This window comes from Danio rerio, chromosome 18 (assembly GCF_049306965.1).
Source record: "Danio rerio strain Tuebingen ecotype United States chromosome 18, GRCz12tu, whole genome shotgun sequence".
NCBI lineage: Eukaryota > Metazoa > Chordata > Actinopteri > Cypriniformes > Danionidae > Danio > Danio rerio.
Window position 1 is genome coordinate 41,657,249 of NC_133193.1, and position 144,179 is coordinate 41,801,427.

Consider the following 144,179-nt stretch of genomic DNA (forward strand, 5'->3'; position numbering starts at 1 on the left):
TACAATATTGGATCTGCAGGTTTTAAAAACCAAAGATACATTTTAGTTTCGCATGGTACAAATCACCTCTTTAAAAGTACAAACTGCAATAGTACAAATTTATTTCTTTGTATTTAGGTACAATTCTGTTCCATAAAAAGGTACTGCCCCCTTTGACAAGGGTTTGTACGTTCTTTGATACAACATTGTACCTTTTTTTCAGTGTACTTTATAAATACTAATGAACAGTTAATATCTTATAATAATAGGCAGGTAAGCCAGTAGTTAATAGCATGAACTGTGTTTATATATATATATATATATATATATATATATATATATATATATATATATATATATATATATATATATATATATATATATATATATATATATATGTTGTTTATGTTATAATTAAATTTTCTCAAAACATTATTTAAAACATTATTAGAATGTGTAATTTCTATTATACTGTTGTTAAGTTGTTTATGTTGTTGAACGACAAATCGATTGTGTGAAACCCAGCATTTATTACAGAGACGTACACTGAATTATTCTTATTATTGTTGTTTTTTGTATTTTATTCTTATTTATTTATTTTTTAAATTTTTTTTCTTTCTTTTTTTTGCTGCTGCTGCTTGTTCAAACTATGTATTTAAATTGAGCTGAAACAACACAATTATTATATATATATATATATATATATATATTATTTTAATTGTTTTATGTTCAATCCACCTAAATTTGCTAAGTAAACTTAATCCATTTAATCTATTTATTTTGGGACAACATGAATGAATTGTGTGTATCCCTGCATTTTTTACAATAATGCCAAATAATGCCTTAAAGAATTTTCAAGGACATTGTTCTAAGAACTTTTCTCTCAAATTATAAGAATGTTCCAAAAATATTATTTCAATAACATTGTGCTAACATTCACACAGGAACTTTACTGAATGTTCTGGAAAGTTAGCTGTGTCATTTGTTCACAGTTGGAAAAGAGATGGAGGAAATGGCAACAACAACAGCAGTTATGACCTAAAAAATAAAAAAAACAGACGCCTGTATTGATATGTGCATACGTATGGGGATAAGGACAAATATGCCTTTTATCAATGACTTCATTTGGAGAAAAAACCAAAGACATTAGATAAGAATGAACTGTTTATTTGCCAATGTGTTGGACACCTGCACACAAGCAAGGCAAGGCAAGTTTATTCATATAGCACATTTCATTCACAATGGCAATTTAAAGTGCTTTACATAAACAGGAATAAAAGAGACAAGTATGAAAAAAATAAAAACAAATAATATAAATGATTAAAAACAGATTAAAATGTGTTAAAAACAGGTTATAAAATAATGAAAATTTAAGGAAAGACATAACAGGTTATTCGGTAGACACAGCTAAGCAGATGTATTTTCAGTCTTGATTTCAATGTGCCTATAATGTTGGAGCACATCTGATAATTTCTGGAAGCTGATTCCAGCAACGAGGGGGATAGTAGCTGAAGGCTGATTCACCCTGCTTTGACTGAACTCTTAGAATTTCTAGTTTAGATAATACTAGTGTTTAAGACTGTGTGCAGCCTACACCAATACATGTCTGTAAAAATGTCCAAACTGTGATGAAAATATGCATGTGCAAACCTTATTTCGGGACACTCAAACCAAAACTTTTAACTCCAGTTGTATCAGTTGATCTGTATTTTTATATGGTGGCCAAGTGATTATGACAAAAACAACAAAAAAAGAATCAATATATTACACAGCTCTGTTTGAAATATTTTAAATAATGACTGAAATCGTGGGAAATCCTAGTCAGATTCTTATTTAAATCCATTTTCAATTTATTTGGGATATAAACTCTGGAGTATTTCTCATACTTGGAGGCTCACAACATCTGAGAGTGGGAAACTTTTACTTGCACTCCTCAGCATGTTTACCTGCCACTAGTTGTTTTAGTAATGCTTTAACCACTGCTCAGATTAGCTGAACAATGGAGAACAATGAGCACTCTGATAGCAGCATTTACCAGGGTTTGCTCAGAGACACCTGTGGGCAGAGCAAAACACTCACATAAATTTGAAGATGTGTGCTGCCGATGACAGATCCATCAGCGTCTCGTTTTCTCGGCAGTAAAGTTTCTGCATGCAGGCGAGCGGCCGAGTGATAATTTATCTCCAGGGCTTTGTAGGTAATTGTTTGGAAAGCTGATTTTCTAAACACTCAGGAATGCACTGTGGTTTTCAAGTGCTCGGCTCTGCTGTGAGAGGGAACAACAACAAAAAATGTCCTTGTTCACTTTTTCAAAGAGAGTGAACTCTTCCACTTCATCCGTTTTTTTTTCTTCTTTGTTTTGTGAGCTTATATTGTGAGTTTGAAGTGCAGACTTCACAATCCTGACTTATCCAATCACAAGTTGAGACAATAACGATATAAGAGTTCGATGGTCTCTTTTTCTGGAAATAATTTTATATTAAAATGCCCATCTTGTTGTGATATTTTTTTTTCTGTCATTATATTACTGCAGTATTAGGCAAGGCAACTTTATTAAATAGCACAATTCATAGATAATGGTCATTCAAAGTGCTTTACATATATAGGAATAAAAAACAAGTATAAGAAAATAAAAAAAAACAAAGAATACAAATTATTAAAACAGATTAAAATGTGTTAATACATGTTTTAATTTTTTTTTTTTTTTTTTTTAAAGAAACACATTATAGTGCGTTCTGTTGGATATAGCACACTGCTCATTCGGTAAAGGCACAGCTAAGCAGATGTGTTTTCAGTCTTGATTTGAATGTGCCTAATGTTGGAGCACATCTGATCATTTCTGGAAGCTGATTTCAGCAGTGGGGGGAGTAGTAGCTGAAGGCGGATTCACCCTGCTTTGGCTAAACCCTTGAAAATTTTAATTTATTTGATCATAAAGATCTGAGTGATCTATAAGGTTTGTATTCTGTGAGCATATCTGTATTGTATTGAGGTCATGTAGAGATTTATAGATTAGTAATTATACTGTAAAATCTATTCTGAATGTAACTGGGAGCCAGTGTAAAGACCTGAGGACAAGTGTGATGTGCTCTGATTTTCTGGTTCTGGTAAGAATCCTGGCAGCAGCAATCTGTATGAGCTGCAACTGTCTTTTTTGGGATGGCTGGTGAGAAGTCCATTACAGTAATCCATCCTGCTGATGATAAAAGCATGAACAAGTTTCTCTAAGTACTCACTGGAAACAATGCATCTTGCAATGTTTTTGAGTTGATAGTATGCTGATTTACTAACTGCTTTGACATGACTTCTGAAAATTAGATCTGACTCCAGAATCACACCAAGATCCTTGACCTTATTTTTTGTTCTTTAACCCTTAGAGCCAAAGCATTCACCTTGAAAAGCTCATCTCTGTTAAATGAAATGACTTCAGTATTGTCTTTGTTTAACATTAAAGAAGACACATTTTAAAAAATTAAGTTAAAGTAAATAGGCAAGTTATTGTATAATGATGGTTTGTTCTGTAGACTATCGAAAAACAAAGAAGACTTTCTCCAGAAGAAAAAAATATATATTATTAGATATACTGTGAAAATTCTCTTGCTGATTTGGGAAATATTTTAAAAAGAAAAATATATATATAATTAAAATTAATTCTTGATTTCAACTGTAATTTTGCTGTTGGTTCAAACTAACTTTAAAAAAAAAAGATTTTTATTTTATTTTTTATTTTTTATTTATTTTTTATTTTTTTGGTGACAACCTCAATTGTTTTATGATTAATCCACTTAAATTTGTAAGAACAATTAGGTTAACTTAATGGACAGCATAAAGGAATTGTGTGAAACCCAGCATTTTTACAGTGAAGTTCAGACAAAAATGTCCAAAGTGGTTCTAATAACTTACAAATTTCTTTCTCCTGTTGAACACAAAACAATATATTCTGAAGAATGTTGGAAACCAGCAGTCATTGATATCTGTACTATGGAAGTCAGAGGACGATGCTTTCAAATATTCACTTATAAAATGATGTTTGTTGTTTGTTCAAACTACTTATTTAATATGAGCTGAAACAACACAATTCTTTAGATTTTTGGGTCAAGGTAATTGTTTTATGTTCAATTCATTTAAATTAGTAAAAATTTGTTAACTTATTTTCTTCATGTTGTCACAACAAACCCGATTGTGAAGAATTCTTTATAGTGTTTTTGGAACAGAACAGGTTTTGAAACATTTGGAATAAACCCTTTAACTATTGGGTAACACTTTAGTTTAGAGAACAATCCATGCTATTAGCTATTACTAATTAAATATAACATCTGCTTCCACAAACAAAATTTGATGCTTATTACTTAGTAAAATAGTTGTTGAATTTGAGTAGGGTTAAAGGTTCAAAAAATAGCAATGCAAGGCATTAATGTCAGCTTTTTACATAGTAAAGTGTTACCATTAATGCAGGAAATAACTCACAGGTTTGTCCATATAGGTGTGCATGAGCAAGTGTGTGTGTTTATAAATCTAACACATTACGTACAGCTCACAGCAGTGGCTGAGATAATGTCTTCGCTAATGAAGGTTATACTAAATAGAGATCTATACTCTGCGTATGTCAATATGTCTATAAATGGCAGTCAGATGGCTTTGAAACCTCTTTAATCTCTTTCCAACAGACACTGTAAGCTTTTGAGTGCCGTATTCTCTCTCCCGAGTCAATGCGTTTCGAAATAGCCCTCCCAATTTTACCAAAAATATTATTCACACAATGGTGACTCTGCAGCTGGCAGATCAATAAGTTTGCTCATGTCAGTCTATCTATCTATCTATCTATCTATCTATCTATCTATCTATCTATCTATCTATCTATCTATCTATAGTTAACATAGTTATTACTAAAATTCAGTTATTTTATGCAAATGTTCTTGAACATGGGCCAGAGCCTGTTAGGCTGGATGGAGCTGCTAAATTAAGTCTCTGTACAGCTCAGGCACCAAGCTGCCTCCTGTTAATTAAATATTAATGATGAAAGATTATCATGGCCAAAGCCTGATTTATCAACAAGCTCTGGTCTGCTCGGAAACCGCACTGTGGTTCAGAAACAGCACCGGTATCAGCTCCGAGACCAAATCTGAATAATTCAGACATTGCTCTATATGTGTGTGCGTGTGCTATAAATTTCCCCTAAAGCCAAATTTGGATGCTACCATTGCAATTTCTGAATCCCTGCTCACAGTATGATTGGGAAATGTGTGTAGGTGTTCGTTGTTGGGTTAAGACGCAGTGTAATCATGTAAAGTCTTTTTTTTTTAAATGATCAGCAGCACTGCATTTGGCAGAACTGAGGACTGACCACTGGTTGACCATTTGAACCCTGAGTTAGTGACCCTTGACCCATCGTCCTCAAACCCATCTCGATGGCAGATGGCCTGCAACTCCAAGATGAAGCTCAAATGCATGTTACTGTTCAATGTTAGGTTTATCATACACTGATTGTTATCATAAGTCATCAAGTGGCAGTCAAACCAAAAATATATGCATATTTTAAATATAGGTAAACACACAGGCAATGCTTTATTGCATTAGTAAATGTATGACACAGTTTACACATTTTATGAATCATGGACAGGCCAGACTCAGATCACTGCATGTTTTCAGTACGTTTAGCTTGAGAGATATTAGATTTTTTTTAGATTTTCAGATATTTTTAAATGTATGTATAATAAGACATTTATTGTAATACATTAAATTTATCAATAACAATCATAATTTTACTGTTAAGCACATTTAAAATTAATAACAATAATGATTTTTGTGCTTCTAAAAAGGCTTCTAAATTAATTGTTAAATTTAAAAAGCAAAATCTTTTATTTTATTTAAATGGGTTTATATGGATAATATTAGCCTAGATGTTGTTTATTTTTATTTGGTTAGTTTATTTATATGTGTACAAACGTACATATTTTATGAGAAAATACCGAGAACTGGATTATGATAGGTTAATAGTACTGTATAATTGCAAGTGAGGTTAAGCTGCACAATTTTGCTGCTCTTGCTTGTGTACGTGCACTGTTTAACAATAATCTATTTGCATATACGTTTTGTGTATTTGTTATAAAACACGTTATATAAAAATAGTAATGCTTTCAAATATAGTGTGTGTGTTCCCAAAGCAAATTCAATAGTCTACTTTTAACAATCGTTTTTTTATTTTCTTGAAATTATGAACATTAATATGACTGACATTTTGTTTATTTTATGCACATAATATTTTAAATCTTTATTAAGAAAAATCGCAATGTTATGTTTACTGAAATGTGCTTTAAGGGGGCTATGAATGTGAAAGAGAGAGAGAGCGAGAGAGAGGCGAGTGCGCAGATCACAGATCGAACATTTCGATTGTTACTGAAATAATTTGCATACTGATTCCCTTTCAGCCCGCGCCGGATCCATAACTGCTCGCGCGGCTATTCAAATGCACGCGAATCTTTAAATGCACGGATAACAGAATCTAGAGGCGAGAGACAAGCAAACAACGCCGACCGAAACGGAGTTTTTGCCCGTGGATGCTGTGATTCGATCATGGAAATGGTGGAAAAGCGATTATCCCGCTGGACAGGACGCGTTGGATGGATTCAGCAAGCGCCGTGCCCGCGGAGCGCGCAGAACATATTATGCACTAAAACAAACGATTGCCGTCCATGACAAACTGTGGATAACACACTAAACTTACAGGTACATGTATATATGCATGGTTTAGCAATGATAATATCTTGGCGATAGCGACAACAAAAATATAAAGAGCGCGTCGTGCGTATGGGAAGGTGTGTGTGTAAGCGTGTGTGTGGGTGTGTGTGGAGAGTGAGAGAGAGACAGAAACGAAAGTATCGCTACATGATGAGTGTATATGTTGTTTTACTGGATGCAGTGACATTTGACGTCCTGTGGAGTTTACTGAACTTGAAAACAAGGTTAAAGTCGGGGTCACTTTTATGCACTGTCAAATTACTCTAGTGCTGTAAATCATACGTCATGTCATTCCCATAAACTCGATTTAGAATAAGTACCATATAATCAGTTATTTAACCCTGCACTGTGTTACTTTGGAATGGTGTTTGTATGTGGCACATGCATATATCTGTGCTTTATTTAATATAAGGTACTTTAAGGGGTTTGGGTTTTACAACATCATCATAATTAGATCAAAACATCACGATGATTCACTCAAAATGTCTGATAAATGTCTGGAGGTCACCTGTTCTCGTCATTAATTATGATAATTAATTATAAAAGAAAGCCCTTTTTTATATATCTGATTGGATTAAGGACTGTCTTTGCCCGCCCATTTTGCACTGTAATCATGATACATGTGATCTTACTGTAAGTTTCAGACAGTGATTTAATCACTGTAAACCGCTGGTAAAACAAGCAAAAGGAAAAAGAAAAAGAAGAAAAAGGAAAAAACGAAGCGAGAACGCAAAAATAAGTATCTTGTAAATATTTAAATTAAAAAACATTATTATTTTTATTTTTTTTTACAGATTAATAGCTTTTTTCAGCGCTTTGCCGCATTAAAGTATATAAAGTATCTTATATAGATACAAGATTTGCATATTTAGAATTTAATTTTGTTTGTTTCACACACACACACACACACACACACACACACACACACACACACACACACACACACATATATATATATATATATATATATATATATATATATATATATATATATATATATATATATATAAATGTGTGTGTGTGTGTGTGTGTGTGTGTGTGTGTATGTATACGCCAAAATAACTGATACTTGTTGCCTCAACTGGGAAGTTGAATAAAATTTACTTATTATATAATCATGAACGATAACTGCTCTTTAATGTTATTAAGCAATTATTCATTAATTTTAAACACTTGCTGTTTGGTGTTTTTAATTCATATTTTACGACTTTGAACATGATTACATATATTAATCATCTTTACATTCATTTAATATACCCAAGCTAATGTTGTATATTGTTAATATAAGTGTAGTATAAGTATAATGTTGTATAAGTAATGTTGCACCGAGAATTGTAATGACGTTCAATTTTATCGGATTGTTTGGCTTGTTAAAAGCAAACAGATTTTGTTTTCTTTTTATATTTAGAGTAGGCTAAATAATAATAATAATAATAATAATAATAATAATAATAATAATAATAATAATAATAATAATAATAATAATGTTATTATTATTAATATTATTATTATTGTTGTCATTATTATTATTATTATTATTATTATTATTATTATTATTAGCCTACTATTAGGCTACATATCGCGTTCATTGTAAAATTGGTTATAGGCGACCACTTTCTTTTGTATAGCCTACTGGAGGACACCTTAGTAAATAGGATAAACATTTAAAATCGATTTATTGATTTGTCACGTGTAGGAATAATAATAAACCATTTTGAATTAAAATCGGTATGGTGAATTGGTTATTTGCGTTGGTGTACGGACTTTCGAATAATCTCCAACTGATCCTCTTTAAACAATCAATTAACACTTTCAGCTACTTATTCCATTATAAGTGTTGCTGTAATTGTATCTTTTCACTCTACTTTCAATTGAACGAAACTGATCCGCTAATGTAATCCAGAATCGATTGTTGCATATTTCAATCATCCCCTGCCCAAAACGCCTAGAGATCGGAGAGTCTAACAGATAACAATATCTATATTTCTTAGAAAAGCTTTTTTTCTGAAGTTCGCCTCTGAAATCCTGAACTACGCATTCGATTTCTTTTAATTGTAGTTTTTAATGTAGTGAGGTGTCTTTTACACTAAACACATCTATAATAGGACAAAACAATGTTATTGTATCTGTATAGTAACATACTGACTACTGTATGCTAAATTATAAACTTATTTTAAGGACGCTGCAATTTAAATAATAATAATAATAACAATATAATAATAATAATAATAATAATAATAATAATAATAATAATAATAATAAACACTGCGTAATAAAATTATTCAATGATTTTAAACAGTTGCATTTAATCAAGGGTTGCTTGCTGAATGTATGTATTCATTATTGAATATTACCTTAAATTACTCTTTGTTCATTTTAAAAAAACAATAGTTTTACATTTACATTCTTCGCCATTTATAATAATTATATATTTATAAAAAAAACAATACAACTCATCCCAGAATATTTGTTTTTAACGAACCGTATTTGGGTAAACATTATAATTGCTGGTTTATTAGTGAAATGTCATCGCAAAACACTGTAATTGTGTTTGTTTTTAAATTACCATCACCCTGTCGTGTTAATATTTGACTCTTTATTGATCTGTGCCTCTGTTTCATATGCATTAGTGCTCAGGTTTGCATTAAAGTAAAGGGGCTCTAAAACTGTTCTCTACATAAGGAAAAAAACGCAGGCGCCCAATTAACGATTCAAGGGGAAAGATCAGGAGCAAACGTCTTAAAAATGAATATTCTTTGTGAGTGAGTGCACAAACCCAATTAAGAAATGTTAAACGGAATATTTTGTGATCAATATTTGCTTCATCGCCGCTGCCTTTTCACTGTCTCTTTTTTATGATGTAGAGTAAATTGATGTGTAAATAAAACGTATGAAATCTTTGAAGATTTGTTGAAATTCACTTATTGATTTTTCTCACTAATATGCATTGGCTCAGTTTAGAATTTGTACATTTATTAAATATTATTAGTTTCACCAGTCGCAAAAATTTATTTAGGACGCCCAATGCGGGGTTTGTAATATTTTCAACAAATATTTCCAACACTTCTGTATACAGTTGGAATATTTACTAATTCGGTTTTCAGAGGCAAAAAGAGACGCTTTAGGTATAGGCCTTAACAGAAGATCCCTCCATCACCCCCACACATACACACACACCGCTGCGCACGTCACGGAGACACGAGTGCGAATGAAAAATATCGACCACTATGAGAATGTGCGCAGATGTGGCTGGCTGCTAAATTTCGTGCTTGAATACGATCTTTTTCATCAAATTAATGGTCGATGGTGATAATGCAAAGTCTGTGACCACTGTATGGCTTGCCATTTTTGTTTATGTGAAAATAAAGGATGTCGTGAGCCTGACAGATTATTTCTCTGAAATTCTTAATGTGTAATTATATATTTTAGATTCAGATTTATTTTTGCATTAGTTTATTTGTTTTTATATTTTCAACTTAGTTTCATTTCACTTCTGAAAACTTTATGTTTTGCGTAGTTGTCAACATTTATTACGATAGTAATCATAAAATCAACATTTTATTAGTACATTAGCCTATTATTATTGATATAATTATTTAGAATTATGCGATACGTATTATTCATCTCTTGTTACATTAACCACTTGATGTCACATCTCCAGTCCTCAAATCCACAAATGATCCGTGTTGACTTCTAATTTGTTGCAATTTAACTTGATCATTTTTTTCTGTTCTTCTTAACTCGTTAATCCGAATGGCATTGTTCTTGACCCTGACAGATGCATGTGTGTTTTGTCACTAAGCAGGTCCCTAAGAAACAAGGAAAAGTCTGAAAAAGTTAATCTCTCTCCCTCCCCCGCAGCTGTTAGCTTCAGGAGTCTTGAAGCGTCACCTTTGACATGTCCCCTATATGCGCACGAGCGGGGGGCCCAGGGCTGGGGGCCCCAGGACTGACCACTGCAAGCTGTCACCCCACCCGGGCTTGGACGCTTTCGCCGAGGCTCCTAACTGTCCGGTTATCCCGTTCTCTCGCCTGACTGGTCATGAAACTGACTTTTTGGAGTCGATTTTAACTATAAACAATGTGAAGTCGTGCAAAGTGATATCTCTGTAATATGGGCGTGGGGGTGTTCAGGGGGGCTAATAACTGCCTAGCTCATTTTTGTTCACTTTAAAAACTTTTGCGTATAAATAATGTCAATTTATTAATTATTACATTTTAATCTCCCACCTATTTTAGCCTATACAAGCTACAGTAATTGTATGTACATTTATCTATTGGTTACCCGCATTTTATAAAGTCGCACTGTGGCACTTTTGTTTCTCAATGGAGTTCAATTGTATTCATGGAAACCTGTATATCCAAGAAAAACGAATGCATGTTTATCGCACTGATTTGCAGGATAATCGGGTTTTGCCTATTAATTTATGTGCAAAATGAAGTTCACCCATGAAACGTAATGTGCTGTGTCATTATACTGCCAGGCCACGGAAGCGGGACACACTCCTGATGGCTTGGTTCGTTACTCTTAATAGCACAACAATAGAAACATCTGTCCAGCCTTTCTCCGCCTATTACCAATAAGTCTGTCCTTGAACTCAAAAACACTCCAACTCTGCATGAGACGAGATGAATTACATTGAATAATGTGTATTTGTATGATTTTCTGAAAATAAAGAAAATGTTTAAATACCCTGTGCAGTTCGTCCTTCCTTATTTAGATTGGATGTGATGATGATAATGATGTATATTTAATTTTGTAGCTAAGCCTAGTATATCTGTAAATACATGTAAACAATTCAAAGAAATTTGAAGATTAAGGGATTTGATATGCATATTCATGCAAGTGAAGGCCCCCAGGTGAACCCGGAAGTGTGTTTTCTTTTTCCATTGAATTAAGGAGGTTCTTCCAAACTAATTACCTTTATACATGCATTATTCAGACGCACGATGCTTCATCTGATGTTTAATCAAAACATATGCAGCTTAACACTTCATTCCAATCCATTTCACATCTTTTATTATTTTCTAAGCATAACAGCTTGTGTAAGGTTGTTCATGCTATACATCCAAAAGGAGGCATTTTTATTTAATAGCAATGGGGTGCAACTTCCTTAATAAGTGACGTAAAAGGAGTTGGGATCAGCGCGCATGCGCGGGAAAGCAGAGCAGCAGCCGCAGCACGGATCAGTGCGCGAAACAACAGCAGACATGGCAAGAGATGGCGAGGGACGCGAGCACACCGACACCATGCACTGCTGAAGGGACGGGGGCCTTAACATTTAGAAAAAATATTAAAACTTTATAAAACATAGAAAAAAGGGAAAAAATAGAAAAGAAAGCAAAGAAAAATTACTCCATATAAGAACAGAACTTTTCCAATGAGAGCACTTCTGTGGACACTGCTCCGCTATATCAGATAGATGATTTGTCCACAAGCTTGCACGTATAATGAACGCCCAGCTGTCGATGGAGAACATTGGCGATCTGCACGGAGTGAGCCATGAACCGGTCCACAGCGCGGCGGATCTCATGACCGGAGACAGCGCTCATCACAGGAGTCATCGGAGCAGTCTGTCAGCCCATGCGCGCTCCATGGGCATGGCTTCAATCCTGGACAGCGGCGACTATCATCACCACCGGCCCCCGGAGCATCCCGGGCTCGCCACGCACCTGCACCCGGCCATGAGCATGGCATGCGAGGCTCCCCCCGGGATGAGCATGAGCAGCACCTATACCACCCTCACTCCGCTGCAGCCTTTACCGCCCATCTCCACCGTCTCCGACAAATTTCCGCACCACCATCATCATCACCACCACCACCATCACCACCCGCACCAAAGGATCCCGGGGAACGTCAGCGGGAGCTTCACCTTGATGAGGGACGATAGGGGTCTGGCTCCGATGAACAACCTCTACTCTCCCTACCACAAGGATGTTGCCAGTATGGGACAGAGCCTTTCGCCCTTGTCTGGATCCGGACTGAGCGGCATTCACAACTCGCAGCAGGGGCTGCCGCCGTACGCGCACCCCGGGGCCACCATGCCCGCCGAGAAGATGCTTACACCCAACGGATTCGAGGCACATCACCCCGCGATGTTGGCTCGACACGGGGAGCAGCACATGAGCGCGTCTTCGGCGAGCATGGTGCCGATCAACGGCATCCACCATCACCCGCACGCCCATCTCAACGCCCAGGGCCACGGACAGGTGCTGGGCTCCACTCGGGAGCAGAACCACTCCTCCGTTCCCGGATCGCAGCTCAACAACGGTAGCAGTTCGGGTCAGATGGAAGAGGTCAATACCAAAGAAGTGGCCCAAAGGATCACCACTGAACTCAAAAGATACAGCATTCCACAGGCCATCTTCGCCCAGAGGGTGCTGTGTCGCTCGCAAGGGACGCTTTCGGACCTGCTCCGGAACCCTAAGCCCTGGAGCAAGCTCAAGTCTGGTCGGGAAACCTTCCGTAGGATGTGGAAATGGTTGCAGGAGCCTGAGTTTCAGAGAATGTCCGCGCTCAGGCTCGCAGGTGAGAGAACAATAGGTAATACACACTTCTTCTCTTATCTTCAGTGTATCACCCTCATTTCATCACAACACTTCATATTAGTTTCCATTCAGCGTTCATGTTTTGTTTGCAGCGCTTTTTGGAGGTTGGATATTAAGCTTTTGTCAGGTTATGCGGTTTTATTTCGTGCATCATGTGTCACTTTTGATTTATATTGATGCATTCAAAATTGAGCTTGTGCTTCTCGATGTTAAATATTGACCACCTAGGTAAAGTGATCCCGTGTAATGAGTTTGTTTTGCTTTGCTTGTTTGTTTAGGCCTGTTTGGCCGAGTAACATGGAAGAGCCAACAGAAAATAGTTTGATGAGAAATGTGCGTCTGCAAGGCTCGGTGACTACAGTCCCATTGTCTCCACGTGAAAATGGATGCAGCGTCCCAGTGTCCACCTGTTTTTGCAACACGTTTATGACCTCCATATAAATTTTTATTTATAACAGTAATGCTTGAGGTCAAACACAGTTGCAAGTCTCTTGAGTATATTTTTGTTTTAAAAACGGTGTGCGAAAATACGTTACGCGCACTGCTGAGCCCGTCTTTGAATACGTGTCGCAGTGTGTGTTTGGGTTTGCAAGAAAAGGACAAGTCTTTCTTCTGTCTTGTCCTAGCTGGATCTCTTCATCTATTGTCCAGCTATAGTGACGTGGTCTCTATGTAGGTTTTCTTAATTAACTGATTGGGGCTCCATTAATTTGCCTCACGAGAATTAGAATCAATTGGCGGGCGGCTTTAGGGGCCACTGATCCGTTCAAATCCAGCAGTGGAAAAAAAAAGAGCATCTTAAATATGAATGTCTCTTTTATGCACAGCTATATCAGTTGTAATAGCAAATATAATTCATTTAAGCACCTGAAATAAGGCTAAACTTGACAAATGAAAATACTTTCTTGGCCGAAAAAAATAATAAGAATAGTTTGAATGAATTATGAGGAGAGGTTTATGAAGGTTGTACATTTAGGCTCTCTCTTTGTGGTTGTCGTACTTAGCACTCTTATTTCTTTAGATATGGACGTTTTTTTTTACTAACAATGTCATAGTTTTATGCTATTATATGTGCATAAATGTTAAGCTCATGTTTGTTTGGGTTTGGATCCCTATTCGGCCTTAGCTTTTGCTCCAATGTTTTGCAGCTCTCGTTGTAATGGTCAAGATATGTCTTTACACCATTCTTTTTTATTTACAAACGTTTGTAAAAAGCAATCTTAGAGGAAAATAATTTTTTCTAAAGTGTCCTAACTATGCGCTTTTTCGTTTTACTTTTGTTGTTACTAAAGTGAAACATTCCGAAACAACTTAAATCTTTTCGAATTTTCATTATTATATTTATTATTCGTTATTAAAATTAACAATAATAATAATAATAATAATAATAATAATAATAATAATACATAAAATTAATAACAAATGTAATAACAAACTATTAAACTTTTCGTTGCTCCTCAGCGTAGTAGCCTTTATATTTCGGTTTAGTGAAATTATTTCTTATTCAGTTAAATGATATTTAAATTAGTTAAGGTTCCAGACACAGTGATGTATATTATTGATTGAGTACACATGGTTGAGGGTATGTGATCGGACTACTGAGAGGTAAATATAGAATTGGTATATTGATTATTCAAATTCAGTTCCCTTCTCCTTTTCCTTAGTAACGTAAGACAGTAGACCCACTCAGCAGTCTTTCAGATCACTGCTCTTTTACACCTTTTACACACTCGTGATTTTGTGCAGTAAATTTGTGGTTAATGCTTCTATATTCAACTGCGTTTTGATTCAGCTTTTTGTATGTTTTAGCTTATTATTGATTACCCTAAATTTTAATTTTGTTTTGCGTAAAAAGTATTAGGATCATTGGTCTAATTGTATCTAGAGAAAAAATAGCCTTCCAGTGTTCTTATTGTATATTTAGGCTATTTATATTTGCGTATAGTTTTGATATTTAAAAAAAAATGCGAATTTCTCAATGACATATTCAATGTTGTAGTAGCCCAAAAACTGGGGACAAACAGCGAATATTAAGGTAATGAATATTAAATATTTTTCTCTATAATATATTATAAATGGTTTAAATTTAAATATTAAAATTATTTTGCAAACTTAAAATATGCAAGTCCGAAACCAGATTTTTGCGGCTTCGCTAAAACTTTACAACTATCATTCAACCATGTGATCAATAATTATATTTAGTTTAGTTAAATTATCAATAATTACATGGTTTATGTAGGCTATATTTTAAAAAAATGTAACAAAGCACCATATAGGTTATTATTTTAGCTTCTCTGTTATTAGGTCTATTACTGCAATATTATAAGTAATACATAATTATATGCTATACTTGTTTGGTAGCCCAAATCATTTTTGAAAACGATGTGGCTACAGCATAAGATTATGCTGTTTTGTTGCTGGAGCCACAGTGAAATGAGTGACCATTGGCGCGCCCTCGCCCTCGTGTGCGCGCTTATCTGGCGCCTGTCTAATGATTTGCAGACAAACAGTACATATATGTGATGATCAAATGTGCTGAAGGATAAAGAGCTTCACAGTTACTTTCCTGGGAATCTGCTGGTCTCGTCACAGTGGCCTTGTTGTGTATGGACAGATTTGATTTATGACACATGATAGCAAACTCATTTGCTTTTTGTTAATATTTACCTGAAAGTTTCAAACTGTTTTCCATGTGCATAGTTTCGTTCTTCTTTTGTTGCGTTATAGCTATTTGATTTACAAATAAATTAACAAACAGGCTAAATAAAATAAAACACAATATACTATAGCCTAATTAATAAAAAAATAATATTTTGATATCGTGTGTTTTACGCATCTTGTGTAAGTATTAGTTCATTTTTAACACATTAGAAGAATTTTATCTTTTAAAAGATAGCTTTTCAAATAGGCTAATGTATTTCTTGACTGTGCTACTTTAAATAAGCAATGTGTTACAGAATGATAAAAACTAGGATTTTTTTATTCATTTATTTTTGCATATTCATAGCTTGAGTCGGATTATTTGTTTAAGTAGACTGCATTTGATGAATCCAATGTGCGTGCGTGCGTGTGAAGTAAATACCTGCTCAAGCAGTTTCCCACCATCTATTAGCGCCCTCTTGTGGTTTTCTTAAAAACAGCAACCTTGGGACTTTTTTAAAACATCAATGGCCTTCGTTTAAAATTCGCTTTAAATAAGTTTTTTTATAATTCATATTTCTTAATTGGTATGCAATAATTGATTGATTCACCCTCCAAAAAGCATTTGTGTTTTTTGTCTATTTCATGTCAGATTAAAAAAAAAAACATTTTAGAAATTTACAGTATGTCTAAACGAATAAATCATTCTATTTATACGATATCCACAAATGTCTGACTTTTGCATATCGACATTTTGTTTTTTCAGCGTGCAAACGAAAGGAGCAGGAGCACGGTAAAGGCGAGCGGGGAAACATCTCCAAGAAGCCCCGGTTGGTCTTCACCGATGTCCAGCGTCGGACTTTACATGCAATATTCAAAGAGAACAAGCGTCCGTCCAAAGAGTTACAAATCACCATCTCTCAGCAGCTGGGCCTGGAGCTCGCCACCGTCAGCAACTTTTTCATGAACGCGCGTCGACGGAGCCTCGATAAGTGGCTGGACGACGGCAGCTCCAACTCGGCCAACTCCTCCTCCTCCAGCACTTGTACCAAAGCATGATGGAGTAACGGCTGCATTGTGGGGAAAAAAAGAAAAAAAAACTTCGGTGGAAAAGCTTTAAACAAAGAAAACTTAACAAAAGACAATTTTAGACAGCGTTTGCCCTTAAAACTTGTACAGTACCGATATTTATAATATCCAAAGAAAAACACCAAAGACTGCTTTGACCTGCATTTAGGACTTTGTTTGTTTAGCCTATGTCTGACATTCTGCAAAAAAACAAAAAAAAAAGAAGAAGAAGAAAAGAACTTACACTCCAATCACTGGTCGTTCCCCACTCTTCCCCATAACCTGCGTCAAAAACATTTCTTTTTCGTTAATGTTCATGTGATTTTAAGAACTTTTTCTCATCAATGATTGGTGATTATTTTTCAAAAATGGAGTGATTGTTATTCACTCTGATGTCCGATTTTGCGACGTCACATACTCACCTCTGTGTTTTTAGGTATCCCAAATCTAGCCAGGGATGCCAAATACAATCAGATGGTGTAGAATCTTGACAGTTTTCCTGAATGTCACCCTCAGGATAGTGCTTTCTTCCTAATTGCTGGAAAAGTCACATAGGAACCCAAAAATACATGTGAACTTGCCATCTCCACGACTTCTCGATCAATCAATAACAGATGGTAGAACCAAAGAAACACTTGTATTTTATTTATTTATCTATTTATTTATTTATTTATTTGCTTTGCTTTATCAGACCAAACTATGTTGATTACTCTTTATCAAGACACCCAGTTACAGTTCAAATCAGGTGACAATGGACTGTGGGTTCTATAGCCATTCGACATATAATTAGATCTCGTCTTTGTCCCAAAACTAACTCAATCAGTCAGACACATGTCGGGACACAGCTTATCTCGTCCTTCAGTCTTGTGATTATTTCAGGGAGATTTTTGCTAGCTTTAACCTGCCTTTTTTACCTGTATTTTTAAATGCCAGTTGCTGAAAACCAAAGATAATGTTACACCAACCAGCACCTGTCATTGTTTCATATCCACATCCATCCATAAAGCACAGCTACACGGGAGATATTATTTAAAAAACTACTCAGCACAGTGTTTTGTCATTTAGTATAGTTAGCTTTGTCTGGATCCTGTTAATTAGTTTGAAAGTTAGGTTGTTTTGTGTTATACAGACTTTCATACATCACTTCTTAACCCTAGAATGTCAGTGTAATGAGTGTGGCTGTCAGCATGCTTTCAAAAACTCAACACCCATCTGCTGTCATGTATCATATCCCATTAAGCTCACTTAGATACTTTTTAATTTCTTGATAGAAGGCTATTTCATTGTCTAATGCATCATTTTCATGGCACCGACCATCAACACCTCCGCAGTGTCCCCCATTCAGGCCCAATACCCTTGTAGAGAGAGGGAGCGCATTCTATGCATTTCACAACTAGGAAGAAAGCATTATGGAGACCGAAGAAGGGTGATGCGTTCGCTTCATATAACAGACTCACTCAAAACTCACAAGATATCTGGCCTTGTTGTCTCTTGTGGTGTGTTTTAGCTTTAAAAAAATATATTTGGTATTTACGACTATTACAACATCGAAGCATATATAAAAGAGCGCTGCTTCCTCATGTAGAAAAGAAAAACAAATGACCAAAAAAAACATGTTAAGACCTGCTGATATTTATAGTGTGAACCAAAGATGCTACCTCAGTCCGTTTCCATTCGTGATTTCTATCAAAGTAATGATACCAAAGAATACCAAAGATTTGTTCTCTTTGCACGGCCTAAATGAATGATATGGTGGATGAATAGATGGTGTGTTTCCACTCCTTTCCTCTCCTCTCCTTCGCTCTAATGCTCTCCTATCACTCATCCGTGCTCATGTAACAGCGCCCTCGGCAGACATGTGTTAAACTCACAGGACGAGTGCCTTGCTTGAACCAAAGTGTTAAACCGCCGTTGACCTCTCGACACCCACCTTTTAACTCTCGGAATACCTCAGCCTGTGGAAGGGCCACTGATGAAGAAAAAAGTGGAATATTTCTTCTCTCTCACCGTGGTGCTTTTGCCAGCGCAACCATGCAATGAAAACATACCAAAGGAATTTCTCTTGCTTTCTCCAACTCTTTGCTGACATACCAAAGCTCCTTTTCACCGCCCTGCCAAATCTGCCGCTTGCCCCGCCTCCCCCTCGTCACATCACCAGTGGGTGTGTCCACCGATTAGGCCGTGCACATCTTTACCAATATCTGAATACCTCATAGTAATAAATTTTCACAGTTCTGTTGTATAGAGAGTTTATGTGATTAAGACAGAACTGAACTAGTTTGGTAAATCGTTGATGTTACTTCGGGAAAAAAGCTTTATGAGTATTTATTTTGATGGTTTTGGCTAAAGTGCTCAGTTTTGGTCACCAAAGGGCAAGTTTCTGTGATAGCAGACCGAAACTTGCAGGAAGGAAAAAAAGAAGCTTATTTTTTATTAAAGCCTTGTGTTATTCCGATACTTTAAGGATGTTTGACTATTCTTTTTTACAGGGTAAAACCAACTGCTGTGATTCTGTGTCTATTCGTTCACTTTCTTCTATACTGTGTTGTGATTTCCGTTTATTTAATTGCATTTTTTTCTTTTTGTATCGCTTAACCTCTGTTTTAATTTATGTATTTGTAGAAAATATAGATTTGTACATAGTAGGTTTTTTGAAAAAAAAAAACAACAAAAAAAACGTAACAAAAAAAATGGACATTCATTTTTATTTTACAGCCTTATGTCTGAAGTGTAGATATATCGATGAATTTCCACTCCTCTATGTTTGTATGTTAGATGGCACTTTGGCCCATGTACGAATACACTGCCAGAGATCCGAACGGTCACCCACAGAGACCCGCAGAGGACTGACCTCATAGCGGCAACAACAAGCAGTGTGATGTTTTGTTTTATGTTTTTTTTTTATTTAAATGTCCAGAATGATTTGTCTTTGTATTACTAATCATTGTTTTATGGGTATTGCTGCACATCCAAAGATTTTCTAACCAAACCAAAAAGTGGGAGGGAAGGGTGGGGAGGGGGATAACGAAAGAAGTAGCGTAATTTTTGCATAAGCACTGGCGTTTGTGAGGTCAATTGCTGTCTCCACGGGTATGAACCAGTAGTGGTCATAGAGGGACAATGTAGACAAGCTTTAGTTCAAATTACTGGGTGACATATACTGCTAAACAGTACAATCTGTGGCTTATGGGACTGAGGGCTACAAGTCCTGCTCACTTTGCTGTGTCAGACACTTGAGTGGGTGGAGCATGGGCGGGGCAGCAGGTCTGCCGTGGGCGGGGGCCACGTCGCTGGGTTGTTTTTTTATATGACGTGGCACAGCCGCCTAGATCCATCTGATGTTAACTTTGGTTGGAACATGTGTACTGACAATGAGCAAAGTCTAATAAATTTGAAAAGAAAACAGGAATTGGTGTGTGCATGTGTTGGGAAGGGTGAGAGTGTGAGTTTAATGTTGTATCTTGAAGCTGATTGTAACTTCTGATCCACTAGCAGTACCAATCGGAATTCTGGAATGAGTTTCAAACACTCTTTCCAAATTAACGATTAAATAATTCCAAATTACCAAATTAGAGATGCCTGCTTTAGGGATAAACCAGCCTAATCTCGCAAGAAAACGTAAGTATTTTACGTTTTGTCAGTTTAGCGACGAAATCGTACGAGTTTAGTTGTATGAAATTGTACAATTTTAAAAAGGAGGTGTGGCATCTAACCCCACCCCTAAACCCAACCGTCATTGGAGGATGAGCAAGTCGTTCTAAATTGTATGAATTAGATTGTACGAATTCTTAGGAATTAGCCACTAAATCAAAAAGTTATGAATTGCTGTGAGATTGTGTTGGATAAACTGTACTTGGCCTTTCTCCTAAACTCTTTGGACACGATCGATGTCAAAAGAAGTATCAGTGGTAGTCGTCAGACAATCTGATGGATTATATTTGATAAACAATTAATAATTTGCATAAATTTGGCACAATCCGATTTGTCCATTTGCATATGATTTTCTCATGCCCCAAAAGCCTTATGTTTACTTTTATATTTAGGGGTAAATCTTTTATGTTTACTTCTTACTAAAAATTGTACATTTTTATATAAATACAATTGTACAAATACGAACCTTCCATTACATTATACACTATATTTACCTTTTCCTTTGAGACTAAGTTGCATGAACCTCCAAAAATGAGTTGGCAAAAAGTGTTATGATGATAATTCTTACTAATTATTACAAGTTAACTACTAATTCCACAAAAAATGTAAACTAGTGTTTCACAAAACAACAAGTGAGATTGGGTTTGTACAATCCTTACAAACTGAAAAAATACAGAAAATACAGCAATTATGTTTAAAATTATGTTTTAATTAAATATCGTGATGATATTTTATTAAAAACATTACTATTTACGCTATATTGTTAGCACTTACAAGTTTTTACAATGTTTTGTCAATATTTGTCTCAACGTAATATTTGTCTCTTAACGTAAATGGTTAAGTTTTACTGTCTGTGAGACTCATTTTGAAACCTCTACAAGTCAGTTTTAGGCAAAACATTGCTATAATTTCACTTTTCAATTTATTTATTTTTTTTTTTAAACTTTTACTTTGTGAGTAAACCCCTAAAAACTCACAGATTTAGTACTGGTATCATTACTTCAACAAAAAAAAAAAAATTAAATTTCTGTTTGATGCTGCTAGTGGTTCAGGCTTCATATTTGAAAGTTCCCCTCATTGGGGACTTGTGTGTGTGTCTGCTTTGGAAAGAAGGTACCACTTTATGACATTATGAAAACCGATGTTCGTTAACTTAGCAGGATTGTAGAAAACGCAGGATAGTCTCTCTGTGCTGTACAATCAGAGTTGTTTCATTCCGTGCTTTAGGTTTGTTGGCTATATGTTGCGTAACCTATAATAGAGAGATGATCCAGATGCAGCATTTAGGATTTGTTTTAGTATAACGAGTCAAGAGCCTCTCTGCCCAGAATCCCTCCCACAACACAGTCAAAGAAGTGTTTGCCCACAGCATCACAGCAGCTCTGCATCAGAATACTCACCCCCTTCTCCTCCCGAAACCCCTATGCTCCGTCCCGACCCACCCCTCTAAAGTAGTGTCTAGCTTAGATAGCTCGATGTATGTGAATGTTGGGATTGCTCTAATCATTAATTCCTATCCCAGTTGGTTGTCGTGGAAAAGGAGTTCCTATTCGATAGAAGGCTTGGCTCTGTGTGCCGTATAATACTGAGAGCGCCTAAGACAATCAGCTGGAAAACAAAAATCATGTTTTTCATTTTTTTAAATAATCCTTTTTTTTGTAGGTCCAAGAGGGACTACTTCCAGCGATGATTATTATAACGAAGAAGGAAGGTTTTGATAAACTGAAAAATAAACTTGCTGACATTTTCTTTTTCGCAAAAAATGTAGTGCTCGTTTCCATTTCGAACAGTGCATCTTGTATCAAGCTGGTTCTGTTTTTTTACATTTTTCTTTACTCTCAGCCTGTTTTCTCTCTGTATGTTGTGTCTGTTTCAGTGGAGGAATGCAGTAGGTATTACTCTCAGGTTGTAATGCGTCATGCTTTTCATTTGAAACTCTTATCTATCAATTTTCTTTGTTTGTTTATTTGTTTGTTTGTTTTTTTTCTTTCTTCTTTCCTGTTAGCTACTGTTCTCTATGCCGTGCAATATCATCTTCTGTGTTTGCTACGCAAGAAAAAAAAAAACAGAAAAAGAAAAAAAAAAGATGCAAGTAATGATGTCACCATGCTTTTTTCAGTGTTCAAATGTTTCAGCATTTCTGTAGTCACAAAAATGTAGAAAATAAAAAGGTTGGGTTTTCCAGCACATTACAACCAGACATCTTGACTTTATTTCCTTTCATTTCCAGCTGTTATGTCTGTGATATTGTTAGGGCCAGACAGATTCTGACATTTTTTGTTATTTCTGCTAAAAGTTTTGTAAAAAATCTGCAAATTTATGCGGAATGATTTTAAGAGTATCTTAACTACAAATAATACAATTTTTAATTTTTATTTAATGCTTACAGCACAAGTCCAATTATATCCGCTTTTTTTGTAAACAAAGCAAGTCTCTCATATAATAAATCTACTAAAAGACAGAACATATTATTTTACGAACTGTGTTGTGAATAAATCATATGAACCTTTTAATATTTTTATTATTTTATCACAATAATATTATTAAAATGAATTTAAAAACTGAATGAATAGTATTTACACACATTTACACAAATACATAGACTCATTGATGGGCTAAAAATCTGTGGGCAGGTATAAACAAAAATGTGTGCTGCTGGCTACACAGGATGTACTACAAGTTTTCACAATCTCTAGTGTCAAACAAGGTTAAATTTAAAAGGGATAGTTCACCCAAAATGAAAATTCACAATTTACTTACTCTCAAGTGATTTCAAATATTTTGTTGAACACAAAATAGAGTATTTTGATGAAAGCTGAAATCCTGAAACCATTGACTTCCATAGAGAAAGAAAAAATATTATATAAGTCAGTGGTTACAGTTTTTCAAAAAGTGGTATTTTGTATTTAAAAGAGGAAAGAAACTCATAAAGGTTTGCAACAAGTAAAGGGTGAGGGTGGACATAATATTTATTTTTATGTGAATTATCCCTTTAAATACTGTCAGGTAATTTTATAATGGTTTACCATGAAACTGCAATCGTTTTATACGTAAAAGGGCAGATAGAGCGAATTATCATTCTACTTTCATAGTAAAAGGAATTGTAGTCAACTAAGTATAAAATAAGCAGTGTTGAGGGGGAATACATTACGCGTAATGAGTTATATTCATATTTCCAACAAGTAAACTACGGCGCCCAGCCACAGCTCAGGACGCAGTTCATTTTTCAGCCGTGCCACAGAGCGCCATCTGATTAGTTTCATGTTAAATATCATTCGAATGTGCGCGTCTGGTGTTTGATACTTTAAACTGTCATGTGCGCGCCGTGTAGCGGCGCTGAGCGGCGCTTCTGGTGTGCGACCTGCTTTACTCGACATAAAAGCACCGGAGCTTTTATTATGCCACAATCGGACGATTTTAACTGCCAAGACAGCACAACACACAGTCTCTATCATTAGCTGAAATTGCTTCTTTCTCTGGATTTGAACATTCTTCATAATATTTGAGATAATGTAGGTAAGTCAGCAAAGTGTATAACACTATTATAGTGGTTTATGGCTAATTCATTAAATAAAATCATACATAATGCCTTAAAACATTTTTTAAAGTAATGACTGTTCATTCCTAATGTTAGTCTTAATTCTGTTTACTCTCTATAGCTGCAAAATATTTACAATGTAAAGAAGTAAAGATATGTAATAATGAAAAAAAATATTAAAAAAACATTAGCTTGGTCTGTTGCCTTGTTGAATGTATTAACTAAGATAAGAGTGTCTAAACACTCCTGAAATTCAAGCCACTAAGACTGAAAAAAGTCTGTAAATAGTTAAATATTTGTTCAAGATATGTTTGACATCTGTCTGCTTTACCAGCAAGAGTTCAATGTTGCTTCTGAAGGATGGGTAAATATCCAAAACATCTAACGTTAGCATATTTTGAGAATATTCCCCAAATTTCCTTTCTGAAAGAGCTTTTTAACTTTCTGTAAATTTTTCATTGTCTCTGACTACATACAGGGACTAGAGCTAATTCACTGCCATTCATATTCTGTATATGAATTATTATACACTGTATAATAAGATAAACACATCTGAGGGAAGCAGTAATATGCCAGTCGACAGGTTGAATCAGCTTGCTCTCCAACAACAACTACATGGGTGTATCAATCCACTAACCGTACTTCCTGTTTCAGCCTAGCAGTTGTAAACTATTCCTCTCCATCGTTGTCCAAGTCCAGTGTTGAACATATAGATCTATATGCTGATAATAATTTCCGATATTTTGGCCGCGAGAATTCGCCCGTTTGTTCTGTTGTTTCTGAAACTTTTTAACATAGCTCAGTGACTCCGCCCTCTTCTGGAAAGCAGCAGCTCGTTTGCATTTAAAGGGACACACGTTTGACAATCGCTTATAAACGACCTGCTGTGAGCTTTGAGAGGCAACTTTACAGGCTCAGAACCAGAACACAAGAGATTCATTTGACATCTTATGAAAACGAGTATGAAAACTATGTTGATGAAAACTCATGAAAACTATGTTGACTAAAATAAAGTTCTATAAATAATTATAATAAATTAATTAACTAGTATAATAAATATAGTAATTATAATAAAGTAATTAACAGTCATTTCACAAGCAGATTTGTTTGACAGTAGTACTATATATGTAATATAGTTATTATAAAATTCTAATCGATCCATATAGCAAAAATGTTTAATTACTATTTTTGTCCCATTAAGCTTTTTTGTTATTTAAATAAATTTAAATACTTTTACCATTTTGTTTTAAAAAAAATTAAAAATCACAAAAAGCAAGTAACATGTGAACAATAAAACGGTGGCTTTCAGTTTTGTAACTTTCTTTCTTTGTTCTTTATTTTCTTCACCTATTTTCTCCCATTTTAAAAATGTAATCATTATGCCAACCCAGCTAGCAAAAACAATTTCTCGAAATCCTTATTTGTTAGTGTCACCAGTGTTCATTCTTTAAAAAAATAGAAATTAAAACCATTCTAATTAAAGAATTTCACTTTATGGATACAAATATCACATACACTTTTCATTTCTATTGTTAAATTCCTATGTAGGCTATTTTTTGGTTGTCCGCTTTTTAATTTTATTTTTATTGGTTGAGTTTGTTTCCTGTAGCATTAATTCAACTGATTACATCTGATTTATTTAATTAATTTAAATTTAACTGTGACATCTTTCTAAAAAAAATGTGCAGCATAAAGTGACATATAATTTCGCCAGCGCCTCACCTGTGATTCTAAATAAAGTCCACTAGATGGCATAACACAACCGCGATAACTAAACCAGTCCCTTGTGCTAAACAAAGACAATTTAAATACAAAAGGATTTGCAAATCTGACTATTTTTTTGCTAAGTAGGTCTTAATATGGTCATTTTTGTTTTCAAATAGACAAGGTTAATCATAAGTCTATTTACATCCTTAAATTTGTTGTACTTCAATCAGTATGTGAAAAGAAAGAAATGGTTGACAATTTGGGTATATGAGCATTCATTCATTCATTCATTCATTCATTCTTTCTTTCTTTCTTTCGTTCGTTCATTCATTCATTCATTCATTCATCCATCCATTCTTTCTTTCTTTCTTTCTTTCATTATTTCATTATTTCATTCATTCATCCATCCATTCATTCATTCATTCGTTCATTCATTCTCTGTTTTATGATGTCACACAAAGAATATCAAACAAAAAACTTTTATTCATTTATTCATTAAACATACTAATTAGTTTATCTTGAAACGTTTACAACTGATGTTCTGCAAGAAAAGGTTGAGAGAAATAGTTTGTTTGGCTTTAAAGAAATTTTTGGGTGAACAAATCAAGAATGAAGTAAAACAAATGTGTAAAAATTAAGGAAATTAATATATTAAAAATTAAATGGTAATAAATGTGAAATCAAAGATGTAAAAAGTAATTGTGTTTTGTTTTTGGTTATAATAATTAAATAGCCTAATTTTATTGTTACACTTTTGATTTGATCTATACCTAAAGACATTTAAAATCAGGTGTTGCTGTTGTGGCTGTTTTAAATTTATTTTTCTGACCACCTAGCAAACAAAATTTGTTTATTTTAGGCTATTCTTTCTATTAACTCTCAAAGTATAATTTGTTTTTTTAAACTTTGTCATTGTTAAAAATGTAATGTTAAATTTTAGCATTACATAGACATTTTAATAATAATAATAATAATAATTATTATTATTATTATTATTATTATTACTATTATTATTATTATTATTATTATTATTATTTTGTCATAAATAGTTTGGGTTATTGGGTTAATTTGCTACACAAATAATAAATCATATCTTATTCATAATACAAATTTTCACAGTCACCATAAGATTTTAATTTCTACAAAACAATCATGTTGATTTTTTTCCATAGTATAGAAAACGGTAAATTGGATAGTAAATTTAGTCCACCAACACAAGATGTCATTCTGAGCATAGTCCACTAGGTGGCACGACACAACTGCTATAACAAAACCCGTGTCTCATGTGTCAACCAAAGCCAAAGTAAACTAAACCTTAATGAATTTAAAATTAGAAATTCAAAAGGTGTTGCATAGATATACTTTTTTCAGTTATTTATGAATAGAAATACAAAGTCACGTGTTAAACGTCATAATCTGATTGGTGATCCCCAAATAAAGTCATATTTGTAGTATCTCATAAGACAGAGTGGAAGTTCTAAGCCTTTTTATATCCTTAAGTGTTTTGTCTATTTTTTTAATCTGTCTGTAGGGGTAAAGCTAAAAATGAACGTCGGTTTAATCCTTCTGGGTATTCGTTTGTTCTTCGATGCGTGAAAGCTCTATTCCATCAATCAGCTACAATGACCTCTGTGCTGTTATCTAATAGCATGAACGACAGTGGAGAGTTTTGTAATAAGGCCTGATCCCCTGGGACAAATTCAATTTAATAGAGATTGCACATGCTAACATTTAGACGACATTCATTAATACTGATAATTGCTTTACTACAGAAAGACAAAGCCAGTGAATGAATTGTTAAAAATTGTATGAGAATCTGATGAGTTCAAAAATTAAACCTGATGATCATATAATTAAACAAGAGCATATGCTTATAATAGCATATAGTTCACCTAAAAATAAAATGTTTTCTTTCCACTGTTCTTTCTTTGTTGAACATAAAGAAAGATATGCTGCAGAATGGTTGGGGAAAAGGCATTTTATTTTTTGTTCTTATACGCATGTCAATGACTGCTTTTTCCCAGCATTCTATAAGAAGAAATACATAAACTTTAAGTGTGAATTAATGTAGAGTATTCTTAATTTTATGTCAACAATCCATTTAAAGAAACAAGAAAAGGCTTACATGGCCTTTGACGTTTATTTGATATTATGAATTGTCTACAATGTTAATTAGTTCATATTATTTTATTATTAATTTTATAGATTTTAAAAATTATTGTTTTTTATTTTAGGTTTTGAACTGATTTATTCTGCTGTGGCGACCCCTGATTAATAAAGGAACTAAGCCAAAAATGAATGAGTGAATGAATGAATGAATGAATGAATGAATGAATGAATGAATGAATGAATGAATGAATGAATGAATGAATGAATGAATGAATGAATAAATGTTTTACTATTAAGACAAGTTGGATTTACAATTTAAAGTTGTGTGTGTTTTGTTTTATCCTCTGTTATTATCATTTGTTAGTTTATTTAAACAACAAACATGTTTTATGTCATTCATTCATTCATTTTCTTTTTGGCTTAGTCCCTTTATTAATCAGGGATCGCCACAGCAGAATAATCCACCAATTAATCCAGCATATGTTTTACGCATGTCACTGGGAAACACACTTTTTCACACTCATACACTACGGACAATTTAGCTAATTCAATTCACCTATAGTGCATGTCTTTGTGGGGGAAACCCATGCAAACATGAGGAGAACATGCAAACTCCACACAGAAATGCCAACTGACCCAGCCGAGGCTCGAACCAGTGACCTTCTTGCTGTGAGGTGACAGCGCTACCCACTGCGCCTCTGCACTGCTGTTTTATATCAGTGAGTTGAAAACAATATTTAGTACATAACTCTGATTTTTAATTGCAACAAATGCAACTTTTTATATTTATTACACATATCTATTACATAACTGTTATTTAAAAAAATATACAAATGTTATATTTTATTTAAAAATTGGAAGAAATGTTAAAGTTAATGTTAAAAGACTTAAACAAAAAACACTCTTAGGAAATCCAGTAACTGACCATTTTAAAGAGATCTTGTACCCATTTATTTCTGACAATCATTTAACATTTTTGGCTGAACCATAAACTACTAAAATATATTATATTTTACTGTATTGCACAGTATTTACAATTCTGTCAGTTAAGATAATTCTCCAGCAATACTGTAATATTTACTATCTACAAGTAATAGACAGTAATAAATAGCCTACATGTAGAAATATTAACCTATAGAGTGCTCAGCACATTTGAGTACATCTCACTTAAAAAAAATATTTTATCTACTTCTCAGTGAATATAGGCAATGTATTTTGGTGCATTTAAACTAAACAGATTTATCAAACAGATATATTTATTAAAATAATATTTTAGTCACCAAACATATTTAGAAACAGAAAGATAATACAATTAAATTCAAGCAATATATATATATATATATATATATATATATATATATATATATATATATATATATATATATATATATATATATTTTTTTTTTTTTTTTTTTTTTTTTTTTTGTCTTTAATATTTTTCTATAACATATAAATTTGGGTGTTCTAGTTTTTGGACCATTATCTTGAATTATTTTGTTAGACAAGCTCCAGAATTAGCTTCAGTACTGACTAATCTAACGTATATGCACAAATATAATATTGTATAGATCAGTTCTTGTAAAAAAGTTCTCAAACTTTTTTCATCAAGCACCACCTCAGTAAAAATATTATCTCTCCAAGTGCCACCATAATGAACAGTATTGAAATACAGTAGCATAGTACGCCTAATTAAGCAGCTACAGCTCTGCACAGTTCAAAAACCAGGCAGATTAATTCCTATTATTAAGAATATTTATTATTGTGAGCCACTTTAAACATTATAAATAGTTTGAACATTAACACTGTACTGTGTTTACAGGTAGAAAAAAACAAAAAAATAAATAAAATAAAAAAGTTTTAATTAAAATTTGCTTTTAAAGTTTAATTAAAATGGTAGACTACTGTTCTTAAAAAGTAAAAAAAAAAAACTTCTGGACTTAAATGTAAAGTAGTAGCCTATTCATCAAAACCTAGAAATGTTGCTTGGACCTTATGAATTTAGTCATCTTATTCATATATAAATCATTAGTAATAATTTTTTTAAACATATTTTGCATGTATTCCTCTGCGTACCACTGGAAGGATGCCCGCGTACACAAAATTTGAGAACCACTAGTATAGATTAAAAATATAAGATACGATTTGTGAGGGGTGTACAGTACTTAAATATGCTAAGGACCATATATGTAGAAAATGTAACTGTTGCAGTATTGGTTATTTATTTACTATAATTATTGTATCACCTCTACAACTAGAATAACCACAACAGATTATGAACGGAACAAAGCGCCCTAGAACAGCTGTGATAATGTGTGTGTGTGCGCGCGCTGTATGCTGTATTCGGGTTTTCTTTCTGCTGACATAAACACCTTCACACTCTTTAAAACTGTCCTTTTATTATACAAGGCCGTTCTCTACATTCACTAACATTACTGTAACCTTGTTTATTGTCAATAATATGTGTATATTCACATAAATGTGTTTGATTTAGTTTGTTTTGAATGGGGACACGTTGGTTCTGAACGTTCTGGGGTTTTGTTTTGTTGACCTTTTAGCTTGGGTAAATGTTTGTTTTGGTTTGTTTTTGCTGGGTATGGATATAAAAAAAATATGAATTTAAAAGATAGATTTGTGAGGGGTGTACTTATATATGCTGGGCACTGTATAACAGCCCATATGTCGAAAATATACAGTAGGCCTATTGGTTATTCGTTTATATTACTATAATTGTTGTATCACCTCTTCAACTAGAATTACCACAACAATTACAGCTACTTATAGTATTTTTTTCACGGTGGGAGAGTTCCAGCAGAAAAAAAAACATTTGCATTTAAGCATTCACACTCTTGTAAACTTGTGTTAACCCAAAGGGGGTTACATCCACGAGTTTCGCGGGAACAGGTTCAAGCGAGTGCCGTGGGGCGGAAGTGACGTCCAACCTGGGGGCGGGACCAGCTGTTGTTGGGACACATGACTTAAGAGGCTGTCCTCCTGCATTTGTTTTGACAAGCAGAGAGAGAGAGAGAGAGAGAGAGAAGGAGAGAGAGAGAGAGAGAGAACATGAGCTTTGTCCCTGCTGATCATTTAATCTCCGAGATATCGTTCAGACATCTCGAAAACTTCTGTTTAGAGTCCGTCATCGCGTTCTGCCAGTCGCGTCGTGCAGATAGTTTCAACGTTGTTAACCTAGTCGTTCCGTCACCAGTGTTTTCTTGCTTTTATGGGGAGGGTTTATGATCAAGTGGTCGAAAAAGAAGGGGGTTTAGAGAAATGAGCCACTTCTTGTCGGCTAAAGTGAGACTCGCCACAGCAACGTAACATTTCTCCAGTCTGGAGTAGATGATGGTGATGTTGATGATGATGATGTTGGTGGTTCCTTGTTAGTGTCTCATCTACCAGTCCAGGGTCCGATCTTGCTGGTTGGTGAAAATGATCTCGGGGATCCCGATGCGTCTCATGTGGCTTTAATTTGAGCAGATCAGTGGCAGAGGAGAGACTGGTGTGTTGGCACTGGAGCTCGTTTAAGCATCGGCAATGAGGCGACTGGCAGGCGGGATATTTATCTAGATAGAGAAGAGGGATGATAATTGCGTGTTTATTTAAGTAGACCGCTGGTGTTTTGATGGACTAGTTCATCAGACCGCTGGACTCTTAACATACAGTGGCATATAGATCCACGCTTGATCTCACAGTTCAGATCGTTAATATCCGAATGGCTGTGTGCCAGATCGATAGCTAACCGATGTCTAAGGGACGAGTTTTTAAGTCTAAACAAAGATCTGAAGACGGAAGACGGACCGCGGGCATCCTGGAGGGGATCACGGTGTCTGTGACCAACATGAAACCTGACAGAGGTAAATATATCCAATAAAAGAATAGAAAATTGCGTGATTACACCAGTGTATGAATGTCATCTGTGTTTGAGTCGTGACGTCACGGCGCTGCAGTGTTTGTTTCATTGTTTCATGCATGTGCTTTGATAATGTGCAGATGATGCATTGTAACATTTTGTTTTTGTCGCTGCTAATGCGTTAGTTGTCGCTTTCTGAACAGAACAAAGCGCCCTAGATCAGCTGTGTCAATGTGTGTGTGCGCTGTATGTTGTTTGTGTTTTTTTCCGCTGACATAAACATCTTCACACTCTTTAAAACTGTCCTTTTATTATATAAGAGCGTTCTCTACATTCGCTACCGTTACTGTAACGCGATTTATCGTCGATAATATGTGTACAATCATGTAAATGTGTTTGTTTTGGTTGGGGATAAGTTGGTTTTGATGGTTCTTGGGTTTTGTTTTGTTGCTTATATGCATATGGATTGCATATTTGCCGTTTGGGTTTGGTAAATGTTTGTTTTGGTTTGGTATAGGTTTGTTTAAGCTGGGTATGGGTTTGTTTTGGCCAGACTTTGTACAAGGTGTGTATTTGTTTTTAGGTGTTTGGATTTAAATGTGTTTTTGTTGGTTACATGTATTTTTGTTTGACTATGCGTTTAGTTTGATTTGAGCTTGGCTTTTTTGTTGGATGCATGTTTGATTTGTTTAGGTATGTGAATGCTTTGTTTAGAATCAGAGCAAGGTCAGATTTGCTTTAGTTGGATGTGGTCTTGGTTAGGTTAGCTAGCTTTGTTTTAAGTAGGTCAGGCTTTTTAGTCTGTTACTTTTTATCATTATTATTTTTATTTTTTACACAGGGCTGGGTGATTATTCGAAATGAAACTGCAAATGCGATTAAGCGATTCTCATGTACATCTTGTCAGGGAAGCACGTCTAGTAAATATCCTCCAAAGGCCAGAGGGTGCACTTGTGCAGAAACTTTAAGCTAGTAATGTGACTAAGAATCATAAAACCATAAATGGCCACAACTACTAATATAAACACTTGACTGAAATAAGGAAAAGAGTTTGAATAAAAACAGTTTATGTTGTATTTTCACATGATTGCAGATGCAGCAGCATTTACTACACAGAGCCATAGTTCACTAATAATCTACGCAATCACAGAATGATTAACTTGACTTCATTATCATCTGATTTAATCAACTTTGGATTCAAATGCAATTTTGTGTAGTTTGTCAGTAAACTTACTGCTACATCTGAAAGCACATACTGGAGATTAACTAGAATAGTTTTTACTGACTAAATTAGCATATAAATTGGCTTTGTTTAATTGCCCTGCCCTCATATGCATGTATTGTATACCTCACTGCAGATTTGTTATAGTTTTATATGGGTTTGCTTGGGTTATTTTTAGTTTTCTTTAGGTAGATGTTTCGTTCAAGCTTGGGTAAATTTCTGTTGGGTATGGGTTTGATTTGGTTAGGTGCGGTTTATTTTTATGTACATGTTTGATTTGTCTTATGTTGAGTGCATGTTTGGTTCTATATATGGTTTGCTTGGATATGGAATTGTCGTTGTCTGGTCAATGTTTATTCATTGGTTATGATTTTGATTTTTAGGTGTTCATTCTGAAAGATCATCTGATTAAATTAGACCAATAATACAATGGAATTAACTGCAGAAAGTGATTTAGCATTACATTAGTGAATGGGCACTCAGCCCATATTTGCATGACATGACCTGCCCTCCCTCCTTCCCCCATTAGATTTGTCACTGCTATAGGTCTCTTCTTCCTTATAAAAATTTATGAAACCAGCCGCACAGCACACCACTCTCAAATAGTACCCTAGACATTGAAATGTTTGTAACATGACATCAACTATAGTTATATAGTTATACTATATCTAGATAATAAACCATCTAACTGCTGTACTCTCGGTCCTAAGCTTCCATGTTTGGACATGCTGGAGTCATGTTTGGATGTAATTTGGCCCCTGTGACTGTGGTTTGCCCTACTGCCGCAACCAAAGCTGCCAATTTCCAAAGGCCAACAAACAGTCTCGACAAGTCAGATATATTTTTGTTGGAACTCAGTTTTGTTACAGAGAATAAACTTTAAATTGGAATGAGCTATTTGCATTCCTATGGTGTCTTCAGAACTGTTTTCCTCTATTGGATCTCTTCTTGTGGATTAAAGACCTCTTGGTCTGTTTGGCTTCTCGGAGTAAGAGTCAATTACTGTCAAAAGGCTGTTTTGCTGAAGATATGACATCCTTTCTGTGCCATTGTTATATGGAACATACTGTTCCACTGATGAAAATAGCAGGTTGTTCACTTCCAAAAGCACTCCCTCTTGATTTCTTTCCTCTTTACATTGGAAACTTAAAACGCTTTCCACATTTTTCAGACTAGGGCTGTGCAGTGTATAAATTCAGTATTGATATTGTGGTGTGTGAATCTGCAATAGTCACATTGTCGAGTTGTGATTAAAATGAATCGGAAATCACAGTTCATAACACATGCAAAATTTAACCTTATATGCCCGTACACACCGGGACACTCTCCGCTTGGATTTAAATGCATCTTTGTTGGTTACAAGAATTTTTGCTTGACTACATATTTAGTTTAATTTGAGCTTAGATGTTTGTTGTTGGATACAACATTTTTAGTTTACAATGGTTTTGTTATGTTTTTTGATGCAGAGATGTAGGGCTGGGTGATCATCCGAAAAAATATTGCGATTCGTAAATGCAATTAAGTAATTGTCATGTACATCTTGTCAGAGAAGCACATGTCTATTAAATATCCCCCAAAGGCCAGGAAGCGCCCGCGTGCAAAAAAAATAATAAATCCACAAAGAATTCAACCCTCAGCTGGGTGGCACGCTCACCTCACAGCACGAAGGTCGAAGCCGGAAAGAAAAGGAATGAATAAATGAAATCATCCCTCTTGTTTTCTTTACTCTTAACATTGGAAACAAAACACTTTCCACATTGTTCAGACTAGGGCGGTGCAATGTATAATTTTAGCTTCGATATCTCAATGTGAGAATCTGCAATAGTCACAATTGCGAGTTGTGATTTATAATTAACCAGAAAACACATGCAAAGTTTAACCCTAAATGCCCATACACACCGAGGCTCTTTTTGCTCATGTTTATTGTCAGCGTTTTTCAAGATGTTTTTCTGCATTCAAATCCAGGCCATATTAATTGGCGATGAGCAGAGTAATTGCCCAAAATCACCTTCTGACATTAGATGGTGCTTTGAAATAAAATTGCAAGTCATGAAAGAAAAGTGGTTGGCACCAATAGCCTAGTGGTTAAGTGCGCCAACATATCGCACCATGATGCTCACGGCGACTTGAGTTCGATTCCTGGCTCGAGGTCCTTTGCCGACCCTACCCCTCTAGGCTAAGCCGTGGTGCAGTAGGTAGTGCTGTCGCCTCACAGCAAGAAGGTCGCTGGTTGGCGTTTCTGTGAGGAGTTTGTATGTTCTCCCTGCGTTTGGGTGGGTTTCCTCCGGGTGCTCCGGTTTCCCCCACAGTTCAAAGACATGCAGTACAGGTCAATTGGATAGGCTAAATTGTCCGTAGTGTATGAGTGTGTGTGTGTGGATGTTTCCCAGAGATGGGTTGTGGCTGGAAGGGCATCTGTTGCGTAAATACTTTGTTGGATAAGTTGGCGGTTCATTCCGCTGTGGTGACCCCGGATTAATAAAGGGACTAAGCTGACAAGAGAATGAATGAAAGAAAAGAAAATGAAATGAAACTCGCCATCAAATCCTTTTTGCTACTTTCCACTCCTGCTGACATTATTGTAATAGCTGTTGCGTTCATCATACAGCTTTTGTTTAGACAACGATGAAAAAAGCAGCTCCACATTTATCGTGCATCATCTTTTTCATCGAATCAAAGTGAAACTGACATCACCTTGACTGTTTTTTTTTTGCATGAGCACCTCCAAGTGGTGTTTACTGTAACTTCAGCAGGTGCAGGCATTTAAACAAAAGTGGCAATCTGGTGTGCGTTTCCCAAACAACGACATAAATGCTGGCTGACCTATCATAGTACGATTTTTCCGTTTGGGAAAAAACGATGTATTGACGAGTGTTTCCTAAAACCTGTAGTTTTTTTCTGTCGCAGATCCATCGTTTGAACCACATTAGTTATAACGTAAAACCCCCATAATGATGCTCTAAACGGGGTAAAGTAACAACTTAAGAGTAGAACCCCATAATTTCTTTGTGCAAATTATATTGTTTTACACACACACACACACACACACACACACACACGAACACACTTAAAAAAAATCCAATATTAGTGTTGATAAAAATATGAACTCGTTTTCCTTATTAATTGAAATATATGTAAACGGCTCATATTGGGCCTGTGTTTCCTTTACATATATTACTTGTACGCCTGGTGTTTGTGCGTTGGTCCCTTAAATTAACTTAATCGTTTTTACAAATTTAAGTGGACTGAGTATACAACAATTAAGTTGCCCCCCAAAAAACTTAAGAATTGTGTTGTTTCAACTCATTGTAAGTAAGTAATTTGAACAAGCAGGAAACGTCTTTTTTGAATGCTGCAATCTTCTTAGTAAACCACAAAGCACTGTTTATTTAATTAGTATCTGTGTTTTACTGTGTAAATTTATCCTTGTATTTTATTTACTATATTTTATGCAGCAGATGCACTCTCTATCAGTGTAAAATTGTTTATTTTATGCCAAATGGAGCTTTTTAAAACATATTGTGAAATTATATTCAAGATATTGCAATATACATATATCCCAGAATAAAACTAAATATTTCAATGACAGTTTTTCCAATGTCATGCAGCCCTAATTTAGACTATATCCTGTTTTTCTAGTTTTGTTTTTTTTAAAGTAGGGATTCTGTGGTTCTCTCTTGTTTCTGGCACTAGGGTGACACACACAATAAACTCAGACATGTAACAGGATCATGTGGCTTCCTTTGGACTCTATCGCGGCTGAAAATCAATTCGTCTGGAGCTGACACCAATAAACATCTCTTGTTTGGCATGTAAACAAACACGTTTTCTTTTTTCCCTCTTTGCTTAACATTATTGATCCAGCACTGTTCCCTGGTTGTTTTGATCACTTTGATTTGATCATTTAGAGGCGTATTTGACCTAACAGATTCTGTGATCACTTAATCACAACCATGCCGTTCCAAGCCATATGACTGGTTTGTTTGAAGAAAAACAGAGGTTTTAAAGATTGTTCATTTTATTTTCCACTAAGGAATTGTTTTTTTTTTTCTTTTTGGTGTCGAAGCTGAGTAACAGAGGTAGATATTTTTGAGTTATTATTTTAATACCGCAAGTACTTTTTAAGTCATAATTGAGGTTAATGGGATAGATCACCTAAAAAATGAAAATTCTGTCATCCTTGCCCAGAGCAAATGCGTGCATGGCTTCTGTGTGTGACAGTTTTAATAGCAAACTGAGTGAGCACACTTTCGTTCTACCCAATCAGAATTGAGCAACCGAACTATGCAGAATGCCCACAAAAAAAAAAAAAAAGCGCGGACGAGTTGGATGATGACGTCTGCTGCTTCAGAAGCTTTATTAAACTAATTAATGTTAAAGAAAAACAACATTACTAATATGGGAATATTTTGGTTTCAAAGTCACACAAAATTAAAATGTTTTGATAACTTCATGTGTATTTCGCGTGCATTCAAGATTCGCAATGCAGGTATGTGCGTCGTCTGTAGTGACTGACTGTAATGTATTGTACTATAAAAATATAATTTGTCATTTCATTTTCATAGAGCATTTATGTATAATTGCGTTAGCTGCAGAATTTCAAAGCATTTTATGGAATGAAATGCTTCTTATTGGACATTACTTCATTCAATGCAACTGTACGCATGACTTTACAGAAAGCTTACGACCCACTAACAACGGTTTGCTTTAAGAACATGTTAAAAAATTTAGTTACAGACTAGCTAGTAGTTACAAAGCCAATAGTGTGGACTTTACCTTCTAGTTTAAGAAAGAACGAACAGCTGGTGCAGCTGGTGCCCATGAAATAACTAATGGTACAACACACTATCTCGCTAAAGACACAGTGCCTTTTAATGCAGTGACCAAAGACGGATTTGAAAAAAAATAATTCAAATGCTGGATAGGAGACATAACATTTCCTCACATCTATTTTAGCCATTTTGGAGTACACAAGCTGTCAACGTTATGATATTTTGTGCAGCATCAGTAATAATTATTTTGTTTTAGACAGTATAAGCTACACAAAGGCTCTTATTAGCTATATTATTTTGCTGAGTGTTCTGTATTTTTATAAAAAATATTTTTTATTTTTATAATAAGCTACACTATCGCTAACTTGAGTTTAACTTAATTACAGAAAGGTAAGGTCATTTTGTTTGTGCATACTGTTTGCTCTATATTTAAAACAAATTTGAATAAATGTTGAAGTTAATATCTTTTCAGTTTCTTTTTTTTTTAACTACCACTCACTGTATGTTAGACAGATTATTAAGCTGAAGCTTGACTACAAAATGAAATTGCAAATCAAATCGAAATCAAAATATCTGTCAAAAAAAGTTCCCTATTAGACGGCATTCATAAAGAATGCAAATTTGTATCTGAAAACATGAGATGCAGCACACAGAAATGGCTCCACCATGTTGCCCTTGTCATGCCAGCTTGCTACACAGAAGCTTGCAACGCTTGTTCCACCTCACAGTTCTTCTCATTTTTTTCCACTGCTGTGGAACTGACAGTAATGAGCGCCACTGTGTAAAAGTTTTACCATGAAACTTTGTTTGTGTACAGTTACACCTCTAGTATATTACATAACATCCAATTATTCATGAAGATATTTTGGGATTATATTGTGCAGCCCTAGTCCTAGTTCACGGTAAAAGGATTGTGAAACGCTGGAATACATGCAATATAAACGCATAAAAGAATTCCGTTTTGCATCTTATTTTTTGTCAGTGTGTATTTGTGAATTTAAAAAAAACTTTGCCTGTTATGTCATCAGGTGGAAAGCTGCTTGTGGATCCAGGAACTTTGTGTTGTGAAGGCCATGTGGAAACATGTTCCAGGGAGAAATTATGTCATATTTTTGTTCCCGTTCTGGAATAACCAGTCGGATCAGGCCTGCTGCAGTCAGCTGGGAGAGTTTGGAGTGTCTCGTCTTGAAGCTGAACAGCTGTTTGGTTATGACACAGTTTCCCTTGAGTTGGGCGGTGTGGATGTGTCTGTGTATGTGTGTGTGTGTATACACCTCACGCAGTGGGAAATTAGGTGTGTTAATGGTTGCTAGTTTGCATATTGTTTTTCTTCTTTGTTTTGTCTTAGATTGTCACCATAGAAGAGCGCTTCATCAACCAGGTATGAAATCCTTTGTATAAGCATTACGCATTCCATAACAAGGTTATGAGCAGTTTTTTTTTGGTTTCCCTGGAAGCCAATGATACACAACCAAATTCTCAATCTAGAAAACACGTCCAGGTCACATTCCAACCTAAAATATAAAAGTTTTGATTTTGAATAATAATATCAGAACAAAGTAAGGAGATAAAATTTTATAAATTGTAATACAATTTAAAAAATGCAATGTATGCATGACTAATCTAATCAAACGGGATAATCAGTTTGGTGGAACTTAACAAAGCAATAGTTAACCAGCATTTAAACCTGGGTTTGATTTATTTCTGTAATGCAGTTAGAAAATCTTAAATATCATGTATTAAAAGTGGAACATATCCAGTAAAGAAATTGTTGTTACTGATGAATTTTAGGGCCTTTAATGATTTTCCTAAGGTAAATGTAAGGTTATGAATGTTACCATGGATGATTTAATGACATTTTCAGTAGCTGAAAGACCGAGAGAGAGTACATGCGACATGAGCCATTTCATTGATGCTATAACTATTAGTAAATCAAAAGAATTAATCATTCATTTTCTTTTCGGCTCAGTCACTTTATTAATCTGGGGTCGCCATAGCGGAATAAACTGCCAACTTATCCAGCATATGTTTTACGCAATGGATGACCTCCCATCTGCAATCCATCACTGGAAAACACCCATACACACTCATTCACACACATACACTATACGGACAATTTAGCCTACCCAATTCACCTGTACCGCATGTCTTAGGACTTGTGGGGGAAACTGGAGCACCCGGAGGAAACCCACGCCAACACGGGGAGAACATGCAAACTCCAAACAGAAACGCCAACTGACCCATCCATAGTTTGAAGGAATTTTGGCTCATTCCTCCTGACAGAATTGGTGTAAGTAAGTCAGATTTGTTGGCTGTCTTGATCGCACAAGCTTTTTTAACTCTGCCCTCAAATTTTCTATTGGATTGAGATCAGGGCTTTATGATGGCCACTCCAAAACATTCACTCTGTTGTTCTTAAAGAACATTTAGCTAATTTGGCAGTATGCTGAGGGTCATGGTCTGTCTGGAAGACTCATTTGTGGCCAAGTTTTAATTTGCTGGCTGATGTCTTGAGATGTTGCTTCAGTATTTCTACATAATGTTCTTTCTTCATGATGCCATCTATGCTGTGAAGTGGACCAGTCCCTCCTGCAGCAAAACAGCCCCACAACATAATGCTGCTTCCCCATACTTCACAGTTGGGATGGTGTTTTCTAGGCTTGTAAGCTTTTCCCTTTGTCCTCCAAATGTAACACTGGTCATTAGGCCAAACAGTTCAATCTTAGTTCCATCAGACCACAGGACATGTCTCCAAAAATCAGTCTTCTTTCCCAGTGTAATTTAGCAAATTGTAATCTGTTTTTTTTTTTTTTTTTTGATTCTGGCTTGTTGATTTTCCCATGTTGTCACACAAAGAAGCAGTGTGCTTAAGGGTTCCATAAAACTGTTCTACAATTGTGCCTCCAATTAACTCAAATGTTGTCAATTAGCCAATCAGAAACTTCCAAAACTTTGAAACCATCATCTGAGCTTTTTCTGAAGCATAATAATCTTATTGTATGTAAACTTGACTTACAAGAAAAGTTATAACAATTTCTCAAAAAATCTCTCTCTCATTATTTTGCTATTAAGCATAACAGAAACAAATTTGAGAAAAAGTCTAGTCACATTAACATCTGACTTTTTTTAAATGGTTATGTGCCTTTTTATACAGTGTACGTACATTTCTGGTTTCAACTGTAAATAAATAAATAAATAAATAAATAAATAAATAAATAAATAAACTAATTAATTAATTAATTAATTAATTACTTAATAAAAGGGGTGGCTATTAGGACTGTTGGGCCCTTAGAATTGCTTAGGGCCCCCAAATCTGCCCCTGGCACCAGCAGAACAAACATGGTAAATTGTGATTTCAAGTGGACTTTAAAAGGTTTTGTGAGACTCACCAGGTGAGCCATATTTCTGCTGCTCTCCACAGAATTTCTTTTTGCATTGTGGAAACAGTCAGCAGTCTTACGTAACTTCTCTCTATCTCTCACATGAGCATTTGCTGTTCAGCTGGGGGGCAGGCAAGCGCAATGACATCAGTTCCTGTGAGGCTGTGATCTTTAGCCGCGACCACTGTGGCTCAGGTTCAGCTTGATAAAGGGCAGGTTCAAGAAAAGCAACTGATTCTAGACCAGCGCTCACTCAAATAGCTGCACACAGCATGAAGAGAGGGGGCCATCTGGACCTGTAGCTTTTCTCTCTGTTGGTGTAAACACTCACTGTGGGCGTTTCTATTAATGGAATGTGTACAAGCTGTATACGTAAACACGAGCCGACCACACCTGAGCACTGAAACTGCACTTATAAATAAGCTAGTACGACCTGTATGCACAGAAGAGCAGCTATGCAAATAAGAGACTGGCAGCTCATTTGCATTTGCATGTGTCATCTTGTTTGCATTTTTTGGGTTGCATTGATTTTGACCTTTTAAGTACATGAAACCTTGTGATGCCTGTTTTGTAGCTATTAACTCATCCATAGTGTAGTGCCGATATTATCATTAAATGGGTCGCTTTTATTCTCAATATTGCTTCAGTACTTTTGATACAAGGTTTAGCATGGATGGATTTATAGGATTTTGCATTGCTATAAATACATATATACATACAGTGAGGGAAATAAGTATTAAACACGTCATTATTTATCCCAGATAACATTTTAACCGGATGTTGGTAACAGCCAGCGAAATACATATATGCAAAGAAAACAAATCTAATAAGTTTACAAATTAAGCTATCTGTAATAAAATGAAATGACACAGGGAGAAGGTATTAAACACATGAAGGAAGGTGTAGAAAGACAGTGAAAGCCCAGACAGCAGCTGTAATCTGTCAGTAGTTATTCATCAACCCTCTGCCCTTCCTCAGCGAAAATTAATATAATCTGTTTCAGTTCAACATTTACATTACAAGGATGATGAAGATGAGTGGCCCAGCTAGTCACCTGACTTGAATTCAGTAGAAAATACGAAATAAAGATCAGATTTGATAGACGAGACCCAGAGAACCATTACGTTTTTTTACACTCTGTTGAAGTCTGGGAAAAACTCACACCTGAGCAATTCATGTGACTTCATTCTCCAGATGGGAGGCATCTTTAAACTGCATCACCAAAAAAGCCTTTTATATAAAGTATACATTAAGTTAGTCAGCACAAATTGAAACTGGAAGTAAGCTAACAAAAAACTGCAGATCAGTTTAACAATCAGTACACAAAAAAGAAGTTTATATGTTTAGGCGGAAAATTAAATACAATTGTATTATATTTTAAACAAGAAAAATCAAGAGAAATATAAAAAAATACATTTAGTTAATCTCTTTGTAATTTGTGTTATTATTATTATTATTTTTAAATAACTCTTTTTAAATAAAATGTCTGGATTTCTGGGGGTTTAAAGAACTGTTTGAAGTAAAAGCTAAAAAAATTATTAATACGTATTGTAATATGTAAATGAAATGTCTGGAGTTTTAGGGATTTTGTGAAACTGTTTGAAGAAAAAGCTAAAATAAAATATCAAAATAAAATAAAAAATGTGTAAAGATTCATTAGTGTAATGTTTAATAAAGTTAACAACAGTAGTCCAAAGGCAATAAACATATTATAATGAACACAATATTATTAAATCACATTGAAGTATTTACATGATTAGAAAATCTTTTAAGTATTAAATACATTCACAAACAAAATGTATTCAAATAAGCCAATAATAATTGAATAAAAATGTGTGAATAAATTTATAAAAAAGTAAAAATGTAAATCATTAACAATTAAATTTTTCCAAAGTTATATTTGCATCACTTTTTTTATATTAATTGTTTACTGCATCAATTTTATTCTTATAGAACAAGCTGTATTATGCAATTATGAATGATTGGATACTTAAACAAAAAGCTGTATTAGTGACTGTATGCACATATGGGGTTGTAATTGAGGACAGTGAATCATAAATTAACAAACCATATTTGTAGCGAGCAATTTGATTAACTGTCTTTTTGACATGCTGGATCACTTTTACATATTTGCTGCACTTTCAATTGCGGTTTTAAAACCAAAGCTACGATGTCATGATGTCATGATGAATATTGTACTGCAAGGTAGCAGGCATAGTTAACACAATAATGGATTTATAATTCGCCATTCTAATTGCTTCTGTTATTATATTTAGATTACTTTTGACATCATCTAAAGCTCACTTCATTTAAAAATACTTCTAAAGTGGTAAATCATCCAGAAATGCAAATTGTTATAAACTTTTCTCCACTTATTCCAAACCTGTTTTTTTTTACTCCTGGAAAACAATATATGGTTTAGCTTTCATTATGGTCATGAACTGTATTTGTGGGAGGAATATTCTCATTTTAGAAAGCATCTGATTGGACAAAATAAATGCACTACCTCGCAAAAATCTTGTCGTCATTCCCTTTTGTAAGACCAACAAATAATATTTTGATTCTAGAAGGTAGGTTTTGGCTGGCCCAGTCACCGGATATGAACATTATTGAGCATGTCTGGGGTAAAATGAAGGTGGAGGCATTAGAAATGAATCCAAATAATTTTAATGATGGGAGTCATACACAAAATTAATTATTTTCCACTGCACCATGACTTTATATTCTATACTGTGCATTATTTCTGTTAAGTGATGAGATTTTTGTCAAAGCAAAGTCCAACCTTACTGTTCTAATTAAATAAGTAAAAATCATAGTTTATTTTGGTAAAATAAGTGTAATCTAGAGGACTTTACCTTTCATATAAGCCACTTCTAATACCAAATAATCAACTAGAAGTCAAGTTATTGTTTGTTGTTCCTAAAACTTCGATAGGCGACAAGACTTTTGTCAGGTAGTGTATGCACTGTCAATAGGATATGGTACATAAAGTGCAAAGCTAAATATAACAAACAGATAATTGTTTTCATGAATCCATAAATGTTCCTGACCTTACAATCCTTAACAAAACCCTCATAGTGAGAACATATATTATCTACATTTACGTAAAACCTTTGTAATTCATAAAACAAAGCCAACAAAAATTGAAAAGCTGTGCAGAGAATCGTTTTAATGTTCCTTTTTCACCTCAGCAAGTGCTTTTTTTGGTAACTATCTTTAGTGTACGATGAGATTTTCCACCGTCTGTTGCGTCTCTGTTGCTCTTATTGGAAATTAACTAGCGTGAAGCAGACAGGGAAAGCATATTAAGAGAAGGTGTGAGCTTGTCAGAAGCATCCTGTAATTCGTCTGAATGTAAAACATGGCCTTAGATCTGCAGGATTATTTAAGAACACACTTATGATTGACTATTAGTTGCATTGCGACTGGGTAAGAGCAAAGCCCTCTGGGCAACTGAAGTGGAATGGGCAAACTGGGACTAAGTATACTGGGATACAAGCAAAAGTGGAATTCCGAGTTATCTTTGTGAAACTGTAAAGTCAATGAATGTGAAGGAGAGTTGTGTAACAGCCTGTAACATATCGGTTTTTCACACTCGATTTCTCTGATGATTGGTGACCCATATTGGAGTACATTACACAAGTGCTGTTATAATTAATTTGCGCTTTATTATTTTTTGGCAGCAGTTTGAAGCTTTTGTGGTAACACTGTATATGATTTTAAAAATCAATAAGCTTTTATCTGGAAAAAAGCCTTGGGTCGTTAAGGAGAAATCATGTAGAGCGCTACAGTGTTATTGAGTGTTCTCAATGTCTTCGTTTTGATGGTCTCCCAACATGCATTCTACTGACAAAAAGTTTAAAATAGCTTTAGAAGTATGTCAGTTTATTCTACTAACACTAACATATCCTTTTAACTTACTTGCCATGTTGCCAAGTTATTTTTGTTGTAGTACAACAACAGTACAGTGCCAAAAGAGTATAATACATACTATAGTTTGATTAACTTAATTACGTTAACATTCAAACCTTACTAGCTAGACTTGCACTGAAAAAAAATGATAAATTGTTGTAAACAATTTATATGGGTTTATGGGTATTTCAACTCAAACGAAGTTTACAGTACTCATTAGGATTAGTTTTTGATAGGGATGTAACGGTATTGTAAATACCGTCATACCGCAATATAAATTTTTTTCGATATTACCATAGTCGCATGACTAGGTAAAACTATAGGTCTTCTGAGAAAATTTGCTCAGGCGAATGAACGAACGGGAGGTACCGGAAACTACAATTCCCATCAGCCCAGGCTTGGCCATAATCCCTTGCGGTCTGTTGTCTCTACAGATCCAGTAATGCGGAAATGGAGTGTGCTGCTAGAAGCGGGGATCAAAAAGAGCTGGAAAACCCTAAAGCGGGTGTTGTCGCCGCGCGCGCGTAATAGTGGTGTTGTCGCGCGAGTTCTTATCAGCTGTGTTGTCGCGCGCGTACTGTAAAGCGGGGACGGAGGGTATGTCGCGTTGCGGGGGCACTTTTGATCATTTTGGAAGGGAACTTTCTATCCAAGACTAAAAAGGGCATGTGCACTGCACAGGTTGAGCACTGTGTGTGCACGTGCCTGCAAGTTGGGGAATACGACTAATCAGTCATGGGGACTGCAGAAACACAGCACACTGTTCAGATTGATGCAGACATGAGATCTCTATCTCACTCATGGTTTGTCCTCTCAAGTGGGGGAAAGACAATGCACAACGTTCCCCATTGCTAACAACCTGGGCCAAGTCATATCTCTAAATGATTTATATGATAATTTTCCTTTAAACCCATCTCTATCTAAGTGAGTGAGTGATTAAATGTTGAATGAGATGAGTTTTCAACACTACTAAATTGAAACTTAATTTTTTTACATGGTTTAATATTTTTTTTGTTATTAAAATTGAAGTTCCTGTTTCAAAGCTTACAGATAGATGGCTAATTTGTATGTCATTGACACTTTTGGCACTTTTTTGGAGTATTTTCATAAGTTTTGTTTTTTCCTGTAAATGATTCAATAAATACCATACCGTGACATTCATACCGAGGTATTACCTTACCGTGAAATTCTGATACCATTACATCCCTAGTTTTTGAACTTATATAGTTTGAGTTACCTTAACATTTTGGATTTTACAGTGTGTATAAAAAATAAAATTGCAAGATTTATTACAATAGAGCAAAGAAAAATGTAAAATAAACAGTTATTTATGGTTTTCTATAGAGTCAAACAGTATTCAGATACAGAAATGTAATAGCGTAATGTAAATTTATTAAAGTTACAAAGGTTTACGTTACTGTGAATGATGTTACAAATATTACGAATGCTTTACACTTTTTTGAAATGCCTGTAAAACGCATGCACATGATAAAGTTACAATCTATTATGCTTATAAAGCTGCAGTCACATTAGAGTTTGAGCATTAGATATTCTGTCGTGCGGCGCTGCGAAAGGGGCAGATTATTAGACATTTTAAAAATCAAGCGATTGCTCCATGTTTTAAATTTCTATCCAGAGAGGTTTTTTTTTTATCCTTGATTGTTCTCACGCAGTCAAGTGATGCGATTTCGCAGGTCAGAGTTCAACAAGCTTGAACTTTGCACCGCAGCAACCTGCAAAACTTGATGCATGACCCTGCGTTTCCGGTCTGACGCATTCGCGTGCATATGAATGGAAGTGTATGGGAGAAAAAGCCCAGTGTGACCGCACCTTTACCTGTAGGTTTCAAACAAGCCTGAAGGAGTCAATTAGTTTGATCAGGTGTGTTTAATTAGGGTTAAAGCTAAACTGTGCAAAGCTGCGGCCCTCCAGAAACTGGATTTGACACCTGTGGACTATAATATGCTACTGAACTTTGCATATTCTTTGATGCGAGTATAGCGGACACACATTGCGATATTAATGCTGAACGATATATATTGTGCAGCTCTAGTAGTTACACAGATTATTAATATTTATTTAATTAAGCTAAATAATTGGCCCGAGACACTTACATTTTTAGAAAAAAGACCAACTCAGGGGTATATTATTTTCTAATAATTTTAACAATTCGACCCTTCATAAATCAATTCTTAACTTTTCCATCACTGGATAGAGATTGCGACCCCTCGGTGTCACTGTCACAGAAACTTTCCACTCACGTCTGGTTGACACCTAAAATTGTCTTTGGTGAATTTGAACTGTTTTTCTCTCATACTTCAGAACCTGAGGGTAAATCCGTCCTGTCTGCCTTAAATTACCAACAAATTATCATCCTCTGATAGTCAGGACAGCTAAACAGCGTAAAAGCAGATCTGCACGCCTCTGTTCACAGTCACAGTGTTTACATTTCCTCTGTTGCTACTGGCAACAGGGATCAGTTGCACTGGTGGCCTGGTTTGTCCGCATCTCAAATACTCAGTCACACACACACTCGCTCAATCAGCTGATCATGTGCTGTGGAAAAAATACACACACACGCTCACTCGCTTGTGATAATAGGTCACTTAAAGTGTGCCAAGTTATGGCAGGACGTTTCAACACAAAAGTACCTTAGTCAATAGTTTTGATTTGTAGATTCTGTTTTTGGCATGGAAAAGAGAGCTGTCTGACCCTGAGCTTTGTGGCTTTAATATTAGATAGGTTGTTAATTATTTGGTGCACCGTTCTAGTTAACCTGTGCTCTTTCTCTATCTGGCTTTGTGTAAAGTCAATAGGAAATCAGACTCATGTTTACTTTCTTAATACACGTTGCTTCTCTTTTGAATACTTCATTTCAGCATATTCCCCTGAAGAGAAGATTGTTTGCCTTTGTAATCTTTCATAAAAAAAAAAAAATAATAAAATAAATAATTTGGTTTCTGTATGATGTCAAAAGATTTTAAAAGCATCGCCATTGGGTATATTTTAAGATTCTTTAAGGGGAAAGTTCACTCAAAAATGAATCTATCTTCACTAATTACTCACCTCAAGTGAGTGTAACCTTTGACTTTTCTTTTTTATCTGTTGAACACAAAATAAGATGATTTGAAGAAAGCTACTGTGCAGTCGATGGGTTCTGACATTTTTTTTAAATATCTCCTTTTGTGTTTTAAAGAAGAAACTCCTAAAGGTTTTAAATTTGGGTGAATAATCAATGACAGCACTATCCCAAAAATTGGAAACTTTCCATGATCCTGTCAGTTCCCAGTGGATGAAATGAAGCGCCACCCTTCATTTTACTCGTATGTATTGTATGATGTCAAAAGATTCTAAAAGCACTGCAATTGGGTGTATTTTGAGATTCTTTAAGGGGATACTTCACTCAAAAAATATACTCACCAATTATTCACCTCAAGTGATTGTAAGCTTTATGGGTTTCTTTCATTTGTTGGTCACAAAATAAGATATTTTGAAGAAAGTTTAAAACTTGTAACCATTGACATCCATCTGTTCAGCTGAGGGAACGGAACCAATCCCATGACGTCAGACACATTGATATGTCGTCGCCCTAACTCTAAAAGCTATACTAAAACCCTTTTCATGCCCTTTAATTCTCTTTTATACAATACATTGATCAAACTTTTTATATATATTTTCACCAAAGTGGAAAGCAATTTACAAAAAATAAAATGTTAACTTGACTGACTGCTTTACTTCCACTTTAAAACTTAATAAAAAAAAAGATAATAATTATAATAATTTACTTATATTAAGATATATTTAGATTTCTAGACACTCAAAGCACTTTTACACAACGGGGGGAGTCTCCTCTTCCACCACCAGTGTGCAGCATCCACCTGGATGACGCAACGCCAGCCATACTTGTAACCATTTACATCCATAGTAGAAAAACAACTAATGTTTGGTCAATGTATCATGATGAGACTTTTCAAAATATCTTCTTTTCTGTTTTAAAGAAGACAGAAACTCACATTTGAAAGAAGTAAAGGGTGAACAATCGATGACGCCACTAACCAAAAAAATGAAAATTTTCCATGATCCTGCCAGTTCCTAGTGGATGAAATGGGGCGTTGTCTTTGATTTTACGCATGTGTATTGTATTACCTAAAAAAAAAAAAAGTGGGTCAGAATCCATTTTATGTTGACTTAAAACCCTGGACCTTTTAAAGTCCAGTTTTGACCAGGTTTTGAAACTGGTACACATTTGTTTTGATTTCCTTTTAACGTTGATTTAAGGACAGATTTTAGAGTCTAAAGTTCGGATTTGATGAAACGGGCTTCTGTTCTTCACTGAGATTGCTCAAGTTGGCCTCATAGAGCATGTGTCTGGGGACAGGTGTGTGTACAGGAGATCTGGGGAAAAGCTCAGTGTAAGCAGGCAGGTGGCTGATGGGTCCTGCAGGCTGTTGAGGGTTGAGTTTAGCAGTTGGTGTGTTTTTCTTTTTCTTCTCTGACTTATTTGGGGCATGGTTGACCTGCAAAACTTGAGGGTTTTATGTGTGTTGCAGGTTGCTTGCTAGAGTTCTTTGAACAGACTTTGTTAGACCTTAAAGAGAAGTTTTAAGCCCTCAGAAAAGGATTCATATGGTTAGCAGACAGTGAAAACCATACAGTCCAGTCAGATCTTTCTGTAAGATTTCCCTGATCTTCGTTGTTTCTAATGAATGTAGAATCTAATAATTAGAAACGTTCAATTTTATCTAATTGAATTGAATTTTTTTGAAAATGTTAAAATATATATGTGAAATAAAAAAATTTGCTCAGGAAAAGAACAAGACATATTTCTCATGAACACAAACAATAAAGCCCTACTGAACTTTGACCCTTTGTAAGACAACATATAAATATTCCATATGTATCAGGTGGTTAAATCTTTTCTGAATAGACATGATCATGAAAATGGTTGAACTTCTGTTTCTGTATTGGTGAGTATTTGTAATTACATTTAAATCATGATGATTTCTTTATATTGATTGGACTGAAATGCTCAATTCATATAAGGGTTGCAAGATATTGGAAAAATCTGATAATTATTACTATTTGGCACTATTTGATGGCTTTCAGGGCAGTCTAACAGTATTCAGGTAAAGAAGTTAAATAATCGCATTGCAAAAAAATCCTTTTTCTTACTTTGTCCAAATATCTAAAAAAATTCTTACATCAAAATTATAAAAATATTGTTTTGTTTTCAACTTGAAAGAAAAAAAATAAGTCAAAATGTAAGAATTCCCTAAAATGAGAAAAATTATCTACCACTAGGGTAAGTAAAATTAGGGCTGTGCAATTTGGCCTAAAATGAAAATCTTGATTAATTGAACATTTTAACTCTATTACGATTAATGAACAATTATTTAATTAATTAAAATTTTTTTTGTCCTTGTAGTTCACTGATGCTTTAAAGAGTGCAAATCTTGAATCGTCTGTAAAAAATGTTTTAACGTTAATAATAATTTTATTGTAATAGAAACATTCCATCTCAAAGGCATCTCTGGTGAAGCTTTTTAATCGTCAATGTAGGGCAAACGTGCGATATGTTGTTACATTCTTTAAAGAGGTGCGAGGTATATCGACCACACGAAGGCTACGCTGGACCATACCTGTGCTTTCGACATGGACGTAAAAATCAACCGGGTCACATGACTCCACATGTGGTAAAGAAAGTAATTGAAAAAAATGACCTGGTAAAAATCGATCGATAATAGGTTCTGAATGTCGATTTCAATTAATCGCCCAGCTCTAAGTAAAATTGTCTCGTTTTTAGGCATGGGCCGATATAAGATTCTAACGGGATGATAACCTTGGATATAAATATCTGGGTGGATATAAATATCTTGAGATTATTGCTCTAAAATATATTCTTTTTAAATGTCTGGGTAAAAAAAAAAAAACTTTTCGCCTTTGTAAACATTTAAAATATTTTGGAACAGTAAACATGTTAGGCTCAACAATTCAAATTAATTATGGTCTTCATTTCAAAAACACAGATTTTATTTTAATTTTTTTTTTACAATTAAAACAGCAACTTTGGAGATCTTTTCTGCTGGAGGTACTAAAATGTAAATAAAAAACACGGTATACCTTGAACACGGTCATCGTCCCCTGCCTACTTGTTTTTGCTTTGAAATGTAGATAATTTTACTAGAATGAAGACAAAAATTAAATTAAAATAATAACTTCCTTTTGCATGAATCATATAATTTCCATATAAATACAGCAATTACTACAATTCTTTAGCTCCTGGTCAACTATAATTCAGACTCAACATTGCATATCTTGCAATGTGTCTTTTGTGGATTTGCACATCGTGATATCGATGCTGAAACGATATATTATGCAGTCCTAATTCACATACATTATATCACTGCAGTAAAAAACCTGTGAGTGTGCACCCTATACTGACACTGAGAAGAAGAATAAACCAATCATTTTTGTTTCATGTGCACACAAACGGATTCTCGAAGCTTGATAATATTCCAATTCAACCATGTGGACCCTTGGACCTAAAATGGACCCTTTACTGGACTGTTAAAAATACGTTTTTCACTTTAATTTGTAAGTTGAACCAATTTAACTTTAAGCTGACTAAAAATATCAGGTAAAAAAGTTTTTTAACTTCAAAAAATTTGTTTAAACCTTTATTAACTTTATTTAGAAAGTTGGAGTAGTGTATAAACATATGTTGTTATTACTTTATTTTATTTTTTTTTTTACAGTGTAGAGGTAGGTTTATAAATTCGGTTTATGTACGTCATGTGACATCTAACAACTTGTTAGATGTAGTATGTTCAACTTTCAATAATACAACCCATATAGGGTTGTAACAATATACCGGTATGACGGTTTACCACGATTTGAACGTGCACGTTTATCATACCATGAACAATTGCATATCAACGGTTTTAACCCTTAAAGACCGAGACAAAAAAAATAAGTATTGCTCTTAAATGTTTAATAACTTTTGATCCGCTGATCCGATTCATACAATTCAAAGATTGGCATAAAGAAGAGAATCTCAGCTTTCCAGTGCTGTATCACATAACATTCGCGGACTTTCAGAGGCTCCGGAATCAGTGCGGTTACGTCATCAACATTTGACAACGCTGATTTGACAAAGAAACGCTCGTCACTGTGTCTCCGGACAAATCAGACATGATACATTGATGCATTGTCCCTCCTCCATGCCCAGATTGGTTCAAACTCGCTATATCACAACCAATAAGCATAGGTTTCGCTTTTGTTTGTGGACCAAGCTTTTTGAACAACACGGAATGAGAGATAGGCATACATTTATGCGCGGCTAAATAAAACGCAAAAAAAAAAGTTTTTCATGAAATAATTCTTATACTAAGTACTTTTGCATGCACAGCAGCACAGAAACATGACAAAACAGTGACACAGCAAAGACGAACTGCTGCTCTTGCTGTTTTCAAAAGACGCAAATGAAGATGCAGCTGTTTGTCTGCATTGCAGACAACCATATCCAAATCCATATCGATAGACAACCATATCCATGCTGGCACATAAAACCTAAGGATGTTCCATATTGAATCTAGTTTCGTTATGTAACTATTTATAGTATAGTAAATATTTATATCTATTTTTTACTGAGGATTTGCACCATGTTTATTTGGACTTTATTTGGACTTTGACACATTATTTATTATTTTCTTATTTTTATTTGTTCATTGTAAGTGGTGTTGTTTATAGTAACTAAAAATATATTATTTGGAAAAAGTCAAATTTGCTTCACTGTTCTATTATTTTGTAACATTTGTAACATACCGTATACCGCGAAACCGTCAAACCGTGGTATTGTTTTAGACGATTATCATACCGTGAAAAATTCATACCGTTACAACCCTAAACCCATATTAATGTTGTATTTGGAACATACTTTTTAAATGGTCATGAACTAAATTCAAATTTAGCATGACCATCTCATTGAAAAGTGTCAAAGTGTTGCTTTACTTGGGTTTAGGTTACTCAGCTGGTTACCGAACTCAACAGTTTCTTCACTCTCATGTGCATTTATCAGTCACACAATGATGTCTGTGTCACTTTCCCCAGGCACCCTTTTGCCTTACAGCTTTTGTGTATTTTCTTTTGTCTGGGTCTTGTTGTTGCCAGCAAGTGTGTTGTTGATTGATCCTGTTACGTACCCAACGCATAAAAGACGTGATTCATTGTGGCGACTCACACAAAACTGTGACGCTCCAGTGTCTCTTTCTCACCTCACGTTTTTAATGCAATCCATTCTTTTCCTTACATGCATTCACACATCCATTCACAGTCGAAACGGGCAAACGAGGTTTCATTAAAGCGTCTTTACACACCACGGTTGACCTCACTGACTCAAGTTCACCATCTAAACACAGTATAATGTTTAATACAGTTAAAATGCAGTCAGCTGGAGCTTTACATGTGTTACACATAACATGTTTGTGGTCCAGGATTGTTTTTCAGATTCCTGCCTTTGTGGAGACTGTTATAGCTCTGGCAAAACTCCATTACATGAGCTTACATTCTTGTCCTTAGAGGGATAGTTCATCCAAAAAAACAGAAATGACCATCATTTGCTTATCTTTCTTCAATGGAACACAGAAGGAAATGGTTCGAACAATGTTTACGCCGGTTTCTTCCATATACTCAAAAGACACATCTTCTTTTGGACTTCTTTTTAGGTTGGTCCATTTCATAAATTTAACATTAGACAGAGATTACTTTATAAAAAAAGATGTCTGTGTGCTAGGTTTATGGTAATTTGCACCACAAAGCATTACAATTTGTAGTTTTTTTTTCTTTCTTCACATTTAAAAAAAAAATGTATTCCATTGCTGTTTTGGTTGTCAAGTTTTTGCACACATTCTTCTAGACCAAACAAGTTTGTGTTTTTGTAGATTTGTATTACTTGCTATTTACAGCACAGAAAATAAGTTTTGAACCCATTTTTATCCGAATACATATTTATAAAGGTGCTGTTGACTTGAAATCTTCACCGGATGTTGATAGCAACCCAAAACATCCTATCCAAAAAAAAAACAAATCGACTTAGTTTATGAATAAAGCTAAATGCAATACAATGAAATGGCACAGGAGAAAAGTATTGAACACATAAAGAAAGGGAGCTGTAGAAAGGCTGTGAAAGACCAGATAGCAGCTGAAATCTATCAGTTGTTATTCATCAACCCTTCGTCATTGTAAATAAATATTTGCTGCTTCAGTCTCTAACATCTACATTACAAGGATGATGAAGATGGAACCAGAGTGAACATTTCAGCAAGACAGTGATTCAAAACACAGGCAAGGAAACTCTCAAATGGTTTCAGAGAAAGCAAATCAAACTGTAGAATGGCATCCGATCACCTGACTTGAATCCAATTGAAAATACATCAGATTAGATTTTTAGAGTTTGTATTGTTTGGGTTTTTTATCAAAATCAGGTTTAATCCCATGTTAACAGCTTCTTTGGAAATTGCATTCCCAAGAAAAAAAAATTGCAATACTTCTTTTCCTTGCTGTATTTCTATGTATTAACTGTTTGCCAATTTTAGCAATGGAAAAACTGTAATTACACCGCCATTTATTTCAGTGATTTTGTTAAACTTGTGTTCCATTGAAGAAGTAAAATAAAATGGGTTTAGAATAACCCGAGGCTATGTCATTTTTATTTTGGGTAAAATATTTGTGTAATATTTTTCAGATTACCTCTGAGTGGAAGTCTTTGAGTTTCATATTGTGTACCGAGTCTGACTGTTCCCTGATCCACAAAATTGTTCAATTATGTAAATGAAATTATGTAGCCCTCAGAACCCTTTACATAACATCCCTAATGACTGTTTGCGAACATGATTAAAAGCTCAGTTTAAACGGCTATGCTAGAGAACAAATTGTTTTCAACTTCGTATAACTACACAGTAAATTGTAGTCATGTGTTTTGATGTGTTTATATGAAGTTTTTCCAGCTTCACTCTAGCCCACACCCAAAAGTTGAACATATGCGCTCAGAGTATATATTGAAAAGCCATTGGGTTGCAATCATCTACGCAAAGCCTCTAAATCTCCCCAAAACAGAGTGTGTGTTTGCTCTCTCACACACTGATACTCTCTTTCTGGCCCACAGGCAGGAAACCGTATTCACGGCTTGGCTGAAAGCCACCGTCCAATCACAGCGCTGGGCTTGTTGCTATGTGAGTTTAGAGTCTGCCCCCACTGAACTCTGAGAGGAAAGTTTACTGAGGTAAATCTGAGGGGTAAAGTTCCTAATGCAGGACTTGAGGTGATTTTTACCATTTGCTAGGAGATTTAATTTTAGTTTTCTCAGCAAAAAAATGGGACAAGGCGGGATCTTTATGGCAGACGGCAAACGACAAACAAAAACAGAAGACTACATTTCGTCTCCCATGAGAAGTAAGGCAAAGTAAATAGTTGCTAGGCTTTTGATATTTGTGTAGGATTCAGTGTACAGGGTGAATTGGTGAAAAGCAGGCGTGGAGAGAGTTCAGAAGCCTCAATGGATAAAGTCTCTTTGTATTTACAACAGAGAACAAAGACGCCATGGCAGCCCATGGGAAAAATGCCCTCACAATTACAACACACTGACATCCACACACTCTAGATCTGTCCCAAAACGTATCCAGCTGCCTACCTAAGCACCAATTCAGGATAATCCATAGAGCATATTTATGCTAGCTATTAGCTTTTAAACAAATTCAAAGTAGGATTCCCATCATGTAAGAATTCTGTGAAACAAACAGTCAGTTGTTGAACATATAACATATTAAAAAAAAATGTTAAAAATGCTTTCCTTACAAAGATATTTGGACTATACAAGACAAAAAAAATCTAACAAATTCTTAAAATAAGACAATATGTTTTGCTTATCTACATGCTTTTTGATATTTGGACTAGAAACAAGATTAAACATATATTCAATCAATTTATTTTGTGTTGTCATGTGGATAAACTGGAACAGCTTGTTACTCTTAACTTAAAGATCCAATGAAGTGCTTTGAAATGTGCATTTTGTATTCAATGTTTTACGTAATCTCAAGCAAAACACAAAGAGAGGGTGGGACATAATGTAGCTTCTCCCCTTTAAAAAAACAGCCAATAGTGCTTTGTTTTATCATCTCTCTGCCAGCGAGAGCGGTTGAGCTCAAGTGCATCAAATGTGAAGAGTTTTGAAGGGGATGGGGCATGTCGGATACTAGAGAGCATTCGATTGGTCATGTTTTAATGAGCAACTGAAGTATAAGGTGACAGGAATAAAATCGTTGATCCATTTAGGCCAGGGGTGTCAAACTCAGTTCCTGCAGGACTGCAGCCTTGTGGAGTTTAGTTCCAGCCCTGCATCAACACACCTATCTGTAGGTATCAAACAAGCCTAAAGCACTCAATTAGTTTAATTACGGTTGGAACTAAACTGTGCAGAGCTGCAGCTCTCCGGGAATTGAGTTTGACACCTGCGATTTAGGTGTAAACAACAAAGTTTTACATCTCCTAAACGCAAATTGTGTCACTGTTTTGGTGCACGCTAGCTATCCTAAAACCTAACAATACAAATACTAACATCTAAAAAACTTTAATTTCATGGGACCTTTAAAAAAACTTAGCACACAATATTAAATAAAATAGAAGAGATAAAATAGACATTTTAGTCTCATTTTATCGCTTTTATGTAATTAACTACATACATAACTACATAATGTCTTTCTTTGGAACATCTGTAGAACAAAAATACATTTTGGAAATCAATAGTCACTGAAAAGGACTGGTTACTTAAGAACTTCAGAATTACCTCTTTTTTTTCTTTTTTTTACATAAGAAATAAAATCATTTATGACTGAAGCAACATAAAGACAAATAAATGATTTTTCAAATTAAATGTATATTTTAGGTAAAATTATGTAAAAAAAAAAAAAAAAAAAAGTAGTAAAGGCTAATGACCAAGCATAAACATTAATAATCATAAAAACATCAATAACATTACTTGCTCAAAGTTTTCCAGATTTGAAATATTAAAAGTCTTTTAGAATCAACTTTGTGAATATATGCAAATGTTATTACATAATTCAGATGAGATATAAAAATGTGTCTTATTTATTTTGATATCTCTTTTTTTCTTTTTTTTATAAGTAATACTGCTTTATTCCATATAAAAAAGGAAAATTGCCAATAGGAGTAAATGCACGCAAATTTTCAATCATCCAGCCCAAGAGCTTCCTGTGAATTTCTTCCATTATAAAATTGGTACGTTTAATATCTGATTTATTTAATGATCTTCAGTGATCTTCACTGCCTAATTGATATACGATGTAAATTGGGTCTCAGACCAGACAAGAAGCATTGTTTTAAATTTTATTTTCATGCTTTAACCCTTTCACATGTACGATTACAACCGTGTGATTAGCCTTTGCTGGTCCCTGAAGCATATTATCACACCAGTGTGATTAGAATGTTCAAAGCGCACGTCATTAACTGCTAAAATTCAAATTTGATGGCACGCGCTGAGGCACAGATAGAGGTGTGCAGCGCTTGTCCAAAAGTACAAGTTGTCCGTGCTTTCAAACAAATAACATTTATTTTAAGTTTCAGACATTCAAATACACATAACTACAAGCAAAACTTACCATTTAAGATTTGTAAAACACACATGAATGTCTATGGAGATGGCAATAAGTTTTATTTGTTTATATACTGTACCTGGACAATGTGCTTTATTCACGTAAGATACACACTGTTTATGTTTCTAGAATATTTTCTTTATTCCTCTCACAGATAAACAGTTGCTTACCTGCATGTATTTCGGAAGAAAATTTTGAATAAACATGATGTAAATGCAGCAACTTTGGAAGTTAACTAGAAATATTTATATAATTTATTAAACTACACATTAATTGTATTTTATTAGCATGCACCCGTACCTCAACACTAAAACCCAACTTTTACAATAATGTAAAAAATATTATTTGTTGCACAATGTCACAAAAATGATATTATATTGACGCATCCTCAGCTGTATCCCATCAAGCCGCGATACTTTTACCGTGCTACAGGAGAGGGTGAAGCCTAGATCGGATACAGCTGAGAATACTTGCATCAATATAGCATCATTTTTTTGACACTGTCCAATAACAGTATTTTTACATTACCTTGAGAGTTACGTTTAGAGTTTAGGTAGCGGTATATGCTAATTAAATACAATAAAAGTGTTAAAATATGAAAATTTATTTTACCACAGTATTTTCAATAGTGTTTCTGCATAGTGCTACTAGCACTTGCGTTTGCGTTTACACAGTCTTTCATCTCATTTTACGCTTGAACAACTAAATAAATGTTTAAGTCTATTTAACTGATTGTATCTTATTTACTTTACAACATCAACGCTGTAAAAGGGACCCTATATTGAAAATAGTCGCATAAACATTTCACCGGAAGTTTGTCATTGGCTGAAAAACACTAGCTGTGGAAATACCCCATTTATGTTCAGTAGTGACTAATGTTTGTTTGCTGGGTGTGTAGATACAAGTGTAAAGTGACAAATCTCTTAAGCTGTGAGTCTAATTTTCTGCATGGCTCATGTGAGGTGTGCTATTTTTGTGGTGCGCACACTGGCTGCACGTTACAGTCACTTGTGCAGTTCATGCTGCCTTTGAAGGTAGCTGCGCGTGTAGGCAGTAGACAGCAAGGGTTTATAAAAGCGCTGCTCTGTCTCTGAGACTGCTGTGAAGTACATCATGGTGTGGTCGGCTTCTATTCACGGCCTGTTACAGGAGGTAATTATAGGGATGCATTTAGATCAGCTAGTGAGGTTGACCTGTCTGTCTACCATCTCGTCTCTCCTTCTATTTCCATTTTTGTCCAGCCTTAGCCAAAATATACCATGATGCCACCAGGCCTTTAATCAGCATCTCTCCAAATTATGCTACGAGAAATCGACGTTTTTGACATTGATGCTTGTTATTTGTAACATTTGAGATATTCATGCCGTTTCAAAACAATAACATGGACATTGTTTATGTTTTACCTGCATACGAATTTATATTATGTCATATTTGATGGAATTTATTTATGCTTCTGTACAATTCACATCAAACTAATTTTTATTTTAGCATCTTCAAAACTTTATAGGCAATATCATCTGTAGTTTGCAGAAAAAACCCGAACAGGTAACTATAAATTGTAAATCCAGAAAAAAACATTAATTGTTACGTGGTTTCTTTAATGATTGGTTCTTTACGCAACATAGACTGATTCTGAAAACATAGCCCTTTATACATTTCTGGAGGTTGCAAATTATGTAGCCAGTAGTACGTATAACTGCATGCCTCTTTAAACGAATGCTACGGGGCTGTATAACGGCATTCCTTTTTGCGCTTAACAGCTGACCGCTTACCTCAGTATGGAGGGCTTTTCCACTGTTACCAGTTTGTCCAGTAGCTCACCAGGAGGAGTTGGCTACGACAACGGTATTTGGAGTCCGGCAAAAAAAAAAAAAAACAGTTCCAGAAAGCAGGTAAGACAAAAACATAAGCCAAAAAATAAAATAAACCAGTAAATAGCAGGTTAAGAATGTGGTAAAATCTGAAAACATGGTAAAAATCGGGTGAGGGATTTTTTTTTTTTCTAGATTGCTTTTTTAAAACTGTCTGTTGGGTTTAGGGAAGTGGTTTGGCAGGTCGATCGGTGCTTTTAAAAACACTATTGGTCGGGTTTAGGGAAGGTGGAGGGTGGGTCAGTTGAATGGTCAGTAAGTTAGTCAACAGCCCAAGAAATGTATATAGCGGTACGTTTTCAGAATGAGCCTGGGTTGTCTTTACTTCCAGAATGTAAATTTACCTGATAATTTACTCAACCCCTTGTACTCCAAAATGTTTATTTTTTATTTTTTTAATTGAAATAGAAACTGTTGAATGTTGAATTCAAATTTCAGTTTTGCGCAATATCGTTTTAAATGTGTTAACATTTTTAATTCAAGCTTATTTTTTAACCCATAACTGTGTTTCTGAATCCTAATAGCTTTGTATTTAGTTTTGCGTTCTAATTTTTGATGTACACTTATTTTTTGTTTAATAATGTTGGGAAATTTAACCCATAATCTTACCTAGTGGGGGTAAATTAAATCTATATATGTACTTCATACATATTACAATAAATGTTTGCATTCCAGAGCTAGTACCAGTTATAAAAGCGCATACGTTTTTATTATTGTTATTGTAGTTTTTTTTGACTTTTACAGTAAGTGGCTATGTAATGTTGAATGGTGTCTAGTTGCATAAACTAAGCAAAATTAGTTTTAATAACATCCAGCAGCCAATCGCATTACCAACCCAATCTACCTTTTCGGGAACTGAATTTAAATATTTACAAGCAGTCTTTTAAAGGGTTAAAAATATATGGCTAATTAAGACTAGTATTGAGCGCTTTGTGCAACTGGCCAAAAGTCTTCCATCATAGCTGTAGGTTTTGGAGAGACAATTTCTCTGTAACCCGATTGCCCTTCAGACCCTGGCATCCAGACTCTTAAAAGGCCCTCGCTGTCTGACCGCCCATCTAAATGCATCTAGAACATTTATTAGCAATGGTCTTCAGACAAATGACTTCATTTAAAATGTTCTTTTATATCTAAAGGTCAGTGAAGTCGAAAGCAGTGCCACTTTGTGCCATTCAGATTAGTGCCAGCATCCTTTAACGTCTCCCATGGGTGACACACACACACACACACACTGCAGTACTGCTCATCGGTTCTCCCCTCACACTAACACTGACATCATCCACTTCTTCTGCTCCCTCCCTTCTTTTTTATCTCTACTTGACAGATTTCTGTGTTTCTGTTTGGCCAATAAATGCAGTATTGACTAAAGTCACTTGCATCACGGAGACATTTAGAAAGACAAATGTCTGTTCTGCTTTTTAAGAACACCATTCCTCACAACATCCCTCAGAGAATGAAGATATGCCATGTGCTGCAAAGACCAAAGGCTCAGTTTCATGGTTTGATGTGATTTTTAGGTTCAAAACCAATCCCAGCTTGGTCGACGTAAATGTCCCAGGATGTAAATGAGACATTTAGACTTACTTAATGTCTCTGAAATCAAGTTTCACTTTGAAATGCATTACTTGGATGCAAAGTGCACTGAAAAATTGGCCTAAATATAAAGGTTGAATCAAGTTAACTTTTCAAGTCATTTTAACTTGATACTGGAATTACCAGAATTCTGTGTAGCTGAATGGCCATAGCAGTCTGACCATTCAAATTAGATGTCATATTGTTGCATCATATTTACAATAAAAGCTTCTATTGAGATTTCAAGATTAGACTTTGAATACCTGTAAATCATATTTTATAAAGTCATAACCCTTACGGCTGGTTTACAATTCTGCGTCAAGTAATCACCGTGACCTTACATCGCCTGCCTTGCTCATAGTCGTAGGGCTGTGCAATTAATCGAAAATCCGATTTCGATATTAGCTTCTAACGATTATGGAAAACCATTAATCGAGATAAACAATTATTACTTAGCAGCGCGAAAGACCGCATGCTTATGTGTGCATGTTGCCCAAGTTAAAAATTGTATAACTTAAAAGAATTCAGTTAAAACCTGACTAACTTTTATTATCAAAAAGTCATCACAATCTCTTTTTATGTTAATTTAACTTATTTTAACCTGATTTCAATGTTCAACTTTTAAGCAAATTTTAAACGACACAATTCTTCAGTTTATTGGGGGGAAAACTTAATTGTTTTATTTTCAATCCACTTAAATTTGTGAAAACTAAAAAGTTAACTTAATTTCTTCATGTTGTCCCAAGACAAATCAAATTAATTGTGTGGAACCCAGAATTTTTGTCTGACATTTTGATAATGCATTATTTTATAGGGTGGACTGTACATTCTTGTTTTTTTTTTTTGTGTGTTCTTTTGGAGGTCCATAATAAAAGTATCTTCTGATTGCCCATTTCAGCTCTACTCCATCTGTGCGTAGTTGTTTGAATCCTGTTGAATCTCCATATAGAGCTGTAGGGTTTGATATAGAGCTGTAGGTGTGTGATGTGTGTTACCAAATCAGGCAGTGAACTCCTCTTCACCCACACCAAAATGTCCTGACAAGACCAATATAGATTCTTAACCCCCAAAACCCAGCTGTGGCAGTCAATACCAGAGCTGTGTGTTTGTGTGCCAAGGTTTTGGTGTAAGTGTTTGTGTGTTTTGTACACATTTGTGATTCATTATACACATGTACCTGTGTATATATTTGTGCTTATTTATTATTTGCCAGGGTCAGTGTTGGGGAACATTACATTCTGACTTCAAAAATGTCTGTTTTATGTGTTTTATGCTGTCCTGTGATTTGAAATGTAAAATATGCCTAAACAGGAATTTGGGGATATATTGTGTATATAAATAAATTATATTCAATAAAATATTCATAATTCTGAAGATGAATAATTCTGTTTGAGACATATGCTTGCATTATTAGACCATTTTATTTAACTGGTAAAATGAAACATTTGTCATCATCAGATTCCCTCTTGCATTGTACTCAACATTATATAGGCTAGAGTACTTATACTGACACTGTTAAACATTTTTTCCTATGCACAACACTTTATGTTGCTATGAAAGAAACCACTTTCGGTTTTATTTTCACTTCTAAGTGCAGTTCATACTCCGAAAGGATTGGTTTGTGCTACAAATTGAATTTTATTTACAACTTTAGTACTTGTTATTCACAGCAAGTTTTGTTCACTTATCTAGACACCATTCACAGGCGCCCGCCGCCCACTCTGTGGTAACAGCTCATCGTCAGCTCACGTCACGTGTTATTTTGCGGCCACGAATATGTCATTAACGTTGAATTTAGACAGAAATTACACTTTTGGGTGAATTATACCTTATGAATACAGTGACAATTTTAACACCATTTAAAGAAGAAAACGATGTAAAGATTTGTGGGGCGACCTTTGCTTCTCTCCTGAACTTGAAAATATGATGACGGCAGAATCGTAGAAATGCTGGATTAATTGGTTAGGGGGTAGAATCGAGATTACGATCTTTTTTCGATTAATCGTGTGTGTGTGTGTATATATATATATATATATATATATATAAATATATATATATATATATATATATATATATATATATATATATATATATATATATATATATATATATATATATATAAATTTTTCCCCTTTTAATTTGCAATTTAAATGTAAATTATTCCAGTAAAAATAAAGGTAATAAAGATATTAAAAGAAATTAAATTAATATATTTCACATACAATACTTCAGTCATAACTTTCACATCATTCTTTACAAATAATAATTATTATGTGAAATTTTTGGGCTAAATTATAATCAGTGCGTGTTAATATAAAAATATATATATATTTCTTCATTTAAAAATATATACTTTTGTTGATTTGCATTTAAAGCTAATATTTGTGGAGTTTTTAAAAATATAACTGAAAAAATGCTGCATTTTAGCAATAATAATAATATTTTTTAGTAGTTGTAGTAGTATTTGTAGTCGTCATCATCTCCCTCGTGAAGCTAAAACGAAAGCAACTGCAATTCTACGAAATTCTGTCAACCTGCCTCCATAATAGAGCACATTTCTAATGACCCCCATGTTAAATGGGCCAACTCTACATCAGAAAAAAGGTGTTTACAGTCTTCTACAAAAAACAATTTTGGTGTATATAGCTAATATTACACTTCATGACAATTTTGAGGGGGTGACTTTTTTTTTTTTTTTAGAACTCATCAGTTTCGTTTATATTAAGTTGCATTAAGTCTGCATAATTAAAGGTGTGGAGTGACAGCTAGGTCTCACTGTTTGCCTTCACGTCACCTCAGCTGATTCTGGCTGATTAGCCACTGAACTGGCATATACATTGTATTTTATAAACGCTTTTTGGAATTATTTCATACAATTATCAAATAATATGGCTTGCTGTGCACTTAATTGTTTTCACAAACCATTCAAGTGACCTCCATTTCACAGGTCAGTGAAATTTTACACTTGTATCTATAAATGTGTTTAAGATAATGTATCATTTATAATAATTTTTTTAGAACATGGATGCACTTTAGAATCTGATAGATTGATTAGCTGTAGGCTATAGAATGGTCATCTAAAAATGTTTTCATACAGTGCCTGGTTTTTATAAATAGCCTTGCTTTTACTAACACAAACTATATTTGAGATTTTTGGAAGTAATTTGCATTTAAAAACGTCATAAAAACAATACTTAGTGGCTTAATGTATTACAACAGTGTTTAAAAAACAATCTGAATTTTTTAATATAGTACACAACTAAGCACTGTAGTAGTCACTACACGAACGAGTCGCTGGCAATGAAATGTCAAGCGTTTCTTCCAAAGAAAAGCTGCCTAAGCAAAATGCTAGCAGGCATCAGTAGCTCCGCTCACACTCACGCTCGCCTCTTTGCCCTTTTTTGGTAACCTCCGGTTGGTGGGATGACGTGCAAGATGACTGTTGTCGCTCTTTAGAAACCTGAAGGCTGATTTATACTTCTGCGTCAAACGCCGGCGTATGCTACGGCGCTGACGCATAGCCCTTCGCCGTGGCCATCGCCGTCACTGACGTTCACCTCTCAAAAAATTTAACTACACGTCGCAACAACGCGTAGCGTAAGCTCTCTGATTGGTCGGCTTGGTAGCGCTGACGGGTCTGGGCAGGACTGAGAGCTGCGCGAATGGCGCAAGCGATTGTTTACAAGTGTGGAGTCCCGTGAAGGAGCTCCGGATGGAAAGTTTTGTTTTGTGTTTACCTCATAGTTAAAGTTGTTGCACGTCCGCCGGTTCCTGCCTCAAAATGAGCAAGTTTGAGCCACTTGTACAACCCGGAAGTGTTCAGGAAAAGCAAAAAAGCAGAGAAGAAACTCGACACAGAGGAACATTAACACCTCACTGCCCACTAGCGTTTCGGAAGTGTTAATGCAGACCAACAGAGACAGTGCGCAGAAGTATAAATGCACAGCCACGCGCGTTGCCTGCGCCCTGGGTTACGCCGGTCACTTGACGCAGAAGTATAAATCAGGCTTAAGCATGACAACACTGAAAATACATCTATATCTTTTACAGTCTATGGGTTGTAGTAGTAGTTGTAGTAGTAATAGTTTTTTGTTGTAGTAAATTCTATAAAAACAGCAATATTGGTAAAAACAATTATTCCATATCCTCTAGAACAGTATGAACACGAATCAAATGGCATGCTGTTTGTGTGATGGGCTGGACGTCCACTTGACAAGTGATGATTGACCCCAATTTTAGAACGCCCGGATACTTGTGTTGCAAGAGTTCATGGTTGTGGATGAACACGGAGACCTGTAGTGAGCAGGATGACCTTCTGTTTGAGTCTGGCAAACAAATATGTGCTGTACTTGTGTGTGTTTGTGGGTGCCAAAGTACCCATGTTCAACCTTTCACAGCTGATAGAGATGGGATTTGCTGTAGGCAGCATGGGATAGAACCAATAAATGGTGCAATTATATTAATTAGACAACGTGAGTGGTGTTTTTAGGTCACTGGGACATGTGCATCGGCTGAGTGTGGATCCTGCTTTAAGTCACATGTGTGAGTGTTTTTTTTTTTGTCTCAATGGAATGGTGGTGTCAGATGAAAGGAAATGTGCTAGGGCTGGAAATATAGCAAATAGATTGGTTTTCTATGAAAAACTAGCATTGAACGAGTAGTTTTTTTTACATTTAAAGGGATAGTTCAATCAAAATCAGAATCCTATTTGAGTTTATTTTTACTGTTGAACACAACATAATGTCGGAAATCTTGTAGCTGTTGAATATCATAATATTTGTTTTGGATATCAGTTTTTGACAGTCTTTAACATTCTTCAAAATATATCCTTTTCTCTTCAACAGAAAAAAGGAACTCATAAATGCTTGGAACAACTTGAGAGTCAGAAATAGTGAGTAAATGTACATGTTTGGGTGAACTATCCCTGTAAAGGAAGTATCACATTGACTAAACAGACAATAATTCAAAATAGTTTAAGAAATATGACACAATAAATATTTTTTTTCACTACAAGGATTTAAAAAAATTAATGAAGGTGTTCTAATTATATGAAGCGATTTAGTTAAGCAAAGCAATACATTTAAAAAAAAAATATATATATATGCCTACGAAAGTTTGTCTAAACATACAAGACATGATTTTTTGTGACTGTGTAGATGGATTTTTTTAAATACATGAATAGAACATATTCATTACAAAAATAATTATCATGTCTAAAGTTTTTAGGCGTTTAGTTTTCCATGATAACTCAAAAGTTTGATCACACCTACTTAGTACATTTCTGAAAATGTATTTAAAAATGTACACAAAATAAACACTTTAGAAGATTGGTTTGGGGGTTTCATGATTAGTGTATGTTCTTTAATGGATAACCCAGAAATATTGGCGAATAAGACATTTGTCATTATTGGATTCCCTCATGCATTACATTCAACATTATAGGCTAGTGTAGTTTTACTTACACTTCTAAACATTTATTCTCATGCACAACACTCTGTGTTCACTATGAAAGACAAAACAATCAAATGCTTGTCAGAAATTTACCAGAAAATTTAAGAAAGTTCTGTAATTTAACATCATTTATTTTACAGTAAATGTGTGTAATTTAACAGCCGTTATTTTATGGTAAATGTCTGTAATTTAATGCCCGTTATTTTACGGTAAATGTCTGTAATTTAACGACTGTTATTTTACGGTAAATGTCTGTAATTTAACAATCTTTTTTTACGGTATATGTCTGTAATTTAACTATCGTTATTTTACCGTAATTTTTTGTAATTTAATGACCATTATTTTACGGCAAATGTCTGTAATTTAACGACTGTTATTTTATGGCAAATGTCTGTAATTTAACGACTGTTATTTTACGGTAAATGTCTGTAATTTAACAATCGTTTTTTTACGGTATATGTCTGTAATTTAACTATCGTTATTTTACTGTAATTTTTTGTAATTTAATGACCGTTATTTTACGGCAAATGTCTGTAATTTAACGACTGTTATTTTACGGTAAATATCTGTAATTTAACGATAGTTATTTTATGGTTAATGTCTGTAATTTAACTGGTGTTTTTTTTTTTTTTTTCACCACCCCAGCTACAGGGGGAAAAAAAAAACAAAAAAAGTAAAATAACAGATTTTTTTTACAATGTGAGTTAAGATTTTGTTTAGGGTCGAATCAAGATTGCGATCTTTTATTTATTATTATTATTAATTGTGCAGCCGTACTGTAAATTTAAAACATTTTATTCGTTAAATAAAATGCTTGCTTGAGGTAGTTTTAGACTTGTGCGAAAAAGGATTAATGCAAATAATGGGACATAGAAACATACTTTCCAAGTAAACTGACGTAGAGAACATTATACCTACAGTATGTGACCCATCAGCTGTTTTCATCATGCTTGCTTTGTTTACTTTTGGTAACTTGGTTACCAATACTACAGCCAGCCACCCTTGGATGGAACTTGATGGAAATGCAGCTAATTTGCATATGGGATTTAAAAAAAAATGTTTATTTATTTTTGCAAACTTTGAAAAGATTCACTTAAGTTTAGGATGGAAACCTAGTGTCAATACCATACACTAATACCATACAATACTATGAGGACATCAATGTTATATTTTTCTCATAAAATAGATAGTGTGATAGTTTGGTTATTATTGGTACTTGTTAGACAGTCATTTTATTGGTCCTTGGCAGAAAAAAATAGTGATTGGCTAATCGCTTTCAGTTAAAGCTGCAGCTTTGATTTCTACTATAAAATGGCTTTTCAGTGTGTTCATGTTTAAACTCAGCTGACTGAATGGGGAAAAAAGAACCAAAGAAGATTTACATGTCAAAGAAGCTGGAGCCTCATAGCCACATCCATCTATGACATAATAACCACAGACCAATGGGTGTTCAAAATTGTTTATTTGAGCATATGATCAAACATCACTGGAAAGTTTGCTTTAGGGCCTGTTTGAATCTTCAAAAACACACTTAACTGAACACAACCATTAAAAATTCTGCCATTTGTTAACTGTGCACTGGCAACCAACTCATAATAATTCAATATATAACCAGGTGAGTCTCGGATGCTGGTTTTATGCTGCTGAAGGTCAGGGTTTTTTTGTATTTTTATTTAAAGTGGACCTCAGCTGTTCACCTTTGACCGCAGATGCCTTATCAGTGCTCACGGCCTCATGCAGAGAAACGTGTTGCTGTAGAACTGAGTGTTTAAACTGATCTCTCTGGTTGAGGCTGTAAGCAGATTTACCGTGCTGGAGTCATCTGTAATCTGCTATTGCGCCAGCTCTGCATGTGGACTCATAAAACCTATTTGAACACACACTTGTAGCAGGTACAAGCCGTCACAATCAGAGCTTTCATCCGGCAGTGCAAAAAAAGTGTGACTATAGGAAGAATAATCGGCAGCCATGTTTGAATAAGAAACTATTAGTTGTTTTTTCTCATTATGTTCTTTTGAAAAATAAAAATAAAAAAAGTTTTTATTTGTTCTTGAATTGTTTTGTCTAAAATAATGATATGACGATACCAACCTGCTAATGTACCAAAGGTTGGATTTAGAGAATCAAAAACATCTTCATGTTTTTATCTCAATGCTGTGAAGTAAAGTCTAAATTTTAAGATAAAAAATTAAAAAAGGCCAATAAAATAGTGATTTATTTTATTTATTTGTTTACTTTTAGTTCCATAAAAGCTACATTGTAAAAAAAATAACCATAAATGAACAGTTTTCCATATTTTGGGATCCATGTGTTTATTTATGCTTTTGAATAGCATTACGCAACCTTGATCTTTCCTTTCCTTCAACAAATTTTAACCTTAAATTTGTCAAAAAAGTGACTTATTAACATTTTTCATAGTTTAAAGTGATATATTGTTTGGGTTGGTGTTGTAAATTACGCTACAAAAACCCTGTAATAATAAATTTCCTGACTGGTTTCTGTTATTTTACAGACTTCTTTCTACATATTATTTCTTATACTCTCTATGTGTTATTTCAAACTCTTAAAATTTCAATAAAAGTCGCTTTGCTAAACTGTAGAGTTGAATTTTCAACACCAAAAGTCGACAGAGCAGATATTAAGGTCCCATAATGTAATTCACAATAAGCGTAAAACACTTGCAAATCACAAAATACGGAAACTGTAAATTAAAAGATTCTTTTTTCTTTTTTTTTTCAGTGTATAAACTCAAATTTCCAAATTTAAACATGTAAACTTGTGTTTTTAGATGAAACAACTTTTTTTTTTTTTTTTTTTTTTTTTACAGTGTGGTGCAAATCAATAAATCAATTTGCTGCATCTGATGATATTGCTGTGTCTTTAGTATGAAGAAGAAAAATAAATAAATAAATAAAACTTTAAAAAATAAAATAAAATGATTTTCAATGAAACCATTATCTACTATAAAAATATGGTCATTATAATAGTTTAATAAAATGAATTAACTTTTTGGAAATCACCAAGCAACTATCCCCCCAACCCCCCCACGACCATTGTCCCACAACCCCCACTTTGGCAACCACCATAGGCGGTGAGATCTATTGAATCCCATTGCACCCTCACAACTGCATTGTGGAAGGAAAAGAATAAAAGTGTTTTCTTATTATTTTCATGAAATTTTTACAGCAAATACAACTTCTAAGTTATAGGATGATTTTTGTAACCTGTTATGAAGGCATGTTATCTGATCATTTATTATAAGAGCTATAAGACTTTTATTATAATCTTATTACATTCCCAGGCTCTCTATCTCTCTTTCACTGTCTGCCAGTCATCAGGACTGCAGTCAAGGGTGATGAAACATGAAATCGTCCTCATAATTACAGAACACCGATCACTCTGATTCTAGCTGCCGTTGAGAGAAATTTCAGTACAACAAATTCCCTGAAATCTTTTTTCTCTCTCTCTCCTCTGCTGCCGCTGGTTATATAAATGTACAGCTTAACTCTCTCCTGCAGTGGCGGGTTAATCTACAGCTGGAGAAACCAGGCAAACCCCCACAATGGTGACTGATTATGCAGACAGCGAGAAGAGTTTTGCAGTATATGTGGGTCAAGACGGGTGTTTCTGTAAGATATGATGAGCTGAATATGCCAATGGTATTTTGTTCCGTTCACACTTATTAATGGTGCGCAGTTGGTTTTTTAGGCGGAAAACGTAGAAAGGAGTTGTGCTTGCTTTTTGATTGCTTTTACATTCACTGCTCAAAAATTCTATTTAAATGCCAAAATCGACTTGTTGGAAAACACAAACATTGAGTTCGTTACCATTGGAATATCCTGGTTTACATATATAAAATAAGGTACTCGTGGCGTTTTTGTAATTTAAATCAACTATTGTTTTTGGAAATTTTTAATAGTATGTATTTTCAATCTTTAAAAAAAAGTCATTGTTATGTGACCTAACAGCCAAAGGTCTGGTAAACGTCTTTTAATGATCATCCTAAATTTAAAACATCTTTAAGTACACATGAAATCAAAACTTTTTTTTTTCTTGGGAATAATATTTCTAAAGGAGCTGTTGACATATAACTGAACCAGATTTTGGTAAAATTAAACAATACAAACGTAAAAAAATAAAAACGATCTGAAAAATGGGTTATGTGTAATAAAAACAATGAAATGACACTAGGAGCAAGTGCTACTAAACCCTATTTAATAGTTTATATAACAGGCTTTTTTTGGTGATGGCAGCTTAAAGTTGCTTCTCATATGGAGAATGAAGTCTAATTCATTGCTCAGGTGTGAGTTTTTCACAGATCTTGATGGTTCTGTGGGTCTCGTCTAACAAATCTGATCTTTATTTCGTATTTTATATTGGATTCAAGTCAGGTGATTGGCTGGGCCACTCTACAGCTTGATTTTCTTTCTCTGAAAGCATTTGAGAGTTTCCCCGGCTGTGTTTTGGATCATTGTCTTGCTGAAATGTCCACCGTGATTTCATCTTCATCCTCCTGCTAATTTAGATGTTGGACCGAAGCAGCTAATATTAGTTTACAGGAAGGGCAGAGGTTTGCTGAATAACTGCTGAGAGATTTCAGCTGCTGCCTGGGCTTTCACTACCTTTCTACTGCTCCCTTTCTTCATCTGTTCAATACTTTTTCCCTGTGCCATTTCATTTTATGACATAACTTCATTGGTAAACTAATTAGATTTGATTTCTTTGCATATATGGAGTTCTTTCGTTGTCAATGGCACCTTTAGAAATATGTTTTCGGAGAAAATGGTGACATGTCCAATACTTATTTTCCCCATTGTATATGTAGGTAAGCATACAGTTGCATTTTTTCATATTTGCACATGAACACTTATTGTTAGTGCACAAGTGCCTAAAATAGCTCTGTGTTACATAAGAAACACCGTCCTGTCCTGTACTAGACCCAACATATCTGTACCCATGCTTCTTACTCAAAGGCTGTGGCATGTGAGAGCAAAAATATGCAAATAGTTCAATGTGGCGAGCGCATGTGAAAACACCCCCAGGTCACGAACATGAACCAGGGCAAATTAGAGTGAGTGCAATGCCATAAAGGTGCCAATAGGAGTAGAAAAGGTTGCTGGTGATCTACTGACAACGCATAAATTAAAGAACACCGATGCATCGGCTCAGCAGATTAGGTTGCAAACAAGAAGAGCTGATAATGAAAAGATGCAGATAACTCATTGACGGTACATGGGGAAACAATGGTTGATTGTGATTAAGATGTTTCTGATATTGTCTGGATTGACATATAACTTTCAATGGGAGAAATGAAACCTTTAGGTTAATTAAAACCTTTGGGAATATGGCCTGAAATGTATTCTAGTACATTAGGCTGCATTACAGAATGTCAGGCAAAATTTATAGCACAATGTACACAGACTCTGTTTTAAGTATTGCTGCAATAGAGGCTCATGTTAAAACCGTTGATCTGAATTCTATAGTGACAAATTTAATGGAATGTTGTGATGCTACTTATGGTCTTGCAAATATGTCTGGTCTTTGTGTTATTAACAATGTAAAAATTCACTACCGATTGGACTGATTGAGTTGCGTAACAAAACCATCAACTATTGTTATCTCATGCTTGCATAGCTAAAAATGTTTGTTGCCAAATATTTTGGCTAGAACCAATGGAAAAAATGAAAAATTTGGTTGTTTTGTTATTGGCTAGTTTTTGATTAATGGTGTATTTTTTTTCATTCATTAATATGTTAGTTTAGTTTTGGTATGTATTTTATATGGTATGTAAGTTGTTTTCTAAATGATTTTGCTTGATTTGATGTTCTGATTTGTTTTCATTTTTTATGTTGTGTTTTGCTGTCACAATCTTGCTTTTGTGTTAGGTTAGTCTGGTTTGTTATGTCTGTTGATTTTATTTTTTGTAATTTTTGTTTGTTTGTTGTGCCTTTTAGGGGTTTTAATTGTTTTTTTTATCAGTTTTGTTTGTATTTGTTATGTTTAAACATTTTTATTTGTTTTTGCATTACCTTTTTAACATTTTTGTTTATTTTTATGTTATTTTGTTGTTAGCAGTTTTGTTTATTTTTATTTTATTTTGTTGTTTTAACAGTTTTGTTTGTTTTTGTGTTACGTTCGAACATTTTTGTTTGTTTTTGTGTTCTGTTTTAGATGTTTTGTTTATTTTTTATTTTTTATTTTTTTAGTAATTTTAATTGTTTTTGTTACGTTTTATCATTTTTGTTTGGTTTTGCATTACGTTTTACAATTTTAGTTTTTTGTGTTTTTGTGTTACATCTGAACAGTTTTGTTTGTTTTTCACTTACATTTTAGCAGTTTTGTTTGTTTTACATCTGAACAGTTTTGTTTGTTTTTGTTACATCTGAACTGTTTTTGTTGCGTTTTAGCAGTTTTGTTTGTTTTTGTGTTACATCTGAAGAGTTTTGTTTGTTTTAACTTATACATTTTAGCAGTTTTGTTTGTTTTTGTATTGTTTTAAGTATAGTTTGTTTTTGTGTTACATTTTAAGTTGCTTGTTTTGTTATGTTTTAAAAGTTTTGTTTGTTTTTGTGTTCAGTTTCAGCAGTTTTGTTTTGTTTTTCAATTTTTTTAAGTAGTTTTTTTTGTTTTTTTGTTACATTTCAAGGTGTTTGTTTTGTTACATTTTAACTGTTTTTTTTTGTTTGTTTTGTGTTATGTTTAGCTGTTTTGTTTGTTTTTGTTACATTTTTAACAGCTTTTGTTATAGTGTTTTAAGCGTATTGTTTGTTTTTGTTACGTTTAAGTTTTGTGTTATGTTTTAACAGCTTTATTTTTGTTGTTTTACCAGTTTTGTTTGTTTTTGTTACATTTTAACAGCTTTTGTTATAGTGTTGTTTAAGCATATTGTTTGTTTTTGTTACGTTTAGGTTTTGTTTTGTGTTATGTTTTAACAGCTTTATTTTTGTTGTTTTACCAGTTTTGTTTGTTTTTGTTACATTTTAACAGCTTTTGTTTTTGTGTTGTTTAAGTGTATTGTTTGATTTTGTTACGTTTACATTTTGTTATATTTTAACAGTTTTGTTTGTTTGTGACTTATACTTTTAAAAAGTTTTGTTTGTTTTTATTATGTTTTCCTTCTTTTTTAATGGGCTTTTTTGTTTGTTTCCAGTCACAGAGCTTTATGCTTTGATTTATGTTTTGTTTTAGGCTTTTTATCATTTAGCTTTCCCTTCACATTCGTCTAACTGATTTTAAAACTTTTTTTATAAGGAAAAAGGTCAAGCAGTCACTCAATAACCAGAAAGACATGTGTGGGTCGCTGGTAATTTATTCTCCCTTTGTGTTGTATTTTTCTCCCTCACGTTTGCTCCTCCTCCCCAGTCTGAACTCAATGTTCTGTCTCTCCACCCCGCTGAAACTTTACCTTTAACCTACATGAGGGAAATACTCTGCCTCTGTCTTTCTCTCCCCCCTTTTCACTCCTTCCTTTCAGCTGGTATTTTCATCCCCCTTCTTTCTCCTCTCCTCCGTTTCTCCACGTGCAATGACCACGTGGGAGGAGTTCCCTGCAAGAATGTGTACACACGCGCACACACATATGGAAATGCATACCGCAACAGCCAGCTTGTGCTGTAAAAAACAAACAGGCTTGATAAACACACCTCCCACTAAACAACTAGGCTTGAGATTCTTCATACGATTGTCTTCATGGGATGCTGACAATGTTATATGTAAGCAGAGCAAGAATAAACAGGAACAAACATCATTATCTGCAGTCAAGCATAGACTGAGCAGAGCTCTTTGTCTCTCGAAGTCACGCGAGATTAAAGATCAGCTGTTCGCTCGGGTGACGCTAGTTCTGCACGTGGCTTTTCTCCGCCTCTGTTTTGCTCGCTGTGATTGACAGGAGCTTAAAGTCCGGTGATTGGACAGAGTGTTCTAGCTCCGTCCTTTAACTTCGAGAGCTGTGTTTGTGCTGGAAAATGTAGAGCACAGAGAGAGGGATGATGTCATGAGAGAACTTAATGAAGGCAAACAAAACGTTCCTTCCTTTGCTGGAGTTTAGTTTCTTACTTTGATTTTAGTTTTAAGATGTTTTTAAATTAGTATTTTAGTTAGTCATTAGATATTGTAGTTGATTTGTCGCTTTAAAGTAGAAAAGGACAAGCTTATACTCGTATTGGGATTTTTAAAGTGCCCCCATTATCCTTTCTAATTTTGTTTCAACAAACAAGTTTAAAGGGTCAAACTCAATTTTTCATAATATACATATTATCATATGATCATATACAGTTGAAGTCAGAATTATTAGACACTTCTATACAGCTTAAAGTGACATTTAAAGGCTAAACTAGGTTAATTTGGTTAACTAGACAGGATAGGGCAATTAGGCAAGCTATTGTATAACAATGGTTTGTTCTGTAGGTTATCGAGAAAAATATTGCTTAAAGGAGCTAACAATTTTGACCTTAAAATGGTGTTTTAAAATTAAAAACTGCTTTTATTCTAGCCCAAATAAAGCAAATAAGACTTTCTCCAGAATAAAAAATATTATAAAATATTATAAAATTTCCTTCAACTGTATATCATAATGAGGCTCAAAAGACTTTTTTAAAACGATTTTTATAACCTTTTTAAAGCCCTCAGTTTTGTGAGCTTGCTCTACTCTGATTGGTCTGATAAACCAAATAGGATCATATTAAGAAGTAATAGCCTACTGATTGTACACATTCAAGATGAGGGAACAATCATTTCTCTGCACAATTAAACTAGTAATCTAGTTTAGTTCTCGAGATTAAAATAAATATGTAAATGAATGTAAAGTTTCGATTTGCAGCATAATTTTAATGCTCAGTGCAAAAATGAATCACAAATGTTATGTTAATGAGCTTTTGAACTCAATGTGTCTGAGGTCAGACAAAGTCACATTAAATGTGGGCAGCCAATGAAGACCTCAGGCTGGCATTATGCAAATTAGCTAAAGATCAACAGAGGTGAAACTGGAAGTAATCACCACTCATTTCAGTTTGTATAGAATCAATCATTTTTATAGATAATTACCTTTTCGTTCTCTTTAATCTTTAAAACGTCATGCTTTTTTAAAACTTTCACAAACTTTCATTTTGTCCTCTAAATGTTCTGTTTAGACCCAATGCTGGGTCAAACATGAACAAACTAAGCTGTTGAGTTTGGAAAAAAAATTGAAATTTTATTGACAAGAAAAAAAAAAAAAAAACACAATGTTGAGTTTGTCCATATTTGACCCAAAGTTTGTATGGCTACCCAGCATTTTTAGAGTTTACAGTACAAATTACATGAAATGTAATATTTGAAAAAGCATAAGAGTTGCTGTTGACTATGCACAATATTTGAAAAAAAAAAGCAAAAAAAAAAACATTGCAATGTTTTGTTTTTCTGTGATATAAATTGCGACATGTATAGAATTCATCATTTTAGACTGATTGGGATGAATTTATTGTAAGATAAAAACATCAAAGCCAAAGCTATATAAAATTGAATGAAATAGTGCTTTTATGGTTTTCTGCAGAGTTTAACTGTATTAAGTTACAGAAATTGAGTAATCAAATAAATAAGTATAGTCTTCATTGCATAAAAAAATACATACATTTTTGGATAAATCTACAAATGTTATAACTGTTTGGAATTAACTTGAAATTTTATAGTCACAAGCCTTAATGCAAAAAATAAAAAAACTTTCACTCTATTAAAATTAAACTCCTCAACGAATCCACAATGTTTTGAACTGAAGTTCTTGGTCAACTACAGTATAATCCCAACTTGACATATTACAATCCGTAACGTGACTATTGCAGAAACGCGCCTTGTGATTCTGATGCTTACACGATATATTGTGCAGCCCTACTGCTGACCCAGGTTTTCAATTGGCTTGTGTTTGTGTGCTGCTCATTCTGTCAGCAGGACACGCAGCACTGCTGGATATACAGTCAGTCAGCAGCCGTGAGTGAAAATACACAATAAGGGCACAGATCAGGACAGAGCTGTTGAGCAGCAATGCCACCTGCCTCTGAAAGACACATTCATTTAGCAGACCTACGTCATGTTCCAACACATCTCGCTTTTCACAGCAGATTAACATAAGCATTTGCATACCTTCATTCAGGATTATTATTTTATCCCTAATTCTAAAACCATGTGTCTTAAAATCAGCTGAAATATAAAAAAAAGTAAACTGGTAACACTTTACAATGAGGTTCTGTTAGTTAATGTTAAAAATTGCATTTACTAACATGAAGAAAAGACGAGCAATATATCTTTATTTCAGTATTTGTTAATGTTAATGTAAATAAACTATGTAGCATAACTCTTGAAGTTAACATGATTATGTTAATGAATGAAAATTTTGAATTTGCTGTATAATTTTTACGCTAAATGCAATAACAAGTCACAAACGTTAATGTTAATGAGCTTATGAACTCAATGGGATGTTCAATTGTCAGTTTACGTTAGTTCGCCCGGCATTAACTAATGTTAACAACCATTAATTTGGATGATACCAAAGCAATAATAAATGTTGAACTTAGATTAATAAATGCTTTACAAGTATTGTTCATACATCGTTCATGTTACCAATGAAACTTTATTGTAAACTGTAAACATACTATAACCATTCAGTTTAATCTAAATATCATCTAGCCAAATTGTTACTAAAATAAAAAAATAAAAAAATTATATAAAAGACCAAAACAAAATTTTGTAAAACTTTAAAATAAAAAATGATTTACTAATTAATAATGAACTTAATTAGTTGATTAAAAATTACAACAGTATCCAGAATATGCCTTTTGTGTTGTTTTAAACCCATATGCGAAATTGCGTAATATCAGCAAAGCTCTCTCTATTTTTTCCGTGTCAAAGTCCAGAAAAAGCAAACAAAATGTACTAAAAATATTCCAAGTTAAATATAGCTTTGTGTTACACACATGGTCCAAGGTTGTTTATTCACAGGGAGCGGAAAAAAAGTAAACCAGGGATGGGATTAATATGTAAACTAGATTTTTTTTGTTTTTGTTTGTTGGTTTTGATTTTTGAAAAGTTGATAAAGAATATCCTTGATTTATTAATTTATTATTTTTTGAAGGGGTTTCTATTATGAAAGCAACTAGCTGTATGATAACTCTTGCTTATTACACTGTTACGTGCTGCAAAGCTCCAAAAAAATCATAGTTGCCTTACTTTTTTAAGCTAAATGAAATTAACCTTATGAGTCCAGTGAACTTATATTATGGTAAACTCACTTAAAACTACTTGCATAACATTTCAAATCAAGTTAGAATGTGATTAACTTAGTTTAATAAGTTACAATGAACTAAAAACCTATGCTGCCATGACTAATTGTTCATATATATATATATATATATATATATATATATATATATATATATATATATATATATATATATATATATATATTTTTTTTTTTTTTTTTTTTTTAACAGTGTGTTATTATTCAGTCACATATACAGCAGAATAGCAGATAAAGATAATATTAATCAGTTGCTAATGAGCTATGACCTTGGAATGTCATTAAAGGAAAATGTAAATATACGCCACAAAACTAAAAAGTAAAAATGTTTTTGACATTTAATAAAGGTATTTTTATTTTATTTTTTTTTACTTATCAAACACTGTTAAATCAAATAAACTCCATCTAGTCATCTCAATTTACATTAATCCAAAAATATTAAATTAAACTTTGTATAACTTAAAAAAAATTAAGTTGAACCCTGGTTAACGAATTAAAATAAGTTGTCTTGACTTTTTGTCATTACATTTTTTACAGTAAAATGTTTAATGGAATTTAAATAACAAAATGTAAACGCTTAAATCAAAATCAGATCACATAAAAATGTCATAAAAACTAATAATAAACATAAAAACCATGAAAAATATATAAATTTAATTTGTTTATTAAGAAGCTTGCACAAAGAATTGGAAATCAAAACATGGATTAAACAGTATTTTAGTTGCTCTATGAGTACACTGTATTGTACAAGATCATTCTGACAAGTCTTTCTTCAGCTTTAGCGCATAACACATATTTTGTGGTGTTTTAGAACTGTTACAGTTTAGAAAATTTGGATCTGTTGCATCAAAATGCATTTCGAAGACTTTTCTTATACCAATAAGTCTGTTCCTCAAACCTAAAGATATACAGGGTAGCATTGTGTCGCGGTCTTCCAACCCCGCCCCTGTCGCAGCAACCCTCTCATAAAAAATACACACTTATGCCCTGTTTACACTAATACATCTTAGTTTTGAATTGCCATTTTAGAACAAAAATGATCTACGTCCACACTGGCATTTCACTGTAGCATTTCTAAAAAAGCCCTCCTTCCACATATACCGCTGAAAATGCACATCAAGTGACCACACACAGTCATGCACTGCAGCGTATGCGCATATCTGAGCACTTTGGTCTTTTGAATCTATCAGGTAACGTGTCTAAGCATCAGTACACTGCTTCAATCACTCGCTTTCACGCTTGTACTTAGTAATTTTAACGAAAACCTCAGATACTGTTGGTTGTGCTTTTTTTTTTAAATCAAGCAAGTTTGTCAACGCCATTAAAACGACAGATCACTCTGCCTGTTCATGCCAGAGTCCTGCGGAAAAAGTGATTGGCAGGTGGTGATTTATGTGTAACTTATCTTTATTTATTAATGATTTGGTTATGGGTAAAACAAAGACCTTGCGGGTCGGGTAGTTGAAACAGTAGGCTACAAATAATTCATTCGTTATGAATTAATTAATTATTCATAAGCTGCTTACGACGACGATGCCATCGTCCATTGCGATGTTTCACATAAGACATTGTGTGATGCCAAATCGGTCGACATCGCCCAACGCTAAAACAGAGTGATTCATAGAAGTTCAAAATGCCCCCCCAGACACTCGAGTGACATTATCCCAAAAGTTGTGGTATTCTTTTTGAATCACCCTGTACTTCTTACGTAAAAATGGGCCATAGAACATTTACCCATGTTATGCTACTTTCTGGCTAATATTTCAACAGCTTTTCTGTGTCTCCTCCCTTTGGTTTTTAGGGCCCTATTTGGTTTGTATTTTAACTACAAGTCCTGTGCTTTGTAAACACCAGCTGACATGTTCTGGCTAAAATTATCACCAGTATGGAACTGGGAAAAAAGGGCCATTCATGCACATTTAGGCAGTCGCCAAAAGAGCCCTGTTGTAAAACATGCTTTTCAAAGCATTGACAGATTGGAGTATCGAAAAGTTCCTGAAATAGACTTGAATGCTCGAGTATTGTTTTGGCACAACCCTATACCATACACTGAGACTGTCAATAGACTCTTTCTCCTGCTGAACTGTTTGCGTGTTCTTCGTCTCACTGGTCATGCTGTGTCTTTTCAAGCACCAAGGTTAGCTTTAGAGAGATGGTTTTCAACATAACATTTCTTTACAAAGACGTTTATTTGGTACATTTTCAATGTACTTACAAATAAATGAGAAAACTTTAAAATCACAATTCGTAATAGCATTTTTTATTTTTATTTTACAATGTTTATTTTTTGAATCAGGGGTGTCTAAACTCGGTCCTGGAGGGCCGGTGTCCTGCATATTTTAGTTCCAACCCCAATTAAACACACCTGAACCAGCTAATCAAGCTTGTATACTAGAAACTTCGAGACAGGCGTCTTGGAGGAAGTTGGCGCTAAACTATGCAGGACACCGGCCCTCCAGGACAGAGTTTGGACACCCCTGATTTAAAAAAATAAACATTATTAAAAAAAAATGCTAGCTTAAATACTAGCTTCACTGTAAAAAATGTACAATTTAAAAAAAAAAAGTAAGTAAACCTTTTTTGTCTTAAAAGTAACAAGCTGACTTTACTTAAAGTGAGTAAATCTGTTGTAACTTGGAACTGTTAAATAACTTGATTTAATTACTTAATTTTAAGGAGACGGGTTTACTTAACTTTTTTAAGTTAAAGTCAACAAACGGCTTTTTACAAAACGACTTTTTTAAAAGTCAACTAAACGCTTTTTACAGTTTAAACTTGTTCACACCTGTGTCCACATTCAGGTGTTTCATAAATGGAGCAAATCCAATCTTTTACCATAGATTTTCTTTTTAATGTATTACATAAAATCCTAAAATTCAACATTAGAAAATATTTTACTGCCATTAGACACTGACTTTTACACTCTGTGGATTATCGACTTATTTTGAGTCCCATTTTGTAAGCTTTTAAAAAATTTGACGCTTGCTCTGAACAGCTCTTTTGAATCAGGGAATTGTTAGTAGACTGCACCATTTTGAATCTCTGGGTCTTTAACTACAGAATCCCTCTGATCCAATCATGTGAATCAGTCAATTGTTAACCGCAGACTTTCTCTTATTGGTTCATTTAAGTCAGTAAATTGTTTACTGTGATCAGACAATTTGATCTTATGAATCGTTAACTGGTGAGTTATTCTTGTTCGGATAATTTGAATCTGTGAATCATTAACTACAGAATCACTTGTTAACTGAACTGATTTGATTCAGTAAATTGTTTACTTCAGACTCGCTCTGACCAGATATTTTTGACAGAATTATTTGAATCTGACCATGTCTACACGCACGTGAGTATTTTTATAAACTCAGTTTTCCCCACTTTTGTGTTAAAAAATGAAACTCTGACCACATGAAAACGTAAAAAAAACCGCACTGCTATGCTGTGTTTACACCAGACGCGGAAGGAGCTTCAAGCGCAAGTGATCTACATGTTAAGTTAATGCAAACGTGCTAATAGACATAGCTTAACGTGCGTTTCGCGCAAATCGCTCTGAAAGGATCTAGTGGACTCAGACACGGCCCTAAAAGTATCAATGCTGTTTTTCAACCTTCATAAAGCACATAAACAATGTTATTTTGTTCATAAAATCCATGTTAGCCAATTAGCAATGAAGCTAGATTCACCGGGCAAATAGAAGCCCTGCCCATCACGCAAATACGCATCTGTCCTGAAGTAAATTTGCCGCGCGAATGAAGCGAGTAAACTCAACTGTTCACACAGCTGTTTTTGCGCAAATAGCACAATTTATCTGTGCGTTCCTTATCTGGTGTGAACACAGCATTAGGCATGTTCTATGCATGCTGAACCAACAGGTGGCGATAATGAACCTTTTTACACTAAATTTATACCAAAAGAGGAATTAGGTATGTTTCGCAAGTAAATTGCTTGAACAATGTGGAGTACTCGAAACATTAGCCACGAATGTGTTCCGTTTTTGGTGCAAACCCAAATCGGACAAATCGAAAAAGAGAAGTGGCACACATGCTTAAGTCATGAGGCCAAAACTCGAACACACCCTACCTGCAGTTTTTAAAAAGTCTTCATCCTGGGTTTTTAGAAAGCTGCAGTTTTAGTCACCTGACACTGCGTTTTTGTGTGGACAAACAGCGAAACCACAAAACTGTTTTGAGAATACCAGTGTTCGTGTAGACAGAGTCTCAGTGAATAGTTCATTGTAGTCTCACTCTGACTGGATCATTTGAATCAGTGAGTTGTGAACTAGAGACTTGTTGTGCAAGACTGAGGTGTTGCACGGGAACAAATTCAAATTAAATGTTCAGAGATTATTCTTGATATCTACTAAATGTTCAATCAGGTTTCCTGAATAGAGTCGAGAGGTAATTTCCCTAATGCAAAAGAAAGAAAGAAAAAAAAATGTTGGAATGTGGTGAAGTAGGTTTTCTTAAATACAAAGATGCAGATACTGGAAACATGTACTGTAAGGGAAGGTTCACCATCTACTCACATACTAATGGCTCTAAACTTTTATATTTTTTTTTCTTTCTTTCTGTGAAACACAAAACCAAATATTCCAATGCTATCTCTTGGCAATTTGTAACTTTTATTTGATTTATTGGCCAATTCATATAATCTCATTTGTACAATTAAATACGCTTCTACGATTTGCTCCTCCATCAAAGAGGGTTTGGTGGCACACCTCCTTTTAAAAATCAGACAATTTTGTTCAACCAAATTCAAATCTGTAGGTATTAGACACTAAACTGACAAAACGTAAAATTGTAAAGTTTCCTTGTGAGATCAGGCTGAATATTCTGAAAACAGTTGGGGAAAAAGCAGCCATTTACATCTAGTACATAACAATGGATGTTAGAGGGTGTTTTTCCAGCATTTTCTGCAATATATGTTCCTTTGTGTTTAACAGAAGAAACAGGTTTGGAGTCAAGTAGTGGACGAGTAAATGAGGACAGCATAGATTGTTTGAACTATCCCATTAAGTAAAACAGTGAAGAAAGAAATCTTCCACCACGATTCATAAAAAAAAAAGATGTGTTCATCCTGGCATGTTTATAAATCTAAATCTGATTTGTGTGTGCAGAATGTTGTGATGTGATATTCACAAGTACTGTAGTACTGTTCGATTAAGAAAATACCTTTAGATAAAAACTGAGAGAGAGAAAGGTCAGGGAGAAGATACTTTCTGTTGGCCTCGTTGTGCTGGGAGTCTGACGCTGTCTGAACAAAAGGCCCATTGGCTGGCTGTAACGGACCTCAACTGCCATGCGGACGCTTTTGTTTGCAGATCAGAGCTGTGGGTAAACCCACTCTGCCCCTGCTCATTTCTATCTGGATCTTTGCAAACATGGAATAATTACCAGCACGATTAATCTGTGCTGATCTCTAATTGTTATCATGGGCCTGGTCCGTATGCGCAGTAATAAATTGTTGAATCACCTGCAGCTCCGGTTTTAATTAAAAATATTACGACAGCAGATGTTTAACTTATTAAAAGATTTAATTTGGCTTTATTTTGTATAATAGCGCTGGTATTCGCACACAATAGTGTTGGTATTCAGACAGGTTGTGGCTGTCAAAACGAGCTTTGTGTCTGACTCAGAGTCTGATGTGTCACATTTAACACGTGTTTCTACATTCCAAGAATGTAAAGACAGCTGCTTGCTTATTAAGCTGTAGATCAGGTATGTTTTGCTTCTAGAGAAATTATATATGGGTGTGTGTGTGTGTGTGTGTGTGTGTGTGTGTGTGTGTGTGTGTGTGTGTGTGTGTGTGTGGCTGTGTGTTTTTGTGACATATCAGGACACAAATCTGTATAATGACATGGGTATGACACAGGTATTACAAAAAGGAGGTGAAATATGAGGACATTGGTGACGTCCTCATTTCTCAAAATGCTTATAAATCCTACAGAATGAGTTTAATCGGAGAGTAAAGCTGCACACAGTCTCCTGTGATGGTTGGGTTTAGGGCAATATAATATATGGTTTGGACAGTATAAAATGAATGGAAACCTATGTAATGTCCCCACTTTTCACAAAAACAAACGTGCCTGCGTGCGTGCGTGCGTTCGTGTGTGTGTGTGTTTTCAGCACAGTTTTCACAGCTGGTAAACAGAGCAAAGATTGCTTGGATAAACTGATTTCTTCTGCATGTGGATATTCTATAAAAGGGACCTATTATGCAAAAATCGTGGATACGAGGTTTAAACAAAATTATATGGTAAGAGTGTGTGAACATAATTAGCTTATAATGGTAAACATTTCTTCATTTTATCTTTTATAATCACACTTTATAAAAACTGCAGAAACACTTTGACATTCTCCCTTTGTACGTGTCATCAGAGAGGAAAAGCTCCGCCCATTAGTGATGATCTCTTCTTCATTAGCATCTTGTTGTGGAATCTGCCACTATGCTGACATATATGCATTTGTAACTCCGCCCTCCTATGAAAAGAGGGCTGGGACTGGGAGCACAATCTCATTTAAATTTAAAGCGGCAGTCACCAAAATGGCACTATTTGGACTAAAACCTAAAAGGGGCAGTTTTAAAGAGTTATGATACATTAGTTGTGGGTTATTTTGAGCTGAATCTTCACATACACACTCTATAACATCAGAGACTTATTTTACATCTTGTTTGCATAAGCATTTTAAGATCATTCTTTGGCTTTAAGGATAATTTACTGTATAGCTTTGCCATTATTAATAGTTGTAGAATTATCCATTCCATTTAATTGGTACACATGTTGTGTAAAATGCTACTCATGGCAGCTTCAAAATGAATGAAAATTAAAAGTTTTATAATTTAGTGGTTTTTAGAATTTAGTGGTTTTATAATTTAGTGGTTTTTATACAGAAACTTAAAATGCTATAGGTCAATTAAAAATATTCCCCATTTTTGCTTAAAACACACTTACTAATGGATATTTATCTTTGTATTATTGCAAGATTTGACTTAACGGGACAATATGTCAGGTATATCATCATGCTTGCAATGGGGAATTTTTATCCAGTGCTCTTTAGAGTATCAAGAGTATCAGTTGACTAGCATTGCCATTACTGAATAGTTAAACTCGGGTATACCTCACACAGTATTACCTTGCCGCCCCAAGGAAACACTCCAGTTAATGGAGACCTAAGTTGTATCCCAAATGACTATGCACTCGTACAATCAAATGTGTTGTGTTGTCCCAAAGAAAAAATGTTGTTGTTGTCGTTGCCGTCGTCGTTGTTGTTGCCATTGTTGTCGTCGTTGTTGTTGTTGTAGTTGTTGTTGTTTTTACTGGAAATGCAAACAGTTTCCCTGTCAACATTTAACAGTTGCCAAAATCCTCAAATAATTTACTTTAGAGCTGCAACTAATGATTATGATAAATAAAGTAGTTTAACCTTAGCTTCAACAGCTACCTTTGAGTGCATTGATTCCACACTGCATTGGTTCCACACTTTTTCTAATTTTCCTCCATTCCAGATTTTTTTTTTTCTGGTAAACAGTTACATCATCCAAGCTCACATATTAAAAAAAATTTAATTGCGTATATAATACGTACACTATTTATGTATACTACAAATGGTGTCAGATGGTGTCAGTACAAAATTTGGGATTCATCTCTAAAGTGTGTATTTGCTCTAATAATTCAGCTTCAGCTATATTACGCAACCGTCATTGGGGCATGAGCAAATTGTTCTTAAATGCACGAATGAGATTTTGCAAGTTCAACATGAATTAGCCAATAAATTCAAAAGCTGCTAATTGCCTTGAGATTGTGTTTGATTGATCCATATGTGTGAGTGTAGTTTTATTTATTTTTTTCTCGGTATTTATAAATGGGAATACAAAGAGTGATATCCAATGTTTTTTTTTTCTCTCTGTAATTTTAGATGCCGCTGAGGAGTTCTTTGAATATGATGCTGAGGAGTTTCTGGTGTTCCTGACACTTTTGATCACAGAAGGACGGACTCCAGAATGCTCAGTAAAGGGGCGGACGGAGGGCGTTCACTGCCCCCCGGCTCAGTCAGCTATGCCGGTCCTCACCAAACATGAATGCAGTGACAAAATACCACAGGTGGGGTTTTTATTTACTCAATGTGTAGTGTATGTAATGGCCTGTTTCCACTGACTGGTATGGTGCAGTTCAGTCCTCTTTTATGGCAGTTTTCAAAGGGTACCAAAAGGCAGAGATAGATGCGCAGCTATTGGCTTTCAGAGAAACGTCACTAGTGCATACACAAGCCAGGAGAATGAAAACAAAGAATGCACCATTTTTAAATACACAGCCAAGACATTACACCGTAATAAAATATACATATAATAATGAACCGTGGTCGACCCAAGCTCAAACAAACCCTGTCATGATCTTGATTTTCTGCAGAGTGCTCGTGTACGCATCAATATTTGAAATGACAAACTTGAATTCACAATAATAATGTGTGCATGATTATTGAAGTGTTTCTGACATTCGATCCTTTCAGAAACAGACAAACGCGAGAGTGAAGCGCAAAAAACAAATGAGCAAATGATTCTTTCAGCAACCTAAAACATGAACAAACTGTTTAATTTTTGTCATCACCCGTTTGACTATTATGAACTCAGAATGACAAGATGTTAACGTTACCTGTGCTGGTGAAGAATAAAAATTGGAGGTTTGTTGGCGCCAATAGCCTAGTGGTTAAGTGCACCGACACATAGCACCATGGTGCTCGTGAGGACCTGAGTTCGATTCCCAGATTGAGGTCCTTTGCCGACCCTTCCTCTCTTACTGCTCCCAACTATTTCCTGTCAATTCTCTGCCCTATTATATCCATTAAAGGTTAAAAATCCCTGAAAACAATAAAAATAAAATAAAAGTTTTGTATGTTTTGTCTCATAACCCAAACAAGGCCTAAATGTATGCTTTGGGTATTTTTGATTAATTGGTAAGTTTTCGGAGACTGTAAAGCTCTGTATGCTTTCATATCCCTTTATTATTATTATATATATATATATATATATATATATATATATATATATATATATATATATATATATATATATATACACACATATACAGTTAAAGTCAGAATTATTAGCCCCCTTATGATTTTTTTTTCTTTTTAAATATTTCCCAAATTATGCTTGACAGAGCAAGGAAATTTTCACAGTATGTCTGATAATATCTTTTCTTCTTCTTTTCTCTCTTATTTGTTTTATTTTGGCTAGAATAAAAGCAGTTTTGAATTTTTTAAAAACTATTTTTGGGACAGAATTATTTGCCCCTTTAAGCTATTTTTATTTTCGATAGTCTACAGAACAAACCATCATTATAGAATAACTTGCCTAATTACCCTAACCTGCCTAGTTCACCTTATTAACCTAGTTAAGCCTTTAAATGTCACTTTAAGCTGTATAGAAGTGTCTTGAAAAATATCAAGTAAAATATTATTTACTGTCATCATGGCAAAGATAAAATAAATCATTTATTAGAAATAGGTTTTTAAAACTATTATGCTTAGAAATGTGCTGAAACAATCTTCCCTCCTTTAAACATAAATTGGGGCAAAAAAATAAACGAGGACGCTAATAATTCAGGGAGGCTAATAATTCTGACTTCAACTGTATATATATATACCTTAAAATCACAGACGTTACAGTACTATTTTGCATTATCATTATTCTGCAGCTATAATCAAATCATGTTCATAGAATGGTTAGTAATCAACATTTATACACAAGTCGGCCTGTTTACAGTATGTGTATGAAGCATCTGTTTTGTATATAATATGTGAAGGACGCGTATGGTTTTACTTTGACATTTCCTCAAGCGAGAATGATGTTGAATGCAACTTTGTTGTACTTTTGGTACCCTTTGACAGTAAAGACACAAGCCTTATAAAGGTGACCCGTACTGTACAGTACCTTACTGAACTGAACTGTACTACTTGGGGGGAAATGAGACATATAGGTACTAATTTGAGATGTTATGATGCGTTCAATTATGTTGTTATGGTGTCATTAAGATGATAGTTCACTCTAAAATGACAGTTTACTCACCGTTTACTCTCCCACATGTGGTTCCAACTCTTTGTGAGTTTCTATTCCACTGAACACAAAATAAAAGATGTTTTGAAAAATTTGGGGTAAAATATGTTGGAAATAAAATATACTATGGAAGTCGATGGTTATAGGTTTACAGCTTTTTAAAAATATCTTTCTGTTTATCTAAAGAAAGAAACTCAAGAATGTTTAGAATGAGTATAGGTTCAGCAAATTATTTAACAATTTTTATTTTAGGTTAAACTCCGCTCAAAAATTCAGAGAAGAAAGAAGTAAATGACTAGACATGCAAACTAAAATGTAACAAAGACAGGAAGATATTGTGCAGTGTCAACTTGAGAATGGAGTGGATACACTTTATTTTTAATTTTGTATATCTAAGAACTCGTTTCATAATTTTTTGGATTAATTGCAATTTGATGCCGAATTATCTGAAAGATCGAAAATAAGATGTATTATTTTCTTGAATATTATTGCTTTTGTTGGATATATTGGATCCAACAGTAATATCACAACACTGTACGTGGTCATTATTGCTTTGTTTATTCTTACAAATACTTTGAGTATTGAGTATTTATGCGTTTTTAACATATATCACAGCAGTGTCCGGCTATGGGTGGACAAACAGCAGTCTGCATGTAGTAGACAAACAGTTAAAAAGTTTCTTTCTTCTAATAAAAAGAAAAGAAGAGATTTTGGTATAAAATCTGGAAAACGTATAACCATCAAATTCTATAGTATATTTAATTTCCAACATATTTTATCCAACGTTTTTCTAAATATCTTTTGTTGTGTTCAGTGGAATTAGGAAAGGATTAGAACACATGAGCAAGAGCAAATAGTGAGTAAATGTTCATTTTTGGGAGAACTTTCCCTTTTAACGACAACTTAAGGACATAATTTAATGCATCATAACATCTAAAAACTCAATATTGTCAACTATACCTGTGGACATTTGCTTCTTAGTGTGTTTCAGTGAAGGAAGGTCAAAATAGAGCAGAGCATTACCTGTTACTTCTGAATTATGATGATTTTTAAAATGGATAAATCTTGACAACATTATAAGATGACCTAGGAGCAGTTTAAGACTCCTTCATTATTAATTTTAATTACATTTTACTCAGTGCACTTTAGTAAACAAACTACAAATTATTTCTTTTTTACCGATACAGTGTCGTCAGGCAAGGAGAACAAGATCAGAAGTCATGCTTCTGTGGCGCAATCACATCCCTATAATGATCGAGGTGATGCTGCTTCCTGATTGTTGCTATAGTGATGAAGGCCCAACCACAGACTGCACAGACCTAAATGACCCAGCAATAAAGCAAGATGCACTCTTACTAGAAAGATGGACTTTACAGCCAGTTCCCAGACAGTAAGACATATTCACTTGCAGTTCTTCGAAAACACTATCTTGCACTCTGGAGTTTTAACAAACTTGTTTTTTGTTGCAGGAGTGGAGATCGATTCATAGAAGAGAAGACCTTGCTGTTGGCGGTGCGCTCCTATGTGTTTTTCTCCCAGCTCAGTGCGTGGCTCAGTGCCTCTCACGGAATTGTCCCAAGAAACATCCTTTACAGGTAACATGCGAAAAATGAAATGGTGCCATAAACTATCAATGGCTATGATCTGTAGTGACCTGTTGATTTTTAATGTATCACACTACATAGATATACATATAAATATAAATATAGATACATATAAATATAAATAAAGTTATACCTTATATACATTTTAGGATTCAATTCAGTTAAACTCTGTGGATTAAGAATGCATTCATTTATTATCCCATTCGCTGTGTGTTGCAGAATAAGTGCAGCTGATGAAGAACTGATATGGAACTTCTCACAAACACCCTCTGAACATGCTTTCCCTGTTCCAAATGTGTCACATAGTGTCGCGCTGAAAGTGCGGGTTCAGTCTTTGCCTCGCCAGCCTAGATACCCTGTACTCAAATGTAGCATCCACTCAGGTCTAGCTTTTTTGGGTAAGAGAGCACTAGAGCATGGCGAGGGTGGCAACCAAGCAGGAGACAACCGCAGTTCCCTTCGTCTGCCAAGATCTCCACTTTTCTCCAGGTCTTTACACCCTTCTCCACCTTCTCACAGCCCTCTTAACACCCGTAAGTGTCCCCCTCGTCCCGAGTCCCCTCTTCCACCAGGCAAAGCTGTCAAATGGCTGTACTCTCGGCTAAATGGCGGTATAGACACCCCGCCTTCAGAACCATATAGCTTGTGTACTAATGGGGCAGAGAGCCCAAAGACTTCAAGAACCGAATCACCAATTCGTGGTTTTAAATCACTCTCAATCACAGACCCATTAGTGATCCCAAGCCCCAGCTCCATCTCAGGTGAAACCAACCCCCTTATTGGCTCCTTGCTTCAGGAAAGACAGGAAGTCATTGCTCGAATTGCTCAGCGACTTAATTTCTGCGACCCTACAGCTCCCCATCTCCCCGATGCTCTCTTCACTTCTCAAGAACCCCCAGGACAAAAAACCACCTGGAACTCGACACAGGATAAGGAGTGTTTAAAGAAATCCAAAGATTCCCTCTTCTCAGTCCCTCATCCTCAATATCACAACGGAAACAGTCTAGAAATCCCTGAGAGAAGCAGGTCTTCTCTCTTCGACACCCCCTTGAGCCCTAGAACCAGAACTCGGCTGGATAGAGTTGACCGTGAATCAAAAACTTCCCCAAAACCCGCAACATGTAGGCGCTTGGTACTTAGTGACCAGTCTGCAGAGGGTTCTCTAATTGCAGATGCAGTTCAGGACATCTCCAGGTTGATTCAGGAGCGACTGCAACATTCCTACAGTCTCCTGAATGGCACCTATAAATTAAAGACTTCTCAGAATGAGCAGGTTGGCTCAAATCATGGAGCCCAAACAAATGGCTTTGTATCACTGTCAAGCCATAAGAAGCCTACAAATGCACCCAATGGTGAGGAAAGCACAGATCCTCATATTTCTCATGCAACAAAATGTTGCAGATCTCCTGACTCTAGTCGTAGAAAGCCAGACTGTTCCCCTAGACCACTAAAAGTGGCCAGTTTAAAACTTGAAGACCACAGCGTCACAAAATCACAGCCTTTAACTGCAAGTAATCACCAACACTATGTCAGTAGAGAGTCCTGGACCTCCTTGAAAAACAACTCTAGCCATGCAAGTTCTCCTCAGGAGAATGGACTGACCCAAATTGGATACCATCAGCCCTTCAAGAACCGAGTGGCAATCAGTGAAAAAGAAGCAGAAAAACACGTCCGGGACGGGTCCACTTGTCTTGAGAAAGATGAGAACCAAGAACCCCATTCATCCCTTTCTAGCACACCAGCCAACCTTACTTGCAACATCTCCAGTCTTGCCCCCACAGAGAGCAATCAAACAGTGAGTATATATGCCTCTCCCACCTTATGATTCATGACATGTCTTTAGCTCATATGTTAACACAAGTTTGTCAGAGCACTTAAGGCTGGTTTATACTTCTGCGTCGAGTGATTACCATGTCATCGCTGGTTTATACTTCTGCATGCTGTTTGTGTTGCTCTGCAATAACATTTTCGAAATGCAAGCTGGCATTGGGAGTTTTATGTTCCTCTGTGTTGAGTTTCTTTCCTGGTGTTCTGTTTTTTCTGAACGATACCTTAACGTAGAAGAACCTAAAACTCACTCATTTAGAGGCAGGAACTGGCGGATGTGCAACAACTTTAATCCTAAGGTAAACCTAAAACAAAACTTTCCACCTGAAGCTCCTTCACTAGACTCAACACTTGTAAGCACTCGCTCCAACGGGTTCATGTAGTTCTTGCTCCTGCCCACACTCGTCAGCACTACTAAAGGCTGATTTATACTTCTGCGTCAAACGCCAGCGTATGCTACGGCACTGACGCATAGCCCTTCGCCGTGGCCGTCAGCGTCGCTGACGTGCACCTCTCAAAAAAATGTAACTACACGTTGCAAAAACACGTAGCGCAAGCTCTGTGATTGGTCGGCTTGGTAGCGCTGACGAGTCTGGGTGGGACCGAGAGCAGCGCGAATGGCGCGAGCGATTGTTTACAAGTGTGGAGTCCCGTGAAGGAGCTCCGGATGGAAAGTATTGTTTTGTGTTTACCTCATAGTTAAAGTTGTTGCACGTCCGCCGGTTCCTGCCTCAAAATGACCGAGTTTGAGTCACTTGTACAACCAGGAAGTGTTCGGGAAAAGCTAAACAGAAGTGAAGAAACTCGACACATAAGAACATTTAAACCTCATTGCCCACTAGCGTTTCGGAAGTGTTAATGCAGACCAACAGAGACAGCGCGCAGAAGTATAAATGCACAGCTGCGCGCGTTGCCTGCGCCGTGAGTTACGTAGGTCACTTGACGCAGAAGTATAAACCAGGCTTAAGCCGACCAATTACAGAGCTTGTGTTATGCATCATTGCAACTTGCTGTTGCATTTTTTGAGAGGTGCACATCAGCGTCGGCATCAGCCACAGCAAGGGCTATGCAACTGCGCGGAGGCTGCATCGGAACATACATGTGCTCTTGACGCAGAAGTATAAATTAGTCTTTAGGCTTTGTTTACAACAGGGATGCATCAATACCTTTTTAAAGAACCAATCTGATACTAATTAAATGAAGTGTCGACCAATACATTTAACAATTCATATCACACTTGTCTAGTGAAATTAATGAAAATTAATGAAATTAATGAAAGATAATTGTATAACATAATTGTTTTTAAATATGATAACAAATGTTAGATCAACACAAGATATGTTCATAATCTTTCATTACCTAAAGGTATCCTATTACAGTGTTATTATTGAGTTTACATATTATTATAGGTTCATTTTTATTGAAAAACTACACATTTCTCCACTGGTCATTTATAGTAATAGGAACAAATCATCTTGGAGAGACTTTTGTTGTGTTGACTGTCAAAAATAAAAGCAGAATGCAGTTTGTATTGTGACGTTTACACACCAAAATTCTCTCTAAGATGATTTGTTCATCTTGATCACCATCTTGATTTAAAGTGCCATTTTAGAATCTAAACACTCCTTATATTGGTGTTTTCACTACTTTTCAGAAATAAAAACTTTATCCGTCTACACTATACAAACTAAAATGCCTGAAATGTGACCACTCACGCGTACTAGACATATGTGTATCTTTAAGGCATCTGTAATAGTTTTCTTCCATTTGTGTGATGATCAAAGATCAGGGGCTTGACAGATTGGCAAACGATATCCAATGGACCCTTTTCTTTTTACAATCCAATTTGCTGAAATGATAAAAGGAAAACTCCACAATAGTGTTATCAAGACTTTGAGAAAAAGGAAAAGTAAATTGTGTAAGAAGAGAGAACAACGTCTTTTACTGTTCTGCCCATACACTCTGCATCACAATCGCCTCGCACAACACGGCAATTCAATTTTTGTCATTTGATGCAACGATAATGCAATACATACTTGAATGCATAGAAATGTTCATAAAATACCGCAAAAGCATTAAGGGCGTGTCTGAGTCCACTTCTGCTATTTTAAGGACTGAAAAATACATATGCAAAATGCATAACATGCATTAAGCCAATCAGAGACTCATCTCCTGTTCATTTTAACGGCCCATTCACATAGGGCGTCAGCGTCTACGATTTCCATTCACTTTGAATTGGTGATGTCAAGCGTTGCTCAACTGTATTGTACATTCGTCGTCGCTGCAGAAGTTAGGACTTTCTCAACTTTTCAAGAGCCAACTGAAGCGTCAACTATTCAGATCGATGTATGCTAATACACCAGCTCAGACAGTAGCCGATTGCTGACTTATTTCATTGGCTGACTATGATGATCACATCAGCCCAACTTCAGACACACCCTCTGTCAAGCATTAACGCTGAAGCCCCGCATGAATCGGGCGTAAGAGTCAGTTGCATCGAGCCATGGCGCTTTTGCTATTTACATGACAGACTTTGTAAGTGGAAAAACTGAATGCTTCACTAGTGAGAAAACAGTTAAACAAACCATCTGCAGTGCAGGGATTTGCAATTTAAACAACATGGTGCAAAACGTAAAAATTTGTGCTGCACTGGTCTGAAAATAGCAAGAAATCACGCCAAACACATCTTGCACCTTATTGCGCCAGGTGTATGATAGAGCCATAAATGTTCTAAACTTTTAAAGATTTAAGATGCTATCTTAACAGTCTTGTGAAAAGGGTCCATATACCAAAAGACCGGTCAGAGAGTGACTGTGGACCACTGCTAAATTTTCAATTGTCTACATTTTAGCCTGTCCACACTGAAACCCGGCCAAACAGTAAATAGTACATAACAAAACGTATGCAGTTTTAAACAAAGATTCACTAGTGTAAACGCCACCCTACATTGCCCTGTTTCCTGTACTATTCAGTGCTGAATTTCTTCTCTTTATTTTTTTAAAAGCAGAGATGCTCCCCCACCCCTTTGAAGTCATGCGGTAACTGGAAGAAACAGACTCGTCACTCCATAGATGGCACCGCAACAAAAGCCTTCCACCCCTGCACAGGCCTACCTCTCCTCTCCAGTCCTGTAAGAGCACAGATCACCACACACACATTCAGATCTTACTCAAAGGGCCCCAAAGCTTTGAGTATGACTCCTCGATGCTCACTTCTGAATCACTTCTTGTTTGTCTCAATTACTGACCACAGAATTCCGGGCTTCCTAGATGGCACGCTAGTGAAATCCTTTTGGCCAGTATTGACTACTAATAATATCTAACTCCATATAACTCATGGTTTTATTAATACTTTTCATTTATGCTCTGTAAATGAATCCATGAGGTTTTGTTGTTTTCAAAGCATACCAATGGCAGTTTGAGTTGTGATTGGTGCTGTATGACTCAGGCACTTGATCGTGTGTGGGAGCTTCGTGTTGTTACTCCAGATGAGTGGTGCTCTTGTTCTCTAGAGATCCACTTAGATGTAATTCTCACGCTTTCTATTGGTTTTCATTAAACGTTATAAACAACTGTTTTGATCAGCATTTTCAAAAGGATGTGGCCAGACTAAAGAAAATTATAATAATTCTTAACCAGTAGAACAGTCTGAATTATTAGCCCCCCTGTATATTGTTTCCCCAATTTCAGTTTAACAGAAAGTTTTTTTTCAACACATTTCTAAACATAATCCTTTTAATAACTAATTTCTAATAACTGAATTCTTTTGTCCTTGCCATGATGACAGTACATAATATTTTATAGATATTTTTCAAGATACTAGTATTCAGCTTAAAGTACAATTTAAAGACCTAACTAGGTTAATTGGTGTAACTAGGCAAGTTAGGGTAATTAGGCAAATAACTGTATAATGATGGTTTGTTATGTAGACAATTAAAAAAAAAAAAAAAAAAAAAATTTTATATATATATATATATATATATATATATATATATATATATATATATATATATATATATATATATATATATATATATATAGCTTAAAGGGGGCTAATAATTTTGGCCCTAAAATCTCTTTTAAAATTTTAAAAACTGCTTTCATTCTAGCCAAAATAAAACAAATAAAATAAAATATTATAGCAAATACTGTGAAAAAATTCTTCCTCTGTTAAACATAATTTGTGTAGTATTTAAAAAAGAAATTTACAGGAGGGCTAATCATTTTGATCTCAACTGTATGTGTGCTGAGTTCGATTTTGCCATCCTTGGTAATAGAACATTCCTAAAAGTTGATGTAATTAGGTTAGCTTTGAAGCTTAAACAAAATGTTTAACTGTTTATCATTTCCCATGAATTTCATGACTAGTTACTCTTAGGGCCGGAGCAAGCTGAACTGCCGCTCTAGGCAAAGGACAGTCACGCCGCCCTCAACCCTAAAATGAAAACGGGGGGGGGGGGGGGGGGGGGGGGGGTTCTCTATCCCCAGACAAGGATATAACTAAGGGGCGCGGGTGGTGAGGGTAGTGTCAGGGACGCCGCTCTCTCTATTCTGCCGCTCTAAACCCAGATATAACCGAGTGCGCGGGTGGCAAGGGTAGTTTCAGGGACACTGCCCTCTTTATTCTGTCGCCCTAGGCAGCCGCCTAGGTCGCCTCTATGGACGCACTGGCCCTGGTTACTCTCATGTCATTTCAAACACCCGTGACCTTCATTCATCTTTTTAGATGAAATTTTAGAGCTCTCGGATCCTGCATAGAGAAGCAAGAGTCATAGGACTTTAAAAAATCCAGAAAGCTACAATACTGAAATGTTAAATAAAAGTGTTATTTAGATGTCTTGTGCTTGATATCATTGTCATAATTGAACGACTGAAGACTCATGGACTGTTTTGAGGAAGATTTAGTTTTCTTTTCTGGGTGTCTTGAGACCATTGCTGTCTATGAAGGGTCGGGGAGTTTGTAGATTTTGTCCAAAATATCCTAATTTGTGTCCTCAAAATAAACAGAAAGAAGTTTATTGTGACATGGATGAAGCGTCACTCGAGTTTTTTTATTTAGTTTGTTTGATTGTTTTATTAAAAGTCTATTATTATTATTATTATTGTTATTATTATTATTATGACAGTTAATCATTTATACACTTGCAAATGCAGTACAGTGTCTTGTAACAATATAATTAGCTCTTTATAGAAAGGGCATTGTGGAAGCGGTCAAAGGCCTCCAAACAAAAGATGTAAATGTGTTCATCTGCTTCCTCCTTTCCCCCCCCTCAGGTTCCTCAAAGAAAAAGCCAGACAGGATATTTTGATTTAGACACGTCTCTGATTCATTGCAGAGGTGTACCATGGGCTGCCAATAGGAGGTATGACTCTCTTTTTTCATTTCCTGCTGTAATGCCATTGTTCCATATTTCACTGTGCCATTTCCTTTACTGAGGCTTTCCTACATGCACTGCCATCTGCTGTGCACACACACACACTAGAGTTATCCCTAAAGCTGCAGACTACCCAAAATGGCTGACTGAAGTGTGTATGTGTGTGTGTGTGTTTGCAGGGTTTTGAAAAGATCACAAGACTATGATGAGTCTCAGCATCAGATTCTCAGTGCCAGCGCTCCACCCGCCAACCTCAGCCTTTTGGGTAACTTTGAGGTAGATGAACAGAAAAAACACACACACACACACACACACACACACACACACACACACACACACACACACACACACACATACATACATTTCACTTGGCTTTTTCATTGTGTGTACTAAAATAGTTTTATATTCAGTTAGTTATAAGTACTAAATACATCCTAATGCATATTGAAGGATGTGTGTATTTTCAGATGTTTTAATTTCATTCATTCATTCATTTTCTTTTCGGCTCAGTCCCTTTTTTAATCTGGGGTCGCCACAGAGGAATGAACCGCCAACTTATCCAGCATATGTTTTACGCAGTGGGTGCCCTTCCAGCTGCAACCTATCACTGGGAAACATCTATACACAGTCATTCACACACATACACCATATACAATTTAGCCTACACAAATTCACCTGTACCGCATGTCTTTGGACTTGTGGGGGAAACCGGAGCACCCAGAGGAAACCCATGCAAACATGGGGAGAACATGCAAACTCCACACAGAAATGTCAACTAACCCAGTCGGGGCTCGAACCAGCGACCTTCTTCCTGTGAGGCGATTGTGCTGCCCACTGCGCCATCGTGCTGTTTTAATATTTTACAAATGATGACATAACCAAAATAAGCTTGTCAGAGATTTTGTCCTGTACAGCACACAAATATGTTCTCAATATTCGGGTAAGGATGTTTACCCATGCGTTTACCTTGCTGTTTGTCCAAACTACTTGTTCAAAATGAGCTGAAACAACACAATTCTTGAGTTTTCTTTAATTAATCGTTGGTTTTTTAAATACATCCGCACATACAAATACAGTCTACGCTATACAGTTGGAAATAATGGGAAATATACAAACAAGTTAACAGCATAATGCAGCCAAGCTAGATATGCACCATAGAATATAACAACTCGAGAAATTGGTAATGTAATGCCAAAAAGGTGTCCATAGCTGCCAAAAAATATCAGACTTTTTATGTATCATGGTGTCCACGGGGTCTTAAAAGTATTAATAATTGATAAATAAATGTAGAGAAATTTAAGGCCCTTAAGAAGTACTTAAAAGTCTTAAATACTACAGTGCTCAGCATAACTGAGTACAGCCCATATTGAAAATTAATATTTTATCAATAAAATATATATATATAAATTACAATTTACAAAATTTCAACAATTTTCTACTTCTCTTGATTTTTTTCTTTTTTATTTGTATTTAATATTTTTCTATTTTCCAGTGTAAATTTTAATGTGGAGTAGTGTGGTATGAAGCTGTAATATCGCCCTAACCTACCTAATCCCTAACCCCAACCTTAGAACCATTTAAATACAGTGATAATATGATGAATAGAATAAAAAGACACCGAAAAATTTATTGAAAAATAAAGTGGTGATTAGGCTTTAAAAAGTATGGGAAAAGTCTTAAAAAGGGTCTTAAAAGGTATTAAATTGCACTCTCTGATTCCTCTATATACCCTGTGTATGCCATTGGTGAGTTTCTCAAGTGGAAATAGATTACATACTTGAGACAACCACACTTTAAATGAGGGTACCGGAGGAGATGACGACAACAAAAGTTAACATTTCTTTGCAAGATAAACCAAGATTAAAAACAATTGTTTGGTTTGGGAGTCCAACACATTCTCCACTCCAAAAATATTTTAAAGAGTCCTTGTAGAAAATAATGTATTTTATTCTTGAGTTTTTAGTGGGACACATTAATTGATTTATGTTTAATCTACTTAAATTAACACAAATCATTTGTGTGGAACCCAGTATTTGTTACATTGATTGTTTCATCATATTGTATCAGTTTATGAAACTTCTGTGTTTTTTATATTGGTTCTTATTGTCTGTGTGCTTCTTGTATACTGTCTGTAGATTTATTAATGATTTGAATACGTTTAGTTTTCGTTAATTTTTGTTAACATGTTTTGTAAAACCTTGCTATTTTTTATATCTATATACTGTTAATTTTTATTTAATGATTTGTTTTTAATTTTATTTAAAGAAACATGCTTTATTTATTTAGCTTAAACAATTATGTTTATTTATTTGTACTTATTAATATACATATTTATTCATTTCGATTTTTCTATGTATAAAAAATGTGATTTAGTTTTATGGTTTAATTAAACATCACTAAAAAACAAATACATTAGAAAATGAAAACTGTATTTTCTTGTAAAATATTATTGTCTAATATATTTATTTACAACTCTCAAAAAAAAGTGGTGTACTGTTTCATATTTTTTATTTGTACACCCTATTTTTAAAAAGACTATTTTATCCATTTCTCACTGAATAATATATTAATAATATAGTATATATTCATTATAATACTATATTCATAATATAATATTAAAATATATTTTGGTGCATTTGAACAAAACAGATTTATTAAACAGATATATTTATTAAAACAATATTTTAGTCACTAAACAACTTTAGAAATAGAAAAAATAATTAAACTAAATGCATGCAAAATATTGCATGAAAAATAAAAACCAAAATTAATACATTTTTTGATTCTCTTGATTTTTCCTCTTTTTAACAATTTTATTTAATATTTTTCCTCAACATAAATTTGGGCAACTTATTTTTGGACTGTAAGTTATTTTGTTAGATTAGCTCCATATTTAGCTTCAGCATTGACTAATCTAATGTATATGCACAAATATCAAAGTGTTGAATGTTAAAAATAGACATTACAAATCATAATTGTATGTTATTGGATTGATGGATGGATGTATAGACAGTGTGTATCTGTGTGTTGTTGTGTAGGAGTGTGTTCTGAATTACCGTCTGGAGCCGCTGGGCACTGTTGAGGGTTTTACAGCAGAAGTGGGCGCCAGCGGGACCTTCTGCCCTAGTCACATGACCTTACCTGTGGACGTGTCATTCTACAGTGTCTCTGACGATAACGCACCTTCCCCATACATGGTAATGAGTCATAATTTGTGTACTTCTTATGCTACAACTGGAAAGCTTCTTAAATGCCACCTTATGGAGGTTGCTTAAAGACAGAAATACAACACAACACACACTATTGGTCATTAAGAAGTTTTCAAAGAAGCTTATTCTGCTCACTAAGGCTGCATTTATTAGGTCAAAAATACAATAAAACTGTACAATTGTTAAATAAAATTAGAAATTCAAACAAAATGTGAATAAAACGGTTTATAGAGGTGCTGGAAATCCTTAAAAATGCTTGAATTTTAGTTAGGTAATTGTCAGGGTTTGAAAAGTGCTTAGATTTTTTGGGGAAAATGCTTAAAACTGCTTGATAATGTAATAGTGTAGGTTTTATAAGAAATATATTCACCTAGGGCTGGGCGATTAAATCGATATTGGTATTTTTTTGGCCGAACACCATTGCCAATATCGATAATTAAAGTTTGGTTTGTAGTTTCACTATGAAGCACTATAGTTTTATTAAAATGTGGCTGCTGAGCGCACGCCTTGGAAGCAGTGCCAATAAGCTTAGGGCATCAGTTTATCATTTTAAATAGAGGCACACAAATAGAGACACGCACATGGGAGCAACGCGCACATAGTGTGCAAGCTGAACTTTCCTGAATGCCCTGAGTGCACCGCGATCAATTTACAGTAAGTAGAACTAACAAATCTGCTTCACACTTTGTATGGAATGTACACATTTCAGTAATAACGGCTGATTAATTACCTCAGACAAACACGTGCATTCAAACAACTGCAGCGTTTTTTTTTTTACTTTTCTCCATAAACTTGCATCAGAGCTGCAGCAATGATTTGTCCGTTTTTCATTCTCTGAGAAAACCGTTTTACTGGAAAACAGCGGAATGAACAGCCAACTTATCCAGCATATGTTTTACACAGCGAATGCCCTTCCAGCTGCAACCCAATGCTGTGAAAACATCCATACACACTCATGCACACACATACTGCATGGACAATTTAGTATATTCAATTCACCTATACTGCATATCTAAGCCACCTTGCCGCTATTAATAAGTTCTTTTTTTTATTATTGATTGTTATTATTATAATATTTACTGTATTTTTGCTCATGTAAATACAACCTTGATGATAGACTTAGAATTTAGAATAGACTTTAGAAAAAAAAAAAAACTGCTGTTTCAAAACTTTTGAATGGTAGTGTATATTATTCATTCATTTCCTTCGGCTAAGTCTCTGATTTATCAGGAGTCACCACAGTGGAATGAACCGCCTAGTGTATGTTAAGTATGTAAGTAAACAATAGTGTTATTAACATGAATTAAAATGTTCGTTTTTGATCTTCAGGGTGTCATAAACTTGGAGTCACTCGGTAAAAGGGGATATCGAGTACCTCCTTCAGGAACCATTCAAGTGGTAAGATTCATCAAATTATTTCAAAAACCTACTGAATGTTCTGCTTACAAACTATGTGTCATGTTTATGACACACGTTTTCATATATGAGTAATAACTGCTCAGATGTGTGTGATTACCACCAGACGGCATCATGAGAACAAAGGAGAACGTCAACCATTAAAAACAAATAGAGATGCGCTCTCTAGTGGTGAAGAGGTGGAAATGTTGCACAAAAAAGAAACAGACTTTCCATATTAAAATCGAAACTTGAGCTTGGAATATTTCTTTAAATGGATAGTTAACTCAAAGATAAAAATTGTAATTTTTTTCACCCTAAAGTCTTTCATAATCTTTGTGCATCTTTTTGTTAACATTTTAACTATTAATAACAAACACAATAAAGCAAACCAGACAGTGCCTATGTTGACATTGCTAAAGAGAAGAAAATGATAATAAATAAATAAATATGAAACATGATAAATACTACTACCACCCTTACTAATAATAATAATAATAATAATTTTGTGAAACAAAAAATATAATACATAGATGTATTAATTATAAAATTAAAACAATAATTAATAAATGAATAAATGCATAAATGAAAAATTAATAATAATTAATTAATTAATTAATTAATTAATAATAGTAATTTAGTAAGTTAATAGAAAGACCATAAATAAATAGACAAATAAATTATAAAATTAAAATAAATGAATAAATAAATGAATGAAAATACTAATAATGATAAATAGATGATAGTAATTTAGTCAAATAATAGACCATAAATAAATAGATGAATGAATTATAAAATAATTGAATGAATAAATAAATGAAAATAATAATTAATAAATAGACAAATAAATAAATGAATAAATAAAAAATATATAAATAAATAGACACAATATACACACTGTAAAACCCAACAGTCAATATTATTAAATAAAATGAGTGTAAGTAACTCAATATTGACTGAAAGTTAATTCTACTCATTTGACAAGTTTTGAACTCAGTGTTAAAGGTAATGAGTTAACTTAATACCTCATTACTTCAACTCAAATGGAGTAAGTTCACAGTACTCATATAGATTAGTTTTTAACTCAAATGGTTTGTTTCAATTGGTTTCCTCAAATAGTTTGTGTTGCCTTAACTTACTGTGGTTTACAGTGCAGATAAATGATTGAATTAGAAAGATAGTAAATACTACTACCACCACTAATAATAATAATAATAATAATAATAATAATAATAATAAAACTAGTAATAATAATAATAATAATTTAGTAAATGAATAAAATATAATAAATAGATGAATGAATTATAAAATGAAATAAAAAATAATTAAATAAATAAATAAATGAAAATCATAATTAATAAGTAAACTCATAAATAAATAGATAAATGATTAAATTAGGAAGATAATAAATACTACTACCACTAAAAATAATATCTAATAAAATAAATTAATGAATAAAATAATTTTAAAAATTAATTAATTAAAATGATAATAAATAAATAGAAAAATAGATAGATAAATGAATTAGAAAGATAATAATTACTACTACCACTTATAATAATAATAATAATAATAATAATAATAATTATTATTATTATTATTATGTTAATTGATAAAATAATTATAAGTAAATAGATATATGAATTAGAAAAAAAAAAAAAATAAATGAATAAATAAAAAAATAAATGAATAAATATAAATAATAATAATAAATAAAACAAAAAAATAAATATATAGATAGATAAATGAATCAGTTTGAAAAATGATGATGATAAAAATACTAATAATAAAATTAGTAAATTAATAAAAAATGTATAAATAAATTGATGAATTAGAAAATATTTTTAAAAATTAATGAATTCAAATTCAATTATGGGATACAATAACTCAAATTTCTGCTTAAAGATACATCACTACATTTAATAAAAAGTCCAGACCCAAACCCAGGATGTGCATTTGTAACTAATCCAAGTTAACCATATGTTATTTTAGTTCTGGCATCAAATGCTAGAATGTAAAATAGTCGATTGCTAAATTTGTCAAGCAAAAATGTCATTAATAAAATTGTAACAAAATCTGTCCCTCTATTCAATGTCTTCATAAGGAGACTAAAAACAAATCCATATGAATCAAGCAGTTTAAATTCAAAGTCTTCTGCAGAAATATGAGTGCTTTTATATGATGAGCACGTTTCATTTAGGCTTTTATTAACACACACACACATCGAATGAAAGCCTCATGGGTTTAGGTTTTGGCTTAACTAGCCATTTAAAATCTGTGTTTTGCATTAGTCATAAACAAATCACTCTGATTCACTGTTTTAGATGAATAATTTTTGGAGGCTAGTGAAATAAAATAGTTTTTTTTTCCCGCCCACTCAGATTATTAGCATATGTTTTTCATGAAATGCTCACGGTATAGATTAGTGTTTTGGATTCTGTAGCGTTGATGTTCAACGGATGTGTCTTTCCTTGTCTTTGTGTTTCAGACCTTATTTAACCCCAATAAGACGGTGGTGAAGATGTTTGTGGTGATGTACGATCTGAGAGATATGCCTGCCAGCCATCAGACATTCCTGCGGCAGAGAACCTTTTCAGTCCCAGTCAAACGGGAGTTCAACGGACTGAGCAACAAAAAGACGTCCTCACTGGGGCAAGGACGAACCCTCCGCTACCTCGTCCATCTGAGGTCAGTATCACAGCCTATTTTCATTCACATATACCAGTGAGTGTCAGAAATCAAGTGATTGACCTTTATTCTGAATACAAGATTAAAGTCGACATGAAGCGGAAGCTGCGACTATTATTTTTTCCGTATTGTGACCCAGTTCCTAGAGAAACGGAATATTAAATTAGTGAACACTGGGCTTGACTAGGGTTGGGTATCGTTTGGATTCTTTTCCCGATACCGGTGCTAAATCGATACTTTTAAAACAATACCGGTGCCAAAACCGTGCCTGAACCGATACCTTTTAGCCCGAAAATGATGGCAGATGACTCAACAAAAAAATCTTTTTAAAAATCATTTTAATAGAACAATATAATTAAAGTTAAAAGTAAACATCAATTCATATTGTATTGCATTAATACATTTCCTTTGATCATTTGTTGGTTAGCGTGAATCTAAGATTTGCATTATAAAATTACATATACTGTATATCACAAAATACTTAAAACATTATTCGAAGTCATTTGTTTTCAATCATCTCTCTGCATGATAATTAAATAACTTAAACTCAAAATAATCTTCCTAGTTCATTTATTTGACAAGTAACATTGTACTGTTGTAGGAGAACACATTTCTAACATTCAAGTACATCAAGGCACATTGCTGCACCCTTAAACTTTAACAGGCCCACAGTTGAAGTCGATTTATTTTGCCCTCCCATTCATTTAAAATAATGTTTCTGAAAATTGTCACAGTGTTTGCTAAAAATATAATTATTCTGGAGTCATAATAAGTTCTATTTTTTATTGTTTATTTCGTGAATAAAAGCTGTTTTTAATTTAAATAAAAATAAGGTCAGTATTGCATAGCCTCCTTAAGAAATGTTTACTATATATTTTTGATTTACACAACAAATCAGTTACAAAATAATTGGACTAATTATTTCAACTTTTATCGTCAACTGTTAACGGATTAAGTCTAAATTACACTTAAATCTTAATAAAAAAACTATAAAATGCTTAAAGGGACTTTGTCTGAATACAACTGTCTTGCAAACTAACTAGTGAAATGTTCTGCACTGACTGTCAGAATGGGGAAAAGAAAACAGTAGATACCAGAAATGAGTTAGTTAAACTATTATGTTGAAAAATGTGTTGTAAATAAATCATGTGTTGAAGACGGAAATCAAAAATGAATGAAGGCAAAACTAAACGAGTTGAATATGACTTACATGAGCGTGACTGAAAACTACATTTGATCAATGTCTTACATCTATTCTTTGGTACTTGCCGACTGTTTGTAAATTCAAGTCTGCATTTCCTAACGTAAAACTATGTACACTAGATTTCTGATTAAAAATGGTCTCTGAATAGCCGAGGACTTCCTATATTAAAAGTGTTAAAATCGCTATTGAAAACTGAAGTCTAATATCATCAACGGTGGACATTTTGATAGTGTTTCACAACATGAACATGGCTGAAGTTTAATCTTTTTATTACCTGAGTCAATTTGGGCATCAACTGACGAATGCGGGGAACTGATGCACGCAGCACAGTCACAAAGAGAAAGTGCAGCGAAAGCGAGTGCCCGAGGGAGGGAGCACGCGAGAGAGGCATTCCTCTGCTCTGCCTTTGAGCCCTGTGTCATTAAGTTTAACGTTTCCCCCTTACACACAACTTTTGTAAAGACAGTTGCTGTGTCAGAATCCTTGCTTGTAAAATACGCTTTAGAATGCTTAGTTTAAGCAAATTGGATGCACATGATCACGCGTGTAGATCTGAAGAGTGTCGCTTTCGCTCACTTACTTTACTGTATATGTTCATCAAAAATCTCTGCCTATGTGAGAGATTCTTAGGGTGCTTTCACACCTGTGAATCGATTCAGTTGTTCCGAAACAGAGATTACAAATGTTACATTGTTGCTCTTTGCTCTTGGAGCGGTTCGCTTTCACATGGCAAAGTTTCTAATCGGACCAAAAGAGCTGAAACAAGTCACGTGCGAGTAAACTCTCCTTACATTGGTCAGAGTGTCAGGGTTTATTTTGCAGCGTCCCACTCAGCTGTCAGGAGAGGTGGTGGTTTGGTGGTGATTGACAGGGTGCGCGCGCGCGTCGTGTCTGAGGAGAGACGCGGTGGGGAGGGGTGAAAAGGGTGCGCGACGATGCCTATTTGAGGACCGGGAGGGAGACGCGAGATTACCGGGAGATCATCACTCATTTGCGGGAATCCGGAGACTCGCGAAACTTCCCGCCCTACTCATAACTCTCTCTTCATATAGCTGTAAGCCTATTAGATATCCTTAAAACACTGTGATATAACCGTGCTCGGATCAGATCGCTTTCTCACTGCAATCGAACCGCTCCAGGGCTCATTTCAATCGAGCCGAGACCACCTCATTCAAGCGATCTCGGAGCGATTACTTTGGCATAGAACAGAGCGCGATTGAGATACGTTCCGAAACAAAAGTGTAGGTGTAAAAGCACCCTTAATCGAAGTCTTGTCTTGATTTGGGTAAATATTGGAACATTATTGTCCATGTAAACATTCTGATTGTTTATTGTTGAATGGTCAAAGGTCTAGAGTGCACTCTTGTCAACAGGCTAATTGTGGCCTTGACGTGTCTGTTAATCTATTATGTATAGTGATTTTAATTAGCCTCCCAGAATGCCAGAGCTGATTTCTACAAAAATGCTGTATACGTTTAAAGTCTGCAATAGAGCAGGTCTGTTTATTTGGCAGTCATTTTGGAAACACCTCCAGGCATTTCTTCTCTAGTCATGAAAGTACAGTTCTTATCTGCTTGAATGAGGAATTTTGACCAAAAATCTGAAATTTTACACAGAAGAACAGCACATATGATTGAAGGGGGAGTTCAGAAAAACTGAAAATTCTCTCAATTTACTTGTTATCCTGTTTAAGTATCTGTTTTTTTTTTTTCTTCTTCTGAGGAAAACAGAGGAAGATATTTTGAAGAAAGCTGGAAACCATTTACTTCCATACAATTTTATTTTCTTCCTATGGAAGTTGATAGTGACAGGCTTTCTTCTAAATATTTTATTTTGTGTTTAACACTAAAAAGAAACTCCTAAAGGTTTGGAACCATGAAGGGCTGGTAAACATTGAGTAAATTTTCATTTATGCGTGAACCCTCCCTTTAAGCATTATTTTAAAGCAACAAGCCATGTGAATATTTATTGTACATTAAAATGTACAATTTTACTAAGAATTTAAATACTTTAATAATAAAACTGATGGTTATTGCTTCTTAAAATAAGCTTTTTCATTGCTTTAATATTTATAACTTTAATTTATAACTCTTAAAACCAGTCGAAACAGAATAATTGATTAGACTTAGCATCCCATTAGTGCAGAAAAGGTCCCTAGGAAGGGCAGTCTAGACTTTGTCTTGAATTTTTAATGAAAAGAGTCATTAAAAATAATTAGAGTTGTTAATAATTCAATTATTATTTAGAGCACTGCTACAGAAATAGTGTCAAATGTTTGGTTTTCTTCTCTGTACTAATCAAAGTGAGCAGTACACTGCAAAAAATGCTTTTCTAACTTAGATTTTTTTGTCTTGTTTCTAGTCCAAATATCTAAAAACTCTTAAATCAAGAAGAATTTTTTAGACATGCAAAACATACTGTCTTGTTTTAAGATATAATATGCCAAAATTAGGTGAGTTTTCCCTTAAAACAAGCTAAATAATCTGCCAAAGGTGTAAGCAAAATAATCTTATATCAAAAGGAAAAACAAGATTAATTTGCTTACCCCATTGGCAGATTATTTTGCTTGTTTCAAGAAAAAACTCCCTTAATATTGGGATATTATTTCTGAAAATAAGACAATATATTTTGCTTGCCTAGAAAATGTTTCTTGATATAAGAATTTTTAGATATTTGGACTAGAAACAAGACAAAAAAACTAAGTAAGAAAAGCATTTTTTGCAGTGTAGCCTTGTGTTTATATTTTCTTTCTTTCTTTCTTTCTTTCTTTCTTTTTCATTTTTTTGAAAGAAATAGTGTCTCCCATAAGAAATAATATCAGAAATACAGTACCAGTCAAATGTTTAGAATACAGTGCATCTGCAAAGTATTCATAGCGCTTCACTTTTTCCACATTTTTTATGTTAAAGCCATATTCCAAAATGAATTAAATTCATTTATTTCCTCAAAATTCTACACACAATACCCCATAATGACAATGTGACAAATTTATTACAAAAAAATAAAACTGACAAATCACATATACGCAAGTATTCACAGCCTTTGCTGTAAACTCTAAATTGAGCTCATGTACATTCTGTTTCCACTGATCATTCTTGAGATGTTTCAGCAGCTTAATTGGGTTCACCTGTGGTAAATTCAGTTGATTGGACATGATTTGAAAAGGCATACACCTGTCTATATAAGGTCCCAGGGTTTACAGTGCATGCCAAAGCACAAACCAAGCATGAAGACAAAGGAATTGTCTGTAGACCTCCGAGACAGGATGGTCTTGAGGCACAAGGCTGGAGAAGGTTACAGAAAAATTGCTGCTCTTTCTGCTTCCAAAGAGCACAGTGGCCTCCATCATCTATAAGTGGATGTTGTTTGGAACCACCAGGACTCTTCCTAGAGCTGGCCGGCCATCTAAGCTGAGTGATTACTGTACCCAAAAAAAAAAAAAAAAAAATACTAATACTACTTATACTTTCCTTCTTATACTTTACAGACCTGAAACTTGCCTATAGCACTTATTCATTGTTGCTCTTATAGTTGTGTAAATTGCTTCCTTGTCCTCATTTGTAAGTCGCTTTGGAGAAAAGCGTCTGCTAAATGACTAAATGTAAATGATTGGAGGAGAAGGGCCTTAGTCAGGGAGGTGATCAATAACCCGATGGTCACTCAGTCTAAGCTCCAGTGTTCTTCTGGGAAGAGAGGAGAACCTTACAGAAGGACAACCATCTGTGCAGCAATCCACCAATCAGGCCTGCATGCTAGAGTGGCCAGACGGAAGCCAAATTGCTAAAAGGCATCTGAAGGACCCTCAGACCATAGGAAATAAAATTCTCTGGTCTGATGAGATTAAAATGTAACTCTTTGGAGTGAATGGCAGGCGTTACGTTTTGTCAGTTTTATGCACATTAGCGACTCATATTAACCATTTGCACTTTTTCCTCTCTCTCAGGTTCCAGAGTTCCAAATCTGGAAAGATCTACCTCCATCGGGACATCCGGCTCCTTTTTTCCCGTAAATCCATGGAAGTGGACAGTGGTGCTGCCTATGAGCTCAAGTCATTCACAGAGTTACCTGCCGACCCTCCTTTCTCTCCCAGATGCTAATTCAATCTAGTCTATTCAGAGTTTAATCCAGCGTAGGGGCCTTACTAAATCTAAATCTACCATCCGCTTGTATTGGAATCCAAAATAGAGAATCCCACTAACACACGTACACATGCACAGAAGGACTGTTCACTTTAACGTCCCTTTCCTAAAAATACACACCCTGTTGAGTTGTTGGGGTTTCAGTGGTGTTAGGTTTAAAAAAAATGGAATAAAACAGATGGCTGGGAGTTTTATTTAGGCTTATGTCCTGACACTTGGCATGGCGAGAACAAAAAAAAATCTAAATAAATGACTAAACAAGTCCATGGACCATTTTTTTTAAACGAGTCAAGAAACTGAATAACTGCGAGGATGTTTGATGAGCACTGTGTTTTTTCTTTCTCTCACCACAACTGGAAGGAAAGGAGTTTTCGTTGGATGAATTCTTTCTTCGTACTGTTACCAAACCACTTTAATCGGAAGTGTTGCAATAGAAAAAAACAAATATCTTACTAGATTAGTGTTTACATATTTACTTTTTTTTTGGTCATCAGTTATTTAATATTTAAATCGAACTGTCATCTACTGCACATGTGATGCCTGTTGTGCAAAACATTATGATGTAGTGCAAATTCTATGTTTTAATCATACCATGTATTTTTGTCTTTCAAATTCAGATCTTAAATAAAAGAATTATATATTATATCTATAAAATGACCTTTTGTTTGTGTTCTTATTCGTTTTACCTTAGGTGTGTGTGTGTGTGTACTTAGGACACATAATTGTATAATGACGAGGATGTAATTGATTAACCGCAAAGTAATTCAAAATGCTTCAAAATATATATCAAAATACTAACTGGTCACTTTATTAGGTACACCTTACTAGTACTGGGTTGGACCCCCTTTTGCCTTCAGAGCCGCCTTAATCCTTCTTGGCACAGATTCAACAAGGTACTAAAAATATTCCTTAGAGTTTTTGGTCCATATTGATATGATAGCATTAAGCAGTTGCTGCAAATCCCAAAGGTGCTCTATTTGATTGAGATCTGGTGACTGTGGACATGGCACGATATCTTGCTGGAAGTAGCCATCTGACCTGTGGTCTGATAAAGGCATGGACATGGTCAGCAATACTCGGGTAGGCCGTGGTGTTGACATGATGCTCAGTAGGTACCAATGGGACCAAAGTGTGCCAAGAAAATATCTCCCACATCTTTACACCCCCATCAGTCTGAACTGTTGATACAAGGCAGAATGGATCCATGTTTTTATGTTGTTGACACCAAATTCTGCCCCTACCATCTGAATGTAACAGCAGTTTTTCCAATTTTCAGCCACCTCAGGGTTCAAGTGTTGTGTGTTCAGAGATGCTCTCCTGCATACCTCGATTGTAACGAGTGATTATTTGATCTACTGTTGCATTTCTATCAAGCTTGAAATTCAGTCTGGCCGTTCTCCTCTGACCTCTGGCCTCAATAAGTGTCCACAGAACCGCCGCTCACTGGATATTTTCTTTTTCAGATCATTCTCTGTAAACCCTAAAGATGGTTGTGCATGAAAATCCCTGCAGATCGTCAGTTTCTGAAATACTTAGATAAGCCAGTCTTGCACCAACAACCATGCCACGTTCAAAGTCACTTAAATCCCCTTTCTTCCCCATTCTGATGCTCGGTTTGAACTGCAACAGCTTGTCTTGACCATGTCTACATGTCTAAATGCATTGTGTTGCTTCCATGTGATTGGCTGATTAGAGATTTGAGTTAACCAGCAGATGTACCTAATAAAGTGGCCGGTGAATGTACATACAGTACTGTGCAAAAGTTGTAAGCACTATATGAGCTTTGTTGGCCTAAGACTTTGGCACAATATATATTCAATCAATCTCTTTATTCAAAACAAACAGAAAATGCAGGAAATATGTCCTTGGCACCAAAACACAGCTTGGACTACATTGTTTTAACTGTCCTGACATTTTCTGAAATAATGTGCTGTGTAATATCAGGTTTCTTTTAGCACTTTCCAGAGTTCTTCTTTAGGTTTAGAGTGTCATATCTTTCTTCTTCTGTCCAGGTGATATCATACAACCTCTATAATATTCAGGTCTGGACCCTATGGAGGACATTTCATGACTGTCTGCGTTTTATCAGCTTTCCTTTTCTTTAAATAGGATTTCACTGCAATTAGCAGATCTTGATCATGCTGAAAATGAAAGTCGTTACCTCTGAAGTCCTTTCCAAAAGGGATAGCATAATGAATTCAATTTCATCAATTTAGACAATATTGCTAACAACACTAGTAGAGATGCTCAAACCAGGAGAAACTGTCTTTCACAATGTCTAAACCAAAATATTCTAACCCAACTATTAACTCTAACCTAACTCCTATCCTAAAAAAACCCTACATCAACTGAACAATAATATATTTACTGTATAAATCTCAATAAAAAAAAAAGAAATTAAAACTGACTGGTTTTGTGGTAAATATATATCTATCATGACATCAGTAAAAAATCAGCTAATGTTGGCCTAAAACTTTTGCACAGTACTTTATGTATTTATGCATCTAAAACCTTAAACAAGTGTGCGTGTGTGTGTGTACACTTGTTTATTCCACATTGCCTCTACATTATACATTCGCAGTGCTTCACTTTTTCCACATTATTTTAGCTACTGCCTTGAATGAAATGTATTATTTTCCTCAAATGTCTACAAACAAGACCAAATAACGAAAGTCATACAATAATGCTAATAATTCTGCTGGTAGTCCTTGCCAATCTTAAGCCAGTTGTAATAACTTGATTTGGTTCAATTTGGACTTTCCCCAACCATTGCAGAGCCGGTGGATCAGTGTGAGCGCTCCAGCTCGGTCCAACCCTGATCATTTTGTTTGAAATATTTGCCAATTTATTACAAAAAAATGCCATGTACACGTTTTCGCAGCCTTCATTGACACTGCAAACTGAGCTCAGGTGCGTCTGTTTCTACTGATCGTCCTTGAGATGTTTCTACTTGACTGGTGTCCAAACTGTGGTAAATTCAGGGCATCACTTAGCAGGGCACACGCCAGCCTATGTAAGGTTTCACAGTTAACAGTCAACGTCAGAGCACAAACCAAGCTATAAAGTATAGAGTTTTAGATCTGAAATGGGATTGTTTGGAGGCACAGATCTAGCAAAGGGTAACTTACTTAATAATTTCTTCAGCATGAGCACAGTGGCCTCCATCTCATACAGGGGTGCCCAAACTCGGGCTGCGTCCGAAACCGCCTACTACTCAGTAGGTACTGCATTTGAATTTAAGCGTACTACTCGGCCGTTACAGTATGAATGTGAAAAGTATGAATGGAAGGTCATGGTCACGTGACCTACCTGCGTCAGTTGTGTCGCCTCACTTTAATTCATGAACTCTGTCACAGGGCATTATGGGATGCGCACTTCAGAATCTCGCCGGAAGTAGTAAGTCATCCGGGTACTTCTCGCCTACTGATTTTCGAATTCTATGAATCTGGACATACACTACTCAGCTCGCATACTGATTTTAGCGTACTATATAGTATGGAAGTATGCGGTTTCGGACGCAGCCTCTGTGCTGGAGGGCCGGTGTCCTGCAAAGTTTAGTTCCAACCCCAATGAGATACACCTGGGCTACTTAATCAAGCTCTTACAAGGCTTTCTAGAAACATCCTTGCAGGTGTGTTGAGGCAAGTTGGAGCTAAAATCTGCAAGACACCAGCCTTCCAGGACCGAGTTTGGACACCCCTGATACAGTATAAAATGGAAGAAAGTTGAAACCACCAGGACTTTTCCTAGAGTGAGCTGTCTGGTCAATTTGGCCAATCAGAGGAGGAGAAGAGCCTTAATCAGCTTTTCCACTGTACAGTATGGCATGATATGGTTCCGCACAGCTTGGCTTACCTTGATTTGTTTGGCTCTATAGGCATTTCCACTGCAGTTTATCATTGCTTAAAGGGGACCTATTATGCAAAAATCACTTTTATAAGAGGTTTAAGCACAGTTGTATGAGAACAGTGTGTGAATATAGCTCGCCTCTAATGGTAATTTATTTTATTTTGTATTATTACACTTCATAAAAACAGGCTGCAGAAACACTTTGACATTTTCACTTTGCATGTGTCATCAGAGGGGGAAAGCACCCAACCTATTAATCAGGATCTCTCCCTTATTAGCATAAACAGCCCTGAGTGAGAAGAAGCCGTCCATTAGAGTTTTAGCACTATACCTGCTGAAGTTTATTTCGAAAAGAGGGAAATTCGTAGTAGGTCAGGGGTCATCAGCAGGAGTATGTGTCTTAAATGGAATGTTTTTGAAAAATGCAGGCGGGTGTAGCCCAACTAATTTCAATGGAACAGCTTGTTCTAAGGAATTACTCAACTCTAGAATTAGAATTAGAACTTTATTTCCAAAGGTCAACTACCATTGTGTCATTCAAATTTATTAAGACTTTCATGAAATCAGTGGGATTAAGATATTATCATTCAAATTAAGATATCTGAATGAAATCTGAGTAATTTCAGTCACTCTACTTATAGTCTACGCATACCAAACTTCATCAAAAAATGAAGTATGCATGAATCAAGCTATTTTAAATCTAATACAATTAAAAAACCTAAAGTTCAACGTATTAGTACATACATAGACATTGGATAATTAAGTAGTCAGATTTTATTAAAACAACTTGATTTGTGTTTTGGAGATAAACAAATGAGTTTTAAGCATTTTTATTTGGTAACTCTGAAATTCAACACAGGCCTACTGTGAAAACATACCTCCCTATACATTTCTGGAGAGCGTGAATTATGTATCCAGAGCTACGCATGCTGAATGAATGCTACAGGTTGTTATGATGCTGCTGACAGCTTCTGTTTCCTTTCACGCTACCGACTGACCTCTTCTGACCGCCTCTGTCTTTACAGCTTTTCCACTGTTACCAGTTTGCCCAGTATGTCGGAGGACTTGCAGAGAGGAGTTGATGGCAATGAAGGGGTTTGAGTCTAGCAAAGAACCAGGAAGCAGGTAAAACAAAAGGCAAAAAATAAAATAAACAAGTAAATAACAGGGTTAACGTTGTAAGATCTAAAAACATGGTAAAAATTAGGTGGCTGCGAGGGCTTTTCTTGTTCTGGATTGCTCTTGTAAACAATCAAAAAGCTTTTGTCAGTTGGGTTTAGGAAAGTGGGTGGACGAGTCAATCAGTGCTTTTAAAAACACTATCCGTTGGGTTTAGAGAAGAGGGTGGGTGAGGCAATCGCTCGGACAGCGGCCTTTGGTAGATTTACACGAGAAGAGCAGGCATGAATGGCACTCGCGAGAGAAATTTGAAATCTGACAAAGCATACACAGCAGCAAAAAAACGTAGCTCTTGGAACATATTTCACGCTGTCCAGAAATGTATACAGTGGTACGTATCAATAATGAGCCTGGGTTTTAAAATTCATTATATTTTTGTTTAAAAAAGAGCATTGTCATTGTATTTGTCCAAAACTCGTGATGCTACAGAAATCATCACTCAAATGTGTTTCAAGGTGTCAGGAGTAATTATAATCTGTGTTCTGAAAGCATGAACATAAGCTTATCAAGGACCTCTAAGTTACAAGAAACATTTCAGTGACTGGATAATCCTCTGATGACATACAGTAACAGAGATGGACGTCAAATCTCCTGGTTTATCATGTAAAAGCATTGGGCATTGACAATTTTATATCTATATCACACTTATTAACAACTTTCGTAGACCAATGTGCTTTAAAACAAATATTCAGAAGGAATTACCAAAGGAATCAGATGAAAACAAACTGGTTATGGAGCAGTCACACATTCCATCAACCACATGTCTAAGAAAAAAAGTCTAGACTTAAAAATATTGACAGAGAAGAAACGGTCGTGCCCAACTGAGCCTGGTTTAAGGAACAACTGACAGATGTTCAACTTTTTATTTTTTTTCCATCATCCACAAATTAATTTTTACATCTTCTTCATTATTATTATTATTATTATTATTATGTTGATGTTTGTTTCTCGCCTCTGTCGCCACTAGTTTGCATGGTTCAGGACCTGTTGAGCTGCGCATCGATGGATTTGCTCTTCAGTGGACTTTCAGCAGTGAAATTTAAACAACACTAAACTGAATTAAACTTCAACTCTGAAAACTGAACTGACACGGTTTCAATTTACTATAATCTTCTATTTTAAGCTGCTTTGAAACAATCTACATTGTAAAAGTGCAATAGAAAAAAAGATGAATTGAATTAAATTGAATTTTGACTTGCAAATTGGACTCAAAATGGGCTTAAAATCCAGAAATGTGAACTAGGCATAAATAAACTGAAATTCAATGACAATTCAATAATGATTTTAATTGCAGAGCTGTCTGCACACCTTTTAAGGCACAGTTTAAGAATATAAATAAAAGGTTTTTCTCATGCTGTTCTTAGAGGCTACACATCAACACTGCAAAGTTTCTGCAAAAATATTTATTTGGACAACTTTAAAGGCAGTTTTCTCACAATTTAGATTTAGATTTGTTTTTTTTTAAAACCTTCAGATATTCAGAATAGTTGTATCTTGCTAAAGATTATTGTACCCTGACAAAAAATACACCAATGGAAAGTCTATTTATTCAGCTTTCAGATGATATACAAATACAAATACCTAAAAACTTATGGTAAAGGTTCACATATGTAAACATCCTATAAATATAATTTCTTAGGTACAAAACTTCCACTTCAAAAATTAGGAAAATTAAAAAATTGGCGAGGCAGTGGCGCAGTAGGTAGTGCTGTCGCCTCACAGCAAGAAGGTCGTTGGGTCGCTGGTTCGAACCTCAGCTCAGTTGGTGTTTCTGTGTGGAGTTTGCATGTTCTCCCTGCCTTCGCGTGGGTTTCCTCCAGGTGCCCCGGTTTCCCCCACAGTCCAAAGACATGCGGTACAGGTGAATTGGGTAGACTAAATTGTCCGTAGTGTATGAGTGTGTATGTATTTGTGGATGTTTCCCAGAGATGGGTTGCAGCTGGAAGGGCATCCACAGTGTAAAAACTTGCTGTATAAGTTGGCGGTTTATTCCGCTGTGGTGACCCCGGATTAATAAAGTGACTAAGCTGACAAGAAAATGAATGAATGAATAAATGTGCCTGAAAAAAACATGTGCCATATATAAAAAAAACATTTTGGTTCCCCACAAAACCTTGTAATAAAAGTTAATAGTTCTTCAAAGAATCATTTTTTTTTGTGTGAAGAATATATCAATGATCTAAAGAACCTTCTTTCCCATATAAATAACTTTGGATGAATAAGGTTTTATGCATGGTCCCTGGCCAGAAAATGATCTTTGTTTTATAAGAGAGAAGTATAAAATGTTGCTATTGTGACTGGCCTAAAGAAATTTTCAGAGTAACAAATAATAGACATCCCAACCCAGTCACTATAATGTTAAATGGCTAAAAGAAATAAACCAAAACAAGTTCCTCTTTCATCTAGGCATCCTCTAGTACAGGGGTGTCAAACTCAAACCGCAGCCCTGCACAGTTTAGTTTCAACCCTCCTCCAACACTATTACCTGTAGCTTTCAAACAAGCCGTACCTAATCAGTTTGATCAGGTGTGTTTAATTAGGGTTGGAACTAAACTGTGCAGAGCTGAGGCCCCCTAGAAACTGAGTTTGACACCTGTGCTCTAGTATGTATGCCTTTCTGATTAGCATGAACAGTGTCGTTCACAGCGGAAACACTGCAAAAGACTTAGAAACAGAAAGAGAAGCAACACCACAATCCAAAACTGCAACACTCCCACAGAATTAACTAATTCAGCCACCTTATTTGCTTGTGTCTTCAATTCCCCTCTCAAATGCAATCCATACAGAATTCCTGTTCCCCCAACAAGGATTGTCATGGCTCCTACAGTTCCTAGCAATCCTAATGCTGATGCAAATCCCATTGACCCCAATGCTGCAGCAAGTGCTCCTCCGATTGCTCCTGCTCCTCCAAATGGTGCGAATAAATTGTTTACTGGGTCTGTAATTCCTTGTATTGCTTTTTTTACGTTGTCTGCTATCCCCTTTATTTTATCCATGAGTGGCTTCATTTTATCACTCAGCCAGTTTGCAAATTGTATTAGCTTTCCTACTGCTGCTAGACAGATTGCTCCTATACCCATAATTTTCAGTTCATTCCAATGATCCATTAGCAACTTTACAAAGCCAATGAGCCTTTGTAATAGTCCTTTTGCTAGTGCCACTATTGCAGCTCCTGCCAGTGCTCCAACTATTGCTGATCCTGTTATTGAGTAAGCTGCTACCAATGATCGCAACATCGCCGCTGCAGTTCCTGCAATGCTTCCGACTACTGCTATTACTAATGTTGCTGCTGGTTTTGATCTTTCTTCTTCGTTCCACTGCAAATGTGAAACTCCCAATCCAGCTGCCGCTCCTGCTGCTGCTCCTACGATTGCTTCTACAACCTTTGAAATTATTGCATAACCTGTTATAACTATTATAACTACAGCAACAGTTAGTACTGCTGTTAGACCTGAGTGAAAATTTGCCCATAGTTTTCCAGATGCTGTTTTTGCCTGTGCTAAAACAAAAATCAGTCAAAAATGAAATTACTAATACAAACACTCTCAGTGGAATCAATTGATGATATCCTATTATAATTTTCTTTCTTACCATTGTTGTCCATCTTGTGTTGATTTTAATCAGGTTTGCAGATTCTCGCCCCTTCTTCTTTAAAGCCACATATGCTTCTGTGAAGAGAATGTCACAAAAGTGTGGCTGATGAAGGAAATATGATATAGGAAATAATGCCTTTGTTTTAGGCATTAGTAGTTTAATCTTGTTTAAATCACATACATAAACTTATGTTTGGTGACGCAGTGGTGCAGTGGGTAGCACATTCGCCTCACAGCAAGAAGGTCGCTAGGTCGATCTTCAGCTCAGTTGGTGTTTCTGTGTGGAGTTTGCATGTTCTCCCTGCATTCGCGTGGGTTTCCTCCGGGTGCTCCGGTTTCCCCCACAGTCCAAAGACATGTGGTACAGGTGAATTGGGTAGGCTAAATTGTCCATAGTGTATGAGTGTGTGTGTGGATGTTTCCCAGAGATGGGTTGCGGCTGGAAGGGCATCCGCTGCATAAAAACTTGCTGGATAAGTTGGCGGTTCATTCCGCTGTGGCGACCCCGGATTAATAAAGGGACTAAGCCGACAAGAAAATGAATTAATGAATATATATATATGTTTATATATATATATATATATATATATATATATATATATATATATATATATATATATATATATATATATATATATATATATATATATATATATATATATATATATGTATATATATATATATATGTGTATATATATAAACATATATATATATATATATATATATATATATATATATATATATATATATATATATATGTGTATATATATAAACATATATATATATATATATATATGTATATATATATATATATATATATATATATATATATATATATATATATATATATATATATATATATATGTGTATGTTTATATATATATATATATATATATATATATATATATGTGTATGTTTATATATATATATGTATGTTTATATATATATATATATATGTATATATATATATATGTATGTTTATATATATATATATATATGTATATATATATATATATATATATATATATATATATATATATATATATATATATATATATATATATATATATATATATATATATATGTGTGTATGTTTATATATATATGTATGTTTATATATATATATATATATATATATATATATATAAAAACATATATATATATATATATATATATATATATATATATATATATATATATATATATATATATATATATATATAAACATATATATATATATATATATATATATATATATAAACATATATATAAACATGGATGGATTTGAGTAAAATGTTAATATTTGTTTTATTCTATAAAAGTCTGAGAACATTAATTCACAATTTCCAATACAAATATTGTCATTTAGAGATTTTTTGCTTTATTTGTTTTGATTTCATTTAATGTGTCTAAAAGTCAGATTTGTTTCACAAAATGCTTAAATCCTAAAACACGTAAAAGTTTAAGTTCCTGGTTAGATAAAGTCTTTTGCATTTGTGTGGAAAACCGCCACCTTCTTCTTCCTTGTTACATTTTTTCTTTTGTTTCCTTTGTCAGAAAGCATTTAACCTCTTAAATGTCACCTCAGTTTTGAGATCACATGTTAAAATTACATATGATATGCATAGTCAAGAAAAGTTCCGGTTTAAACAATTGTACTGAAAAAACATTCCATGTGTTTTATATGAATAAACATGTTGGTTTATTCATTGATTTCCTTTAACACTTGTGCATTGTTCACAAATTTACCACCCTTTTAAGTTATGGATGAAAACATGGACTGAATTAAACTTATGTATAAACTTTTTTTTAATTGTGGATTGGATGTTTTTTTTTTTTACCTTTTATCACAGTGTTGGACATGTGAATGATTAGTAACAACATTGGCTTTGACACATTGTTAGATTTTCTTTTTTTTCTCCTTAATTAACTGTTGGTGGCTCTTTATGCCCCATTGACTTCTGCCATAACCACATTTGATGGTGCATGAATACAGTCTTTGTTTTTGTTTACTCTATGTAGTTTTGAGAGCTGAGATACATATTTTGATTTTCTCAGACGCATCAAGGTAAATGTGTAAAGGTCACTTATACACACTTAGATACACATACACACATTATAATTTGCTGATATACTCCATATAAGAATCCAGAAACAATTTATTTATTTATTTTATTTATTTTATTATTATTTTTTTTTTGGCACAGGCCTATCTAAAAGGTTAATGGTACCAACTGATTTCCCAACAGGGAAAACCACCAACAATCAAAAATGCATGATTACATGCTGTCATGGTTTTGTAATAAAAAAAAATTGATTATAATGGAAGTCAATGGGGCAAAAATAGGCACCAGCAGTAAATTAGGGAGAAAAAAAAATGAAAACCAATCAAAAAGGTAATGTTGTTTCACATGTCCAAGACTTTAATAAAAGGTAAAAATAAACCAGTCCACAATTAATTTCTATATAATTTCTTTATAATTCGTCATTTTGTGTGCTTTTTCACGAAATCAGTGACATTACACGTGAATTTGGCAATTCTAGAGTTTAAATCCTGTAATATTTCAAACAATTCAGTAGTTTTGATCAGGAGTGAGGTCGATTATTTTTTTTTATTCAAAGCATTTTCTCAAAATATGTGTCAAAATAAGATTTGTCACCAAAAATCATTCTGCTAGCCAAAACATGGAAAAGTTTTGGCCAAATGAAAACCTCCCCTGACCAACTTATTAAAAACAAGTGTAATATTCTATTATTTTCTATTTTTCTAATAGTAACAGGGTTGCAGAAAATACTCCATGACCAAAAAGCAAAGCAATTTATGTGGGCCACAAACTGCGGGTCATTAAAAAATAATAATGATAATTTGAATAAATGTCTTAAAATAACGCTGCAATATCATAACGGCCCCAATACCCAGTTCACATGGACATTAAAACATGTATAATTGTTGATTAATGTAAATGCCATTTTAAACCTGAACTCAGAAAAAAAGTAAAAAACTTTAGTTGGTCCAAAGAATGTAATGTTTAAATTAAACAATTCACTTATGTTCGTCTATTAAAACCAAAGGATTTAAAATAGAAATAGAATAAAAAATAGGAAAAGTAAGTTTTCAATTTTAAACGGCTCTCTCAATTAAAATTAATGAAAGGGAGTTGTGATGCTTCTATAGTACCACATTTTGGTCAATAAATGGATCTATTTAGTTGTCAAACTTAAATAACTAAATAGATTCAAGGTAAATTATGAATGTTAAGGGACTTAGCTGAAAAGAAAACGAATGAATGAATAAATGTTGAACTAAACAACATTACATTACCTTTATGTAACTAAGTTCACTAAAAATATATAGTTTTAAGGTAACCTGTTGACATAAAAAAGCCAACATTTAATTAAAGCCAACAAATGGTTTTTTTGAATATGCAATTGTTTGAGTAAACGGTTGAATTCTCCATTTATGGTATAGACTGTATAAATATACAGTATAGCATGAAACATGCATCTTTTATTACACTATATACTTAACCCTAAACATAATAGTAAAAAAATTTACAAACCTGAAGTATATCAGGACTCCAAACAGGCAAATGAAAGCAGACTGCAGAATACAATTCTATTATTGCGTCTTGGACTCTTGAATGAGCTGAGCAATGCTGCTCAAACACTCCACACTTAAATGCGTGTGCCTTGAAGATTCCAGCCAATCCAAATGAGATTTTGAACATTTCATCCAATCCAAATGAGGTCTTGATAAAAAATAAAAAATAAAAAAAACTATGTGGAATATGTGGAAAGGAAGAAAAGAAGAAAAAAGGAAGAAGGAAAGAGGGAAAACATTCAGTCATGCAAATTTTGTATGCAAATTTTATTTGAGCTACTATTAGCTATTATGTATATGATATATTACTTAATTTAATAATGTTTATTCTCTATATTTTATAGTGAAACTAAAAATAATTGTTGGCTAAAATAAAAAGACAAATCATTAGCATGATAGGCCTTTATCTTCAATATATCCCTCCTCTCTATCGTTTACTATTGTGGCGGAAGTGTAACATTCATAGAAGTGATGGACAGACCTGTCAATTGTCCATCAGTTGCAACCTACAAAGTTTACATCATCGCTCAAAGAAAGAAAAAGAAAAATATGTGAACAAACTGCAAGTTTAAAATACTTAAAAGAATAGTACACACACACACACACACACACACACACACACACACACACACACACACACACACACACACACACAAAAAAACTGCCGATAATTTGTTTATCTTCAGTCCATTGAGGTGAGTGAATCCAGATTTCTTGGGTGATTTGTGGTGATTCAAGTCAACTTTGAGGTTGTAACGACGTGGTGGAGTGATAGATACAACTTTTTATTTATTTATTTTTTTGGCTTCTGTTTTTGTCTTACCTGCTTTCTGGAACCCTTCTTTACCAGACTCGAACCCTGTCGTTGTGGTCATCTCCTTTCTACATCTCAAGTCCATCACTGTACATGTTGAGTGAACTGGACAAACTGGTAACAGCTGGAAAGCCGTCCATATGGAGTGAGCTGTAAGTGCAGAAAGGAACGGCCTCATACCACCCTCTAGCATTCATTTAAAAAATGAAATGCAGCCATTTATACTTCTGGCTACATTATTCACAATCTCCAAAAAAACATAAGATATGATAGAAAAAGATGTTTTATATACATATATATACATTTATTCATTCATTCATTCATTTTCTTGTTGGCTTAGTCCCTTCATTATTATCCGAGGTCGCCACAGCGTAATGAACCGCCAACTTATCCAGCAAGTTTTTACGCAGCGGATGCCCTTCCAGCCGCAACCCATCTCTGGGAAACATCCACACACACATTCACACACACACTCACACACACACTCATACACACACTCATACACTACAGACAATTTAGTCTAACCAATTCACCTGTACCGCATGTCTTTGGACTGTGGGGGAAACCCGCGCTCCCGGAGGAAACCCACGCTAAGGCAGGGAGAACATGCAAACTCCGCACAGAAACGCCAACTAAGCCTTCTTGCTGTGAGGCAACAGCACTCCCTACTGCGCCACTGCCTCGCCATATATATATATATATATATATATATATATATATATATATATATGCACATACATACATACATATATATATATATATATATATATATATATATATATATATATATATATATATATATATATATATATATATATACACACACACACACACATACATACATATATACATATACATACATACATACATATATATATATATATATATATATATATATATATATATATATATATATATATATATATATATAACAGTTCTGTCTGGTTCTCAAATCTGATTGGCTGATAGCCGTGCGATATTCTGCAATATCAGAACTCCTACAGTCTCTTTACCCTTTGTGTATTACTCCGCCCACATACATGCAGCCAGCAAAAACAGACACTACAGATCTAAAATTTAAAAAATGCTTGCTCAGCTGTTTTAACTGTCAGCTTATGATTTGAATCCAATGTGGAAGAAAGTAATTCCACATACAAAAGGGTTTTTGAAACTGTCCTTGTTTAATTTTGTTTTTATATACACAATTATGCAATCAAACTGTTGTATAAACACAATATCACACTCGTAGCAGTGTGATATGGCTGTATATCGGCACTGGTGGGAGCACTAAGACACTCGGCCTGCGGCCTCGTCATATATATGTGTGTGTGTGTGTGTGTGTGTATTTATTTATTTGTTTACAGTTCTAGAAATGTATCGGGGGCCCTCAGATTTCCTGGGGTCCTAAGCTGCCACTTTCCTTGCTTATTGGTTAAATCAGCCCCTGGTTATAGTAACTGTTAGGATGGATAATTAATTTTGTATATTAGTAAATCTTTTTGGCAATAATTATTCGTTCCAGGCATAGAAATGTCTAACTCTATTTCAGTTTTGATGAGAAAATTTTAAGAAGCTTTTTTTTGTTAATTAGGAGTGATTTTAATGATGCCCCAGATGACTTCATAGATTGTTTCCCTGTTTATTCTTTATCATCTTCAAAGTTATGCATATTTGAAGATTTTAAAATTTTTGTGATAAATGTTCCAATTGGAGTAATTCATCTAGATCAGAGATGCCCAAAGTAGGGTCCTCGAGCCAAAGTTGGTCCATTGTAACCTTTGATTTGTCCCACTATCCCATCTGAGAAGAGAGTAAGGATGAAGAGGGTTGGGCGAATTCATTTAAAAGAGATTGTCATTTTTAATTTAGTTACCTGTTTTTTTTATTGCTGAGCTACAAAATAAATCTGATTTTGGAATGAATTTTGTTTGAAAATGAAAATCGGTTGACATCAGTACCCAATGTCAGTTGACGTCAATGTCCAATGTCCAACCTAAAATCAACCAAAACTCTATGTCTAATCATGTTACACCTTGACATTGTGTGGACATTACCACGATAACATCTATTGGACGTTGGATTTTGGTCACGTTTCAACACAACCTAAAATCAACCAAATATCATCATAATTTGATTATTGGATGCCAAAAATATGTTGTCCTAAGACGCTGACTAGACTTCAAATTTTGGTCACCCGATGTCATGACCTAAATCTAACCTAATATTAACAACTTATGATGTTGTGTGCCTGCTGGGTTCTGTCATAAATGAAATTGCTTTTGTTTTTACTGTAACGTAAAAAGTCCATTATAAAATGTTAAATTATGCTGTATTAGTTAGCAATGTTTTCTAGTTTTTTTTTTTTTTTTTTTTTTTTTTTAAATATTCTTAAGTAAATTTGTAAATTACCCATGGAAAATATATTTAACTTTGGCCCACTAGCCTTGATCAAGTTTGGTTTTTGAACCTTCATAAGAAAAAGTTTGGACACCCCTGATTTAAGGTAGATCATTACAATCTAGGATTGACTAATGATTGATCAATCCTGGACGTGTTCAATATGTAACAGAAGTTTCATATTATGATCCCTGTACACAGCACAAAATGCTTGTTCTGGCTCTCTCTGGATTTAAAATAAAAAATAAGAGTCTACAGGGATATTGGAAATAAATAATAATTTGCTTAGTAATGAAAATTTGATTTAACATGGTAAAGATGTAGCACAACACATTTTTTTTCAGTAATCAAATGATGCATTCTAGAAAATGGGAGCTATATAAGTTAGACAGTCAGCCATTTATTTTAGTAAACAAGTAAAAAGTAATCATTTGAATGAGGAACAGACTGTACCCGCCGATAATTAAAACAGTCCACGCTTCCCAAATACTGATGTCCATCTATTTCATGTATTGAACACGGTGAAAACTAGGATAAACAAACAAACCAAATGTTTCAGACAAATACAAAGAACATCAAAATAAACAAATAATATACAACAATGTCTCGTTTACCGCGTTGGCCTGATAACCAGCAGTAGAATAATAAGGAGCATTTAACAGGTGCCAGCATTGAGATCTCACTATGCTGTCCATACAATCTCTCGCAGGTTAAATAAATCAAAGAGAATCACATGACCTCCAACTCAAGCCAACCAGAAACAAGGAAATTTGTAACATAAACATACACCAATACACATTCAAGTAATGAAATACAAAAACAATAAACAACCAACAATTACAAGCTGACCAATCAGCATCAGCTACACGGACACTTATGACTGTAAACACATCAATGGAAAGTCTATTTATTCAGCTTTCAGATGACACAAATACAAATAATACAAATTTCAAATTAAAAAGACTCTTATGTTACAGTTTCACACAGTAAACATTTTTTATGTATAAGTTATTAGGTACTGAATAAAAAATATTAAAAATAGTATGACATTTTGTACACTTTTGCATGAAAAATGCAAACACTTCCACTTCAATAATTGGGAAACTTAATATGTCTTGTAAATAGACAAGTACGAATAAAAACTTGCCAGAAAAAAAAAAGGAGTGGTGCTTATAAAAAATAAAAATAAAAATAAACATTTTGGTTTCCCACATAATAAAAAGAAAAAAGAAAAAAAAATGTGTTCATAGTGTGAAGAATGTATAAATAATTTAATGAAAATTCTGTCCTATATTAAAAAAAAACAAAAAAAAAAAAAACTTTTAATTAATGAGGAGGTTTCATGGATGTTCCCTGGGCAGTAAATGATCTTCAGTTTTTTGTAGAGAGTAGTACAAAATGTGGCTATTGAGTCTGGCCCAAAGAAATTCATTTCACATTAGTAGCAAATCATAGACCTCACAACAACCCAGTCAGTATAATGTTAAGTAGCTAAAAGAAATAAATCAAAACAAATCCCTCTTTCGAATATTTTTTGAGGCATCATCTAGTATTTATGCCTTTCTGATTAGCTGATTTACCGCAGTAGACTAACAAACAGAAAGAGGAGCAACAGCACAAACAATAATCGTGACACTCCCACATAGTTAACAAGTTCCACTAACTTTTTTACTTGTTCCTGCAGTTGCCCTATGCAATGCAATGCATACAAGATTCCTGATCCCCCCACAAGCATTGATATGATTCCTAACGGTCCTAGAAATCCTAATCCTAATGCTAATCCCATTGATCCCAATGCTGTTGCAAGTAGTCCTCCGATTGCTGCTAGTCCTCCAAATGGTGAGAATAAACGGTTTGCTATGTCTGTAATTCCTCGTATTGCGTCTTTTACTTTGTCTGCTATCCCCTTTATTGTATCGATGAGTGGCTTCATTTTATTTAACAGCCACTTTGCACATTTTCCTAGAAATGCTGCTGCTAATGTACATATTCCTAGTATACCTGCATGTTTCCAACAATCTATTATCCACACTACAATGCGAATAAGCCATTGTAATTGTCCTTTCGCTAGTGCCACTATTGCAGCTCCTGCCAATGCTCCAACAACTGCCGATCCTGTTACTGAGAACGCTGCTACCAATAATCTCAAAATTGCTGCTGCAGTTCCTGCAATGCCTCCTGCTACTGCTATCACTGCTGTTGCTGCACGGGCCGATCTTTCTTCTTCTGTCCACATCAAGTGCGAAACTCCCAATCCAGCTGCCGCTCCTGCTGCTCCTCCTACTATTGCTTCAATAACTTTTGAAAGGACTGAATAACCTATTATAGCTACTGTAACTACAGCAACAGCTAGTACCGCTGATAGACCTGAGTGGAAATTTGTCCATAGTTTCCCAACTTCTTTTTTTGTCTCTGCTAAAAATGAAAGGAATCAAAGTCATGAATAGAAATACATAAAGACTCTCAATAGAATCAATTGATGATATCCAATTTTAATTTTCTTTCTTACCAATGTTATCCATCTTGCGTTGATTTTAATTAGCTTTGCAGATTCTCGTCCTTTTTTAAGCCACTTATGCTCCTGTGAAGAAAATATCACAAAAAAATGTGGATTAAAGTCTCACAAAATTAAGTCTACTGCATTTAAGGCCTTGATATACTTCAAACTGGGTTATTTTTTGTTTTTAGTAGAGAACAAGTTGAAGTTTGAAAAGGTTGAGTGAAGGTATACTGTTTTTCCGAATCTTCCGACAACCCCACATTGCAGGAGGCGAGGTAGTAAGTATGTCCTGCTTATTGACCTTATTCTAAAATGCAGAAGTGCGCCTGTTTTTGCGATTGTCTTAGAACTTCCGTTTCAGTCGCCTATGGGGGAAATGACAAGGAATAATAAACAGCAAAAAACGGTCTAACTACTTGCTCTACAAACAAATTTTTGCATGACTATACAGACCAAGTAGAATAATACAACAAGGAAATATCAGTTTGCAACAACAAACAGCGAAACGAGCAGTTTTTAATGTCTAAAAATGAATGGAAGTGAATGAGACCGGAAGTCTCGTGCCAAAAAGATTCAAATGGCAGCGCCCGCTCGTCTGCGGAGAATAAGGTCAATAGATTGATTTTAGCGGCCACCATTTTAAAAAGAGAGATCAAGGCTGCGGTGGGAAGAAACCCGAAAGTATCGTTGGGAGTTACATAGGAACATTGTGTACCTGGCTGAATATCTTATCTTCGAAGATAAAGTTACACAAATTCATAATTTCACTGCCTTCATAGTGAACCCAAGGTCCGTTCTGAATAAATAGTGAAAATAAAAAGGGATATCAGAGCTCGTTTTCAATTAAGTTAAGGGAAATGTCACTAGTTAGTTAACGTTCTCTTTCCCAAACATACGTTTTAGATGCCTTTTATCAAACTCGAGATAATGAACTGATTCTTTCACTATATTACACTTGTCACGATACTGAATTAAAAGAAAAACTGTCAATTTCCCGCTAACATTTAAGGCACTGTTGATGGCTTTCTTAAAACAGCTATGATTTGCCATTGTGTTCACATGTTCAACAGAAATGCTTGTGATTGGCCGAGAAGGTCATCAGTGCACCCTCCGCTGTTTACCGAGCACAAACACAGACAAGCGATCTGCTTGATGACTCGACTGATTTTCACGGCTGCTTCGCGCTCCAGTCTCCGTGTATCTGTGTTTGCACTGGGCGAAGAGCAGAAAACTGAGGGCAAACACAGATACACAGAGACTGGAGTGCGAAGCAGCCCTGAGGATCAGTCAAGTCATCTGCGCTCAGTGGTGCTTCAATGTTAGTGGAAATAGATGTTTTTAAAACTTCAGTACCGGGACAACACATTACAGACAACTTGAGGATATGCTACAAAGGACTGCATTGTTTTATTGCTCACCGGGTTACAGAGGCTGAAGCAGGAAAGCATCCCCACGGTGTTTAACTGGTGCCATAAACTGAAGCCTAGGCGGACACTTGAGCATATTACTCTTACAGAGACTGTGATGTTGTTTGATGCTGAATTGCTTTTAATTGTTTATATTAAACTTACTGAATAATATTAAAGTGATGTGTAAACCATTTCGGCTTTTAGAAATCTCGGCAACAGCCGGAGGTTTGTAGTGTACAGCATGTTACTGCAATGTTTACAGTGCTGGTCCTATACTTCCGGGTTTCTTCCCACTGCAGCTTCGCTTTGGTTCTTTAAAATGGCGGTCGCGTGGAATAAGCGTATTCGCAAGTAAACCTAAAAACAATGACTGCCGTGAGAGAAAAACAGTTTTGTAAACATCTGGCAAACATCTGTCTTCTTTAGACTGTCACACAGGAACCACCAACATGGTACAGTGCTTAAGAGATCGGTGTAACGATCCCTTACCAGAGGATGTACTGTAGAGGTGTCGCGCACAAAAGTAGAGAGCGTGGGGGAGGGAGGTGGAGATAGCGGGGTGTTAGATTATTTATTTATTTATTTATTTTTTTTTTTTTTGGAGACAGACGTCAAATAGAATAATAGTTTGAACTTTAAAAGACATGACATGTTGTGTGACCCTGTCTGACTCTTTAAAGCTACACAGGCTCATTCTAAAAACGTAGTCCAATGGTCGTTTCTGAAGACTGCGAATTATGTTGCCAGAGGTACGTATGGCTGCATTTCATATTTTAATGAACGCTACACGCCGGTATGACGCCGTTAATTTTTGCGCTCCAGCTGACCGCTTACCTCCATGTAGAGGTCTTTCCAGATGCAACCAGTTTGTTCAGTTAGCTCGTCATGTACATCGGAGTTGACAACGATGACGACGACTGGGTTTGAGTTCAGGAAAGAGCGGTTCCAGAAATCAGGTAAGACAAAAACAGAATCCAAAAAATAAAATAAATAAGTGAAAAACAGGGTGAGAATGTGGGAAAAACCGAAAATGTGGTTAAAATCAGACAAGGGCTTTTCTTTTTCTGGACAGCTTCTATAAATCGTTGGTTGGGTTAAGAGAAGTAAGTGGGTGGGCAAGTCAGTCAATAAAATTGGTTGGGTTTAGGGAAGAAGGAGGGTAGGTCAGTCGATTTGTCAGTTGGCCATTCAGTCAGTCAGGCAGACAGTCAGTCGACAGCGGCCTCTGGTGTGTTTATGCAAGAACAGTGCAGACGTGAACAGCACTCACAGGAGAAATTTGAGATCTGAAAAAACGCAGACAGCGGCCTCTCGTGGATTCGAGAAAACAAAAACTGCAAAAATACATACTACTCGAGACGTAATTCTCGGTCTCTAGAAACGTTCATAGGACTAAGTTTCAGAATGAGCCTGGGTGGCTTTAAAATATTTTGGTGTGGGATTGTACAGGTATGGATATGTCTGTACCAGTTCTGCTACTGGAATCTCCAGTGTATTGACGTTGCTATCATGATGTTGTTGATTTGGTTGTTATTCTCCTGACTTACCTCCAAGGATATGAGATACGAAGCATGTTAAAATGGTGTTTAGAAGCCAAAATGAAATAACTTTGGTGAGCTGGCCAAATCGATATAATGTTCAAAATAATGTCACTTCAGTTCATTCTTTGATTTTGTTTAAAGTGTGCCTTTAATCACCACACTTATGAAACTTTTTTTTTCCATATGTGTTTTTTATTAGACATTCATCCCACTTTTTATAAACTTTGAGAAGTCTTTCTGATGCCAACTGTTTGATACAGCTGTCACCTTTTGGTTTCAGTTTCATTTTAACCCTTGTTTACTCTTCTGTTTTGTTTGTGGCTGGTTTTGCTCCAATGACATCCATTATAATGACAAGTTTTTGACTGCAAAGCCATGACACCATATTGCATTCTTGATTGTCGGTGAAGGTAAAATATGTCATTTTAAGTAGAGTAACTAATCTCTTATATCACTACATTTTCCAAGTAGCTTGCCCAACACTCCTCAACCCACATAAAGTTTAAGTTCTTGATTAGGTAATGTTTCGTGCATTTTTAAGTGCAAAACTGCTGCCTTCTTTTTCCTTGTTGTATTGCTTCCTTTGTTTCTTTTATCAGAAAGTGTTCACACTTATACAGTCACTCCAGTTTTTGTGATCGCACTTGAATTATATATGATATACAATGCTCATATGATATATGATATACGCCTCTCACAAATCTCTCACTTAGATTAATATTTCTATAGGAAGCTTTACAATACTATATTTGTGCATTTACATTAGATTAATCAACACCGAAGCCAAATCTGGAGCTAATCTAACTAAATTAATTACTATAACAGTTCAAAAACTAGTACACCCAAATGTATATGTTAGGGTAAAAATATTAAATAAAAAAAAGAGCAAAATTCAAAATAAACTAAATTTATAAAGTTTTGTTGAAAATTAGTTGTCATAATTTTTCCCAATATCTCACATGAATTATATGTAATATCTGTCTATTTCTATAAATGTTTGGTGACTAAAATGTTATTGTAATAAATATATCTCTTTAATAAATCTGTTTAGTTCAAATGCCCCAAAATACACTCACCGGCCACTTTATTAGTTACACTTGTCCAACTATTTAATAATGCAAATCAGCCAATCACATAGCAGTATCTCAATGCATTTAGGCATGTAGACATGGTCAAGACAATCTGCTGCAGTTAGAATTGAGCATCAGAATGGGGAAGAAAGATAATTTAAGTGACTTTGAACATGGCACGGTTGATGGTGCTGACAGGCTGATATTAGTATTTCAGAAACTGCTGATCTACTGAGATTTTCACGCACAACTATGTCTAGGGTTTACAGAGAATGGTCCGAAAAAGAGAAAATATCCAGTGAGAGGCAGTTCTGTGGGTGCAAATGCCTTGTCGATGCCAGAGGTCAGATGAGAATGGCCAGATTGGTTTGAGCTGATAGAAAGGCAACAGTAACTCAAATAATCAATTGTTACAACCAGGTATGCAGAAGAGTATCTTTGAATGAACAACACTTCAAACCTTGAGGGGGATGGGCTACAGTAGCAGAAGACCACACCGTGTGCCACTCCTGTCAGCTAAGAACAGGAAACTGAAGGCTACAATTCACACAGGCTCACTAAAATTGGACGATAGAAGATTGGAAAAACGTTGCCTGGTCTAAAAAGTTTCGATATTCGGATGGTAGGGTCAGAATTTGGTGTCATTCATTTGGCATCAGTGCTGTTGTGGTGGTGTAATGTTGTATATATTATGTATCGATATTTTCTTAGCACACTTTAGACCCATTTGTATCAATTGAACATCGTGTCAACGCCACAGCCTACCTGAGTATTGTTGTTGACTATGTCAATCGCTTTATGATCACAGTGTACCCATCTTCTGATTTTAGCAGGATAACGCGCCATGTCATAAAGCTCAAATCATCTCAGACTGGTTTCTTGAACATGACAATGCGTTCACTGTACTTAAAATGGCTTCTACAGTCATCAGGTCTCAATCCAATAGAACACCTTTGAGATATGGTGGAACGGGATATTTGCACTAAAATCTCAGTTCTGAGGCAAAAGGTGGTCCAACCCTGTACTAGTAATGTGTACCCAATAAAGGGGCCGGTGAGTGTATATATATATATTACCAACATGCACTGAGAAATGGATAAACAAAAATCATTTTCAATTTGTTTTTTCCTATTTATTTACTTTAATATCAATAGATGATTCAATAAATGAGTTCAATTTTGAAATACTGAGGATGAATCTGAAAGTGGACACACACATTTGTGATATAAATTCAGTATCTGTTAGTCAAATAAAATTTTGGACAAATAAAGAAAAACAAGTATTAAAAATATTCTATTATGTTCTAGCTTTGCATAGTAACAGGGTTGCTGAAAATACTCCATGACCAAGCAATTTATGTGGAGATCAAAGGGCTGGTCGTTAAAAAATAAAAATATTTTGAGCAAATGTCATTAAATTTTGCTGACAACCCCCAATACTCCGCTAACAATAACATTTAAAATGTGAAATGTATTATTGTTGATGAAAGTCCTGAAATGAAGTAACCATAAGCAGTTGCATTCTCCATTCATGATAGACTGAATAAATATATCTCTGTGTAGCATGAAACATCTTTGACAACAGTTCCAACTTAACCTATACGTAAGTCAAAGAAAGTAAGTCTTACATACCTGAAGTGAATCAGAGCTCCAAACAGCAAAGCCAAGTATTCAACAATTGTGTCTCGGACTCTTAAATGAACTGAGAAGTGCTGCACGAACACACTTAAATGTGTGTACCTTGAACATTCCAGCCAATCCAGATGTGAGCTCAAGTCTACTGTTTTTTGGTAAATCACATGACATTTACGTGACATTCTATGTGAAATATGGTATAACAGGTATAATCTCACCAAATTTCGAGATAACCCAATTATGCAAGTTCTGTATGCAATATTTTTGGCTATTATAAGGTATGGGGCGTGTTTCTTAAATTAATAACGGTTATTATCTACATTTTAGTGTGAAATGTAAAGCGTGTAGGTGTTTCTGAGAACTGAGGGTACCAACTGTCAGTTCTGGGAAATACTCACGCACTCTCTCATTCACAGATTACAGTCTGTTTAGTTTATACAATTCATGATGAAGTCAAGATAAGGCAAAACCTCCAAACAATGATCAAATGAAAAGGAAGCGCAAAGTGAAAGTGAGAACAGCACCTGCAGTGAAGAAACTGTGGGACTACAGACTGCTAAAAGACAGCTAAACACAGGGGTTAGCACACACACTAGATACAACAACAACAAACTAGAAAAGTAAAGTTCGTAGACAAACTTTATGGTGGCTTGAGCAGGCCTCATCTGAAAGTTTAAAGTAGCTTCAAAGATTTAGTGAAGTAGTTTTAAGAAATTTGAAACAGTTGGCATAGATAGCTGGCTACATATGTAAGCATGTTTCTAGTATGGATTGACATGTTTCTTGCTAAGTGGTTGATAGGGTGTTCTGAGGGATTGCTGAAGAGTTGCTAGGTGGTTGCTAGGCTGTTCTGAATAGTTGCTAAGGTGTTGTTGGGTGTTCTGAGCTTCGGCTAAGGTGTTACTGGGTGGTTGCTTGGGTGTTCTGAGTGGTTGCTAAGGCGTTGCTAGGGCGTTTTGACTGGTTGTTGTTAAGGTGTTTTATTAGTATGTTGCTGTAGAAGTAGAATGTAGTATGTTTATAGTATGATATTCATTCATTCATTTTCTTTTCGGCTTAGTCCCTTTTATTTATCAGTGGTCGCCACAGCGGAATAAACCGCCAACTTATCCAGCATATGTTTTTATGCCCTTTGACGCATATGTTTTACGCATTTCCAGCTGCAACCCATCACTGGGAAACATCCATACACACTCACTCACACACATACACTACGGACAATTTAGCCTTCCCAATTCAAATGTGCCACATGTTTTTTTGGACTTGTGGGGGAAACAGGAGCAACCAGTAGGAAACCCATGCGAACACGGGGAGAACATGCAAACTCCACACAGAAGTGCCTACTGTCCCAGCCGAGGCTCGAACCAGCGACCTTCTTGCTGTGAGGCGAACGTGCTACCCACTATGCCACAGTGCAGCCCTAGTATGGTATTATAGTTCCTAGTATGGAATTAGCATGTTGCTAGAAGGATTAGTATGTTTTTAGTAGGGATTTACTAAAATCTACTATACTACAATATTGTTAGTATGTTTCTAGTATGTTGTTAGTATGTCTAATGTAAAGTCAATGGCAGCTATTTTTTACAATGGAAGTCTATAGGAAAGTTGCTATGGTGCCGTAAGTGGTTGCTAGGGTGTAGCTAGTACGATGAAAGGGGATCAGTGATTGGCACATTGGTAGTTTGAGTTAAATGAGCCCAACTTGAAGTTTGTATGACAATCTGCCGCAAAGTTATGAGGTCACAACGTTTGGTCCAATGTTAAGTCAATGGGACTTTTATGAATTTTCCGGGTCAGTTTTCAGAAAACCGTTAGTCGGATCAGTTGGGAAAGATAAAGCAACTTAATTCAGTGTAGTTTGGAGGTCTGGAGTTAGTTTGGTGGTGGTAATAAGATCGTCTAGGAGGAGATGCGTTCTTAAAATAGTCTAAGAAGACGGACGAAGAATAAGTTTATGTAGTATAACAGTATGTTGGTTTTCTCAAGCCAACTAATGAATTGATATTGTAACTATTAAAGTGTTAGTTCACCAATCAAAATACAAGCTATGAGAATACTTTTGTGAGCAATGAGGGGGGAAAAACTGTTGAATTAAGTTTTTTTTTTATATGCACATAGATATATTCTTGTAGCCTGATAATGTTTCGATCGAACCACTAAAGGTCTGTTTTGAGGATGTTTTTTTCCGTAGCTTTCTAGACTTTGAAGACACACTTTGCTGTTTATGGGGGATGAGGGAACTCTTGGATTTTACCTAAAAATATTGTAATCTCAGTTCCGAAGATGAATTAAGGTCTCAGGGGTTTGGAACAACTGGAGGGTGAATAATTAATAATATCATTTAAGTGTACTAACTACTTAAAGAAGATGGTTGTAAGACTGTGGAGGCAAACAAGAGAAACAAAGGAGGCAGAATTACGATTTGATGATAAAAGTCCAGACTAAAAAGGGAAAAAAGAAAGGTATTGGAACTGAGCCCCCTCCTAAGGAGTGGATTCTGAATACTCCTTATAATTTAAAGGAAGAAAGTGGATCAGGTGAAGGGCTCAAAAACAGCCTCCATCGGCATGACAGAACAGGCAGAGAGTTCAGAAATGGATCTGGTGAGCGGAAATGAGTCATGAAAGGAAAATCAACTTAGCCTTGGGCCCCAACATAACCTCTGTATATCAAAGAGAAACCAAAACTTTATGTAATAGTGTTGGCAACTCATGTTATATTAGAATCATGACCTGAAACCCCATTGATACAATTTATGAATACATGGACCACTAATGTGCTAGGAAAATGTGAAAAGCCTTGAACTTATCAGCTTTACCAAAAATCAAACCTGAGGTATTTCCTGTGAAACAGAGCTGACAAATACTAACATATCTCCTGTTCAAATGAGCTGTCACATCTTTTTTTTCTTTTTTAGTTCCTGCTGTTTAATGTTCTGTGGTGTGATATTTTCTCCTTAAGTGTTTTGAATATGTCTTTATTTGTTTCTATATCAACTGGTTTTGTTCACCTTATTTAATTTCTCAATTAGTCTGTGTGTATCTAGGTATCAGTCTTAGTTGATAAAGTCAAAAGTATTAGCCCTCCCGTGATCTTTTTTATTTTTCCAAATATTTCCCAAATTTTGTTTAACAGAGCAAGACATTTTTCACAGTATTTCCTTTTGGAGTATTGGTGTAATATTTTCCTATTCTGTAGATAGTTGTATTAGTTTGATTTCAGCTAGAATAAAAGCATTTTATTTTTTTTTTAAAACTACTGTAAGGTCAATATTATTTGCCCCCTTTAAAGGGCACCTATGATGAAAATCATCTTTTGTAAGCTCTTTGGACAGAATTGTGTGCAGGAATAGTTAAAATAGGATCCAAATCCCTCCCCTTTTGAGGCCCACAGCAACGTGACGCAGGCGTGATTGACAGTCGCATATTAAAATGTCTCTGTAGTAACTCTGTAGTATAATTTTATCAACAAAACAGGATGTGTGCAATAGGGATATAAAGATCTGTTGAGCTCGCTGTGATCATCAATCATCATTGTGATAAGTGTGATGAAGAATGAGTTTTACAAATTCAAAACATTTTTTAAACAGTGCATGTTTGTAATGAATTACATTGATTTTATCGTCTTTATCATCCCCGCTGCGTATCAGTATGTTAATGCCCCAACAAATACTTCAAATAATCATTGGTAAAGTTCTTACTGTAGTATTTCTCACAATCTTACATGAGATTTGCTTCCCTCATGTCTGACCATGTGCTGTTTATCTGACGCAGCCGAGGCAGAGATTGAGGCACTTTCTTACAGGCACATGAGAACGATGGGCAGGGAGAACCAGCATTAAAGGGAACAAAAACAGCTACACTGTGTTAAAAGAAGAAAATTCCAGCATTCTAAAAGCTATAAAAATAATCTGATGGGTCTTTTGAGCTGAAACTTTACAGACACATTATGGAGACGCAAAATACTTATCTTAAATCTTGAAAAAGGGGCAAAATAGATGATCTTTAAGCATTTTTTTAATGTCCACAGAACAAACCATCGTTACACAGTACAACGGCTTTAAATTGCACTTTTAGCTGAATACTAGTATCTTGGAAAAATATCTAAAATATAATGCTCTGTCATTTTCATGGCATAGGTAAAAGAAATCAGTTAATAGAAATCACTAATAAAACGATTCTGTTTAGAAATGCGTTGAAAAAAATCAAACAGAAAATATTATCTTGTAATCTCAAATTCTTACTAATAATTGGCCACATGGCTATTTCTTAAAAGCAATTAATTGCCAACACAGGAATGAAAAACTGATTTCATAGGAAGCATTCAGTTTATTTGAGGTGGTAGACCAATGATCAAGGGTCCAATCATGTTCCTTAAGGACCACTGTCAATTAGAGTTAAGCCCTAACCCTATATTAAACACACATAAGCATGATAAACAAGTTCTTCGTACTTAATAAACTGCCAGGCAAGTGCGTTGATAACTTTAAGGGACCTTGGACTTCCATTGGATACCTCTATCCATGCTAACACATTTGTAGAGGCTACCATGCCAAATAATCAAGACAGGTGTAGGATCCTGTATCCTTGAAACCCGAGGAAGAGGGTGTTGACTGGTTGCTGAATGACCCTGCTGACCCCTAGGGTATTAAGAATTTTTCTGTCAATCTATTTGGAGTGGAAATTTCTGAATGTAACCTTCAAGTGAGCAGCAGGGAACAACTGCTTGAAGTGGAATTCAGGATTGGGGGGTACAAAGTGTACAACAAGGCATTGGAGCATGATGTCTATGCTTGAAGCAAGAAAGAAAATTGCAATTTAACATGCCAGAAAGACATGAAAAGTGGAATGTAAGTAAGATTGCATATTAAGGACTCAACTTGTGTGCTCGAAAAAACACAATAGAAGAAAAACATATTTTCTAAATGTAAAGGCAGCCACAATGGTATAACTGTGCTGTGGTAATGAGCATAGAAGTAGAGCACCATGCTCCTGCGGCATGAGTATGAGGAAGATATTATTGTGTTCCTAATGTGCAGTTTAGCTGTGTTGAAACTATCCAAAATGCATCTTAAATGGCCATGTACTGCACACACATTTCATTGTTGTCTTCACTTGTGAGTTTTCGAGATCCATCTTGTTCCAATAATAATTGCAATTCACTTACAGTGGGTCATTGAGTATGTTTACATGGACACCAATAATCCAATGTTAATACAATTAAGACAATACTCTGATTAAGAGTAAACAGGGAATTTTGATTAATTTAATCCCATTCAGGGCATAATCAAACTAAACAGAAATCAGATTTAGACATGTGGAGTATGCCATATTTTAGTTGCATTATTGAAGTGCAGTGCAGGAAATGTAAACACCTTAACCAAACTAGTGTGTTCGTGCTCTAAACTCGCGGTTATTGAAGGCAAAACTCACAGTAAATTTAGCCAAATGCGAGTTTGCCAAGGCAACTGTGTTCTATTTGGGAAGGGAAGTAGGGCATGGTTATGTGCGTCCTTTGAAAGAGAAAGTACGGGCAATTGAGGGGTTCCCCGTCCCATCTACAAAAAAAGATTTATTGCGTTTTTTGGGGAATGGCGGGGTATTATGAAGGGTTTTGCTCAAACTTTTCTTTTGTAGTATAGCCCCATTAACTAATTGATTAAAAGTGCCTGTTCATTGATTTTACCATCTTTATCATCCCCGCCGCATATCAGTATGTTAACTCCACAACAAATACTTCAAATAATCATTGGTAAAGTTCTTACTGTAGTATTTCTCACAATCTTACATGAGATTTGCTTCCCTCATGTCTGACACTGTGCTGTTTATCTGATGATATTAAAGATTTAATGCGTTTTTTGGGGAATGGCGGGGTATTATGAAGGGTTTTGCTCAAACTTTTCTTTTGTAGTAGCCCCATTAACTAATTTATTAAAAATGCCTGTTCTGTTTGTTTGGTCCTCGGGTTGCCAGCAAGCATTTGACAATGTAAAACTTCTGCTTTCCTCTGATCCAGTTCTTGTTGCGCCGCAGTTTGATAAGCCGTCTATTATCCAGGTGGATGCGAGTCAGATCGGGGCGGGTGCAGTTCTTTTGCAAACTGGGCTGGATGGTGTGGACCAACCAGTTTGTTATTTCTCAAGGAAATTTAACTCCTACCAGGTAAACTACTCTGTTACTGAGAAAGAGACAGACACTTGCTTTAATATGTGCTCTCCAGTATTTTGAAGTTTATGTTAGATGTGGTTCTTAAGTTGTTGGCCTTTCAGATCATAATCCGTTAATTTTTCTACATACACTGAAAAGTCCTAGCCAGAGATTGATGCGGTGGGTTTTTCTTTTACAACCCTATAACTTTCTAATTAAACACATAAGGGGCACGGACAATGTGTTTGCTGACTGTTTGTCTCGAGCTTATTCTGTGTGATGTGATTGTTTGAGTGGGTGAGAAAGTTTCTTGTGTGATGGTAATCTTGTTTTGTTTGTTCTTCTCCTAAAATACTTTCAGGATCCGGTTTGCTGGGGGAGAGAAGATGGGGCAAGGGTATGCCAAACTTTAGCTTTACCTGACACTCTACCATCCCAAAGAATTTTTGTAAGCAGTACTAATGTTTTAAGGTTTAGAGAGAGAGAAAAAAGGGAAAGGAGATGGTTTGAAATTGAAGAGAAGAGCAATTATTGGTATTGTTTGTGGCATATATGGGGGGGGGGGGGGGGGGGTATTGGGGGATGGTAGGTTTCATGTGGGACCTGTTTGGTGGGTGGGTCATCTCACCTGAGACCCATTATGTGGTGCCTATCAACTTGTTAATGCCTGATTTATACTTCTGCATCAAGTGACCGGCGTAACCCACGGCGCAGGCAACGCGCTTGGCTGTGCATTTATACTTCTGCGCGCTGTCTCTGTTGGTTTGCATTAACACTTCCGAAACGCTAGTTGGCAGTGAGGTGTAAATGTTCCTCTGTGTCGAGTTTCTTTGCTGCTTTTTTGCTTTTCCTGAACACTTCCGAGATGTACAAGTGGCTCAAATTCGCTCATTTTGAGGCAGGAACCGGCGGACGTGCAGCAACTTTAACTATGTGGTAAACACAAAACAAAACTTTCCATCCGGAGCTCCTTCACGGGACTCCACACTTGTAAACAATAGCTACATTGGGTTCGCACCATTCGCGCGGCTCTCGGTCCCGCCCCGACTCGTCAGCGCTACCAAGCCAACCAATCACAGAGCTTGAGCTACGCGTTGTTGCGACGTGTAGTTACATTTTTTGAGAGGTGCACGTCAGCGACGCCGACGGCCACGGTGAAGGGCTATGCGTCAGCGCCGTAGCATACGCCAGTGTTTGACGCAGAAGTATAAATCAGCCTTAAGTGGTGACGTGTTGGTGACGTATGTTGTACTGTTTCCGGGTCCAAGCCGCCACTAATTTGAGTTGAGAAATTATTCGTTTATGATTACTTTTTATTCATATCACACATTAAAGTTAATCTTATATAATCTCATAGCGTACACAACAATCTCTGGGCTTGCTGTATCACAAATACCGAAATTGTAACAATTTATAAAAAAATGAATTACTTTCTGGCCATCGGATATTAGGCATGGACATATATATTGTGATTTGTGATTTTTAAAAGTATTAAATCGATTTGTAAACATTTATTATTATCATTTCATGAGTCTCCCCATACAGTTGAATAGAGCACTTGGACCCGGCGTGATGTCACACTTAACAAGTGGGATAAAGAATCCAACATATGACATGAGAGGAGAGCTTGATTAGCCGGACCTCCCTGCCTGGCGTTTTTTATTTATTTTAGTTTGTTTTAAATCATGAGCTCAGTTCACTACCATTCACATGCTTTTCATAACTGACTTTCATTTATACTGACTTTAATTAATTTTATTACTTTTGTTAGTTATGTTTTTGCTAAATTTATTTAAGATTTTTCTTTTCAATTTACCTGGTCCCACTGTCTCTCTAATGTTACAATTTTAAGCCAGTTTTAACATCGTTAATGTTGTTGTCAACGTCAAAGGGCAGAGGATCGCGAGCACAAAACGCATATAAATTGGTAAAGTAAGAATATTGGATGCAATATCTGAATTGCCTCAAAGATTTAACCTGAGAGATACATTACAAGCACTGATCTATAACAGAAGTGTTCACAAGCCACGCACAGCAGTTACAAGTTACAACACACAATTAAATACATATTTTGCAAACTACAGAAAACGAGACAACCATTTTAATCAAAAACTTACAGGATCTGGAGGAAGAAGAAACTGGTCCATATAAATTGTGTGACAGTTATTGACTAAGTCCCATACATAAGTAGTCTTTGCTGATGCGTCCTTTAATAACAAATGGCTGGCAAATCCCATGCTGCAGTGTAGGTTATTGTATTAGACATCAGAAAAAGGACAGGAACAAACACAGCACATGGTATACTGTGGTATTGTTGTGAAAACGAACTTTGACCCTTTATTCTCTACAGCCTCATGTCTGGCCATCTCTCAGTGATACTGTACTGATCTTCATGTCATGATCAATCCTATGATTCCTCAAAGGTGCAGTCACGTTTTACCAGATCCATCACTTTATATTTGGCGATGTACCGTATCAAAGTTGACGCATCCAGGCAAAAGTTCTGAACAAAGAACAAATCATTCAGCTGACTCTGAGTCACCTCAAAAGAATCAATAGTTTGAACACGTTGCACTTTCAGATTTAAACCTCAGCTGGATGTTTTCATTCACTTAGTTACACACTGCATGGATGGTAATTTTCAAAAACTCATAAAAGAGGATCTTTAAGTCCCCAGTATACTTCAAAATAACTTGAAGAACAAAGTGAAATGACATAATTTCAAACAAAATCCATCCAAATGAAGTTCATTTTGGCAGTTCGAAATAGCTCACCAAAGCAAACTTTTTGTGAAGATTGGATTGACTCCTTGACGTGACGATTACACATTCCGTAACAATTACACACTCTGTGATGATTACACAATCAGTAGGTGTGCTCTGAACTCTGAAAAGCTCTGAAGATTTTTGACATGCAATTGATCCATATCTCAAATCCACAGAGGTCAAGCAGGAGAACATCATCCATAATAACAAAACCAACATTAATACACTGGCGATTCCAGTAGCAGAGCTGATGTGAATGTATCAAATTACAAATAATTCCAGTTAAATACAAACTTCCTTTATAAATTATGCAAGACTTATGAAATCATGTCAAAAATAGCCTACCTATTTGATGCAAGAATATATAATTGTGCTGTTTGATTCAGAGAGGAAGAAAATGTTAAGTAATTTTGTTTTCTTTTAGAACAATTGATGTCTTGTGATTCTTTGTATTCGAACTCTCTGACTAATATGCATCAATAAAACAGTTAAATTAAAAAGTACCCTAACTAAAACTCCATTATATATCACTGATGACATACTGTGACAACTTTAAAAAATACAACCTATAGATAGTAATATGTGCAACTATTTTGTTCAGAAATCTAGTCACCAAACTGTACATTATTCATTCATTCATTCATTCATTCAATTATTTTCTATACGGCTTAGTCCTTTTTTTCATCAGGGGTCGCCAAAGTGGAATGAACCGAAAACTTATCCAGCATATGTTTTGCGCAGCGGATACCCTTCAAGCTGCAACCCATCAAAGGCAAACACCCGTACACTCTTATTTACTCACATACACTAAGAACAATTTAGCTCACCCATATCACTTATAGCACATGTCTTCGGACTGTGTGGGAAACCGGAGCACCCGGTTAAGTTGCAGATTGTTCTATGTGACTTAATATGTTTAATTACTACTTTACAAAATATTTACAGCAAAAAAAAATTAAAACTGAATTTTTTTATTAAAGACTTGGTAAATATTATTTAATTTGAGAATTTGCCCCTGTACTTTGCCTCTGTGTGTTGTTTTTATTATTTAATTATTATTTTTATTAATTTTACTTGTTTATTATTGTACTTGATGTCATCCAAGTGGTTAATATGTTTGTATTGTTAAAACACAATAATAATAAACAATACATATATATATATATATATATATATATATATATATATATATATATATATATATATATATATATATATATATATATATATATATATATATATATATATATATATATATAAAATGAATTACCATTCATTACCATTGGTCGTACGTCACCTTACGTGATTATTATTCATTAGTCAGCCTTCACCATAGTAGTATTGGTACGTTCGTGGGCGGGCTATATGCATACAGTAGAATAGTCCGCAGATTAGAAGCTCAGATTGTGATTTCTAAACTAAACAATCAACACAGATCAAATATATAAGGCGAAATGGAGGATATAAAGTCTGAGGAGACGAATGTGGCGGAGCAGAAAGTGAGTATATTTGAAGATTATGACATCAAACCGTTGCAGTCTTAGGAGATATGAGCTTCTCTGCTATAAAACAGTATTTACCGACTCGGATAAATTCACATAGCATCGATAACACACTGGTTAAAAAGCGATCTTCCTATAAACCCTGCTTTATTACCACTGGCGGATTTGATGTTAGCTTTATGTTCTGTCTTTCTGGTACATCTGAATGTAACGTTAATTCAAAGCTCTGCTGCTACAGATGTGTTAAGGCCTTTTATGACCAATACTCTGATAGAATATTAAAATGACCATCTCTATTACATTTCCTGATAGATAAAGTGGAGAAAATGTATGGGTTGAAATTTGGCTATTAATAATGTTGCTGTTAGTTTGTCTTGTTCCAGATAGGGTTGTGATGTTAGCTAACCATTAGCATGCGAAGCTAAGTTTACTGGTGCAAAGCCATCAGTATCGTTATATTAACTACAATTTCTCTGTCTATGTATACGTAAGCTGAGGGAAGTCAGTGTAGATTGACAAAGATTTTATAATCATGAAATTCTTACACGACATACAATGAATAAAACAGCACCATCATTTCATTCAAAATAATCAATACACTTCGATATTGAAATTAAAGCTCAGTTACATAAAAAGTAATCTCTAGACTAAGATTTGAGAACTGTGGCGATTACGAATATCCCATATTTCTGTTACAGTTAACTATATTAACTAAGTTTTATTAGACTGTAATACTTCAGTTCTACCCC

General features: G+C 35.0%; 3 protein-coding genes and 4 long non-coding RNA genes across 14 annotated transcripts in view; 4 read left to right on the top strand and 3 right to left on the bottom strand.

Annotated features, from left to right (window-relative positions):
- The first annotated feature begins 6,389 nt into the window (after window positions 1-6,389).
- Window positions 6,390-11,415, top strand: LOC141378760 (uncharacterized). Its single transcript, XR_012394089.1, has 2 exons — window positions 6,390-6,705; window positions 10,579-11,415. It is a non-coding gene; the product is annotated as an uncharacterized lncRNA (long non-coding RNA).
- Window positions 11,416-11,924: 509 nt separating this feature from the next.
- On the top strand, window positions 11,925-20,383 carry onecut1 (one cut homeobox 1). Of its 2 annotated transcripts, none has more exons than XM_005173638.6 (2): window positions 11,925-13,246; window positions 16,673-20,383. In XM_005173638.6, exons 1-2 carry the CDS (start codon window positions 12,169-12,171, stop codon window positions 16,963-16,965), a joined length of 1,371 nt encoding a protein of 456 aa, XP_005173695.2. In that variant the 5' UTR covers window positions 11,925-12,168; the 3' UTR covers window positions 16,966-20,383.
- LOC141378761 (uncharacterized) lies at window positions 15,103-19,802 on the bottom strand. The gene is made up of 3 exons (XR_012394090.1): window positions 17,397-19,802; window positions 17,219-17,256; window positions 15,103-16,976 (listed from the first exon to the last, which is right to left on the bottom strand). It is a non-coding gene; the product is annotated as an uncharacterized lncRNA (long non-coding RNA).
- A 10,600-nt stretch (window positions 20,384-30,983) lies between the features above and the next one.
- On the top strand, window positions 30,984-110,084 carry atosa (atos homolog A). 7 transcript variants are annotated; one of them, XM_073929126.1, is made up of 14 exons: window positions 30,984-31,833; window positions 38,852-39,075; window positions 39,172-39,204; window positions 85,854-86,038; window positions 89,178-89,380; window positions 89,460-89,585; window positions 89,814-91,389; window positions 94,426-94,551; window positions 96,695-96,783; window positions 96,975-97,071; window positions 99,834-99,992; window positions 101,334-101,402; window positions 103,888-104,087; window positions 109,235-110,084. In XM_073929126.1, the coding sequence occupies exons 2-14, from the start codon at window positions 38,907-38,909 to the stop codon at window positions 109,386-109,388; spliced, it is 3,186 nt and encodes a 1,061-aa protein (XP_073785227.1). In that variant the 5' UTR covers window positions 30,984-31,833; window positions 38,852-38,906; the 3' UTR covers window positions 109,389-110,084.
- A 6,778-nt stretch (window positions 110,085-116,862) lies between these two features.
- On the bottom strand, window positions 116,863-125,549 carry LOC141378762 (uncharacterized). Its single transcript, XR_012394091.1, has 5 exons — window positions 125,478-125,549; window positions 122,476-122,616; window positions 121,612-121,800; window positions 118,050-118,126; window positions 116,863-117,957 (listed from the first exon to the last, which is right to left on the bottom strand). It is a non-coding gene; the product is annotated as an uncharacterized lncRNA (long non-coding RNA).
- A 207-nt stretch (window positions 125,550-125,756) lies between these two features.
- On the bottom strand, window positions 125,757-133,347 carry LOC137488326 (uncharacterized). Its single transcript, XR_011007347.2, has 3 exons — window positions 133,015-133,347; window positions 127,373-127,444; window positions 125,757-127,278 (listed from the first exon to the last, which is right to left on the bottom strand). It is a non-coding gene; the product is annotated as an uncharacterized lncRNA (long non-coding RNA).
- A 9,981-nt stretch (window positions 133,348-143,328) lies between these two features.
- Window positions 143,329-144,179, top strand: part of arpp19a (cAMP-regulated phosphoprotein 19a) — a 12,703-nt gene continuing 11,852 nt past the window's right edge. Inside the window, 1 exon segment of the mRNA NM_200630.1 lies at window positions 143,329-143,427. Within this exon segment, the coding sequence (NP_956924.1) occupies window positions 143,383-143,427 (45 nt within the window). The 5' untranslated portion in view covers window positions 143,329-143,382.

Bases quoted from the DNA above. Each gene is read 5' to 3' on its own strand.
- onecut1 (XM_005173638.6), top strand. From the start codon at position 12,169: ATGAACGCCCAGCTGTCGATGGAGAACATTGGCGATCTGCACGGAGTG. The intron at 13,247-16,672 runs GTGAGAGAACAA...TTGTTTTTTCAG, and splicing joins GTCCGCGCTCAGGCTCGCAG to CGTGCAAACGAAAGGAGCAG.
- atosa (XM_073929126.1), top strand. From the start codon at position 38,907: ATGTTCCAGGGAGAAATTATGTCATATTTTTGTTCCCGTTCTGGAATA. The intron at 39,076-39,171 runs GTATGTGTGTGT...GTTTTGTCTTAG, and splicing joins GGCGGTGTGGATGTGTCTGT to ATTGTCACCATAGAAGAGCG. The intron at 101,403-103,887 runs GTAAGATTCATC...TTTGTGTTTCAG, and splicing joins CTTCAGGAACCATTCAAGTG to ACCTTATTTAACCCCAATAA.